This window comes from Trachypithecus francoisi, unplaced genomic scaffold (genome assembly GCF_009764315.1).
Source record: "Trachypithecus francoisi isolate TF-2019V2 unplaced genomic scaffold, Tfra_2.0 Lachesis_group9, whole genome shotgun sequence".
Classification (NCBI taxonomy): domain Eukaryota; kingdom Metazoa; phylum Chordata; class Mammalia; order Primates; family Cercopithecidae; genus Trachypithecus; species Trachypithecus francoisi.
Window position 1 is genome coordinate 35,393,726 of NW_022681474.1, and position 128,576 is coordinate 35,522,301.

The window sequence follows — 128,576 nt, forward strand, 5'->3', positions numbered from 1 at the left end:
TCTGCCTCCCTGAATGCCTTGGCATAGTGCCAGGAGGGTGAGGGGCAGGGTGGCATGGGAAGAGATCTGGGAAAGGGAAGGGAGGGTCTTGCCCCTGCTCTGCTGCCAACTTCCCATGCGGCAACAGACTGTCCTCACAGGCTATAGGGTCAGGAAGTGACAGAGGCACAGTGAGAGGCAGGGACTGTCAGGGTGGGGATGCCCAGCTACTCCAACCCCCTCCTGTATGGATGAAAAGCTGGCTCAGAGATGGGAGTCGGGGTGGGAGCCCCTTCTGTGGTCCTTTAAGAGAAGGATTCCTGCAAGAGGTGGGGTCTGAGAAGGGGCGGGGCCTAGAGGTGCAGATGACGACAGGGCATCCTGGGGAATGGTGTGTGAAGAGACAGGAAGGCAGTGACCAGGGAGCTCCAGAGAGGCAGGAGGAAAGGGGACCAGTGAGCATGCAGCTGGAGGCAAAGTTAAGATCCTGGTGATGTCTGCACTGTCCAGTGCAGTAGCTGGGGCCATAGTGGCTGTTGACCCCTTGCAGTGTGGCTAGTCACTGAGGGCCTGAAATATTACCTTTATTTAATTTTAATTAATTTAAGTTTTAAAACCGATAACTGAGTCAGTTACTAGAAAACTTTTGAATATGTTTGGAACATGTGCATGCTATTTTTTGCTATAAATTTTTATGAAATCTAAACACTCATCAAGCATTTCTAATGAAAATTTAGCATCCAGCCAGACGTGGTGGCTCATGCCTGTGATTCTAGCACTTTGGGAGGCCAAGGCAGGAGGCTTGTTTGAGTCCAGGAGTTTGAGACCAGCCTGGGCAGCATAGCGAGACCTGTCTCTACAAAAATTTTTTTAAAAATTAGCTGGGCATGGTGGTGTGTGCCTGTGGTCCCAGCTACTCTAGGGGGCTGAGGTGGGAGGATCTCTTGAGCACAGGAGTTTGAGGCTGCAGTGAGCCATGATCACACCACTGCACTCCAGCCTCGGCAACAGAGAGAGATCTTAAAAAAAATAAAGTTAAGAAAATTTAGCCTCCAAATTGAGATGTGCCCTAAGTGTAAAAATATACATGCAATTTCAAAGACTTAGTATAAAAAAAATTATAATGATGAATAATGTTTATATCGATTACATGTTGAAATATTAATATGTGGACCATATTGAGTTAAATATACCAAAATTATTTCCACCTTAACTCTTTTTGCTTTTTTAATGTAGCCACTAGAAAAGTTAATGTTACATGTCTGATAATACCTCTTTAAATTCTAACTTTGGTGGTATGTGTTCTCTTTTTTGCTGAGTATAGTTATGTGTTTATTCAATTGATATTTTCCTTTTGATTTTGTGAATTTTCTGTTTTGTTTGTCTGGTTCTGATTTTGTTTGGTTCTACCCTTTATTATTTTACACTTTCTTTTTAACTTAGGTTTACTTTGCTCATCTTTTCCTAAGGTTTCACATGTATGCTTATAATTAAGATTCATCCATGAATTTTCTTTCTCCTATTGTCCTTGACAGATTCTGTGGTCAATCTCCCGCTGGCCTGATAAAATGTATGCCGAGCGCTCGTGTCTTCTTTATGCTTCAGAAGATTTGTCACGTACTGAAACTATTTCCTCATTAAAGTATGTATTAATCCCTTCAGATTAAAAACATCACATATGTGACTTGCATTATGTTCCTGCTGACAGTGAGAAAGGTCTTGAACACTGGCCTGAATTTAGCATTAGAATCTGTATGAGCCCCTAAGTGACTCAGATGTAAGTACCTTGGGAGGTCTTCCTGCTCCCCAAGAGTAAATAGGGCTCCTTCTGTGTGCTCCCGGAGTACCCTAGGTTCACCTCAACATTAGAAAAAAAGGTGCTATGATTCTAAGGCTTTAAATCTATTTTATTCAAGATGCCTAGAGTCTGTGACTAAGACGTGTGAGCTGGAGTTCTGTTTCTAGGCTGCAGTATCCCCCACCCCTACCCTATGGTGCCCAGAGAAGTCCTGGTCCAGCCAGGCATGAAAAGCAGACATTGCCCACCCTTCCCACCTCCCTTCCCCTGGCCTAATCTCAGCTCAGGCAGGCCCAGGGCAGGCGTCATAGGCCCAGGCCTCTATAAGCTTCCTGTGGCTGGTGCTGGCAGGGGGCGCCCAGGGGAGCACAAAGCTGGGGATAGCTCCTCAAAGGTGACACTCATCAGACCTGTCAGCTCTGATGCCACAGAAGGAAGACACAGGCCAGTAAAATATGACCCTAGTTCCTGTCTCAAAATGTCTGGACTTGGCTACCTGCATGTAGAGCCCACCTCAAGCTCCCAGCTTTGCTCAAAACTCCCCAGCCCAACACAGATTTGCCCAAGGGAAGATGAAGCTAGGGCCACATCCCCCTTCCCCAGGTCTAGGGAGGAACCAGATCAGCTTCCCTGGCCTGTTACATTTCTCTCTGTCCCCAGTTTCTGTGGATCCTTTCCATGGCACAGGATTTTAATCAGTCCTTGAAATCATCTTTGACCTGGTCCTTGTCACAAAGAGAGAATATAAAGGGTGAAATTCTAAGCAAGGTAGTTTCTAGGGGCTGGAGAGCTGGACTGGAATTGCTGGGTGGCCTTGGGAGAGTCACTTGGCTTCTCTGTGCCTGCTTTACCAAGTAGGAAAACTCTCCTGGAATCTGCTCTTATGTCCCACACCTTTACAGAGGGAAAGCAAGCTGGGGGGGGCGGGGGGGAAGTCCAGAGTGTGCAAGCATGCAGAGGTAGGAGCTCTCAGCACCTGGCAGCTGGATCCCAGACCCAGTAAGAAAATGGCTGTCCTGGCCAGGCAAGGTGGCTCATGCCTGTAATCCCAGCACTTTGGGAAGCCAAGGTGGGTAGATCACCTGAGGTCAGGAATTTGAGACCAGCCTGTCCAACATGATGAAACCCCATCTCCACTAAAAATACAAAAGTTAGCCAGGCATAGTGGTGCACATCTGTAGTCCCAGCTACTCAGGAGGCTGAGGCAGGAGAATTGCTTGAACCCAGGAGGTGGAGGTTGCAGTGAGCCAAGATCGTGCCACTGCACTCCAGCCTAGGCAACAGAGCAAGACTCTGTCTCAAAAAAAAAAAAAAAAGAAAAGAAAATGGCTGTCCTGTGGCAAGCTGGGTTTGCAAATCAAGATGGTAAGGGAACGTTGCTAACAATCTGCTTCCCGTTTCTCTTCCAAGACTCCATTCTCTTTGAACACTTGGGGCACCTTATCTGTCTCTCTATAAGAATAGACCTATCTTGCTAATATATTCAGTCAAAAACATCTATGATGAAAAATGCAATTTTTCAAAGTTTTACAATTCCTAAAGCACACTCTCATTTTTTCTCTACACCAGATTCTGAGCATACTCTTCCTCTATAGACCAAGGTCTTCCCTGAGATGTCACCCACTAAATATTCCCTCTCTGAACCAAACCATCTCAGGGATGCTACAGCCTCACAAAGAGACTAGCTTCCTGCACCCTCCACCTTTCCAAAGTCCCCACCCATGCACTCCCCTTACCCAGGCTCACTGTAGTTTCCAAACATTTAGTAATGGAACCCTTTCTTTAAACGGATCCCAATGTATAAACCAGCTCTCTGAAGGAGGAAGGTGGGGTGTCTAGAATCCTCCTACTCAATACTCCTCCCCCCAGCCCTCTCTGGGCAGCACAGATTGAAAAACAACTGAGGCGCAGAAATGACTGGGAGCCAGAAGGATTGGGCCAAATAGCATAGGCCATTGTCTTGCCATTGACTTCAGGCAAGTCACTCCCCTCTCTGGGCTTTAGGACCATTTTGGTCAAATGAGAAGGTCGGGATGGGTGGGTCTGAACGTCAGGTAGCTGTCCCCATCTGGAGTGAGTCACTGCACACCTGGAGGGCTTTGAGAACCTGCTTACACACTAATTGCCCCAAAATATGTTTCCCGTCGTATTTCATAATGTCTGAAATCCCATTAGCACTTCCCTTTGGATCCTCAGTACTCTATGTTCCCCTTGGATGTTGTTAAACTACAGATGTATATCTGTAAGAGGCAGAGAAAGTTAACAGATAAGACCTTAGTGAGCAGGAGCTGCCATCTGGCAGATATGGTATTGGGATGCCACCCTAGAGAGTCAACAGCCTAAGAATCAAAGACCAACTTTACCAACTTCATAACTTTCTGCAATTGACATGGGCAAGATTCACCCAGTGCAGCCAAGCTTCCCCTACAAACTCATCTCCCAGCCCTGCCCCATCCCTGCCTCCTAACCCAGCCAGCATGCTGTTCCAATTCAACTCTAACAACAATGACTGACCAAGCACCTACTGTGTGTGGGTGCTATTCTCTGGCCTGGGGATTCAGCCGTGAGAGGACAGACAAAGCCTCCACCCCCAGACAAAGACACACCATCAACAAGGATACAATTGGGGGAGACAATTCAACCCCTTCTGGTGCTCTTCATCATACTTTTATATAAGCTTGAGGAAAAAATGCCAGTTGTCCATATCAAGCAGTATATTTTGGGTGATGGCTTTGGTGAAGGGCAGGTAATTATGGGGGAATTAAAGCCCCATACAGGGCCCCCTTTTGGTGTTGCCACTGGCAAGAGATGGGCCTAAGGCAGCCCCTCCATAATAGAGGAGTACTCTGACCTCAGAGGACTGGATTACCCACCATTTAATGGGAGGCTACTGCGTGTCAGTGCTGTGGTGAACCCCTGTTAGCCTCAACAGGGAAGGTACAAGGTTTGAGAGTTGGAAGAAGAGACGTGGAGCCAGCAAAGCAGGCATGGGGCTTTATTAGAGGCCTACATACAGAGAGGCCAGAGGTGGTGGACTGGACAGGGGAACCACCTTACATAAACAGTTCAGCAGTGGCAGGCTGGAAAAGAGATCCACCTTCCCACAGCCCAGTGGCAGCAGGCTGGGACAATGTAGCTGCACAGCCCAGCGGCAGCTGGACAGGAAAACTGCAACAGCTTGCACACAGCATGCAGTTTACATCACATTTTCACTTAACACCTTCCCCTTAACAGCCTCCACCTGATAACCTTCATTTAACCCAAAACTCAGGGCCTTAATCTCCCGTGTGGCCACGGGACAGGTCAGGGGCTCAGATGTTCCTCATAGACAAGGAACCAATCTCCTGGTTGGCCACCTTGGGATCCCCTAGCTCGGAACACACATTCAGGTGCATCTGCCATACAGGGTCATTCTAAGGGTATGCTTGTTATTGCTGTCAGGGGTGTTTACCCTACAGCCCGGTGCTGTGCTAGTCACATCACAGTGCTTGGCTCATTTCCTCCTCACAGCAACCCCACCAGGCAGGCATCACCCTCATTTCCCACATGGGAAACTGAGGCTGGGACAAGCTGTGTCTTGTTGAAAGTCACACAACTGTCAAATAGAGGAGTTTGGATCCCAGTCCAAGCAGTCTGACTCCATAGCCTCTTAGTTTCACCACCTTGCCTTTGAGAGAGAGACAGAATGAATGAATAAATCACAGGGTGCTAGGCATGCTTCTAGGACTTGAATTCAAAAGGAAGCCAAAAGATCATCTGAAACTGCAGCCAAACACTTTCCCAGTTGACATAACAAGATCAAAAAGCTGCTCATGGCCCTTGAGGTTGGTTAAGCATAGGTGAACTCAGTCCAATTAAAACTGAAGCCCAGAACAAATCAACTCAACCCAAGAAGAATCTGGTTGATCTGCCCCTCACCCTAACCACCTGATATAGTTAGGCTCTGTGTCTCCACCCAAATCACGTCTTGAATTATAATCCCCATAAATCCTCACATGTCAAGGGAGAGACCAGGTGGAGATCATTTAATCATGGGGGCGGTTCCCCCATGCTGCTCTCATGATAGTGAGTTTGCACAAGAGCTGATGGTTTTATAAGGGGGCTCTTCCTTCCCCCTTCACTTGGCATTGCTCCTTCCTGCCTGCCTTGTGAAGAAAGTGTCTGTCTTCCCCTTTATCTTCTGCCGTGATTGTAAGTTTTCTGAAGCCTCCCCAGCCATGCCAAACTGTGAGTCAGTTAAACCTCTTTCCTTTATAAATACCCAGTCTCAGGCAGTTCTTTATAGCAGTATGAAAACAGACTAAAATATCACCTAACAGAAAAATGCTTATGTGCTATGAAAGAAACAAGCAAATAAAGGAAAAATTATTTTTTATAGACTATATTCAAATAAAGTTTTTAAAAGTATTCGTATATATGAGGAAGTAGGAAAATACGTAGTGGTGTGCTGGAGCCAGTTCTGTTCACAAAAGCCAATTGTGCATATCTTTCTTAATTGCCTGTTCTGTCATGCTATATTGTGCTGGCAGCCTGAACTCGGCTATACTGAGAATATTTATACAATGATAATTGGCAAATGCTACAAATCAGGGCTGCTGCATTGTTGCCTTGCTGCTGCTGCCTCTTCAGAGAGCTGATTGTTAAACGTTTATAACATACCAATGAAAATATGACCTATAATCAAGAGAAAAAACAGTCACTAGAAGCAGATCAACAGCCTAGTTATTTAAGCAGAAAGGGACTTTAAAGTAGCTATTATAAATATTTTAGGGAATGTACAGAAAAATATGGGCACAAAGGGTGAAGAGATGGAGTTTTTCAGAAGAGAAATAGTAATTCTAAAGTGAACTAAGTGGACATAATAAAAAATTTTATTATCTGAAATAAAGAATTCATTTATGGTCTTAGACACTACAGAAGAAAGGATGAGTGAAACTTGAAGCTAGATCAATGCCAATTATGCAAACAAAAGCAGATAAAAATAATTGAAAAATAATAAATGGAGCATCAGTAACCTGTGGATTAATATTAAACTATCCAATGTGTACAGTATTTGGAGTCCCAGAAGGAAAGGATAATGTGGCAGAAAAAAACATATTTGAAGAAATAATGTTGCGTGAAGAGAAATACTAACTTATAGATCTAAGATGTTCAGTGAACCCTAAGCAGGATAAGTCAAAAACAGACAAAACATCCTAGGCATATCATAGTCAACTTGATTTAAAAAAAAAAAAAAAATGAAGAGCATGGTGGTTTTATAACGTATCTGCAAATTATTTGATACCTATCCTTTCAAGAGCTGATGCCTAATTTGTCCCCCATGAGTGTAGGTCTAACTTAGTGACTTCCTTCTGGTAAAGTGGGTGGTAAAAGAGACTGTGTAAGTTAAGACAAGGTCACAAAAGGTGCTGTGGCTGCCTCTGTGCTCACCCTTAGATTACTCACTCTAGGGGAAGTCAGATGTCATATAGTGAAGAGACTCAAGCAGACCCATGGAGAGGTCCACATAGTGAAAGAAAACAGTGAGGGTTCTTGCCAACAATTAGCAAAGAACTAATGCTGCCTCCTGCCAATGGTGTTTTGAGTGAGCCATCTAGAGGTGGATCCTCCAATCTCAATTCAACCTAGATGATGGTAGTTTCAGCCAACATCTAGATTACAGTCTCATGAAAGATCCCAAGCAAGTACCGTGAAACTAAGCTGCTCCTAAATTCCTAACCCACAGATACTATAAAATAGTTGTTTAATTTGTAAACCACTAAGTTTGGGGGATGATTTGTTACATAACAATAGATACCTAATGCAAAGAGAAAACATGAAAGCAAATAGGGGAAAATGACACATTATATTCAGAGGAACAACAGTAAGAAATAACATTACTTCCAAAAAGAAACAATGCAAACTAGAAGATAATGAAATAAGATTTTTACCACGGTTTAAAAAAAACAAAAACCTGTCAACTTACAATTCTATATGCAGCAAAGGTAGGCTTTAAAAATAACATCAAAATGAAGCATTTTTCTGATAAGTAGAATATGAAAGAATTTATTGCCATTATAGTCACATTAAAAGACATGATAGAGGATGCTCTTCAGACTAATGGGAAATTACGGCTGAAGGAAACATCTATGGAAAGGAATGAAGATAGCTATAACTATAAAATACTCTTCTTTTTAAATAAATTGAGAAATTTGTAAATTCTGTAAATTTGTAATTTTTTTTTTTTTTTTTTCAGACAGAGTCTTGTACTATAGCCCAGGCTGGAGTGCAGTGGTGCGATCTCACTCACTGCTACCTCTGCCTCCTGGGTCCCGGTTTAAGCAATTCTCCTGCCTCAGCCTCCGGAGTAGCTGGAATTACAGGCACGTGTCACCATGCCCAGCTAACTTTTGTATTTTTAGCAGAGATGGGGTTTCACCATGTTGGCCAGGCAGGTCTTGAACTCCTGACCTCGTAATCCACCCACCACAGCCTCCCAAAATGCTAGGATTACAGGCGTGAGCCACTGCGCCTGGCCTTGTAAATTTGTAAATTTCTAATCAGAGAAAATAAATTCTGCTTTTAGGCAAGATGCAGTAACGGGCTGCATATACCCTCCCACGTGAAACAGTAACAAAAAATGACAAAATATATGAAATATGCTTTTTAAGACACTGGGCATCAAAAAGTGAAGAACAGTGATTCCTGAGATATGGGAACAAATGAGGGAGACCTATGATTGCCCCAGCATACTGTTTGAGTTTCCAGGGTACTGGGGTAAGGGGGTTTCAGGTAGACCCTGGTAGATACCCTGAGTTGAGGAGATAGAGATGAGAGTCCAGGGAGACTGAGGCATCTACAGTTTGCAAGACAGAGCACTAAAGAGGAGAAGATGGCACAGAGGAGAGACTCGAGAGATCTGCAGAGATCACCCGTAGACTACCCAGCAGGGTACTGAACAGCAAGGAACAACTCAAGATGATTCAAGGGAACAGTGTCTAAAACCCACACAGGGCTGGGAACAGTGCCTGCTTCCACCAGCCAGACTGGAAAATCTCACAGTTATAGGACATTGGGTAAAGCACTGAGAAGGGTCTTACCCTAGTGACAGGAAATAACTAGCTCTCAACTAAACACTGCTGGTTCTGTCTAAAAACATCTTAAAAGCAAGACCTGAGTAACTTTCCAAGTAACTTAATTGTGTCCCAAAACAAAGTTCAAGAATATTTATAGAAATACAAAAATTTTCAGCACCCTAAAAGGATAATTCATAATGTCTGCTAGACAATCAAATTACCATGCTGAAGAGAAGTGGGAAATATGATTTATGGAGTAATCAGTTAATAAAAAATTTACCATTTCTTATATTGTTAAACAGTTCTTATAAATATATTCTGTTTGTTAAAAAATCAGAGACATTAAAGACATTAAAAAGACCCAAATTGAACTTGGAGAGATGAAGATGAAAAGTACACAGTAGCACCCACTTCTTCACAGTTTTAATGGCCACAGTTTCAGTTACTTGGAGTCCAAAAATATTAAATGAAAAATTCCAGGCCGGGTGCGATGGCTCATGCCTGTAATCCTAGCACTTTGGGAGGCCAAGGCAGGCGGATCATGAGGTCAGGAGATAGACACCACAGTGAAAACCCGTCTCTACTAAAAATACAAAAAATTAGCTGGGTGTGATAGTGGGTGCCTGTAATCCCAGTAATCCCAGCCACTCGGGAGGCTGAGGCAGGAGATTGGCATGAACCCGGGAGGCAGAGTTTGCGGTGAGCTGAGATCACGCCACTGCACTCCAGCCTGGGTGACAGAGCGAGACTCCGTCTCAAAAAAAAAAAAAAATCCAGACTGGGCACGGTGGCTCACGCCTGTAATCCCAGAGCTTTGGGAGGCCAAGCGGGGAGGATCACTGGAGATCAGGAGACAGACCAGCCTGACCAACGTTGCAAAACCTCATCTCTACTAAAAATACAAAAATTAACTGGGCATAGTGGCACACACCTGTAATCCCAGCTACTAGGGAGGCTGAGGCAGGAGAATTGCTTGAACCCAGGAGGCAGAGGTTGCAATGAGCTGATATTGCACTATTGTACTCCAGCCTGGGAGACTGAGCAAGACTCTGTCTCAAAAAAGAAAAAAATTCCAGGAATAAACGAGCAGCAAGTTTTAAATTGCACACATGCCTTTCCAAGTAGTGTAATGAAATCTCAGTCGTCCACTTGTCCAGCATACCCATCCTATATATGTGACAAACCCATTACTAACTTCATAGCCATATTGGTTATCAGATCCACTGTACTGCATTGAAGTGCATAGGTTTAAGCAGCCCTTCTCTGACTTAATAATGGCCCCAAGACACAGGAGCAGTGATGCTGGCATGTTGTTATCATTGTTCCATCTTATTATTTGTTGTTGTTAATGTCTTACTGTCCCTAGTTTATAAATTAAACTATTGTAGATATGTATCTTTAGGAAAAAACATAGTACATTTGTCTCTTGGTATTCTCAGAGGATTGGTTCCAGGACACCCCCCTCCCCAGCCCCCATGGATACCAAAATCTATTGTTGCTCAAGTCCCTTCTATAAAATGGCATAGTATTTGCATACATAGACTAAAAATAAAATCCTGAATCCCCTACCAACTGAATGGACGCCCTCTTGCCCAAGGGGACCCCAGGAAAGCCTTAAAAACAGTTCCTGGAAATGACAGGAGGTCAGACACCCCTCACTATATCTCCTCCCTTTTAGAGTTTAGACACAACAACTGACCACCATTGATATTAAAACAGAGACTGTAAGACTGACAGAACAGACTGTTTGTGGCAATAAGATAACAAATTATAAACAGGACCTCAGGCCATGCCAAGCAAGGGTTAAGTTGCATACCCCCTACACTTAAAGGAGAAGCTATGTTCTAACTGCCACAAGGCTTTTCTTTCTAGCAGCTAAACAAGCACTGGCCTGGAGATAAGCAAGATTAACAGAATTTGTAGCTCCATCAGATGCTGGGTAGCTGACCCCAGCCCCTGTTCCACCATAGCTATAGCTTTGATTGGACAAGAGGCGATTCCAATAACCTTCTCCTGATTACGGAGACCACTCACCGTGGACTGGTTCTGGCCGAGTTACAGAGGCCGTGTGTTGAGTGCCTTTGTGCCCCTGCCTCCCTTTTGACTTACAGGGCCTTATTGTAATACATTTAAATATGAAGGCTCCACCCTAAGGTGAACATGGGTTGTATGTTATATGCATGTTTGTTCTATATGCCTGCATTCAGGACTACCTTCATGAATATTTATAATTTCCCCTGTAACCTGTTGCATATGTATATTTAGCCAACCCTTTCTGCACAAAGTTGCTACCCCAACCCCTCCTCCTTGGAAGGGCCTGGCTCTGGTCTTTGCCTGAGGCTATGCATTCCAGCCTGCAGGATGGCCACCTTGCAGGCTGTAACTTTTACAGGAAAAAAAAGTCATCTTTTCTACATTTATGGATCTCATGATTTTTAAAGTTAACACATACAATATATGCACATCCTCCCATACACTTTAAACATCTCTATTATTTATAATATCTAATACAATGTACATGCTATGTAGTTAGACTGTAGTTTTAAAATGTGTAGTTTTTTATTGTAATTTTCTATTACTTTTTAAAAGAAAATGCTTTTGATCTGCAGATGGTTAAATCCATGGATAAGGGCCGGGCGCGGTGGCTCAAGCCTGTAATCCCAGCACTTTGGGAGGCCGAGACGGGCGGATCACGAGGTCAGGAGATCGAGACCATCCTGGCTAATACGGTGAAACCCCGTCTCTACTAAAAAAATACAAAAAACTAGCCGGGCGACGAGGCGGGCGCCTGTAGTCCCAGCTACTCGGGAGGCTGAGACAGGAGAATGGCGTGAACCCGGGAGGTGGAGCTTGCAGTGAGCTGAGATCCGGCCACTGCACTCCAGCCTGGGCGACAGAGTGAGACTCCGTCTCAAAAAAAAAAAAAAAAAAAAAAAAAAAATCCATGGATAAGGAACCCACAGATACAGGGGGCCAACTATATATAGAGGGCTTGATACTACCCAATTTCAGGTATCCACTGGGGGCCATGGAATACATCTCCAGTAGATAAGGTAGGACTACGGTACATATTATCTGTTTCCATTTATGTGACGTTTTGGAATTAGCAAAACTCATCTATGATGTTAGAAATCAGAATAGTGGCTGCCTCTGCAGGATGATGATTACCTGGGATGGAGCTCAAGGGAATTTTCTGAGATGATGGAAATGATCCTATCTTGGTTAGGATTATGGTTACTAGATGTCTTTACTTGTCAAATTTCATAGAATTTTACACTTTAGGCCGCTCATGGTGGCTCACACCTGTAATCCCAGCACTTTGGGAGGCCGAGGCGGATGGATCACAAGGTCAGGAGATCGAGACCATCCTGGCTAACATGGTGAAACCCTGTCTCTACTAAAAATACAAAAAAATTAGCCGGGCATGGTGGCGGGCACCTGTAGTACCAGCTACTCAGGAGGCTGAGGCAGGAGAATGGCGTGAACCTGGGAGGCAGAGCTTGCAGTGAACCGAGATCGCACCACTGCACTCCAGCCTGGGTGACAGAGCGGGAAAAAAAAAAGAATTTTACACTTTAGACCTGTGTATTTCATTGTATATAGATCACACCTCACTCAACTTTTTAAAAAAAGAGGAAGCACAGAGCAGGAACATGGGTATGCTGGTTCTTTAACTTTCCTGTCCTTGACCTTCTCTACCACTGGGTTCCCCTCATTCCAACAGTCAACACTCCCCAGCCAGCACCAGCCTAGGTCCTGTTTCCTACATGTCCTTGGGTGACAATGTTCTGGGCAACAACCATAGAATTTTTCACAGCTTTCTCAATTTGGAGCAGAAGTTGTCACTTGTTTAAAAATAACTCAACATACAACTTACAAAATTAATTTAAAGAAAACAAAAATTTCTTGAAAAGTTTCACCATATTAAGAGAGAACTCGTATCTCTGCAAACACACATGGTAGTCCTCCGACTTAACCTGGAGTCTACATTCCTAGGCCCTAGTGGATGCCTGAAACCTTGGATAGTCCCAAACACTATTATATACTGCTGTTTCCTATACATACACACCTATGATGACGTTTAGTTTATAAATTAGGCACAGTAAGAGATGAATAATAATAATGAATAATAGAGCAATTATACCAATTAGCCAGCATTGCTACTCTTGTATTTTGGGGCTATTATTATGTCTAATAACAGTTACTTGAACACAAGCATTAAGATATCACCACAGTGGATCTGATAACGGAGATGGCTACAAGTTACTAACAGGCAGGTAAGGTAGACAATGTCCATATACTAGGCAAATGGATGATTCATGTCCCAGGTGGGACAGAGTGGGATGGCATGAAATTTCATCACTCTACTCAGAAAGTCGTAGTTTAAGACTTTGAAAGCCAGGTGCGGTGGCTCATGCCTGTAATCCCAGCACTGTGGGAGGTTGAGGCAGAAGCATTGCTTGAGTCTAGGAGCTCGAGACCAGCTTGGGCAACATGGTGAAACCATGTCACTACAAAAAAATGTGAAAATTGCCAGGTGTGGTGGCATATGCCTTGGTCTCAGCTACTCAGGAGGCTTAGCTGAGATGGGAGGATCACTTGAGCCCAGGAGGTCGAAGCTGCAGTAAGCCTTGTTCATGCAACTGCATTCCAGCCTGGGTGACAGAGCGAGACCCTATCTCAAAAGCAAAAGACATGAATTGTTTGTTTCTGGAATTTTCCATTTAATATTTTTGGACTTCAGCTGACTGTGGGTATGTGAAACCTTGGATAAGAGGGGACTTCTGCACATAGTGACAGCTTTGAGTCCTGCTTACACGATGCCAGCAATGATGAAGAGTCATCAGGAACAGAAGATCTAGAAGAAACTAATAAAAAGCTAGCCAGATCCAACTTTTAGTCCAGAAGAAATCGATTTGATAACAAAAGAGTTGAACAAAGAGAAATCTAAATATTCCAAACCAGAGGTTGGGTGCTGAAATTTCAAGAAGGATGGGATATCTGACAAGCGGCACTCCCCATACGGCCATTCATCAAGGAGTCAGAAGTCAACAGAAAAGAGTGTTTCACCTATCTCTCCTCCCACACAGGCACACACTCCACTTTGCTATAGGGTTTCTTTCCTCTGCCTCTTCCCTCAATAAAGATCTTTATAGCCAATGTATCCAGGAGGGCAGTTCACAGCACAGGGACCTCCTCTTCCTCCTGGTCTTTCAGAAAGCATCTGTGAATCACCTTCAGCATACTTGTCACTGGAAGAAATCTTTGGCATTTATCCTGAAAATACTAGTGAATTATCTTCAGTGCTGACTCAGCTTTCAAAAGAGCCTGCTACCGAAAATCCAGAACCACAACAAGAAATGTCGGAATTTTGTCTGTCTTCCAAATTTATTTTTAATTATCTCTCATTTTTAGTTTAAGGAAGTGCTGTACCTTCAGTGATTACACTTCTGCCTAAATGAAAGCTTCACGGTATTATAATTCTTGAGCTAGTGTTTTGTAAATAAAGCTGATTTACGTATTAATCCCATTGAGTGAATTATTTATCTTGTACTCTCTGGATAGTATAAATATTGTGTTTAATTTGATTAATGGTCCATGACACATGAACAATGCTGGAAGTATCACATGCACAATGCTGAAATTGAACATATTTGAAATGGCAAAAGACATTTTTATATGTCAAAAGGTATATCACTGTAGTTTTAAGACAAATGTGAAGTGGCCTGATGTTTTTATTAGACAAAGTAACTTGATGTTTACCTGAACACATTTAAATTGGAATGTTTAAAACAATAGAGAGTGAGAAAGTTTAATAGGACTATCTCGTTATTTTAAGCCCTGTTAGACTATATGTAGCCTCTCCCCTTCCTTATCCCCCTAGACAGATAACTCCCTATCCATAAGTCCAGGCAGAACCTAGCGAAGGTTGGTAATGTGGACTAATTATAAGAATGTGCGTTTAAAATCTCAGGGTCAGTACTTACCAGCTGACCTTAGACAAGTCATTTTCCCTTTTGGAGCTGTGGTTTCCTTTGTCATGGGCCATGATTAACACCAACCTCTAGGAACAATTGAGATGATCAGCCAGAAATCACATCATTAAAAGAACTACACACAGGATTTAGAGAGGCAGCGTCTTGTGTTTGTTTAACATATAGGCTTAGAAGCCACTGCCTAGGTTTGACTCTGGCCTCAGTTTCTAGCTAAGCAGGGAAACCAAGTCTATTTTCACATTTTTAAAAGGGATGGACAAAGGGATGATTTCATCACTCAAAGTCACAGAATTTAAGACTTATGAATTGTTTTGTTTGTTGGAATTTTTCATTTAACATTTTTGGACTTCAGTTGACTGTGGATAACTGAAACCATGGAAAGCGAAACCGCAGATAAGGGTGGGGAACTTCTGTACATACTAACAGCTTCAAGTCCTGCCTAAAAGATACCAGCAATAATAACTTTTTTAAAGGAGACAATCATAACATCTCCTCATGGGTAATCATGGAGAACGAAGGAGCTAATTCAGACGGAGCTCTTGGCGGGTATCTGACTTGCTACAGTTGCCCAGTGTGATGGTTAATATTAGGTGCCAACTTGATTGGATTGAGGGATGCCTAGAAGACTAACATAGCATTGTTTCTGGGGATGTCTGTGAGGGTGCTGCCAGAGGAGATTAACATTTGATACAGTGGACTGGGAGAGAAAGGCCCACTCTTGATGTGGGTGAGCACCATCCAATCAGCTGCCAGTGCGGCCAAAACAAAGCAGGAAGAAGGAGGTGGGTTAACCTTGTTTGCTGGGTCTTCTAGCTTCCTTCTTTTTCCCCTGTGCTGGATGCTTCTCTCTGCTCCTGGTGTCCTTGGACATCAGACTCCAGATTCTTCAGTCTTTGGACTGTGGGACTTGCACCAGTGGCTTGCCGGGGGCTCTCAGGCCTTTGACCACAGACTGAAGTCTGCACCATCTGCTACCCTGGTTTTGAGGCTTTCAGACTCAGACTGAGCCACTACCAGCTTCTCCCTTCCCCAGCTTGCAGACAGCCTATCGTGGGACTTCGTCTTGTGAGCATGTGAGCCTATTCTCCCTAAATACAAACATATATCCTACGGATTCTGTCCCTCCGGAGAACCCTAATACACCCAGCATACATTAGCATGCTTATTTCTTAAGATATTGACCACTCCTGTAGCATCAGTCAGTCCTATGTTCACTGCTATGTGCTGGGAAGTCCACAGGGAACTTGAACTCACCAAGTGCAAACCCAAATCCACCATCCTCTCTCCAGCCCAGCCATCCTCCTCCTTTCATCACATCTCCCCTTGCAACCTCTGCCACTCTACCCAGCACCCCTCTCTTCCTCCATCCCTAAGTCCCCACCCGCCCTCAGACACCAAATCTGGGGAACTCTTTCTCCCTCTGCAGAGTCCACAGTTTCTGCCACCTGAATCCCTGGGCCAAGGCCTCATTGTTCCAGGACCATGCGGTGGCCACCTTGCTGACACCTGCTCAGTCTGCCCTGACACCCAGCCGCAAGGAGGCTCCCATGGCACAGCTCCAGTGTGGCCTCTCTCCAGCTCAGTCAGCACCCATGACTCCTGTTTCTTACAGAATCAACTCTCATCTCTAGCACAGCAGGTCTTGCCCTTGTGGAGAGATTTTTCCCTTCTTGGCCCTGTGGTGTGCTGTTTGAGGGGCAGGATGAGGATGTGGCCACCTCCTGACCGTACCGTCACATACCTGACTCTAGGCCTTTGCTCACGTGGTTTGCCCTCCCATGTTTAAGGTCTCCTTCTCACTCCTAGGTCTAGCTTCCAGCATCCCCCATTCAGGGCACTGAGCCCCCCACAACCCCCATTGCCACCCCGCCGCCTGGCAATGCCAGGGCATGCTAGCCACAGCCTGCTGCATGTGCCAGCTCTGGCTCAGCCTGCTTTTTCTCCGCCCCCTAAAGCATAAGCAGGACTGGATATGTAATCTCCAGGGCCCAGTGTAAAGTGGAAATCAGGGTTCCTTGTTCCAAATTAACAATTATGAAATGCATAAATCCTAATTGACAGACATTCTACAAAACACCCAACGAATAATCCTCAAAACTGTCAAGGTCATCAAAAACAAGGAAAGACGGAGAAACTGTTACAGCCAAGAGGAGCCTGAGGAGTCACAATGACTGTATGCCATGTGGGATCCTGAATGGGATCCTGGAACAGAAAACAGAAGGACATTAGGTAAAAACTAGGGAGATCTGAATGAACTTTAGCACATAATAATGTATCAATGGTTCATTAATTGTAGTAAAGGTACCATGCTAATATAAGATGTTAATAATTAAGGAGACTGGTTGAGGGGCATATGGGAACTTTCTCTACTATATTTGCAATTTTTCTGTAAAATTAAAACTTCTAAAATGAAAAGATGGCCTTTTAAAAATTCACAATAAAAGAATTTTGAGAAGGTGACAGCAGAGGCAATAAATATAACTTATTTATTCATTAATGTCCAAGATAGAATCGAGATTTGAATCCAGATCTGCCTGAGCCCAAGGCTTTTGTGGCTAACTGCTTACACTGCCTGAAGAGCGGTGAGAAGACCTAGGAGGGGTTGGTGGAAAGACTGGGGAAGCTGGATGGAAGAAGAAGGTTGTCACAGTACTTAATAGAGGTTAAGAGTCCAAGTTTAATGACCCAGGCCACATACAGTATGATTCCATTTATATGAAATGTCCAGAAAAGGAAAATTCATACAGAAAGTAGATTAGTGGGTGCCAGGGGCTGGGGGAGGGGAGAATGGGGTTAATGGTATGGGGTTTCTTTTGGAGGTGATAAAAATGTTCTCCAATTAGGTAGGGGTGATGGCTGCAAAGCACTGGGAATATACTAAAAACCACTGGATTGTGCACTTTAAAATGTTTAAAATGGTACTTTTTATGTATTTTTTTGAGACAGCATCACTCTGTCGCCCAGGCTGGAGTGCAGTGGCACAATCTCGGCTCACTGCAACCTCCGCCTTCTGGGTTCAAGTGATTCTCATGCCTCAGCCTCCCGAGTAGCTTGGATTACAGAGTGCGACACCATGCCCGGTTAGTTATTGTATTGCTAGTAGAGATGGGGTTTCCCCATGTTGGCCAGGCTGGTCTTGAACTCCTGACCTCAAGTGAGCCGCCCGCCTCCGCCTCCCAAAATTCTGGGATTACAGGCGTGAGCCACCGCGCCCAGCCTAAGAGATTTAGAATCCTACCTGGCACACAGTAAGCACTCAACCTTAGCTCTGACAATATTATTACAAAGAGATGGTAAAGCATTAAGGACTTCAGGCTTAGGTGCTTCGCTTCTCCAGGGTCCAGGTTTTTGGGGTCCGTTCTGGACCGAACGACTCAGGGAAGACATCGTGAACTCATTCCCAAGCCTTCCCACTCAAGATCCTGCAAACGGAGTCGTCTGAGAGCCCCCTAACCTGACGACCCGGGGCAAGGACCCTGTGGGGCGGCGCCAGGTGGGATGGGGCCAAGGCAATCCTCCCACTGCCGGAGGAGGAAGACTGGCGGCCACGGGGAGGCGTAAGCGGCAGCGCGCCGCCTGGTGGCACCTTCGCGCACACGGTCCCGGCGGAGCGGGAGGTGTCAACCCCAAGCCGCCAGCTACTCCTGCCGGGAGCCCCTACAGCAGCTTTTAAATAGTAATTGTTATCAAATAGGGAGTTTTTATACAGTCAGATTATTGGCCTTATTATTCTTAATCCTGTGAGGTAGTCATTATTCCTGTTTTACAATTGAGGAAGCTGATGCTTGGAAAGTTTCAGTAACTGGCTTAAGATCCCCCAGCAGGTAAGAACAGCCCCCAGGTCTAGGGCCACAGCCGTCCAGATCCAGAACTCTTTCCTACACACTCCTGTGGTTTGAGAGAAGTGAGGGGAACCGGTGGAAGCATCTGCAGTCCCCACTAAGGGTCAGAACTGGCTCTGGGACTGATTTCAAAGGCGATCTATGCCACAAAGCCTGCTCCACTTCCAGCCTCAGAACCCCCAGACCCCAGGAAATGGAGAGGAGGGGAAGGTGGGTCTCACATAGCAACTCTGTAGGCCCTTTGACCATCAACCCCTTTTCCCCCAGCCTTATTAATGTACCCACTCAACCAACGTTGCTTGCATCCTGCTATGCCAGAAACTGTCTTCAGTGCTAGATGTATCGTGGGGAACAGGGAACACAGGGCCCCTGACTTCAAGCAACTCACTACCTCGTCCTCATGCTTAATCTTAGCAGGACGCCTTTGCTGTGAGGCCCATGGCACTGGGTTTGGGAACACCCTAGCAAATCTTAATCCTGCTATCTTAATGTGTCTCCCGTGGGCAGGGACCCTGCACATTCTTCACCCATCCCGGGGAAGTTATGGCTCAGGGGGAATCTGACTCCCTCTGAAGCCCCCTCCCTGGCCTGTGTTCTTGAGATGCCAGGGCTGGAGAGGAACTACATCTGCAACTGCTCAGCTGCAGGTGGCTGGAGAAGGGTCAGAGACTTGGTACAGGAGCAGGGGCACAGAGCAGTTACAGAGAGATTCCCAACATGCAAAGTCCCCTAGCCTGATGCTGGAGTCCTGGAGGGAGAGCAGGGCCCAGGACCTCCCATGAGTGTATTTCAAGAATTGAGAGAGTGGTTAGGCTGAGAAGGGAAGTGGGGCAGGGACTGGCAGGGACTTTTGCTTGCCCCCTATCCTCAGTCCCCCTTCTCTGCAGCCAGAAATTAAAGACATGAAACCTGATACTTGGACTAGAAAGGCCTGCTGGGTACACTTTACCACCTAAAAAGCAAAGTTCCAAGGACTGGAACTTTTTAGAAAAATCTCCAATACCCCACAGGCCTGAAGGAGAGAGAGAGAACATGCTGTGGTCTCGGCATGCTGCCCCTCTCTGCTGAGGTTCCTGCTGAGCCCTCCAGCATAGGCACAACCTTGACCATGTGCCTGCATCCAGGGGATGACAGATGTGGGTCTTGGTACAGGTGTGCCTGTATGTGTTTCCTGGCAGTAGTTAAGCATCTAAATATCTATTTGTCTTGGCAGTCATCTGCCTATTCATGTTTTTAGCTGTGTGCGCCTGTGTGTTTGCTTTTTTTAGGCATACATCTTTGGTATGTGGGTGCCTTTGGAGTGGGCTGCCTATTTGTAGGTGTGATGTTTCTGGAGGTGAAACATCGCACCTGTGTCTTTGTTGTATGTTTTCATGTGTGTACCTTTGCAGGTGTGTATGGGTGGGTAGGTGTGTGTGTGCATGTGTATTTGCAAGGTGGAGTTGTTTGGCTGTGCTGAGCTGTTGACTCTCATCCACTGCCCTTGCCTGGGCTGTCAAAGGCCAAGCTAAGCACCCTACCTTTGCCCCACCGCAACCTTTCTCAATTGACGGAAGTCTTTCCCCCAGGGAGTCCCGGTCCACCCATTGCCACCCTCCTGATGCTGGGTGCCCAGTTAGGGAGATGTGCTGATGGCATGCACGACCTCCCCCAGATACTCCAGACCCGGAAGGTGTTCGAGGGAGGCTCCCCCGTTTAGAGGGTTTCTTTCCAATCCCATCTCTCCTGTCCCCTTTGCTCAGTCACTCATTCACTCCAAGCAGTGTGATCTCTGGCAGGTGGCTTTACACCTCTGTGCAAAGTCCTTCATCTGTAAAATGGGATGTAAATGGCCCTTACTTCAGAGGGTTGTGAGAATTAACTGACATGATGCATACAGAGTGCTTAGCCCTGTGCCTGGCACAGGGAAGGTCTTTGCCTATGATCCCCTTATTCTGACCTCTCTGGGTTTCAATCCCAAGACACTGCCCATCCTTCAAACCTCACCTGTCCCCACGTGCTCCTCGGACCACCCTTGGCTGGTTAGGACTTTCCCCCTGGAATCAGACTGGCTGGGAGGGGAGAATCTTGGAAAGAGATTATTGATACTTGCACTGCAATTTCCACACAATTTTTAAAATTTAATTATATACCCCCTTATGAAATAATTATCCTTTTCCTCCATTTTACAGATGATGATGAAGGCAGCATCTGAATTGTTAAGTAACTTGTTCAAGGTCACACAGTAAGTAAGGGGCAGAGTCCAAGTTTACACTGAAGCAAAAATGGCTGTCCCACTGTCACGTAGGAGGCTGGTTTACAGCAACCCAGGATCAGAGTGCTGGAGGGTGTCCAGGGGTCTGGTAAACAGTTCTGCCGAAGATCATACAGACAAGCAGAGCCAGCCAGGACGATCTTAATCTATACCCAGCTTCACATTGCTGTAAGCCCCAGCGTAACCAGGACTTGGGTGTTCTCATTTTGGGAGCTTTTTTTGGAAAGATCCCCACATGTGGAAGGCAGAGCGCATACTACAGACAAGGGAGTCAAAAGTGAGAGTCCTACATTTAATCAGAGGAGAAAGCTGACATGGCCAAGCCAAATGAAGGCGCAAAGCCAGATTTCCTTAATTTGGGGAAGCGAAAATTGGGCCGCCTCCACGTCCAGTCATTCTCCAGCGGCCGGGTTTTTCAAAGCGCTGCGCCCGCCCAGTGTCTCGAGAGGAACCTCCTCCCGGGTACCCCAGCTCTGTCGCGGCCGCGCCCAGATGGCCGTCGGGTCCCCCCTCAAGGCCCCCCTGCCGGCTCCGCCCTCTGCCGGCCAGGCCCCGCCCGGCCCCTCGCGGTCCGGTCGGCTGGCGAACTCACTCCTAAGAGCGAGCGGCGGCGCTCAGCATTGTGGCAGGCGGCTGGGGCCGGCTAAGGCGCCGGAGCCGCAGGCAGCCGCGGGGCTCCGAGAGGCGCGCACAAGGGCTGGGACTGCGCGGCGCCGCCGCTGCGAGCGCCACTGAGCGGTCGCGCAACTTCGGAGCCAGAGCGCCGGAGCTAGGGGAGCGCTCGGAGACCCGGAGCCAGAGGGGTGCGCCGGAGCCTGGTTCAAGAGCGGTTCCCAGGCACCCACCGCGCTCCGAGTGCCAGGGGGCCCTCCGCGCAGCGTGGCTGCCGCTGCACCCACGGAAGGCACGGGCTGGCGCGGCCGGGCGCCGGGGAGGACGGCGAGGAGGAGGCGGCGGCGACGAAGACGGCGGCGGCGAGGCTGGGGCCAGGGAGACAGCCCCGGGGGAGAGGCGCCCGAACCGGGCCGCGGGAGCATGTGGGCCCGGAGCGGAGCTCGGGGCGCGCTGCTGCTGGCACTGCTGCTCTGCTGGGACCCGAGGCTGAGCCAAGCAGGTAGGAAGCGCCTGGGGGCGCGGGGCTAGGGGACCCTTGCGCCTCACTCTACCCTGAAGTTGAGGTGGTCTTTCGTCGCATCGATGCGCGCAGGGAAAGCGTCAAGGGCGCCCAAGTTAGAATGTAGATTTTACTGCCTCCCAAAGTGGGCAATGGCGCATCCACATAGCGGGAGGGGGGCGCAGGGAAGGGGGTTCACAGTAAACTGAAAGCTCCCTGCTCGCTCCTGAAAGGGATCCCTTCTTCTCCCTGGAAGGGGTGTCGGAGTCAGGGTCTGAGTCTCCGGGAGGATGCGCCTCTTGGGGACCCCCGGCTCTCCGCGTGCCTGGCGTCCGCCCCGAAAAAGAACTGTGGCTACATAAGCAAGGTGTGCGCTCGCTGCCTTACGCCGGTAACTTAACTAGTCTGGTCCCGGCTCGCCTAGGCTCTTACACGCTATAGGAACAGGAATCCGCAGACTAGAGGGAGAGAGCTAAAGACCTGCTGAACACAGGAAGGGCTCCGGCAGCCGGGGGAGTCTGGTTTGCAGGGCTCCTGACGCGGGGAGGGCTAAGTCCTGCACACATAGCTTTCTCCGAGATCACTGGGCCCGCAGGTCTGGATTTTTTTTTTTTTTTTTCTGAACGTTGGGGTGTGTGTGTGTGTGTTGGATGCGGGGGGGTTCCTAGGGATCCTGCGGAGTTTCCTTTTAAATGGGTCACTGACATTCTCGCTGTCCAGGGAACAGACTAGGTGCGCTCTCCTTGGTACAGCGCCCGCTCTGGACCCACCAAGATGACCTCAGCGGACTGGTGGGCTCCTGAAATAAAGTCCCTAACCCGCCTCTCTCGCTGTGGATGAATACGTTTCTCGCTCGTCCTGTAACTGGACCCGGCGTCGCTGGCTGGGCTGCGTTTCCCGGGGAGGCTGTGGACTGACTGGAGCCAGCCTCTCTCTGGTACCTGAACCCAAGCAAGTGGGCTGGCCACGGCCGCCGGGCGCTTCGGCTCCGGAGCCAGGTGGGGACGGGGACTCCTGCACGGAGTCCTCTCTGAGTTGAGGCTGAGAATGGAGCAGGAAAACTGGAGCAGAAAGTGGACGAGATGACGCAGCCCTCCCCACCTCCTACCTCCTGCTGCGATGTTGACATCCGCCCTTCCCCCCTCTATAGCCAAAGATTCCTCTTTCTGGAATTAGTGATTCCCACGGCCAGGAGTGAGGGCTTGGCTTTAGCACATTCCCCACTTTTTTTTTCTTTTTCCTGGTGCAAGTCCTGTGCAGTAGAGTTACAACACTCAACCATTTGATCCAAGTTAATTATGATTTGGGCAGAGTCTGGTATTTAAAGCAGTGTTTTGAAGTTGGAAGGTAATGATGGGGATGGGGGAAGGCAGGCTGCTAAATGTCCAACCTTGTTTTAAAGGGTGCAGTTAGACGTGGGAGGTGCTTGGTTGGGGTGTTGGTTTCTGGTTGGAGGGGGGTTGAGGAGATGATTGAAGGGTAGGATGAAGTCTCTGTAAATGGCACATGGGCTGGGTTGTGTCTTAGGAAGCTGCTTTTGTACCAGCAGGACAGTGGGATCAGGAATCAATACTTAGGCTACCAGGAATGAGGGGCTCCGGTAGGAGAAAGACAAGACTGGTTGGCCTATAGTTCTCTGGGTGGGTGGGCTTGGCCAGGAAGGCTGGGGGTGGCCTGTATTTCCTGCTTAACAAAGCATCCAGCCCCCACCTTCCCCAGAAGAAACCCCAGGCCCAGGGCTTTGATGGATTTGGGCACGAACGGTGCCCAGTCAGAAATGGCCTCTAATACCCGGCTTTGATTTCTCACCAGCGAGCAGAAGCGGTGTTGGAATTGTGCTCATTACTTAGCACAGCAGGAGCTGCCTGCCCACAAGCCTGGAGAGGGGCCAACTGGTGGGGTCTGCCTGCAGCCTTCTCGTTGCCCAGAATGTGTGGCCCTTAGGAACCTGCCTTCAGGAGGGAGAACATGTCCCTTCCTCCCACACAATCTTTTTTCTCTAATGCCACAGGCACAGAGCATCATTCTTTCAGAATGTTCTCTGGGTTTTTCCAGTGGATCTTTCACAAGCCCCATTTCACTGATGGGGAAAATCAAGGCCAGAGTGTTGGCTTTCTCCAAATCTTGCCTTCATTTGTCCACAGATTGAAGACTTGTGTGAAGGGCTCTTATCCAATAGCCAGGCTGATTCAAGCCCAGCAGACCCTCCCTCCCATTCTTATCCACCCACCCCTCTTCTCTGAGCCTCATAACAAACTGAGGCAGGCGAGGCTCTCCCTGCAGAGATGGATCTTTACTAGGGGTGTCCAAGCTGCCCTCAAGTGGCAGGCACCTCTCTCTCCTTTTCCCCACCCCGACTCCATCCCTGGTGAATATGGGAATGAGCTCCCTTTACAGCACTGAGAATTTTTTTAAGCTGTAAAGTCTGATGGTGGAGAAATCAAAACTGGAACCATAAAACCCCAGACCCTTAGAAGGTGATTCAGCAAGTGACTAGCCAGAAAAGGCCACTTCAAAAGCTCTGGTTGGCCCTGGAAATCTCCCACCCCACCTTTCAGTCCTTCCTGGAGCTTTTAATGAGCCTTTCCATGGCCTCTGGCTGGGATGGTTGAGAAGGAGTCGAGGTGTCAAGATAATACTTCTTTTTACGGTGCAATTAAAATCAGAGTTTTTGTAGTGTCTCTGCTTGGTGTGTGTGCGTGTGTGTGCTCGTGTGCACGCACTTGAGCACACACAATGGTAGCCTGTCCTTGTCTCCCTCTGCACTCACTGTAACAAACACCCATCTCACTTAAACAAATGGGAAATCAAGTGTCTTAATGGGTTTTCTCATTAAAATGAAAGTACCACTGCAGGGGAGCAATTCCTCCTGTAATCTCTCTCCCCCACCTCTCTCCCTTCCCCCACAAACAGGGAATTCTGTAGGGTAAAACAGTTCCCAAACTGTTGACACTTTGGTACAGGCCAAACTTGCCCAAGGTCACAGTGGGACTCACCGGTAGCACCAGGACTTGAACTGAGGCCTCACGACCTCAGTCTAGTGCTTCTAGCTCCTTCATTCCACCTGGACGGGAGACCCACCCTCATGGGTGTGGGCTTGAGCCTCTGAAATTGAGGCACCACTTAAGGCAGGCAGCTAAAGATAATATTGCTTCGATGGCTGCTTTAGACTGGAACTCATGGCAGGATGGAGGAAAGAGGTTGAGAGTTGGGAGTCTGGAGAGGTGTTCCAGGAGAGGGGAACAGGGCAGAGCCGAAGGTCTGCCACCAGGCAAGTGCCCAGAGGTGGCTGCCCCGACCCCCAGCAGTGGCCTCCTGAGCAACTGCCCTGACCTGGGGAAGGGAGACAGGTCCCAAGTCAAGCTTTCTTGGGCTGCATGGCCACATAAACATTAGCTTTTTAGAGCTCTGCACCCATTTGTAGAGTTGGGGACAGAATATGTCCTTTTAGTTATATTCAAAGCTTTGGGAGCCAGTGTCCTGTCCTCCCCCACCTCTCTTTGTTGTTGAGTTTCTCCTGGACCAAAGGTCTTGTGACCCTTTTCCTGGGTGTCAGGCTTAAGATGAGGCCTGCCTCCTACTCCTGATTCCCTGAGCCACGGAGGTTTTCTAAGGAGGTTTGTGGACTGCCTAAGACTTTGGGGATGGGCTAGGGGGAGGTGGATCCTTTCCATTCCAAGAGCTCTCAGACAAGGTTAGTGATTCTCAATAGACAGTGCTGGGAACCTCCCTCCCCCAGGGCCCACAGGCAGCAGGTCTTTTGACCCTCAGAGTTGGGGTTGGGTGGAAAGGAGACAGCTTGGAGGCCACTGCTGCCTTCAGGAAAGGGCAGAGGGGGCTGGGTCATAGGCTGGGACTTGGGGGTGGGAGCCTGGGCCCATGGAAACTGCTGCCTGGGCAGATGGCCCCCAGAGGGTAGGGAAGAGACAGCCGGCGCTCAGGCCAGAGCTGGCGCTTCTCTTGGCGTCCTCCTCCTTCTCCTCCTCACCAGTTTCCTAAACAGCTTCCACAAATAGAGTCATTAAAGCTGTGAAGGCAAAATGAAACCAAACAAGTGCGTTCTGTGCTTTTCTGTTTCTTATTTTTTAAGGAAATTAAAAATACCGTAATTAGAATAATACAAGGAGAGAGCACTTTCCGGAAGGCCTAAGGTATGGGCACTTCCCACCCACTGAGTTGGCTACAGAGGTTGGGGCTGGGGCACCACCTCCCGCCCCCTTAGGGTCTGCGATCCGCTGGGGGCGCCGCGGGCTCTTCCCCCGGCTCCATGCATCCGGGCGCTGGCCTCGGCCCCCGACTGGGAGTTGGGTGGCGCTCGATTGGAACTCCGGCCCGGAACCGCCGCAGCCGCTGCGCCCCAACTGGCAGACAAGCCCGGGCGGAGCGCGCTAAGCCACAGGTCCCCGCGGCGTTCCTCCTGGTCTTCGGGGATGCTAATGGCAGCGAAAATATTTGCCGAAGTGCCGGCATAAATCAGCCTCCTCCCCGCTTCCCCACCCCCACCCCTTTTGTTTCCTCTTCCTTCTCTTCAAAAGCGCTGGGCTGCTGGGAGCGCCCGAATTTACCTTTTCCAAGTAAGCGGCCTGATTAGCATCTCCGCCGCATGGGGGGCTAGATTCTTCCTTCTCCTGCGCCCCCCACCCCCAGTCCCCATCTCCACCTCCCTCCCCAGCCGAGCTAAATCGGTCCGCTGGAGCCCCGGGAGCTCTAACACCACCGCCTAGCGAGAGAGTGCGCGGAGCCGCCCTCCTTCTCACCTCCCAGAACAGGCTGCCCCCAGCGCTTGCAACTTACCCCTTCACGGCGCCGCACGGCTTGGCTCGCTTCTCCAAGAAGGCAGGCTTGTGGGTGTGAGAGTATGTATTAAGGAGTGTGTGGGGAGGTGAGAATGTGTATTAAGCAGGTGGGCGGAGGTGGGAGTTTGCAGTGGGAGGGGAGGGTGGGTGTGGTGTTGCATTGGGGTGTCAGGTGTGTGTGGGGGCGAGGCATGCACCGGGTGTGTGCCGGAGGATGGATGCGTGTTTGAGGAGGGTTGTGCCTTTTGTAATTCAGGATGTGTGGTGTATAGGCTGTGTGTGTGTTTGGGTATGTGGGGGGTGGGCAATGTCACATGGGCACACTTGTGGTGTGTTTGTGTATAAATAGGTATGTGTAATGTGGAGACAGTGAGTCACCACCAGGCATGGGAAGCTCCATCCATTGTGTTCTACTGGGGATTCCACTTCAGGATGGGACACAGGCCATTTGCCCGTCAGCACTTAAGAGACCTCATTTTGCCCCGCACCTGCACTGTGAGCAGGGTTTGGCCTGGCTCTGCTGTTGGAAGGGCAGAGGACAGCTTCCCCTGCTGAATGTGGATGGGACAGGCCTGCATGAAGGTGGGTCCTGGTGCTCCAGGGGGAGGAAAGTTGGCAGAGATGGACCCTAAGCCAGCCCAGCAGCTTGGGCTACTGCCCCCGGGAAGACCAGGGTCCCAGACCTGGAGTCTCCTGCAGTTGACTCCCAGCTTCCTCAGAGCATGGAAGCAGCTGTGGTTTGGAGATCTGCTCTCTGACCTGGGTCGGCTTATGCTTCAGCCTGTCTCCCCCAAGGGGAGTGAGTTCGCCTCTAGAGTTTGCTGGCGAAGGGGCCAGCAGAGCTTGAGTGTGTGGGATCCCCAGTGGAGGACCCCATCTCAGGCTGACGTGACTGGGGCCGGGAACTCTCAGTGGTGGCAGTTGAAAAAGGACAGCCACACCCACACACATGCTGGACTCCACTGTCCTTACCACTTTCTTGGTCACAGAAGCGCTTCCCTGCTTTCCCAGGGCTGTCCACAGGAAGGACTTCCATCACTTCAACTCTAGGATAAGATGGACTGTTTCGGAGCAGGGAAGCCTACAGGAAAATCACAGTCCCTCCCCCCACCCTGGTGTGCATGTTGCTTTACAGTTTACAAAACCCTTTTATATGTGCAATCTCACTGTGTCCTTGTAAGAACCCACCAAGGAGGTGGAGGCTTTCACTTAGGAGGCTGAAGAGGCAGGACTGGGACCCAGGTTTGTATTAGTCAAGGTTCTCTAGAGGGACAGAACTAATATATATATAAAGGAGAGTTTATGAAGTATTAACTCACAAGATCACAACATCCCACAATAGCCCGTCTGCTGGCTGAGGAGCAAGGAGAGCCAGTCTGAGTTCCAAAACCGAAGAACTTCGAGTCTGATGTTCAAGGGCAGGAAGCATCCAGCACAGGAGAAAGATGTAGGCTGGGAGGCTAGACCAGTCTCTCTTTTCACATTTTTCTGCCTGCTTATATTCTAGCCCTGTTGGCAGCTGATTAGATGATGCCCACCCAGATTAAGGGTGGGTCTGCCTTCCCCAGCCCACTGACTCAGATGCTAATCTCCTTTAGCAACACCCTCACAGCCACACCCAGGATCAGTATTTTGTATCCTTCCATCCAGTCAAGTTGACACTCAGTATGAACCATCACAAGGTCAGAACTCCTAAGCAGCCCTGGTCACAGCCCTTGAGGAGGTGCTGTCTGTAAGGGATGCTGATGTCCTCTTTAGAAATGTTAAGTGGCATTCAGAGCATTTCAGATGCCATGTGAGGGTGACAGATGATAAGCAAGGAAGAGCATAGCAGAGCCAAAGTTGTAAGGCATGGGGCTTCCTGGGGCGGGTGATGAGTGCCAGACCTTTACTCTGTCCTTTTCCGGTCCTTCTGAGAGTATGTCCTGAAAAGAGGATGGGATGGGGGGCTAGCCAGCTGGGCATGTGGGCAGGGGTGCCAGCCGACCTCTCCCTACTCTTGGGAAATTTGCCCCTGTTAGCATCTGTGGTGTTCACCATCTTGGGGTGAATGCCAGTCTTGGGGAACAGACCCTCTGGCCCATTCCACCTCCCAGCATCCCAGGTTCAACTGAACGTGTGTGCTTGGGTCATAAGTCCTCTCAGCTGCTTCTGACTCTGTGGGCTAGGACTGTGGCAGGGCCTGGAGGCAAAAGGCCTCCTTCTTCTTGGATCTCTCTGTGTGGCTCCCAAAGGTGGAACGAGCCCAGAAAATACTTTCTAAGCACTGGCAGGGATCATATTGGGGGTGGAGACATGAGGAGGTATTTCCCTACCTTTGCCCTTCCCCCATCGGAGAACACAAAGTGGGTAAGAAGGGGAAGGGTAGAATCCTCTGCATAGCACTTCTGTGAGCCATTTGCCAGGGGTAGGGGTGGAGAGATCCTTTGTCATCACCACATCTGGGAACCCCCAGCTGCTCTGTTTCCACACACACACCTCTCCTCGGGGCCTTGGCTGCAGGTGCAGAAGAGTGCATGGCATTGCCAATTGGAATTCTGACAGGTTAACATGGCCTCCCAGCATTGTCATTGACTACGTGGTGACGTTGAGCAGCTCACCTAACTGGACTGTACCTCCATTTTCTCATCTGTAAAATGGGGGTAATAATAACATCATCCTCAGAATTGCCTTGAGAGTCTCATGAGCTGATGTATGGAAAAGCCCTTAGCACAGTGCCCAGCACACAGCAAGCACTTAGGGCCTGTTGGCACGCAGCCTGCCCCAGAGAGAGCCCAGTGATGCATCATCATCTTCCTCAACGGGGGTGAAAGCTGGGAGGTCAGGGCCAGGAGTCTCAGCTGCTCCTGGCCGAGGAGTTAGGAGACGCTGGCTCTTGATCTTCATTTGCTGTGAGACCTTGGGCAAATGCCTTTCCCTCTTTGGGTTCTGATTGTTTGGTTTTCCTTCCTATCTGTAAGTCTGGAGTGGGGCAGAGGTGGAAGGATGATCCATACAGGATGTGGGGTTTTTGTCTGGTTCTATCTGAAGAGACCCTAGCAGTCAGAAAGAAACAGAGGTAGCCGAGGCCCAGAACCACTTGTGTTTACAGAGGCCTCTCTGGAAAGTCAATATATTGACTGGAATGTCCTTGCACGCATTTTGCGGCCCTGGGTGTCTCTCTCACCGAAGCCGTAAATCACCCTCTGGGAACTTGGTCCCTTTTTCCTGCTCCATAAGCGTCTCCTGCCTCAGAGACTGAGAACCCCAGATGCCAAGCAGGGCCCAGGAGGTAGAGAAGGGCCCCACTGGCAGAGGCAGCCTGGGCATGTGCGAGTAAAGGCCCGTGGTCCCCCACCCTTGTCACCCACTCCAAAGCTCAAGTGCACCCTGCTGAGGGTGTGTTAGGGACAGACTTTGCAGACATGGCCCCCATGTCATGCATGGCTTCATTTCTCAGAGGCCGGGGGAGGCCAATCTTGAGGGTTGGGGAATGAGGACTCCTGTTTCCACGTAGGGTATCGGAACACCAGCCCACCCTAAAATCTGATGCACATGCCCATTCATTCAGCCTGGGCAAGTGCTAGGCTCTGTGGTCAGAAGCTTAAAAACCGTGGGCCTGACTCTTGAAGAACTGATGGGCTTTGTGCTGCTTCTTGAAGCATGGACCATTGGCCTGTGATGCTGGGGTACAAGGGGGTTAGGGTGATGCAAGAGAGCAACCATTCAAGATGAGCCAAGATGTATGTGTCTTGGGAGGGGTCTTGTGTGATGTTTAGAGGGCAGGTTGTGCAGTCACATTACTTGGGTTCAAGTCCTGGCAGTGCCACCATCTGGCTGTGTGTCTTAGAGCAAGTTGCCTACCCTCTCTGAGCTTAGTTCTGAGCTTAGTTCCTTCATTTGTAAAATGGGAGTAGTAACACCAGTCTCATTAGATTTGGGGATAGATGAGATCATGCATAAAAGTACTCTGCATATTCTGAAGTGCTCAGTGATGTTCAGTGTCATCATGATCATCATCGTCATCATTATCATCATCATATGGGCACCGTGTATTGGGTGGAATGAAGGGAAATGTCTCAATGTTGAGAGGAAGAAGCTCTTGTGGCCTGGGTGGTCAGAAAAGGCTTCCTGGAAGAGGGAAGGTTTGCACTTAACTGGCCCTTGAAAGATGAGAGACTTTGGGCAAATGGAGAGTGTGACCCTGGTAGGGGATGTGTACATGAAGGTATGGGTGGGACTGTCTGGCACATCTACCCAGGAGACAAATTCTACATTCAGGTTCTGACTCGTGTCTGATCATCTAGCAACTCAAGACTTCCAGGGCCAGAGGTCTCTTAGTACAGTGGGAAAAGGCCCAGGCTTTAAGATTTGAATCTTCCAGAGGTGGCTCATCCTCTGTGCCTCAGCTTCCCAATTCATGAGATAGGCATGATTCTACCTTCATCAGGTGCTGATGTGACGTGAACTAACACATACGCAGTCTTGGCAGAGTGGGTTCTCTGTGGATTTCCATTGCCTTCCCTTCTCTTCCTGCCCCTCGTCTACCGCCCCCCCTCCACCCCGCCCAATCTGGCTGACCCCTGGATAGGACTAGGGCTGGGCCTGGGCCCTGATTCTCTCCCTATGCATCTCTGGGCAGAACAGGGGGACAGAGGGTCCCAAAGTGGCAGTTTCCAGGTTGGCCAGAGAGCCAGGGAGAGGGGCAGGAAGAGAGAGGCTGCTTTTTCTGATCCCTGGTGCTCACCTGGGCCTGCCCTGACCCAGGAGGCATCCCCAGGGGGTCTTCTGCTGAGATCACCCAGGAGCCTGCAACCCCCAGAGGCCACAAGCGGTGTTAGGAGGCATTACTGCCTTCAGGAGACAACACCCAAGGAAAGCAGTTCTGTAATGCAATCAGAGGCGTCCGCCTGCCTGGCTGGGGACCTGGACACCCATGCAGGATGCAGAGCTTACAAGAAATTGAGTCAGGAATTCCAGGAAAGTTGTCCGTGGCCCCCTCCCCCATCCCTGTCCCACCTTTGGTCATTCTGTGACACAGCAGGGCAGAGTGAGATTGGGAGTGAGCAGTGACTTCTGGTGGGTGGGAGTCTGTCGGATGGGGCAGCCTGCATTCTTTCCTTGTCACCAAGCCAGGGCTCCAGGGTTGGGGAGACAGGTTCAGCAGGGGCAGGCAAGATGGATTGAAATGACTAGGTGATGGCAGAGCAGTCATGGCGCTAGGTGACTAGGGAGGCTGGGTCTGATTTTGCTTACTCGTGTGTGTTCCTGGCACCCAGAAGGTACTGGGTAAATCTCTGTAGGATGGATGAATGAGAACTCATGGTTAGACCTTACTCACCCAAGAGGTAGCTGTGATTTTGTCCCAGCTGTTCATGGACCTGCTGCTGTGGATGAGTAACCAAAGAATTAGAAGATTTTTCATTCCTTTGCTTCCAGCCTTCCCCTCCTGCCTGCCTGCCTGCCTCCCTTCCTTCATTATCTGCTGCTTGCTTTCTTTGAACACTTACTGTGTACCCAGCACGGTGGAAGCCAGGGCCAAGTCTTCAGTGATCAGAGCGCCTAGGTAGGAAGGAATTTATTCACTAAATTCAGTGGAGCCAGGGAGAGTTAACCAAGTTTTGCAGTCAAGTGCCCTTGGCCCCTTTACATAGAGAAAGCAGACTGGCAGAACACCTGCTGGGCTGGTAAACTTTGTACTTATGTGCAAGGTGGCCCTTGTAAGGCACAGCCTGTCCAGGCCACTTCAAATGTTTGTTTCCTACTTGTAGCCACAAGCCCATTATCACTTCTCTCCACCTTGCCTTCTTGTGGCTCAAGAGAATGCCCACTGCATGGACAACAGACTCTGAGGCCTGAGAGCAAGTATGGGCTGAGCAGGTATATCTAAAGGCCATGGCCAGATCTGACTCCAGGCCTCAGGCCTCTATAGCGACTGCTACCAGCTTCTTATCAGGAGCTGGGCTTGGTGCAGGAGAGCAGTTCTGGCCATGGGGTCTGGCTGATCCAGACTCTCGGTGGCACCATGTCCAGTACTGACATCTTTGGGAGTAAACATCCCCAGGCAGCAGCAAGCCTGGTCCAGTGACCATCCTCAGCTGGTGGCTTACTGGTCCTTGTCAGGGGCCCCTGCCAGAGGCTGATCTGGAATTCCTCCCTGGCAGCCCAGGAAAGCCAGGGCTGCTGGGCATAGTGACCCCTGCTGCAAATTTGATTGAGCCCCACATTTTCCTCCCGGTCCATCCCACTTCTGACTTCTATATAGGCACACACACACACAAAATGACAGCAGAAAAAGCCCCAAGTTGAGAATTGAGAAAACTGGATTCTTTTTTTTTTCTTTGGAAATAAAATACTAGATTCTAATCCTAGCCATGTAGCTAATTTGCTTTGTGACATTGGACTAGTCCTTTCCCCTGTCTGAGCTTCCTCTGTCCAAATGAAGAGGTTCTGCCCTGGAATCAGAAAACCTGAGTTCAAGTCCTGGCCCCATCACGAACTACAATTTCATGAGCCAGGATCTCCTCACTATAAAGTGTGCCCCCTGACTGGTTGTGGGGACATCAGAGGAAATGGGCATAGTCAGTAAAGGTCGCTTTTCTTTCCTTTCCACCCAGAGGGAAATCCACAAATTGCTGGATCCTGCCTTCTAGCAGGATTTTGGATTGCTGGATCCCAAATCCACAGAACCTACCTTCTTTCTTTCTGGTATTCCCTTCTTGGCATGGGCATATTAGACATAAGGTAGAGTGGGGTTATCCTAGGGACTTCTGAGATGCCTTCCAGCCGTCAAAGCCCATCGCTGTAAAGGACCATGGGTACAGTTCAGGAAGGCCTGTGGGGTGACTTGGTAATCATCTGGGGGTCATCAGTGAGGGGAGAGCCTGCCTTGTTATTCGCATTTGGGAGACAGCCTGCCTTGTTGTACACATTTGGAAAGAGCACTGGACTAGGAGTCTAGAATCTTCAGCTCTAAGGCCAAATCTGTCTCTGTGTGATAGGCAAATCTCACCCACCTTCTTTGAGCCTCAGTTTACCCATCAGCAAAAGGAACAAAACAAGCTGAATGCCAGATAGGGCCAAGTGAGAAAACACCCAGAGAGGTGCTTCAGAAACTGTTCTCCAAACCCCCAGGGGTTGCTGATCTGAGGCAGCAGGAGGCCTGCAGAATGGTCCCTGGACTATGCGGTGCATCCTGGAAACTGCTGCCTGTGTGGCAGGGATGGGAGGGCCCACATGCTCATTTTGCCGGCTTCTCCCATGCCAGGCTGACCACGGCTATTGAGCTAAGTGACAAGAGTTTTGGCCACTTCTCATCCATCTTTGTGTCCCCATACCCTGACCCCATTGCATACCCCACATCCCAGAGCAGAGGAGGCCCGGGTGCCACGTCAGAGATGGTTAGTGTCAGTGCCGGGTTTGATGCTGTCTGAGCCAGCACACCATCTGCCATGCCCACCAGAAGTTACATAATCCCTCGGCCGGCTGCCCATTCTTAGAAAACGGGGCAGGCAGGACCAGCAGGGAGTAGAGAGTTAGAGTTTTCTTGTCTGCATTTTGTTCCCTCCCAGCCCACCACATCTCTGGACCAGTCTTCGCTCTCTGAGTTGCTCCCACACTGTTCAGAGCCTGAGACGTAAATGCCAAGGCAGAGAGAGGCTCACGTTGGAAGGGGACATGGGTCGTGAGGACTGCTTGCCACCATGCCACACAGACTCCAGGACACCCTGCAGATATGCCTGCTGGCAGCACACCTGGCTGGCCACGCCTTGCCAGTTCCTCACACCGTTCCTCTGCTGAGCCTGTGGTGGGTTGAGGAGGACCACTCAAGCTTCTAGGACACATAGAGTCTCCCCTCCACCCCCTAGTTCCTGCAGAGATATTCCCTTTCCAAAATCTTATCAGATCATAAGCATTTTTATTTATTTATTTTTTATTTTATTTTATCTTGTATTTTTGAGACTGAGTCTCGCTCTATCACCCAGGCTGGAGTGCAGTGGCGCCATATTAGCTCACTGCAATCTCTGCCTCCCAGGTTCAAGCAATTCTCATGCCTCAGCCTCCCAAGTACCTGGGATTATAGGTGCCCACCACCACACCTGGCTAATTTTTGTATTTTTAGTAGAGATGGGGTTTCACCAAGTTGGCCGGGCTGGTCTCAAACTCCTGACCTCAAGTAATCCACCTGCCTCGGCCTCCTAAAAGTGCTGGGATTATGGGCATGAGCCACCTCGCCCAGCCCATAAGCATTTTTAATAACTGAATAACAGCCAGATAACACCACCCATGTATCATTAGGGTCTTTGGAATCCCCGAGACCCAAGATCCCATCCTGTCTCCTTCATTTGCTGGCTGCATGATGTTTGCCAGGCAAGTTTACTCTTGTTTGGGTCAGTTTCCTCGTCAGTGAAATAGGAATTATGAAGCCTGCTTCCCAGAGCTGCCTTAAGGATGGAATCAGATAGTCCTTGGAGGGGACAGAGAAAGTATTTAGTGATGGTAGCTCTGATCAGCGGCATCCAATTCCATTCTCTCTATTTTTTTGAGACGGAGTCTCGCTTTGTCGCCCAGGCTGGAGTGCAGTGGCACAATCTCGGCTCACTGCAAGCTCCACCTCCCAGGTTCACACCATTCTCCTGCTTCAGCCTCCCGAGTGGCTGGGACTACAGGCGCCTGCCACCACACCCAGCTAACTTTTCGTGTTTTTAGTAGAGACAGGGTTTCACCGTGTTAGCCAGGATGGTCTCGATCTCCTGACCTCGTGATCCACCCGCCTCGGCCTCCCAAAGTGCTGGGATTACAGGTGTGAGCCACTGTGCCCAGCCTTCCATTCTCTCTTTTTAACATCGTGACCAGATCTGATTTATTGCAGGTATGCAAGAGTGGTTCCAAATGATATTTGATAACATGCCAAATTAATATCATGTTCCATATTAATGAATCTGAGGAAACAAAATCATATTATTATCTTCATAGATGCTGAACAAAGCTTGGATAAAATACTACACTGAAAGAAATAGGAATTAAGGGATACTTTTTAGATGAGACAGATAGAGAGAGAGAGAGAGATACCATGGAATACTACTCAGTCATAAAAAGGAATGAAATAATGGCATTCACAGCAACCTGGATGGAGTTGGAGAGCATTATTCTCTTTTTTTTTTTCTTTGAGATGGAGTCTTGCTCTGTTGCCCAGGCTGGAGTGCAATGGCACGATATCAGCTCACTACAACCTCCGCCTCCTGGGTTCAAGCAATTCTCCTGCCTCAGCCTCCTGAGTAGCTGGAATTACAGGTGTGTGCCACCATGCCTGGCTAATTTTTGTATTTTTAGTAGAGACGGGATTTCACCATGTTCGCCAGGCTGGTCTCGAACTCCTGACCTCAGGTGATCTGCCCACCGCAGCCTCTCAAAGTGCTGGGATTACAGGTGGAGCCATCACGCCCGGCCAGAGACCATTATTCTAAGTGAAGTGACTCAGGAATGGAAAACCAAAAATCATATGTTCTCACTTATAAGTGGGAGCTAAGCTATGGGGATACAAAAGCATAAGAATGATATAATGGACTTTAGGGAGATGGGGGAAGTGTGGGAAGGGGTGAGGGATAAAAGACTACACACTGGGTACAGTGTGCACTGCTTACGTGATGGGTGCATCAAAATCTCAGAAATCACCACTAAAGAACTTATTATCCATGTAACCAAATACCACCTGTTCCCCAAAAACGATTGAAATAAAATAAAAATAAATAAAAATATATTTCTATACACACATACCCTAGTCCTAAAGCTAGTATCTTAATTAATGGGGAAACACTAAAGGTGCTTTCAGTAAGATCAGTAATAGATATCCTGCTAGTATTCACCTCTGCTAGTATTCACCTCTGCTAGTATTCACCGCTAGAGGCACTGGCGAATGTGATTAAAGGAGAGAAGTCAATTAGAAGCATTAGAAAGGGATAAAGAAGAAGTAAAACTATTCCTACTGGCTAGCAAAACATACTGTAAAGCCTCTGTAATTAAAACAGTGTGCTTACTGGTGTGTGAATTAGCAAATAGACCAAAGATAATAGTAAGTTCAGAATTAGACCCAAATGTCTATGGAAATACAGTATATAACAAAGGTGGTATCACAGGTCACTGGGGTTAAGACAGACTTTCTAATAGATGGTGCTCGGACTATTGGGTAGGTATGTGGGGAAAGGTGAAATTTGATTCAAGTCTCACACCATACAGAGAGATGAGCTCCAAGTGAATTTGGGATCTAGATGTAAACAATGATACAACTACTAAATGAAAACATGGGTAAATTCATTTCTAAACTTGGGGGTGGGAAAGGCTTTCTAACTATGACTTAAGATCTAGAGGCAATAAAAAAACTGACCAGTTTTATTACATGAATATTTTTAAATTTTTGACCAAAAAAAAAAATCACAGAACACCTTAAACAAAGTCAAAAGACAAAGTACTTGACAAACTGAGAGAAATATTCAAAACATATGCCACAGATGAAGGGCTGATATTTATAGTCTATAAAGGGCTTTTAAATACCAAGGAACAAAGGATCAAGCCCTAACAGAAAGAAAGGTGGAAAAAAAGACACGAGCAGACAATTCACAAAATAAGATAGAACAATGACCCTGAAACAGACTCACTCGAAATTACAGCAACACATATTGTAAAACAACTCCGAGATACCATTTCTCACTTACCAGACGGGAAAACATTAAACACTGTGGCCTCGCATTCAGTTGTGGAGGGGGGCTTGAGCCCACGAGGGCACCCACTGGGCCTGCTCTCTGCCCACCTTGGCCATTGTGTGTGCATTGTCTCATTCAGTCCTTGCGATGACTCTGGGAGGAAGGTCTTAGCAGAAGAGCAAAATGGGGCTCGGGGAAGTGAAGTGACCCACCCTAATCTAGCTTTTAGTGTCAGGGCCTCATCTGGATTCAGCCCTAGCCTTTGGACTCCAGATTCAGTGCTCCTTCCATGAGCCCACCCTACACCCACTTCCCAAGGCAGTGCCCAGGGAGTGCTGGATGCTCTGGAGTTACTTGTGGAGTGACTGGGTGGTGAGGGAATCGAACTTGGAGCTGCTTTATAAAATGCAGACTCCTCCACCGACGTGATTGTTGTCTCCCTGAAGAGCTGTTGATTGATGGACGGAACTGGGCTTTTCCCACAGGCCAGTCAGCCAGCCCCAGTCAGCCCCTTTGCCATTTCAAGGATTGGTCAGGGAGAGTGGGTGTTTGTGGGTGCATGGGGAGCAACAAGCCCCAGGGGCAGATCAGCTGGTCTGCTGGAAAAGAGACTGAGCCAGACCTCAGCTCCTCCAGAGAGTGGAGGGGACCCTGGGAGGATGGTGGGGGCATGATTGCCGGAAGGTCCTGCTCCAAGCCTGAGAATTCTGCTTACCAGTCAGTAAGTTGTTTATTACACCCTTGACAGTGTCCTCCTCCGCCCTTGCCCCCGGATCCTGAGGAGCCTGCAGAGGGCGGGGCAGGGCCCACTGAGGGTCCGACCCCTCCAGGGAAAGGGGCCGCCAGAAGTGTGGATCAAGCCATCCACCCTCCTTCCCATCACAGCCCACTGGACCAGAGCGCTTGCCCGAACCCCCAGAAGCCCTGATCTCTGCTGAAGAGCAGGCTAAACAGAAATTCCCTGGGACCCTGGGGCATCTCCCTCTCACCTCCCTGGACTTCCTTTCCAAGGCTCCTTCTAGGGAGTTGTTGTGCTTCTGGGGCAGGGCATGTAGTTCTCAGAGCGTCTTAGGAACGGCAGTCTGGTAGACCCTATAAAGGGGTGCATGAGGACACCCTGTCTTACCTCCATGCTTTCCCTAGGGGAACTCAGCTGTGATTAGGAGGAACCTGAGGGCCCTCACTCTGATTGGTCCAAGCGAGGAGGGGTGCAGGCCTGTTCAGGAGCCAGGATCTTACCTCCACTCCATGGCTCAGCGAGGGAAGCTGTTGACCCCTGAACATACAGCAAAGCCAAGGCTAAGCAGGTTGAAGGCTGGTAGCCCCTAGCCTCTAGCCCTCCTGGCTACATAACAAAGGTGGACATCAGACTGAGCAGAGCAGGCCAGTGGCCAAGGTCGAAACTGCTTTCAATGGCCTGTCCACCAAGTGGCCTGGGGACCTAGCCTGCCTCTCTGGGGAGGGGCTTTCCAAAGACAACCAGCCACCTTCTTTTATGCCCTCCCCACCTCATCAGGCCTCCACCCTTGGTATGTGGGCCTTCCCCCACATCCCTGGAGCCTGGCACAGCCTCCCTTTGGATGCTCACCATGGGTGGACAGCTGGGACCAGCCTTCCCCATAAGGGAAATTCCAGATCCCACCAAATTCCAAATTCCATAGCCTTATCTGGCACCATTCTGTCTGACCTTTCATGGGCTTCCTTGTGTGGGACGAAGGCTCTCCCGCCCACAGAAAGATTACGGGGCAGGGAAGCAGGGAAGTGGGGGTTCCCCACCTTCCCACCACTCAAGCTCCCTGGGTGTGTCACAGACTTGCACCATGGCTGGGACACACAGGTTGTTTATATGGAGAGCAGCCGGGAACAGGGATTTGGGGTGTGGCTGGGGGTGAAGACAATGGGCTTGACAGCAGCAAGCGACCTCCATGGAGAAGTCATTGTCCCATTTAACCCAGTCAGAGCAGAGATGCTACATCAAGGCAAATCACTTCCTCTTCCTCTCTCTGAACCTCAGTTCCCCTGTCTGTTAAATGAGGGGTTTGGACTAGTGAACCATAGGATTCCTTATAGCTTTCAGCTGGCATTGTAAAGTCCGCTTAGCCCAGCAGCCTATAGAATTTCCTAAGGCCGGGCGCAGTGACTCACGCCTGTAATCCCAGCACTTTGGGAGGCCGAGGCGGGCGGATCACGAGGTCAGGAGATCGAGACCACAGTGAAACCCCGTCTCTACTAAAAACACAAAAAATTAGCTGGGCACAGTGGCGGGCGCCTATAATCCCAGCTACTTGGGAGGCTGAGGCAGGAGAATGGCGTGAACCCGGGAGGCGGAGCTTGCAGTGAGCCAAGATCACGCCACTGCGCTCCAGCCTGGGCGACAGAGCTAGACTCCGTCTCAAAAAAAAAAAAGAATTTCCTAAGGGGCAGAAGGTGCCATTGTGACACCCGCTGGCCTCTTCCAAGCATTTCCTGCCCGGCACCCTAAAAACACAGTGGGGGTGAAGTGGGGGTTGGCGAGAGTGTGGGCTCGGCCACTGATAGAGTCGTCATTTCACACATCAGCAAACATGCCTCTGGACGGAGTACTCTCGCACTGAGCTTGGCGTGGCTGGCTCCTTGTCATCCAGGTCTTGGCTCCAATGGCCCCTCCCCAGAGAGTCCTTTCCTGGTCCCCTGCCTCTTTTACTCTTCTTCCAGCACTTCTCACCATCTGGAATGGTTGTTTGAATACAGATTTATGCGTTGACTCCCCAGCCCAGGAGCACAGGGCTGTGTACACTCAGCAATGTACCCTCCTCTATTCTCAGAACAGTGCCCAGCACACATGGGTCCTTGTGAACAGGTTCTCAGCAAACAAAAACTACAATTGTACATAAAAATCTTACGAGTTTTTTTTTTTTTTTTTTTTTTTTTTTTTTAAGATGGAGTCTCACTCTGTCACCCAGGCTGGAGTGCAGTGGCGCGATCTCAGCTCACTGCAAGCTCCGCCTCCTGGGTTTACGCCATTCTCCTGCCTCAGCCTCCCGAGTAGCTGGGACTACAGGCGCCCGCCATCTCGCCCGGCTAGTTTTTTGTATTTTTTAGTAGAGACGGGGTTTCACCGTGTAGACCAGGATGGTCTCGATCTCCTGACCTCATGATCCACCCGTCTCGGCCTCCCAAAGTGCTGGGATTACAGGCTTGAGCCACCGCGCCCGGCCAGGAGTTTTTTTTTTAATGCACATGCCTGGCCTCTACCCTAAAGGTTCTGGTTTAGGGACTGTGGGCCAGGTTTGAGCATATGAATTTTCACAAAACACCCCGGTGATTCTGCTGCACACTTATGTTAAAAAAGAGACTAGCTTGGTCATTCTCAACCTTGGCTGGACAGTGGGATCACCTGGCACCTAGGTCCCACACAGAGATCCTGACTTAATTGATCTTGGGTTCTGGCCTGGGCATCAGGAGCTTTAAAAGTCCACCAGGTGGTCCTCTTGTGCAGCTAAGGTAGAGGACCCTGGGACCTGAGGATCTCCAAGACCTCTCTGATCCAAAATTCTGCATTCTGGAAGCCCTGCAAGGTTAAGCCACTCTGTTCCACACAGCAAACTGAATTCTCAAATGGGGGAACCTCCTTGTTGAACCCTCCTGCAAAGATGAAGAAAGGGATACCCCTTTTGACCCTCGTAGATGAGTTTAAAGCATTGCCAGGAGCCTTGTGGCCCATCTCTGACGACTGCCCAGGAACTCCCAGGAATGGCCTGTGGCTCTGTGCACAGCCCCCTAGCACCTCCTTTCCCCGGCAAGCCAGCTGAGCTGTGTCGAAACCTGTCTTATCTCCTCCTCTGATAGCACACAGTTTTAAATAAGATCTTCATTTACCAGAAGTTCACACCACCGCGTATGTGTTATATGAGAAGCAGCAATCTTGTGTTCATGAGGGAAATGCAGTCAGGGAGGGTGGAGGAGAGCCGATTGCAGAGGGAATGCACAAGGAGAGAGGAACTCGTGGAACCCGAGCTGGTGGCCGGGCCCTGGCCCCGGCCCCAGCCCTGGCCCCAGCCCTGGCAGTGCCATGCTCCTCTTGGCTCAGCACGGGGCTGGAGGGGGAGGGGCCCCTGCTCTGAAAGCTGACCTCAGCTGCTGGAAAGCTTGGAGCGGATGGGCATGTGATGTCACTGTGAGCTCCGCCAGTTGGCAGCCTTGGCCTTGCTTTGGGTCATTTACATGTCTTCAGTTGGCTAAGAAGGAACTCTTACTGCCAATTTATTAGTTGCCTCCTGCCTAGGCTTCGAAGCTGTGATAAGGAAGGGGTTTGGGGGCCATGGATGGATACCAGTCCCCCATGGCCATCCTGCCTCACTTCCCAGCACAACCTGCCATGCAGTGTGTCAGTGAATAAACCAATTCCAGTGGGATGGGACTTGACAATTTCCAGGGTGTCCTCATGCAGTCCTCCCAACCATTCTGTGAGATGGGCATGAGTACCTTACTCGTGGAGAGGGAGAAAGTGAGGCTAAGGGAGCTTGAGTGCCTTGTACACAAAGCTGCAACCTTACTTCAGGATTTCTGTCAGCTCTGTCTGCACCTGATGGGGGACTGGTGGGCAGGTCACTGTCCCTCTGAATGTGATCTGGGGTATTTCTACTTCCACAGCATTTGTCCATTCTGATGGCCTAAATGCCAAGAGAGCAGGGATCAAGGATTAGTGTGCCCTGTGACCTTGAGCAAGGCTGTTTCTGCATCAGACCTCAATTTCCCCAAAGGTAAAGCAAGAGTTGGACTGGGTGGTCTTTCAGGAAGGTAAGACCTCTTGGCTCTTCCTTGCAGGTTTTCAAGTGTGTCCTGGCACTGAGGAGATGAGGAAGAGGGTCCTGAGGCGGCCCCATCACGGGGTCCACAGTACAAGGTCAATGCATTTGTAATAAATATTGAGCCAACCAGTGCTGAGCCGCATCTCTAGCCTCTGAATAAATAAATCGTTGCCCAGAATAACAGTCCGGAAGATGCTGGTGGCCCCAGCCAGCTCTCACCTTTGCCTCTCCCACTGGCCAAGCCTGTCACCCGTCCCTATACGCCCTTGTCTCCCCCTTCCCTCCCCCTCCCCACTCCATAGTCCATTACTCTAGCTCCAGAGGTGGCCACCATCACAGCCTGGCTTTAGTTGCTAGCTCTGCAGCCTGCATCTCCCTCTCCCAGCCCCTCAGCTGCCACAGCAGCTAATGAGGACCAGCCCCTACAGATGGCAGCTGCGAGACAGGCTAGCCAGGTTCTGGTGGGGCTGGGGTGGAGCACAGGGACCTGGAGGTGGGGCACAGGGGGGTATGCCTTTAATCCCCAGCACCAGACAGAAATCTTTCCTTCTGTGTCAGGACCCTTGCTCGCATTTCATCCTGTAGCCCATCCCTGGGAGATGAACTGGTCCAACTCCTGCAGGAGGCCAGCCCACTCCAACTGCTCTTGGCTGAGGCCACCAGGAGATTAGAAACAGCGTCCACAAACGAACCTGGCCCCAGCGTGCTCCGGGCCACACGGGCACACTTGGTTTGATGCCTCTCTGCCTGATGGGTGTGCAAGTACAGTTATATGTGTTACATGGCTCCATTCTTTTTACGGTTCAAGTGTCTCAGGGGCAGAGCCTGTTAGGTCAAGTGTGAAGTTACAAAATGTTAGCACTGAAGAGACATCTTCCTCCTTTTATAGATGAGGAGATTAACCCCGGGGGTGGGGGGCGGAGATAAGGCCATTTGCCCAGGGTCACACAGCCAGGAAGCAGCAAAAGAGTCTGGATTTGGAGCCTGATTAGGGCCTGTGCCTTTGGCCCGCACTTGACACCGCCTCCTCCAGGGGCTTTTGCTGGGGCCCTCATGGAGATGAGGCTTCATTCTTGGGATTCAGGCCTGGCCCAGAGAAGTCCAAGCCAGGGAATCAAAGCTTCTTGGTCCCAAGGTTTATGGACGGCCCTGGGAACAGTGCCCCATCAGAAAACCTGCTCTCCGCTCTATGGAAAGGACCTTCACCGTGTCGTGGGGTTTCACTGAAAGTGTTCTGGGGGCCAGCGTAAGAAGCAAAGCCCCTTGTATGACCTTCCTTTGGTCTCTCAAGCTGTGTGAGAACCAGCAGGGAGGCCCTGGGGTGAGAGGCCCAAAGCCCCAGGCAGAACACACCTTCCCTTTGCAAGACACTTTCTAGATGGAATCTCTAGGGAGAAGACTAATAGCTCAGTGCAAGAGGCGTGTAGGGTTTCATCCCCATTCTGCAGGTGAGAGCACCTAGATGCAGCTAGAATACTTGGCCAGAGTCTTGTAACTAAGACACTCCCCCAGCCAGTTCCAGGCTGCTGGGTCTGGGGGCCCTGCTGCCTTGTTAGGAACTTGGGAGACTCGGAAACCTGGGCCTCTCTTTCTCTGTTCTGTTTGCAGAGGTCCCAGGGTCATTCTGAACACATCAGGGAGACGTATCCTAAGAGCTGGATTGAGGGGACAGGATTTGGCATCCAGATCCCCTCCCCAGCAGGCCAGATAGATTCCCACTGGTCTGGTCCAAAAGGAGAGACCAGCCCTCCCCACCACCAGCGCCCGGGGTGGCCCCTCCTCCCCCAGCCTGGCTGCAAGTGCCGGGCCTCTATTGCAGGACTCCCTACCCTGCTGCCGCTGCCTCTGACAGACATCCCGCCCCAGAAGATAAGGATCCTGTCTGGCGCCGGAGTGCTTTTTTTCCTCCTTCTTTCCAAATCTGTTCCCTGATTATCTGCAGACAGCCCCTCGCTAGGGGAGCCCCCAGGGAAGGGGTCCAGACCACAGAGAAAGACAGGAGGGGTGGGACTAAGAGGCCTGCAGCCACCAGGCTCCCTCTAGCACCAGCCCCTCTGAACCCCTCTGGGGGCTTGATGGTCATTTGCTGAGCCCCTACCGTAGCCAGAACCCTGAACTCAGCAGAGAGCTGAGGACTGGTTTCCCTGGGTGGGACCGACCCACTTCAGCGGGAAGAAGAGGGTATGTGGACTGGAGGCTGTGCCAGCGTGGGCTGGGATGGGGACAGAGGGTGGGGTTCCTTCCGTGGTCAGCGTTCCTCAGCCTTGGGCCTGGAGAGCACCCAGAGGGGATGTGGTAGAGGCTTCAGCCAGCCAGACGGCCACATCCTGTGGGAGACGCTGGCCCTTCCCAGGCCAGACAGTGGGAGGACACTTAGGGATGGGTAGGGGGGTCCTAGGGGGCTCCCAGAGCCCAGCCTCCAGCTCTGAGGACTGAGCTTAGAGAATGGCCAGGGCTGGTGTGGCCTCTTGGCCTCAACCTGAAAAGGAAGGGCAGCTTCCCACCAATTGGGCCTCAGACCAGGCACCATTGTGGAATTCCAGCCTTAGAGTGCCCGAGCTGTTGAGAGCCCTAGGGAGCACCTGGTGGTATCTGGGCTGTCTATAGACAGAAGGACCCATGTGGAAGGCAAAGGGATCATCCCCATCTCATCCACTGGCATGTCAGGAGCCTGCATCATGGGTCTACTGCCCTGGGAGCTGGGAGCCCCAGTTCAGGTCCACACTCTGCCACTGATATGCTGTGTGACTTTAGGCAAGTTCCTTTCCCTCTCTGGGTCTCACTCTTCAACTGTAAACTGAAGAGGCCTTCTGGTGGGGCAGGAAGGAGCAGTGGAGATCTGAGTCCAAAAACTTCCAAACCTTGTCAAACTCCTCAGGGTTTTTGTAAGATTCAATGAGATATTGAAGGTGACACCTTGGTTTGGAGTAGGTGCCCCATAAGTATGAGTATGTCCAGCCCTTGACAGCTCAGACTAGGGACCCCCAGGACTGGGCAAAGCCTGCTGCCCAGAGGCTGGGCAGTTGAGTTCCCCTCTGTGAGAATGTGCTTGTGTAGCCTTAAAGACACTACACCTTCCCTGCCCCCAGCATCCGTTGCCATGCCCGCCCTGCCCCACCTAAAACACCATGTGGGGGAAGGGAAGCAATGCAAGATCATTTTTTATGGCTTCCTGGCCCCGGAGCCAGAGGGCTGAGGATCGGGTGGTGTGGGCCGGATTCCTGAGCCCCCCTTCAGAGCCAGCTCGTAAATACGAAGCTGGGGCAGGGAGGAGCTGGCTGTTAAGCTGTCAGCAGAGGTCCACTTAGAAAGTCGTAAAGCGTTTCTCAGAGCTCCTCAGAGCTGGGACCCGGGGCCCTCCCACCCCACCCTGACTGGCAGTGGCCTCCTCACTCGTGGGTGCTGGGCTTCCCTGCTTGAGCCCCCAGTGGAGACTCCTTGGCTCTTGCCATTAGTCTCCCCGAGTGGAGACTCCTTGGCTCTTGCCTGGGCCTTGGTTTCCTCTCTGTGCAAAGGAAGTCTGCTCTGCTTCTCCTCTGGGAGAATGGATGGGGAGGCCCAGTGAAGGCCTCAAGAGGCCAGAGGGACCCTGGTCCTGAGAGCAGTGAACCTCCATATTTATCATTCCCTTCTCTGTGCCTCGCTTCAAGGGGACCCAGAACCTACCCCCAAGGAGCTCACAAAATTCCACTTAGGAATGAGAGAAGATGCATACCCCTGAAGAGAACACCACATTTTCTCCAGCTCAGAGCAGTGAGCTCCACAGCAGGGATGTGGAAGGCTTCCTGGAGGAGGTGGGGGTGTAGATGGGGCTCCAGTGGATTCAGAGGTTTGGAGAAGAGGCAGGAAGTGCAGGTGGGTGGGCAAACAGGCCTGCCTGGGTGGAGGGTAGCTAGCATCCCAGGCTGGGTGCGGAGTAGCAGAGGCCACGGAGCCTGTGAGCAGAGGCCCAGTCTGGGGACCAAGTGCACGTTCCCTAATGACCCCTGTTTGCCTGGTCACCAAGACTCGTGCTTATGTGGAAAAGCTCTGGCAACAGCATGGGTTCAAACATTACCCTCCCTACTTCCAAACCATGTGTTCCTGAACAGTTTAGCCCATCTGAGCCTCATCGTCAACCGCAAAATGGAATTAATAGCAATCTACCCTATAACATCTCCATGAGGTTTAAATGAGATTTTTGAGATAGAGCAGTCTCACTCAGTGCTTGGGCATTTTTGGAGTTGGATAGCCTGGGTGTGAAACTCGGTTCTGCCTCTTACTGACCATGTGTCCTTGGGGTCACCTCTTAAGACCTCAGTTCTCTCATCTGTAAAGTGGGGCTAAGAGCAGTGAGACTTCAATGAGTAAATACACGGAAAGTCCTCAGCACAAAGCTGGCAATCCTGAGTGCATTAACTATTATTATGCAAGGTGTTCCTGCAGCACCTGGTGCGAAGGAGGTGCGGTGAAGTTATTGGAAGCCTCCTGCCTCCATCTTCAGCCTGTGGCTCCTATAGGGTTGGGAAGGGGGTGGCTTTACTGGGAGCAGGAGTGGTGGTTACTAGGACTTCGTAAGTCCTTTATTCTGTCTTAAGAAATAGTTGATGTTCACCTTAAGGCAAGTAGAAACAACAGTAAAACCTCGGCCAGTCCATTTCCCTCACTGGTGATGAGCCAGGTGAGCCTGGGGGAAGAGGTGTGGTACCTGGAGCTGGGGAAGATGAGGAAGGTGGGGAGAGGCTCCTGTCAGGCAGGTAATTGGGGATCAAGGGGCTTCCTGTGGCTTCCCACGGAAGGGGGCGGGAGACAAGGCAGCTTCCACTGAGTTGCCTCATTACTTCACCACAAATAGCCCAACAGCCTGTAACTCCCTCAGGCAGAAATCTGGGGCTGTTCAGAAACTAAATAAATAGGAGTGTGATCATTAAAAACTAGAGGTACTGGGGGTCCCTCCGCCCTGGGTGGAAATCCTGTCTCCTGTTGGAAACGCCAGCCTCCTTACCATTTGGAACCAGAGGAAGGGGTTGCTCAAAGACCTCAGGGGTAGACTGTTCTGGAGGGTGCCAAGGGTCATGAAAGTCGGGCAAACTCCCCACAGCGCCCACCCTGCCCTCCCATGGCCCATGTCTCCAGAGTGGCTCTTTTCTTCCCAGAGTTTCCAGTGACCCCAAGCTTTGCTGCTTACACTCACTCCTGTCCTTGATCCCTTCACTCAGAATGTCTTGTGGTTTCTGATTGGTGATAGGCCCTGCTGGAAGTCTGAGGCCTCCACTCCATGCTTGCATTTGCATTTATTTATTTATTTATTTTTGAGTCTCACTCTGTGACCCAGGCTGGAGTGCAGAGTCGTGATCTCGGCTCATTGCCACCTCCACCTCCTGGGTTCAGCTTCCCAAGTAGCTGGGATTACAGGCATGAGCCACCAGGCCCGACTACTTTTTGTATTTTTAGTAGAGATGGGGTTTCACCATGTTGGCCAGTTTGGTCTGGAACTCCTGACCTCAGGTGATCTGTCTGCCTCAGGCCTCCCAAAGTGCTGGGATGACACACCTGGGCAACACTTTCACTTTCTTGTACATATCCTCAGAAGCTTAATTATTATTACTATTTTAAAGACAGGGTCTTGTTCTGTTATCCAGGCTTTAGTGCAGTGGTGTGATCATAGCTCACTGCAGCCTCAACCTCCTAGGCTCAAATGATTTCCCACCCCACCCTCCCTAGTAGCTAGGACTACAGGAGTGCACCACCATGCCTGGCTAATCCCTAAAGGCTTTAGATGAGGGAGTTTAGGCTTCTGCCTGCTCAGACTTAGAAATGGAGGCCTGGTAACACCATGTTCATTCCCCTGCCCTTGAGCTCTCCTGGGATGGTGGAAGAAAGGGTGGGTTCAGGTTTGAGTGGCCAGTCCCCCAGCCACCCTAAGCCAACCTCTGCCCCACGGTGCCTGTGACCCAGGAAAGACTGACTTATCATCTCCCTCAGTGTGCCAGAAAACATCTCAGCTAGTAGCTACTTCAGTGCCCGGGGCTTACTGGCGTTGGGATGGCATTGAGGGTAGTGGGGTGGGTTTTAGCAGCGGCCCTGGGAAGGGAAACGTTTTCTATAAAGAGGTGATGGCCCGCCCCCAGGAGAACCTCGTTATGAAGAGGGGGAGGCCCCGGGCACAGGGAGGGAATGGGCCTGAGGGTGGCCATGGAGTTCGGGTGGGTGGGATGAGGGTCGCCTGTCCTGACTGAGCAGTTAGGGGCTCCTCAGGTGTGTCACTGGCAGATCACTTAACTGCTTGGGCCCTGTTTCCTCATCACTAATAGTCCCAGCCTTATAGGAGGCTGTGCGTGTCAGTCAGAAGGTCCATGCCAGGGCCTGCCCAGCACTGAGGTTAGCTTCTGGGGCTTAGCTGCACTGGCCCAGTCTGGAGAGCCCACTCCCCGCCCAGTCCTCTGTTCAGCAGTGCAAGAGCAGGGCGTCCACGGGGGCGGGCAGTGGGCACACACCCCTGCTGGATGGGTGGGAGCCCCAGAGATTACAAGCTGAGCATATGGTGGCTGGTGCCAGAGGGCCCCTGGGTGACCCTGAAGCCCACATTCCTCCTGTCAGCTTCACAGGGTTCCCTCCTGTTATCCTGTTGTCTGCATGTGAGCACACAGACATCTGGATTTGGCGGACCCTGTATGTATACTAAACCACCGGGCCTGCCCTCAGGGAACTGCTCATTCTGTGAGGGACTGGCCCTGGGCTCATGGAGAAATAAACAGGTGCCCAACGTGAGGTGCCTGGAGGCAGGAAAGACTGGGCTGGGGATCCAGGCAGGTGAGGGAGGGTGGCATGTTAGCTGCTGTTCCTGCTGAGCCTTCCTTCCCTCCCCACCTACCCCACCTACCCTCACGGTCTCTCCGTTCTCCACCTCAGAAGCCCTGCTGCAGGAGGGAGCCCCAGAGGTTATGAGTCACACTTCTCATGTGCCAACCTGTGCCCCCTCCCCTGTGGGCATGCTCGCTCTCCTGCCATGCAGCCTGCTGCATGTTTTTGGATGACTTGGGCAGCTATTGGTGTCTGGCCCAAATCTGCATCCTCTGGCTTCTGCCTACTGGCCCAGGCCAGCCATTCACCACCAAGGATACTTCAGTTCCTCTTATGTAATCTCCGGAGCCTGATTGCCCTTCTCCAAGTAGGGGAGACCCCAGTAACCCCAAGAAGGAAGGAAGGCTCTCAGGGTGGACTAGCCATGGTGGTGATGCCTGTGGTCTGCCTCTGATAGGCGCAGGCCGTGGGCACAGGGCCAGCAGGGTGGACACGGGTGGTGAGGCCTGGAAGGTCCAAACCCCATCCCTCGCCCTGTCTTCAGACTCCAGCCTCCCAAGCGGCCCTCATGATCGTTTCCTGTTAGGGTCACGGCTGAGCAGAGGCTACCAGCAATGATTTCCTCCTGGCCCAGCAGCTGCCTGCCGCCTGCTCCTCCTCCCCTACTACTCAGGCTCAATTCTAAAAGACCTGAGGGGAGGATGGGGGCAGGAACAGCAGAGGCGTAGCTGATATTTCTGGCTGTCCATCTGTCTAGCCTGAGAATGCCTGTGGCTGAGAAGCCAGAAGATTCCTTTGACGACCCTTAGAAGAAGATGGGGCAGGCTCCTTGATACCAGTCCCCAAGGGCCAAGAAGAAGACTTGAATAGGAATTCCTGCCTGAAGGGCGAGTTTAGGATGGCCTGCTGACCTTCTTGTAATTAACAGCCTGGGAATCCAAGATTCTATAATTTTGTTGTTGTTGTTGGACTTGATGTGTCTGAGAGTCCATCATCATGGTAGCCTACATGTATGACAGGAACTGGTCAGATCACTCTACTTGTATTGATCCCATTCATCTTCAAAGCCTCTTTAGGCAAGAACTAGGCCCCCATTTTACAGAGGAGAAAACTGAGGCTTAGAGAAGTCAAGCAACCAGCTGGGTTTCATATCCTGGCTCCAGACCTCTCAAGGCTCCTCCTGTCTTGAGACTCAGTTAGCTGTGATTCACTTTAGCTAGAGGAGAGGTTGCCTAAGCAGCCCTGAGAAGCTTGGTGGGTTGCCAGTGCCAAAGGCACCCCCCGCCCCCCGCCCACCCAGAGAGCCTGTAACTGAGCAGCTTCAGCAAGAGCCCTGCAGAAACATCTTACAGGCACCTAGTTTGTAAAGACACATAAAGACCTCCTCAAATGCCCCATATCCCCACTGCCACGCAACCCTCTCCAGTCAGAGAACTAGCTTGTGTCCTGGGTTAGTGCTGTCTCCAGGGCTCTGGTCTGCTCCAGGGGTGAGCCAGAGGCCCTGGTGAACACATGTATTATCTGAGCAGGGGGAGGCTGCAGAGAGAGGGGAAATGTGCTTATCAGGCACATCTAGCTCTGTCCCTGGGAGGATGGGCCGGACTTGAACAATAACAGTAGTAACTGGCACCATGACAGAAGGCCCGTCTTCTACTTGGCCTGGCACCTCCCCAGGAGATCTCTATCTTTAAATCACAGGCTGTCGGAACTGGAAAGAGCATCCCATTACCACTGCCCAAGTGGAGGCCCAGTGCTTCTAAGTGCCGCCCAAGGACGCATGATCATCATGGTGCGCCTGGGCCATTAGAGTGGGTAAAGGCCAGGCTAATAGTAATAATAAACTTCTAACAATAGAGATAATAGTAGTTAGTTATCTTGTATATCACCTCCTATGTGATTCCAGCCTGGAGGGAATGTGGGGCTGGCCTAGAGTCACCGCAGGAGGAGGTGAGACTTGCCCAGCAGTCCCTGGCTGCTAATGAGATGCTCACACATGACCTGGTGCTCAGAGAGGCTGCACAGAGGCCCAGCTTGCCGGTCAGCTTTGTGGAGGCCTGAGGCCCTTCTTCCTAGGCCAACCCCAGCCCCCTGGAGTGGAGTGGGGAGGGGACATGGGGAGGCATGGCATTCCCTCGCAGTCTGTCTCAGGCCCTCCCTGTGACTCCCTTCCTGCGTGGTGTGCTTCGGCGCGTCCAAACCCTGTGTCTGTTACTATGACATGTGACCTCACCCCACCTCCCCCTGGGCGAGATTATCTCCTTTGTAGGGATGAGGAAGCTGAGGCCCACAGTGCCCAAAACGACATGGCCCGAAAGTGGTAGTGCTCATTGTGAGGTACTTTGAGGCCCCCCGAGCTAGTTCAGCAGAGAGGAAAGACCACTGAGGGAGAGGAGAGCCTGGCGTGGGCTTCTTTCCAGCGCTGAGTGGGCAGCTCCCTCTTCATCTGGGCCCTGCAACAATACAGTCAGGTCTGCCCCCCTCTCCCTGGGCGGGGCCTATCCACCCTCTAGAGACATCAACACAGTCTGTGGACACCAAGATTCCAGGGGGATCAACTTTGTAGCTGGAATGTGGTCATCCTACAGTTCAGGCCCCTGTATAGCCATTGTCCCTGTGAGACCCTTGCTGTCCCTGCAGAGGGTTGGTGCTCTGGCATGGCAGGCCAGGCGTGCCCAGTGCCCTCTCCTGCCACATCCATTCCTGCAGACCATTGGGTCTGGACTTTTGGTCAGTGGCCCACAGAATCTCACACACACGTGTTGGAGGTGTCTTTATGGTGCCTGGGTGAGGGAGACTGGGCCATGGTGTCACTCTGTCTGTCCTGGGCTTGGCCCTGCCAGCAGCAGAGCACTGCGTGTGTCCCAGCCTTCCAGCAGGTGGGACCATGGAACACCCATTGAGGACCTCAGCCCACCCACTCAACAGTCTGGGGAGCCAGGCGCGGTGGCTCACGCCTGTAATCCCAGCACTTTGGGAGGCTGAAGCGGGCGGATCACCTGAGGTCAGGAGTTCAAGACCAGCCTGGCCAACATGATAAAACCCCGTCTCTATTAAAAATACAAAATTGGCCGGGCGCAGTGGCTCAAGCCTGTAATCCCAGCACTTTGGGAGGCCAAGACGGGCAGATCACGAGGTCAGGACATCGAGACCATCCTGGCTAACACAATGAAACCCCGTCTCTACTAAAAAATACAAAAAAAAACTAGCCGGGCGAAGTGGCAAGCACCTGTAGTCCCAGCTACTCGGGAAACTGAGGCAGGAGAATGGCGTAAACCCGGGAGGCGGAGCTTGCAGTGAACTGAGATCCGGCCACTGCACTCCAGCCTGGGCAACAGAGCGAGACTCCGTCTCAAAAAAAAAAAAAAAATTAGCCGGGCGTGGTGGCACGCGCCTATAATCCCAGTTACTCCGGAGGCTGAGGCAGGAGAATTGCTTGAATCCAGGAGGCAGAGGCTACAGTGAGCTCAGATTACACCACTGCACTCCAGCCTGGACGACAGAGGGAGACTCCGTCTCAGAAAGAAAAAAAAAAGAAAGAAAAAGAGTCTGGGGGCTGCTTTAGGGCTGAGCAGAAAGAGAGCCTGGGTTTCAGGATCAGTTTCCCCATCTGTGCAGCGGGGACTGTCACACCTTCCCTGAGAGCAGCACTGTGCAGTGGAACTTCTTGCAGGGCTGGGGACGTCTGCTGCCTGCACTGCCCAGTCTGGTAGCTACTAGCCACACGTGGCTATTGAGCACTGGAAATATGGCCAGGGTGATGAAGGAACTGACCTTTTCATTTTAATTAAAGTTTAAACAGCCACATATGGCAAGTGGCCACCGTGTTGAATGGCACAGTTCTGAAGGCTTCTGGGAAGATGCCATCCATCAAGTGCCCAACACCAAGGTTCTCAACCAGGGTGAGTTCCCTTCCCTGTTCCCCGGGGGGCTTGGGAAGCCTTCGCCATCCCCTCCTCAGAGGCCACCCCACCTGAATGGCCAAGGTTCGAGGGACTAGACAGTCCAGGGTGGGCTGGAAAGAACATGGAGGAAAATCAGAGCCACACCTACAGGATCACCTAAGGTCACTGGTGAATACTACCTTTTTTTTTTTTGAGACAGAGTCTCACTCTGTCACCGGGCTGGAGTGCAGTGGCACGATCTTGGCTCACTGCAAGCTCCACCTCCTGGGTTCATGCCATTCTCCTGCCTCAGCCTCCCAAGTAGCTGGGACTACATGTGCCCGCCACCACGCCTGGCTAATTTTTTGCATTTTTTAGTAGAGACAGAATTTCACTGTGTTAGCCAAAATGGTCTCAATCTCCTGACCTTGTGATCTGCCTACCTCGGCCTCCCAAAGTGCTGGGATTAGGTGAATACTACTTTTAAAATCTCTTCTGTGCCTTGTAATAATAACATTGCATGAGTTTTAACCAAATACCACACACTGTGTGAAGAACCTTACGTATCAGGCTGCTTAACCCTTGGGGCTAACCATTGTTCTCCATACTTTATAATTGAGTGCAGTGAGACCCAGAGAGGTGAAGCAACTTGCCCAAGGTCACACAGCTGGTGTGTGGTAGTGCCAGGATCTGCACCTGGGTGTCTGTCTCCAGAGACTGTGCCCTTTGTATAAGCCCAAGTCTCTCCATTTATTTAGCCACCACCTATTCTGCTGTATCTAGTACTGGGCCAGGCATCTTCAGGGACAGAGAATTGTGCAACACAAGGTTCCTACTCTCTTAGAGTCCTTGGAGGAACTCCCTGCACAACATGCCCACAACAGAAATGATGCAGGGTGCCCCCAGGCATAATCAGCATGAGACTCTGAGCTCTGGCCTTCATAGGGTGGTGGCAGGTTCGTCCCTCCATCCTGGGCCAGTGCCTGTTGGGTAAGGGTGGCCCCCCACCCCGGGGCCACTCAGACATTATGACGACACCCTAAACTTGGGTGTCAAGGTTTGGTTATAATCTCCTAAGATGACATCCAGCCCCTGGGATGTTGCCTGGCACTGCAGAAGGTTTACAGTAAATATCAGTTGGGTGAATGGCCTCTAATGTTCCAGTGAGCGAGGCAGAAGAGTCATATCCTACTTACAGAGGGCACAGATCTGGAGGAGCCTGGAGACTTGCCCTAAGTTTGCCCCTACTCAGGCCCCTGCTCCTTTCTGAGGCTAGCCGGGGAGCAGGTGGAAGGAAAACACTCAGCTTCCATACGTAGAGAGGCAAGTCATAAATATCACAACCTCCAAGAGGAGAAGAGGGAGGAGGGAAGGCGGATCCTGAGAGCAAGGATGTCCGCTTCCGAGAACCCGCGATCTGCCGCCGCCGCCAGCGAGGTCCTGCGGGTCCCGGAGACACCCTGTGTGCATGTATGCATGCCTGCGTGCTCCGAGCTGGCTGGCGGCGGGGGCGTGCTGGCGTGCTTGTGTGACTGTGGGCCACCACGGCACGCAGACGGTCTCCAGCTCCCGCTGGCCCTCCCCAACCCACTTCTCAGTTCTCCAGCAGCCAGATGTCTCCCAGATGTTCCTCACTTCCTGCCTGGCTCCGTGCAGTGCGTGTGTGTGTTTATTTTGGACAGGCCACTAAATAATAACCATTTTAAGAAAAGCTTTTCATAACCTCATTCCCACGAGGAGTCAGAGTTCAGGAAATAATCCCAACTCTATTCACTATTGTGCCCGGGCTCCCTTCTCTGACCTCCTCTCCCCCAACCCTGGGGACCACTTTTGAAAAGATTTCTTTTTATCCTACATGACGTGTGCTCTCTCCATAACACTGTCTCTCTGGGAGCTGGGGCTTAGAGCCAGGAGCCCCTTAGAGCTCTGCTACCAGCATCACCTGGAAGCTTGTTAGGAATTGGAGGCCTCGGCACTGTCCCAGACCACAATCAGTCTGCGTTTTGACAAGATCCCAGGGTATTTGCACCTACATTCGCATTTACCATGAGCCCAGCTCTGTCTTGTTGATGGGGTAATAAGGGCTGAGTCTGGCAGGGGGGATCCTTCTGTCAGGTCTTCCTTAGCAGAATCCCGGTAGGGCCTGGTGGTACAGACTGACAGGCCCCAAGCCCTCGGAGCTTGGGGTCTGAACTGCCCTTCTGGGTGGGCTGGCAGGGAGAGGTGGCCCAGCTAGTCTCTGATGTAGGGAGGCAAAGGGGTGGATTCATCCAGAGAATATACCACCTCATCCCTGGTAGCCAGCAGGGCCACAGACTGGGTGCCGTGCCAGCCTCGCCGTGCCACGTGGCCACTAGGTTTGGGCCAGTCCTAGATCTGCTCTGTGGGCTCCTGTGAGTCCCCACTCCACCGCAGCTGCCCTTGGAAATGGGTTTGGCCCTCCCTGTCTATTCTGTAGGCACTCTGGGTGCTCAGGTGGGGTGCCAAAGCTGATGTCCTCCCGTTACTATGTGACCCGGCTTGTCATCCTGCCTCCTGTGAAAATAGAGCAAATCGTGTCAGCTCTGTTGGTCTCAGGGCAGTCCCAAGGACCTCGGGGCTGCGACTGCTGCATACACCGCCAGCACCCTCCTCATGTCTGGGCTTCATGGCTCCTTCCTCTCCATGTCTCAGTGAGGGTGTGCAGAAGGCCTGGCACATCTGACCAGAGGTGGAGGTGGGGGTGGCCCCAGAGGACTGAGGCTCAGGCTGTCCTCAGACAGCTGGTAGCTTAGCTGGGAAATAAGACTCCTGCCTGTGGAAGCCTAAGGAGAAACCAGCCCCCAGTTCAGGAGCACTGCAGTTGGTGAAGACTGCCCTCAGTAAGGGAGACCTGGTAGGAAATCATTCATCAACAAGACTGGCGTGGCTTGGGGGGCTGTATACTGTAGGCTGGGAGAGGTGTGACACTGAGGGGGCATGGAGGTCCCAGCAAGGTGGAGGACCCCAGGGGGAGAGGATCTGACAGCTTCCTTCCAGAAGGATGGCTTTGTGGCTCTCCACGCCCAGGGGCCGGTGAGATCACGGTTGAGTGGGGGGCCACGATGGTAGGGGAGCCCACCTGAGGGAGGTAGGGCTGAATCGGGGAAGCACCTTGTGGACTCTCTGAGCTCCATCTCTGCACAGGGACCAAGCTATGGGTCAGAGTCCTACATATTCAATATCCATTCACCAATAATCATCGGGGACAGCATTGGTGAGTGACTGGGTTGAGGGAAGGGAGGGAGGGGCAAACTGACAGTTGGATGGGTGGCTGGATAAGTAGATGGAAGGAAAGGAGGAAGGATGAACAATGAATATAATCACCCCAGCGCCCCACATCTGTCAAAACCCTTTCAGAGCCAGCCACATTCTTTTGATCCCACACCCATCCTTTGAAGGAGATAAAGCTGAGACTATATCCATAGTGTCAGTAAGACTAAGATCCAGGCCAGAGAGGGGAGCAGAGGGCGGCTGACCAGCCGGCAGGCTCCCTCTGGGGCGATCGCTTCTTTAAACACTGGGTTCATGGTGCTCCCTGAAGCAGGGAGGGCTTGGCACTGAGTCATTCACACTCCCTTGCCCACTCCCTGTGTGACCAGAGCCCCACCCTGCAGCCGTCCAGGACCTGTCTGATCACGCCCCTGCTACCTGGAAAATGTCAGCGCCAGGAGCTCTCTGCCTCCAGCCTTTGCCCAGATTCCAGTGCAAGCCAAATGAGGAAGTGCATGGCCCGGGTTTTTCACTGGGGCTGTGTTCAGTCCCAGCAGCATTGTCCAGGAAGCTCGGCCACTGAGCAATAATAGACCACCAGCTTATTCACAGAGGTTCCTTGAGACAATAGGTAGTAAAGGCCTATCCCTGACCTGAACGTGCCTACAGAGTCAGAACAGAGAGGTCACCCAGAGGTGACAGCGTCTTGGGCTGCAGAGTGAGCATCCAGAATATCAGGGAAGGCTCCCTGGAGCAGGTGCCATTGGCACTGAGTGTACAGAGAGGGTCATGGCTATCGGGAAGGCACTGTCTCATCTACCCAGCCTTCCAGCAGTCCCTTCCACCCTTGCCCCTACCCGGCTAACGTGCAGAAAGGAGAGGTGAATCAGCAGGCCTGGCTTGTTTCTTTCTTGCCCACTGAGGCCTCGCAGTTGGGCAGGCTCCCAGATGTTGCAGTCAGCTGGAGGCCTCACCTTCTGAGCTCCCAGACCTGACCCTCTGCACTTTAACCTGGCATCCTGGTCCCAGCTGAGTTGGGCTGTTTCAGGAATCTGAGTCTGGGCCTTCCTCAGCTGTACACCCCCAGTCCCCAGGCCCCAGCATGGATGTGAGCGAGCCACAGCACCCACACTGGGACCTCTGCGTGGTTGGGAGTTCTGTGCCATAGAACAAAGAGAAACCAGGCAGCAAGTTCTATAGAAATCAGACTGGGGGCTAAAGAAAGACATGCTTCCTTATTTGCTTTGCCCTGGGATGTAGGACCCAGGTGAAGTAAGGCTCCCTAGTGATTTGGGGGTCTTACTTGCGTCCTTGAGACCTGGAAAACCCCTCTCGAGGCCACAGGGAAAAGAAGAAAGGATGGGAACACCCCATCTGCCTTTGGCAAGCTGCTGATTCACCTCCTCCTATGTGGCCTTTACTTTCCTACTCTGTATAATGGGGAGGGGTGGACTCAATTACCCCCTTCTCTCTCCCCTCTGCCAAAGCCTCTCTTCTAGCACTGCCTTTCCAGGCTTGTGGTATCTCAGGGAAGGAGATGCTGCACCCAGGTCCCTGGTAGCAGCACTCAGCTCTTGATAGCAGTCTTGGGGACTCCCTGGGTCCTGGCTCTGAGGAGCAGAAGAGGAGTTGAGCTCCCCCGACTTGTCCCCACCTCTCAGGTAGGCAGCCTTGCCTCTGGCCTTGGCAGCACTTTCCCAAGCAGGGACGCCCTGGGAGCCTATATGGCCAGGAGGGAGGCAATACACACAGCGCCCCGGAGAAAAGCCCCCCGCACCTCCAGAAGGGGATGAGCTAGCGGGAGGCAGGGAGAAGGGGGGCCCACTTTCCCCTTCTTCCCTAGAGTTGGCACTTTTCTCTTTGGGTGTTAAACTCAGCTCTTCCTTTTTCTCCGATTCCTGACTGCCTGTTAAATAATTTAAGTATTTGGGCCTAAAGGGCTTCAATTATCCTTTAATTTACATTAGTAATTTATGTATTAGGCAGAATGGACACACGGTTAGTGTAACAACCCCCAGTAGACTGGCTAATATCTGCCGCACTCACTGTTCTTAAGAATCTCATCATTTTTCTTTGCAGCCCAAGGTCTTTGTTTTCAAAGTGGCTCCTAGGCATGCACTTTTACACAGACCTGTGTACATGCTCAGGGGTACACAGCAGAGGATGCCTGAACTCATAGAGAACATTGACATGCACCCACTTACAGGCAGGCACACTGAAACAGTGGGTACAGGCTCCTCTCTGTCTCTCTCTCTCTCTCTCTCTCTCTCACACACACACACACACACACACACACACACACACATAGATGTAAAACACACACCCTGTCAGACCCGCCATCTCCACTGCCACCTGACCCCACTCCTTTCTGTGGGCTGTATGTACGCATATGCTTGTATTTGCATCTGTTGGCCAGGTGATCCCAAACATAGCTCTCTCTGGCAAAGAGGCTACTGGGCCCCAGCATGGCATTCATATGTCACATTCTGTGTCCAAGCTTTCAGTCCCTTTTTGCACAGCCCCACACAGGCACCTGACCCCAGGGTTGAACGCACTCATGAGAATGTGACCATGGCCACAGCTCCAGCATGCTCACATGCCGTGTGCTGGCACCAGCTACAAAGTCCTTCTGGGCTTCTCAGAGCCTGCAGTCTGGGCACTAGTAACCTGGCATGGCCTAAGCTCTTGCCCTGATATAGCTAGGCTGCCAAAGGGACCCCATTTGGGATTGCCAGGTCCTGGCTGCCCCTCGAAACTTGGCCCAGCTGCCCCAGCACCAGCTTGCAAGGACTGAGGGCTCCCCAGGGGGTGGGAACAAAAGTGACAGGGAGTGATATCCCTATGTGTGAGTGTATTTTCCAAGCTTGTTAAGCTGGGATGGGCCGCTGGCCCTGTGGAATGCACCTTGCACCTCTGTGCTGAGACCATGCTATACAGGCAAGGCCCTTGGGATCCAGAGCCATCTCTGAGCATGTGGCTTTCCAGCTGTCATTTCTAACTTCAGGAGAGTACCCTGGCATGGTCTCTGGCTCCTCCTACCACACTCATCTCTCTCCCACAGCCACAAAGCACAGAGCAAGTAGAAGGCAGGTAACACAGTGGGCAGTGCAGATATCTGATTGGTGGGGTAGTCCATTATACAGAAGGAAAAACCAAGGCTGCAGGAGGTTAGGGCATGGAACAGATAGGTTACTTACAGAATCTTCAGGAAAGGTCCCTCTTAGGGGCACTGGCCATGAATCCCAGTGCCATGAGGGCTTTTGGAGCCCAGATTTCCCTCTTCCCACTCCGGTGCTCAGGCTGTGGTTCTGGCTGGGATGGGGTGGGGATGTGGTTCCTCTCCCCAAGCATATGTTTAGGCTCAGAAGAGTAGCCCAGAGGAGCTGAGTGGAAAGTGCGTGGCCACAGGTGCCCATCTCTGTGCCTCTTCAGGAGACTGCCATGACACCAGCCATCTCATCACTCTTGAGCCAGGCAGGGGTGCTGGGAGCCCATGGCAAACCCCGCTGGGCCTGAGCCACCTGCTTGCTCTCGGCCTTTTACCATGTGGTGCCCCAGGCCCTGCTCCCCAGGATGCCTTGAATGAAGGGGCAGTGCCGGTCGGGGAGACATCAGAACCCCTTTCCCCCGGCCTAGGGATGACCCCGACCCCCCAGCCATTCTGCTGGGTCCAAATGGGATACTCCCTACTGGGTTGCATGAGCTAGGCCCCTCCTGGAAGTCCCCATCATTGCCCTTCTCCCAACCTTGGCCTCTCCTCTTCTTCATCTGTCTGGCCTGGCTTGGGTGTGTGGATGCTTCCTCAAGTCCCAGCTTAATTCCTGACTTTCCCAGGAATCCTTTCCTGATAGTCCCAAACTCCCCAGACCTGTACAGCCTGTACCTCAAAATCTAGGGCAGCAGTGCAAACAGTTTATCTCAGGTGGCTATTTTGAAAGTTTGAGGGTGACTGCCCAGGGTGTCATGTTGAGAAATCTAGGGCCACATCTGGACTCATTTGCAGAAGTCAGCATTAATTAGTGATGTCTGCTGTGACATGGGATGGGGAGGTGGTGGCTCTCAGGCTGGGCACATGCCAAAACAGATCCAGGGCTAAATTCTGAAGTGCTGTTGCTGCACTGCAGTGGTTTCCTGAAGGGTTATCCCCCTCCTAGCTCCCAGCATCCCAAAATAGATTATAACTTTTCTAATTTGTAATCTATGGGAGTATACTTCTGTCTCCTATAGATTCTAATATAGATCTAGATACATAGTAGACACTGAAGAGGGGAATACTTACAGCATGCTAGAGGTGGAAGGATTTCTAGAGATCACTGAGTTCAGGGATGGCAAATAGGTTTCCTCTTGCTACCAACCGTGAACAAACAATAATGACTTTCAGGAGCTGTGCTGATTCAGAGACTCAGATCAGGCTCAGTTGGGTCGATTAGTGATGTCTGTCATGGGCTCAGCCATGGCAGTAGTTGTACCAAGGTCTTGCTATCCCTGTTTTATTTCAGTCTTCCAAATATATTGTTATGGAAACTAGGACTCAGAGTGGGTAATCTGTCAGAGGTTACCCCACTGCTTGCTTGGATTAGAGAATCCTCACTCCTGCCAAAGGAGTTTCCCTGTCAGAGGTCCAGGTAAGGAAGGTAGAATCTTCAAAGCCTGGGTAGACAAACTGATGATGTGTCTTTCTGAGACTGGTTCCTACAGCTGTAGTCTTCACATGTCTTCATGCAGTTTTTAAACTTTTAAACTTTCACCTTTTGATATAGTAGGTGGTAGGTACAATGGAAACACTGTACATGACATTTAAAGGCAAAATGGATTTTCTTCTGGCAGCCACCCTGGACTTCAGACTTGCAGGCCCCAGAGCATAGTTTATCTCCCCATCTGCTAGAGCGATTTTCCATTTGCTCCGCAATGGGAAATAAGAATCCATCATGTGCCATTGTGTCAGGAAGGTGGTGTCTACTTTAATAAATTTGCTTTTAAATGCTGGCTGTCTCTGGAGATTGTTTCACTCATGCCTGCAGACAAAGTGATTAAAGTTGCAGAGCGTACATGGTTCCTGCAAAGACCCTGAGCACCGTCCATATCTGAAACCCTTGCCACATAGGGGAATGAATGAACTGAGATAATTCCTCTCCTGTGAGAGTCTCGGTGCCACAGGCTGAAGCACACGCAGGGAAGAATTGAGGATATTTATTTTTCTTTAAGTTGTTTTCCCTCAGGGAAAAAACCCACAGGCTGGGGATGTATACCTCAAGCCGTTCATTTTCTTTCCTCTCAAATTGACCTTGCTTTTCTAGGACTTTGCCTCTTTAAGTGCACCAGATGTGACAGCTTTGTAAGTAAATGAAGTACTATGTAATGTTCCACTTCACCTCCTCCAACAAAAAAGTGATTTGAAATCTGGGTTAAAAATAAGTGTCACATATATATATTACAATATTTTCCCAAATGCCCATGCTTTAAAGGGGGGTGAAGGGACAGTTAACACGCTCTTCAGTGGTATCTGAATCTTAAGTTTTATTTTTCCAGGTTTATTCCCTACGTAGCTGATCATTCATGGTGACTCTAGGCTGATCTCTTGCCCTCTCTGGGCCTGTTTTGACGTATATCAAATGGGCTGACTTTGGGCCTGAGCAGCAGGAAGTGTGATAGAGCACCAGGCTGTGAGGGTGGCTCCCTTTTGTGTCTTTGTATTGGGCGGGATAGAGTTTGACCTGCTGCCTACCAAGTGTCCTGCCATGAGTCCCAGAGCCCTGCAGATAATAGCAGCCACGCCCTCCGCCTCACTGCCCGCTTCTGTGAGAGCGCTTTCAAATCTCTCATTCCTCTCATCTCACAATTACCCTGTGAAGGCGGGACTGGTATTGCATTGTACAAAAGAGGAAAGAAACCTGAGCTTGGAGAGGTTGCTAATAATGACAGCCACTAGCAGTTTTTCAGGTTTTATTATGTGCCAGGCGCTGCGCGAGCTTGTCGTATGCATTGCCTCATTTATTCTTCAGAACGACCCTAACCCTGGGAGGTAGGCATTGTTTCTCCCATCTTATTGTGAAGGAAACAGACTCAGAGGTGAAGTGATTTGCCCAAGGCCAGACCCCTTCACGGGGATCTGCCTTGCAAGAGGGCACCTGCAAGAAGAGGGAAGGCATGAGTAGCAGTGAAGTCCATTCCAGAGTGCAGGCAGGAAGTGAGAGCAGGATCCCCAGAGACCCCCAGGACCTGACTCAGCCTGCCAGTCTGTTCAGGTCTCCCCAGGAGAGTAGTCAGTGGATGGGGAGGTGAGGTTTGGGGGTTAGGGCAGAGATGAGGGGGTTTTCCTAGAGAACTCAAGGGACAGGAGGAGAGAAGATAGAGCACAAGCCCCAGGACCCACGTCCAGGACACTGGGCATTTCCCAGGACCCCAGGCGTTTCCCCCCGCCCCTCTTAGCTCTTCGCTTCCTTGCAGCTCAGACCTCTAAAATCCTTCCCTCATTTCCACACTTCACTTCCTCACCTGTGGACTCTGGGTCTGCACCCTCTGCTTCTCACACTTCCTTGCTGCAGACTCCAGCCTCGGGGGGAACCCCAAAGGCCCAGCTCTCCCCAGCACTGAGTATCAGAAGTGCCACAGCCCTGCCATTAACGGGGCCTACCACCTCCTTTCCCCACAGCCTGGTCTTAATGATGCTGGCCACCCTACTGCAAGGCCCAGGCGCAGGAGTAGACAGTACCTGAGTTTGGATGTCCTTCCCTTCACCCGACACCATGCCCAAGGAGGAGCAGCAGCAGTGCAGCTTCCTGGGAATGAGGCTTTCTTTCCACCTTCTCGTCCATTGCCCTGGAAATACCTGTAGCAGGTGGGCAGGCTGGCAGGGAAGGCCAAGGGCATCTGATGTCACTGCTCCCCTGCATTGTTTTGGTTCCGGCCACAGTGGGGGTGGGGTGTATGTCTGTGTGCTGAGTCCACTCAGTCCCAGGGCAACCTGGGGCTTTGTCTCCCTGTCCCCTACCAAGCTCCCTAGTTCCTGGCTGAAAGCATTTCCAGGGTGTCAGAAGCTGTTGGCTTCCCCAGGGCTGCCAAGGGGAGAAGGGGCAGGAAAGCTGGGTGGGGGTGTGAGGGTCCCCCTCCCCAGTGATCTCCATAGCCTGGGAGTGAGAGGTGGACACTGTACCCGTGGTCAGTAGGGGAGCAGGTGTCCCCAGGACACTAGGAAAGCTGGTTCACGCATGTCTCCCAGGAGGTGTTCAGGGAGCATTTGCTAAGGTGGGAATCGCTGTAAGGTGGAGGATCCCAGAGTCCCCCTTCTGGTTCTAGGTGTATCCTTCCTGCTTACTATATCATGTCAACTCCATCAACCTTTAGCCAGGTCCGCGCTCGCCAACCAGCAGTCCAGTTTCCCAACTCAGCACAGGGGGAAACTGATGCCTAGTAGAGAGGATAAAAACGAGCTCGAGGTCACATCCAGTCAGCAGTATTGTTGGGACTGGACTCTGAGGTCTGACTCTTGGTTCAGTGCTCTTTCCCCTATAGCCGGTGGTTATGTAAAGTCATGTAAATTATATGCAAATGTCTGTGGCTTCCTACCGACACCTAGCAGAGGGGGTTGTGTGTCCCACTGGGGCTGGCGGGAGTCTTCTCCCACCACAGACCATCAGTTCTGAAAGGGCTCGTGGTCATTGTTTTACCCACTGTCTGACTCAGGGCCTGGGCCCCAGCCTTCTGTAGAGATCAGGAGGAACACAAATGGCTCTGGGACCATGGGTACCTGGCATCCTGCTGGCGTGGGGGGCATAGGGCTGACAATGCCAGGAAATGGCCAGAGGAAGCCTCCGGATAGGCCCCTAGAGTCCACAAGACAGTGTGGGCCTGGCGCGGGGAGGTTTTCTCACGAGTCCTGGGAAGTCGGCTCACTGTCTCCGGGCCCCCGGGTCCCCATCAATAAGCTGGCCTGAATGGAGAGGCTGGGTTGGGGGAAGGAGATTTATTTCCTGGCTTAGGAACCAGCCATTCTCCCTGCCTCCCATCTTCCTCCTGGCCGGAGAACAATGAGACATCCCCAGAGAGGCCTTCCGGTGGCAACAGGTGCACTGAGCAGGGTGGATGACCACCACCCAGGCCCCCATAGGCTCCAGCTGTGCACGTGACGAGCCTCCACCATTGGCCCTCCTTCCAGAACAGCAGCCTGGTGCCCTTAGAAACAACACCAGGCACTGACCCTTTCCCCACTATTTCTGGGTCCAGGAAGTGGCTTGTTTGTTTATACAGTCCAGATAATGTTGCCATATTTCCCCAAATGGTGGGAATTAAGGCCTGAAAAAAATCACCCTTAATCCCACCCAGATGCAACCACTACTTGCATATTAGTGAGTTTCCTTTCAGGCTCATGCCCAGGTTTGTTTTATGATGTCATCATATACTTACATGTTTCATTTCATGCTCAGACCTCTACACTTAACATTATTCCATGAACCTTTCTTGTATAATTACATAGACTTCATAATTAGCCATTAATACCTGAGAAGAACCCACATTGGGGATATGCTTTAATTTATTCAACCAGTTATCCCTTTTTTGGGTATCTTACTGTGGTAAATAACACTGCATTGAACATCTCCATGCTCATAGCTTGGTTGGGTTCCTTGGGAGAGATTCCCAAAAGTAGAATTCTAGGTAAAAAGACACGCCCTCATTCGTACACGCTGCTAGATTGCTTTGTGGGTTTGATGCACGTGTCATCACCAAGTTGTCATTCTCAGAAGTCCTAGCAGTTGTTCATGGACCCACAGGGCGGTAAGAAGTATTTCCTAGACAGCCCAGACTTCCACATGTCACCAGGCCCACTGACTATGGGGGAAGGGAATGTGAATTGACACAAAAGGAGCTTGGGGCTCTCACTTCCAGGGTCCCTAACTTAGAAACACCCCGGGGCTTTAGGGACAGGATTTACTGAGAGGCCACTCTTCGTTCGTAATTAGCACCATCCATCCCCAGTCAGATCTGGAACGAGCGGAAGCCCTTTAAAGTAATTTGCTCTTTTAATATCACCCCTGTGATCTCATTTAATTTTCTCAACCAAACTTCATTCACGGAGGAAGCCAAAAGCACTCTACCAGCCTGGACTGAATTCTCACTCTTTCCAAACAGTGGCTCTGGACTTCTGCAAGCTCTGCTGAGATTTGTCTGGCCTCCAGCAGCTTGCATCCAAAGCCAAAGGGCTGTCTCTGTCCAAAAACAAAAGGCAAGAGCATAGTGTAAAAGCTGTGGCTTTAAACATAGGCAAGCAGCTCCCACTGCCTGCTCTGACCCCCACGGTGGGGAGGAAATCGACTATATATTGAGTCATACTCCCTGGCAGGCTCCATGCTGGACATTTTTTTGGTTGGGCGGGGGCATGGTCTCAGTGATCCTTCCGTGAACCCTGCGAGATTGGTATGATCACCCATTTTACAGATAAGGAAACTTATCTGTAAGCTCTGAGTCGCAATGACTTGTCAAGGTCCCTACCACAGCCCCTTCTTTAGGAGACCTCCAGGTGACACTCTACATGGAGCTGGGGCACTGCTGTCACAATGTCATACCCCAGAGGTGACCAGGTGAGTGGCCAAGTACCTGCCACACCCCTATGCTGCTGCCACTCACACAGCCACTCCCAGCCCTGGCCCCAGCTCCTCCAGGAAGGGAGCCTCCCTCCGCTGAGCCAGCAGAGCTCTCAGGCCGTTGGCAACTGGGCTCAGGAGAGCCATGGTGATTTATGGCTGCCGCGTCTCCCCAGTGCCCCGCCTGGGCCCAGTGTACTTACCAACTAATGGAAGCTCGAATGGAGGGAGATAATTCTGCCAGGAGCTGGTTCCAGTGACAGGGGCAACCACCATTGCCTCAGGGCAAGGATAGGTTCAGAAACAGAGAGGACTTGGGCAGAGGCCAGAGACAGAGGTGCTGAAGGCTCTCGAGAGCAGATGGAGCCCAGGTGGGGACTCAGGCATGCAGAGAGTGGCACTTCCTGGCAGCCCAGTCCCCAGACCAGCTTCTCCAGGCCCCCCAGAAAGGAGCCAGGAGGTGAGCCAGGAGCCCGAGGCCCCAGGTGCCCAGCAGCACTCCCACCTGTGCATTTGGTGTGTGAGTTTTGATATTCTTAGAACATCCAAGCTTCTCACCTAACCCCTCAATGACAGATGGGGAAGTAGGGGCCCAGAGAGGGTCAGGGACTTGTCCAGGGTCACACAGCATGTTGGTTACTGAGCTGAGAGAAGAGCCCTGGGATGTCACAAGAACACAGCAGCCGGTGTGGAGTGAAGAGGGAGACCTTGGACAGGGCGGACGGGAGGGTGAGCACAGAGCAGGGAAGGTGCAGGGGGACGACAGTCAGGGTCAGGGATTAAGGAGGAGGCTTGGGACAGCCCCAACAGTGGAGCCCAGAGGAAGGGGTGCAGCAGCTGGCATCGACCCTTCTGGCAAGGGAGGGTTAAGAGGGACCTGGAAACCCACAGCCCCATTGGGTTCCCTCTGTGAGCCAGCAGGTGCTTCCTGGGGCTCTGCCGGGCACTGAGGGGTGAGCACCCCTAGATCCCACCTTGCTCCTTTCCACTGATGTTCTCCAGCCAGCATGGCCCACCACTCAGCTCTCCTGAGCCTCTCTCTGTGTCCTCTTAAATGGGACTCTTATGCCTACTTCAAAGGGTAAGTGGGAGGCGCCAAAAAGACAGTGAATAGGGAAGTTCAGGTTGAGAGAAAGCCAAAGTGAAGAAGAGATGCCCACCTCAGTTCAGATGTCTCAGCACCCCTGGCACCTCTCTTGCTCCCTTTCCCCCTCCAGGCCCACACAGACTAGTCACATAGGTTGCTAGTGCCTCAGTGTATCCCATCTGTGAAATGGGCTCCCCTCACAGCCCCTGGCAAGAAGGCATATCCCTGGCTGGGTGGTGAGCTCCCTCCTGCATGCCAAGCCCACACAGCATCTCCGAGGAGCGCCTCAGTGGTGAGCTGCCCCAGCCGGGAATGAATTCTCACCATGGAGAGACGTACATGCCAGGTGCTCCTTGGAGGTGCTGTGTGGGCTTGGAAGATGTTGTCCACGGCTGGGGGCCCAGCAGCCATCTGGGGCCTGACAACAAAGAGTGAGAAACAACCACGCCTGTCGTAGGGCAAAGAGGAGCCTCTGTCCCCTCCCTGGAACCAGTGCAGGCTGTGGCCAGGTGTGCAGGGAACTCTTCCAGGTCATCTGGCTCAGCAGCTTCCACAAACACCTAGAATCCATGCTATGCATAGGCACCTGCCTGTGCTAAAGTCCTTTGATGTGTGTGAGCTCTTGGAGAGATGTAGGCAATGTTCTGATACCCTCTTTATAGATGGGAAAACAGAGGCCAGTGGCTTCAAGTGCCATGTCTAAGAAACACGTGCTTTCACTGGGAACTGTTTTTGAGAGTTTACCTGATGCCAGGTGCACAAGAGCTAAGGCAGTACTTATCCTCTTATCCTCTAGGCTAGGGACTGTTAGCCCATTTTACAGGTGGAGAAACCAAGGCCAGGGAGACAAAATCGCCTGCCTGAAGCCCCCACAGTTATTGATGCTGAGACTCTATCCTGAGGATGTTGGGCTCTTTCCACCGAGTAAGGTTCCCTCACTCTCTAGTGACACATGGGGTGCCCTCAGCCTGGGCCAGGGCAGGGCAGATGCAGAGACCCCCACTTCCCTCCTAGGATAGAGGAATCTGTATTGCTTCATGCTTGTCTCTGCCCACCTGCTGGCCAAGCCCAGGACAGGAAGAGAGGGCTCACAAATTGGGAGACTCTGGGCTGAAGACAAGGTGCTCTCAGCCATTTTTGTTTCTTGTGGATCCCAAAACCACCCATTCCTCCTCCAAGCCCAGCCCTGTAGCTCCTCCAGGAAGCCTGGCCCCTTCCTGAGCTGTGTGGCCAGCTCTCTGTGCTTCTCCTGGAACCCCCACTCCAGAGCACCTGAGAGCAGCAGGACAAGCCGTGGCCTTGGGCAGCATCCTTTCAGAGGAGGAAGGTCCAGAGAGGGGAAGGGACTTGCCCAAGGTCACACAGCTAGTGACATCCCAAGCAACCCTGCTGAAGCTCTTCAGAGAAAGGACAGGAGGAACCAAGGGTGAGCTTGGCCAAGCTGGCACCCGCTTGCCCCCAGAGTCACCAAGGTCCCCACCCTACCCCAACATTGCCTTTTCCCAAGGAGTTGATTCCCAGCCCAGCAGAGGAGCCGGCAGATAGATAAAGACCCTCCCGCTGAAGAACTGAGAATCCCAAGCCCCTCTCGTCCTCCCCACCCAGTGGCCGGCCAGGTACTGCCCTGTCCAGGAGGCAGCTGACAGGCAACAAGGGAAGAGCCGAGCCTCAGGGCAGGCAGCCCATGTGGGGCCACGTGAGCCCAATGTCACCAGAGTCCCATGGGGTGAACTGGGATAGAATGGCCCAGCTTTTCCTCATGGGCAGGGTGGAGAGAGGTGAAGTATGGCCATTCATTAGAAAAATAATGACTGGGCCGGGTGCAGTGGCTCACACCTATAATCCCAGCACTTTGGGAGGCCAAGGCAGTAGGATTGGCTGAGGTCAGGAGTTCAAGACCAGCCTGGCCAACATGGCAAAACCCCGTCTCTACTAAAAATACAAAAACTAGCTGGGCATGGTGATACCTGCTTGTAATCCCAGCTACTCGGGGTGCTGAGGCAGGAGAATCATTTGAACCCAGGAGGCAGAGATTGTAGTGAGCCGAGATGGTGCCACTGCACTCCAGCCTGGGCGATACAGTGAGACTCCATCTCAAAAAAAAAAAAAGGAAAGAGAAAAATAATAATGACTCATCTTGGACTTGGGCAGCCCTTCATAGTTTATGAAGCACTTCTGCATCCGTAAGAGAATGTGTTCTGTTCATTCAAAGACTAAGAAACCAAGGCTCAGAGAGGTGAAGTGGCTAGCCCAGTCACACAGCCAGGCAGACTGTGGGGAGGACTTCATCCTACACAAGGTGAGTGTGAGTTTACTGAACGCTGCAGTCAGGCCCTGTGCTTGGTACCTTCACATACGTGACTCTGTTTGCCATAACGACAGGCCTGGGAGATTCCTGTGGATTGTCCCATTTTATAGAGGAGGAAATATAGACCCATGACTTGCCCAGGCCCCACAGGGACGGAGGGTGGAGCTTGGTAGCTCAGCCATAGCTAGGCTCAGCCCGGTCAGTGGGCGTGGGTCCCTGCCCAGCTTGCTGAGGGTCTCAAGGGTGCATTCTGCCCACCTCCTGAGTTTGGGGTAGATAGCCGGCGGGGGGGGGCGCTGGATAGGGGCAGCTCCAAGTGCCAGGAACAGCACAGTTTGGGTTTGAGCCGGAGCCTTTAAGGGACAAACAAGCCAGCTGCCAGGCAGGAGCTTCATCACGGTAGCTCCTGGTGGAGAGAGGTGGGGGCATGAAGCATCAGGAGCAGAGGCACTGATGCCCTCTCCTTCCTGTGGCCCAGCATGGAGGTGGCCACTGCTCCGGCCGCTGCCCAGGGGCTGGCTTCTCTGCTTTTGCCAGCTGCCTCCAGCGCCCCTGTTTCCATGCCTGACATCCAAAACTCAGCTGGAGAAACCACACCTGAGAAATCTGGCATTCCATTCCTTGCCAGGGGCCTCAGGATAGGGGAGGCAAGCAGGAGTGCTCGGGACCGCCTTTCCCCACGACCCCAGGGAGGAGGTGGAGTGGGTGGAGGCGAGAGAGGCAGGCTGGGCCTGGGAGCACAGAGGCCTCTAATGGCACCGGGTGTGGCCCATAGTCCCGCTGGCTGGCTGCCTGGTTTCCTAATTAAAGTGCCCTTCTGAAAATGCCCTCCAGTCCAGGCCCAGCACTGCTGGGTGAGGCAGACACCTCCCAAAAAATCTCAGCAGCTTTCCTGCCTTCCCTGCAGGGCCTCTGGGCTCAGGACCTTTGGTCATCTGGGGGAGGCTGGGGGGCATCAGGGTTGTGTTCACCCTGTTATCATCACTGTGTTCCCAGAAGCTGCTCTCTGCCATCCCATTGCTGAGGGCAGCAGGCCGTCCTCATTAAAGAGCCTCGGCAGCCAGGATCAAAGGCACTATTGAAGAGGCTCCTAAGAGCTGGGGGACGCCAGGGCCAGAAGACGGGAGGAGGAGGTAACAAGGAGACTGAGTCACTGCAGGCCAATTGTGGTGAGTGGGCAGTGGATGGCTGGAGCCAGGTTTTCGGGCTGGGAGGGAAGCCCAGCCAAGAGGCCCAGGAAGGGGCGAGCAGGCAGCTGGGAGCCGTGCAGAGAGGTTGCTGCTGTTGCGCTGGGACACCTCCGCTGCTGAGCAAGCCTGCACCCCCGCAGCCCTTACGAAAGCCACCTTCTGGTGAGGGCAGCAGAGCAGCCAGCTGGTTCGCTATTAGGGGCCAGCGTGGGAACGGGGAGAGGATGGGACCTTGAGTCCAAATCTTTCCATTCGGGAAGCCCATAATTGACAGGGCTGCACCGAGGGTGGCACGCTGGCAGTACCTGGAGGCTGCCATTATGGAATAAGGGCCCCTCAGTTCTTTAGGCAAGTCACCCCAACTCTCCGGACCCTGTTTTTTCCTTGGGTTAAGTGAGGGTGAATAGAATAGGGATTAATTAGATGGGGAGGGGGTGGAATATCTTTTATCACTTGATTGGTTGTGGCTGAGTGTAGTCCTGTGCTGAGAAGGAAGCCTTGTCCCGATGTGCCACACTTGATTAGTGATGCCTGCCAAAGCCTCAGGATTGGCCAGGTGGCCGTGCATTTGCCCCTAGACTAGATTTACTCTATAGCCCCTGCTGCACACTCTAATATCCTGAGATTCTGAGGCTGACAAAGCCCGGGCTGGCATGGAAAAGACCTCCCAAGTGCTAGCCCTGACTTCCCCAAAGGACATCCTTCCCTGAGACGTCAGTGGAAATCTGAGCCTCAATTTCTTCATCTTTCAAAGGCAGAGAAGGACTCAGCTGGACCTCTGACCTGCTTCAACCTGCCAACCACAGCATTCTTAGTATTAACCGAGTCCTTCCTTGTGCCCCTCCTTGTGCACAGTGCAGTGAGGGGTGCAAGATGGAGTGTACCTACACTCTAGAGTCTTGCCCTGTGCAGGCCTGGCTGGAGCCCTGCATCTGCCTCTTACTGGCTGTGTGACTGGGGACAAGTTACTTTAAGCACTGAACCTTGGTTAGTAAAATAGGGGTAATGGTACCTGTCCACAGGGTTGCTGTGCCCATTGAATACAACTACGTAAAGCCTGTGACCCCAGGCCTGGCACAGAACACCCAGCCCTTAGATGGGGGATCCGACGGGAAGGGTTAGAAGAGAGGCCTCAGTTGACTTCTTTGCCTGTTCTGACCTTGGCTTTGGATGGGAATTTGGGCAGGGGTGGGGCGGGGTAGGGGGGAGGTGGGAAGATAGTTTCAAAGCAACACAGGCCCAGACTGTTCGCTCTCAACTCTCCCGAGACCGCAGCCCCAGCCTGAGCTGGCTTCTCCATAAACTCCCGGTCCCTTCCTTTAACCAGCCCCGTAAAAAGGGAGTGGGGCAGGAGGGAGTCCGGCTGTAGACTTTGTAATTTGGCTTGGAGGTGGCTCCTGTTCGTTTTAACCAGGCTGTAATTACGGCTGGCACCCGACACCCCCTCATTACCGGAGCCTGGAAGGAGGACTCTAATTATAGCATACTGGGTCCCGGCTGGAGTGGGTTGGGGGAGGGAGACCACAGTGGAGGCCTGTGTAGGCAGAGAGGGACTCTGAGCTGGCTGGGGGGATGGGGCAGGGCCGGGGTTAGGTGGGGGGCTGTCCTGGGCTCGTCATTTCTCTTGCTTTCAGAGTCATCGTTGGGAGGGATGGGGCATAGATTGAATCCAGGCCATTTCCTTGGGGAGAACAGGACCTAGAGGAGCCCGCCAAGGAGATTCATTCATGCATGCACAAAGGATTTATTAAGCATCTACTGTGTGCCAGGCTGGCACTGGGTTACAGCAGTGGGTAAACACGTGCCATCCAGCCAGAAATGGTGTTCAGGAAGAAAGCACAGTAAAGCCGTCTTGCTGCTGGAAATGTCTGAAGAAGTCCACATTGATGGCAAATGGCCACCGCTGTGAGCCTTGATTACCCTCTAGTCACCCCAGTCACTCCCCTGAACCCCCTGGGCCTCACTTGGCATAACAGGGCTCCAGGACCCTCCGCCAGAACCCTGTCAGATTGTTGGCTGCCCATGCAGGTTAAATGTTGTGTGGCTGTCACTGAGCCTCTTCCCTGGGACCACAGAGTCGATGGGGGCCCAAACCTTAAAGGAAATACACAAATAAGTATATAACTTGAAAAGGTAATGAGGGCAATAAGGAAAAGAGATGCCAGAAGAAGAGCCAGGGCCCTGGTTTAGGTGGGAGGGGTGCAGTCAGGGCTCTTGGGGGAAGTGACCTTTAAGGTGAGACCTGGAGAAGGAACAGGGTTTAGCCAGGTAGGAGTGGGAAGTCAGTATTCCAGGTGTCTCCACGGAGGCTTGCAGCCTGGGCATCCTACGTTCTGGGGTGTCCCCACGCCAGGGTGGAGGCAGTGGGGTTTCTCCTGCACGTCATACAAAGAGCACGGGACTAAGTCTGTAGACTTGGTGCTCAGGCCCAGTTCTACCAGAGATCTGTGTGGCCTCAGGCTAGTCACACCCTTTGTGGGCCTCAGTTTTCCTATCTGTCCAAAGGGAGGCCCCTTCAGGCCACTGGCCCTCCCTCTCCAAGCCTGAGGATTTGAGGAGTCCAGCAAGTCCTGTTCAAATGCCACTTTTCCGGATGCCCCTGATGACTGAAAGGCAGCCAGGGCAGTGGGGAGGGGGCCAGAGAGCTCGAACTGAGAGCTCCAGACATCCCATCCCCTTCTCTGAGTTATTAAGAGCCACCCGGAAGCAGACACAAAGGGAATTGTCAGCCCCCAGCCCCCAGCCGAGAACAATCAGAGAGGAAAACCAAGGCCATTTGTCCAACACGAAGTGCAGCAGTGACGGCGGCTGGGAAAATGCCGAGTATTTCTCAGCTAAAATTAGCCACCTACTAAACCTTTACATCAAGGGCAACCTGAAGCCTCTATTGTTTTGAACTTGGAATCCCAGAGGACTTGGGGGCAGGGCTTCTCAGGAGAAGCAAATGACCATCCCCTCTCCCAGCGGCTGGGCCAGCCAACACCAAGCCAACCCTTGAGCCACAGGGGTGCCCAGTAGGGTACCAGGAGACAAACGGACAGACAGGGAGGGAGTCTAGCTGCCCACGGTCACCAAGCGTTGGTGGCTGACACAGCTTCTGGTCACCCCATTTGAGACATTCTTCCTTCACCAGTGATACTGATGTACTCTGAGCTAAATGGGTGGCAGGGAGTGGGGAATGTGGAACTAGAAGGAATTGCTGGAAATATAAGAAAATAATTCTTTATCCTTTCCAGAGGAAGCAGTCAGAGTGGGCATCCCTATTTGCTAATGGTGGACAGTTCCTGCCATTGGGGTGGCAAACATGCCTTAGAATCTTTCCTCTGCCACTTAGTAACTGTCTGATGTTGCACAACTTTAGATAAACAATAGAGATGGCTATTGATACCAACCTCATAGGATTGCTGCAACAATTAAAGGAGATAATGTAGAAGATATCGGTATTAGCAATGGTAATTATAAAACAAGAATGCCACTTTTATTTATTAAGTCTTTTTAACATGCCCAGCACTCCTCTAAGCTCATTGTGTGTATTAACGTGTCTAATCCATGCTAGAAATACTATGACCCCATTCTGCAGAGAAGGAAATGGAGGCCCGGAGAGGCAATGTTGCAGGAACACAGGTGATGGCCATCATTTATTGTTATTGCCACACAGCAGGTCCTGATTCAGGCTCAGATAGCTAAAGCCTGGCACCATGCTGCTGTGTAATTCCTTCAGCTCCTTTTGAAAAGTCTCCAGCTGAATCATAGAAGTGTTAAGGAAAAGGAAGCTGACATATGTTAAGCACCATTATGTGCACTAAGCGTTTGATGTTTCTGTCGGGAGGCAAGAGAGCATAGAACCGTGTGTGGACTGGCAGCAGCACCTAGACATTTCTTAGAAATGCACATTCTCAAGGCGCACCCCACACCGACTGAATCAGAACCTCGGGGCAGGAGCCTGGGTTCTACCAAGCACTCCAGGTGGTCCTCGTGCAGGCCATGGTTTGAGTACCACTGGTGCCAAGGTTAAAGAGGATGGGCTTGGCCGGCCGCCGTGGCTCATACCTGTAATCCCAGCACTTTGGGAAACCGAAATGGGAGGATTGCTGGAACCCAGGAGTTTGAGACTAGCTTGGGCAACATAGTGAAACCCCTGTTTCTATAAAAATAAATAAATAAAGAGCATGGGACTTAGAGTCAAGGAGACCCAGATTCAAATGCTGACAACCCTGCTCTTTGACATTAGGCAAGTAACTTAACCTCCCTGTGCCTGCAAACTGGGGCTAATGATAAGAATACCTACCAGAAAGAGTTGTTGGGAGGATTCAGTTAGATAATTATGCCAAGTACTTGGCGCAGTACCTGAGAGCTAGTTAGCACTGTAAATGGTAGCTGTTAACTCATTACCTGAATTACCTGCTAGCGCTGAAGAGGTACTACAGGGAAAGGTGGATCTTTGTGGCCAGGGAAGCCATTTAATCCCAGCTGGAGTGAAGCTTCCCCGCTAAGACAACCTGGCGGGAGTGGAGGCCCGGGTAACAAAGGCAACCCTTGCAGGCTGAGGACATCGGGGTGGCTGGGATGGACATTTCCTCCCCACCTGGCCTGCCCTGTCTAGCAGGGGCTCTCCCTGTCTTCCCTGAGCTTATGATGCCAACCAAAGAGACGCATGAACTAAGAACTTTTCTCCCCCACTTTCTCAGGGAAACCAGCTCTGAGAATGACAGTGTAGTGATGCGGCGATCCCCAGACCCTGGGCTCATGGGGGCCTCGGCTGCATGCTGTGACCTGGCGACTTCTGGGAGCATGTCTTTGCTCTCTTCCCCTCCACCCATGTGTTTTCAACGGCTGCTTGGAGGCCTCAGGGGAGCCGTGTGCTCCTCTTCCATGCCTTCCTCCCTAAGGAGAGGCTCCTGGGCCAGCTGGGCAGCGAGCACGGCAGACGGGCCCCACCTTCCCTGTGCTTCCACTGCTTGGTGAGGGTCTGCCCAGCCTCTGGGAGCCCCAGGCTCTTGGTGAGGCACCCCACCTCGACTGCTGGCTATCCCCAGGTCCCCTATGCTGACCACACGCCTTAGTGTGATGCCACACTTTCTTTCACACCTCTGGCCTCTAACTGTCTTTGTGAGGTGGGAACGGTGATGGTGCACCCATTCTGCAGAGAAACAAACCAAGGCCCCAGGAGCTAAGGCTAGGGCCCAGAGTCACCCACTGAACGGGTGGCCCAAAAGTGTTCTGGTATTTCCTGTCACTGGGTCGTGCTTCTGTCCTTTCTTTTTTTATCCCTACCTCATACTTTCTTATTCTCCTCAAGAAATCCCTAGAAAGGAACTGACAGACTGAGTGCTTGTCATGTACCAGGGTCATTTCATGAGATCCTGCAGCTGTGAGGGGAACCAGGCTCAGAGACAGGGGGTGGCTCCCCCAGCGAATGGCGGCAGGATGGGACTGAAGCAGGTCCCACACACTCCAGAGTGCCTTCTCCTTGGCTAACCTCCTGCAGGTTTTGGGCTTTTTGCTCCGCTTCATCCTCCCCGCATCCTGGTGCCCCTCCCAGAGGAGCCCTCTCATGGTGTCCTTGGCTGGATGCCTGCCCTCTGGCCCTTGCACCCTTCCTCTGCTGCTCACTGAGAGGACATGGGGAGCAGGCCAAGCCCTGAGCCAAGACGGCCCGGTGATTACATCAGCAGGTGCAAACAAGCAGGCAGGAGCAGAGCCGGGTGTCCCTCAGGGCTGGAGATGGTGCTCCATCCGCCCCACGCGAGTCTGTTTCATTCCCTCCTTCTAGCTTGCATCAGCCTTTTGCAGCTCTGTGTCATCACAGAGTGGGCCAAGGCAGCGGCTGGGAGGCTGGGGCAGGGGTGGGGGCGAGATGTGGGGCTCGCCAGGGCCCCGGCAGCCTGGAAGGTCCACTCACTGTTTCTTCCCGAGAATGGAGTACAATAGTCTCCTCTTACTCAAGGTCTCCCCGTCCACAGTTCAGTTACCCATGGCCAACTACAACACCAATATATTAAACAGAACATTCCAGAAATCAGCAGTTCACACATTTTAAATTGTGTGCGATTCTGAGTAGCATGATGGAATCTCCCACTGCCAGGATGGGAACCATCCCTTTGTCCAGGGTGTCCACACTGTATACACCACCCGCCCCTTAGTCACTCAGCGGCTGTCTCTGTTATCAGATCGAAAAAAAATAGTCTATCTACAGCTTGGTACTATTCAAGTTTTCAGGCATCCATGGGGGGTCTTGGAATGTATCCCCCACAGATACGGGGACTCCTGTAATAGAAGTTAGCTAGTGCCTAGGGCTTCCCAGCTGGCAAAATAGTTTTGTACTTCTGACTTTCGTGTTTCCAACAGCCCTGTTAGTCAAAGCAAGTAAAAGTGGTCCCATTTCTCACAAAGGAAAATTGAGGCCCAGAGGGAAGTGGCTGCCCCGGGGCTGTCTCGTGAGTCACTGACAGCACCAACTCATTTCACCTCAAGAAATGCATGGGATTATAAGAGCCTGGAGATTGAAAAATCCCTATAGTCGTCAAGGTGGAAGTAGTTAAAGGCTGCTTCCTAAGGGAGTGAGCTGGTTCCTTGGCCGAGGAGGAGAGAGCTACTGAAAGAGCTATGGATTGATTTTTGCACTGAAGCTGGCTGGGCAGGCAAAGGAACCATTACATGGCTATGGGGGTAGGCTGGAGGCAGACTGGGCGCTGGTCTAAGAGTCTCGATGTCTGGATTCTTAACCTTGAAACTTTGCTGTGAGCTTTCCACTGGTGGAACTGAAGCTTGAACATTGCTCTCTGAGCCTCACCACAGGAATGGTCAAGAGGAGGCCCCCAGGAAGTAGTTGATGAATGAGTGAATGAATGAATGAATGAATGGGAGTGAGTGCTTTCTCACCATCTGCATCCCTCGAAGTGCACCTGCGCGGCCACACAGGCCTTCCCCTTGGCCAGTGCCACCTGTCTCCCCACATCTCACCAGCTGACAGCTTAGCTGCTCACCCAAACCGAGGGCCGGGGTCTTTCCCAGAACTGGGACCAGAGAGGCAAACACAGGAACCATGGCCTACATGCCAGGATGCCCACATTCCAGTCCTGGCTTGGCCTCCTAGCTGCTGTGTGACCTGAGGCAAGTTGCTACCCCTCTGAGGTCCCCAGGATGTTCCCAGGACTCTGAGTCTGTAAGGCCTGCCCTCCCCAGGGCCCATGGAACCTGAGCCCCAGTCCTGCCTTGGGAATAGAGGCCAGAGATGGCTGCCTTCCTCCCTCACCCCTGGGGACTGAGCAGGAATCCAAGTGGCTTCCAGATTCAGAAAACTCCAAGGGGAAGCCCCTACCCAGTTCCAAGGACCCCTTCTACTCACCCCCCACTGCCAGGCACTCTCAGGGGCTATTTCTCCCTCTCCCCATGGCACCATCTCTACCTCTGTTTATCGCTCCCATTTGTCCTCCCCTTCTTATGCCCATTTCACAGATCGGCAAAGGCCAGAGTCTGGCCACCCCTTTTTCTCTGTCCCTTCTGTGACTTCCTTTATGCCAGTGTGATGCCGAGATAGGAGTGACGCTGCAGCCACAGACTGGTTGTTTGCCCTTGCACAAGTCATTGCCCCTCTCTGGCCTCAGGGTCCCCGACTGGAGGTGAAAGACTTGGATGCAGTTTTGAGGGCCCCATAGCCCAGGGTCTGAACTGCCTCCTGGTGGTGGTGCTGACAGCAGGCAGCAGGCAAGGATTGCAGCAGTTTTTCCACTTGGAAATGTGTTTGGCAGTTGCCTCCCCTTTGCAAGGAAGGGTCGTTCGGTTCTAGAGTGTGGCGCTGAGGGAGGCAGGGGAAATTTGTGTGCCCTGGGTGCTCTAAAAACAGCTTTAACCGTGGACTTTCAGGGCAGCATGGGGATGTAGGCACCCTGTCTGGCCTAGTCCGGGCAGCCCCCAGACCCAAGACTGTACCAAGGCATTTTGGGCTTTTCTGGGAGAAAGTGACAGGACACTGGGCATCTTCCTGCCCAGAACCCAAACACACAACCAACTTGACGGCATTGCCAGGCTCACTCCCCATGCCAGCTCTGCGTCCTTCAGCTCCTCCAGCAACCTGAAACGCGTGGCAGGAGCAGGCAGCCCAGCTGGCCCTCGCCCGTCTGACACGTGTGACCATGCGGGGGTGGAGGTGGGGAGACGGAGAGAGATGCCCAGCATGTTCTGCTTATGATTCAAAAGTCCTCAGTCAACAGCCTTTAAGGGAAAACACAGGATATGCAACTTACATGGTGAGACCAGATTTAGGTAACTAGATATTCGTGCATCTAAAAAAGTCAGAGAGGATCAACATCCAGTGTAACTCAGCTGGGGTGGGAATGGGGTGGCTTTTATTTTCATCTTTTTTTTTCTAGATTGTTTACAATGAGGCTACTTACCTTTGTAATCAGAATAAACCCAAAAATCTGTTTTCACTTAAAAAAAAAAAAAAGGAGTTTAGAAAAATGAAGCCCCCCCCCCGCCCCTTTCCTGGGAGTCTGCTGCACAGTTTCTCTTTCTGGCTCTGCTGCTTAGGTGCTGTGTGATCTGAAGCCAGACCACACCCTCTCTGGTCTCCATCCTCAAGGGCAGCGATTAGATGGTCTCTGAAGTTCCATCAGTTAGTGGAGTCCCGCAGCATGGAATTTCCCAAGGGAGGGCTTCTGTAGCCCAGGTCAGCCCTCTTACCCACCCTCCACTGCCCAAACCCCCTCTGACTGCTCCCTCCCCACTCCACCTGCCACCCCAGTGCTTGTCCTGTGTCCCCAGTGGACCCATCTACACCACAAACAAGATTCCCAGGCCCTCGAGGAACTTGCCTTCCAGAAAGCAGACTTGTCCAGAAACAGACAGCAAGCTAACAAATACATACACAAAGAAGGTCATTCCAGAGGGAGGTGAGCCTGCCAAGGGGAAAAAAGGCATTGGGGAGATAGCACGGGGAGGGTGGAGGATGGTGCATTTTCACTGGGTGGTCAGGGAAGGCCTCACTGGAGAGGTGGCATTTGAGTTGGGATCTCAAAGACGAAGAGCCAGCCAAGAGAATATGTGTGTGTGGGCAGGGTTGGGGGAGGCACTCCAAAAGAAGAGACCAGCAGAGGTGCTGAGGCTGGAACAAGCAAGGCATGTCCCAGGAAAACACGCCTGGTGGGGCTTGGAGCACAGTGAAAGATAGGTGAGTTGGCCAGGCGCAGTGGCTCACGCCTGTAATCCCAGCACTTTGGGAGGCCAAGGCAGGTGGATCACCTGAGGTCAGGAGTTCGAGACCAGCCTGGGCAACATGGTGAAACCCCCCTCTCTACTAAAAACACAAAAATTAGGTGGGCGTGGTGGCATGTGCCTGTAATCTCAGATACTTGGGAGGCTGAGGCGGGAGAACCCGGGAGGTAGACGTTGCAGCGAGCTGAGATCGTGCCACTGCACTCCAGCCTGGGTGACAGAGTGAGATGGAAGGCAGGAAGGCAGAAAGGCAGGAAGGAAGGAAGGAAGATTGATTGGTGAGTCCATGAAGTTGGAGGGTTCTGGGTAGCTTAGGACTTTCTCCAGGGGCACAGAGAAGCCGCAGGAGGCTGTATACCACTAGAGGGCGGGGTTTCTCTCTTATGAGATCACTCCGGTGTTAAGAGGAAAGTGGATTTTAGGAGCAAAAGAAAAGATAGGGAGCCCAGGGAGAGGAAGGGTCCAGGCGGGAAGACCTGGGCTTGGAGACCTCAGCAGGTGGTGGGGGCGGTCGTGCAGTGTGAGGCATATCTTCCAGGTTCATCTGGCAGCACCAGGTCCCTCCAGCAGCACGAACTGGAAGTGGGGTGAAGGAAAGGGAGCCACCAGGCACCCTCCCCAGATGGGACCTGAACAACTGGGCGCTTGGCAGAGTCTAAGATTGCAGCTCAAACTCACCCCATGCCAACCCTGGGTCAGGGAGAGGTGACCTTTAAAATAGCAGGTCTGAGTCACAGGTGGGAAGCCTGCCATTGCCTCAGGGGGACAGAAGCCTTGACATAGGCCCACCCTGAGAAAGGCGCCGCGGTCCCAGCCTGGGTGGGGCTCTCAGGGTGTCCCTGGAGATAGCTGTGGATGTAACCTGGCTGGGCATGTGTGGGTCTGTTGGTGTGAGCGTGTGTGTCTGAGGGGGCTTGCCACCTGTCACTGAGTGGGGGGCCAGGCTGGCCCCAGGCTCACCCCTGGATCTCGATTTGGGAGGGGCAGGTCCACAGAGCAAGGGAAGCCAAGTGCTGGAGTCAGGAAACTGAGACCCCGTCCCCTCCAGCAAACTAGTGAGCTCCTGAGAGGACAGAACAATAGCTGCCCCTGCTGGGCCCTCAGGGCTATTGTGGGTTTTGGTGGCTGTGACCTTGAACACATCCTTTCACTCCTCTGCCTCAGTTTCGCATCTGTAAAATGGAACAGCTTCGCAGGGTCATTGTGCTGATGATGATGTGCACCGTCTCGTTGGAACATACAGGATTTTAAGTGTCAGGTGCATGAATATGCTTATTATCTGCAGGAGCATGGATGAGAGGGCTTTGAGCCCCTTGTCTGGGAAAAGAAGGGGAAACAGAATATCCGCTTCTCAGGGCCCAGGCCTCTGTCACAGTGACCCCATCAGACCTGAAACTTGGAAAAGGAACCAAAAATTAGCCCCGAGTCTGAGCCAAAGGAACCCAAAGCCAGAGGAAGGGTCTGGAGGGAGGGCCTGGGGGTGGGAGTCGGGGTGGCCAGTGACCCAGTGACCGTCGTGCCCTTTCCAGCTCTGTAAGCAGTGTGGTCCCCACAGCCGGGTCCGGGCTCATCCCAGCACTGCACCTGCCCTGGGGCCTCGACCCCAGCCTCCCATCCACTCCTTCACCTGCCACACAGTCCCTCGAGGGAGACGTTTCCGAGGAGCAGCTGGACACACTCTTCAGGATGCAGGCCCCTGCCCCAGCTGGCCACCTTGGCGAAGCTGCTTCCTGTAGCAGCAGAGGAAGTGATGTCAGGGCACAGATGGGTGCAGAGGGTGTGGGAAAAGGGCTGCGTGAGGAGCCGCCTTTGTTAGGAATGACTCGGCCTCCCCCGAGCCCGCCAGCCCCCATTTGTCATCGGTAACGGCCATTGTGACCGCCTCCGAGGGGGCCCCAGCCTGAACCCCACAGCCGCAAGGAGCCAGGGCCAGATGGAGGAAGGGCTTTGTGTCCAGGGAGGGGTCCTTCCATGTGGGGTTGTGTGTTTTTAAAACATAATAATAAATGGGCTTCTCTCCCCCAACACTCCCCACTCCCCACTGAGCACATCAGCCACGCAGTGAATGTGAGAGATTTTCCATGCAGTGGGAGGTCAAGTCTGGGGAGAATCAGCCAGTGTCCAGGGGCTAGAGAAAGACTGTGATTACTGATGATAAATGTGCCCAGCGTGGGGCATTTCTCTGTCCTCACCTCCCGCCTGACTCCTTCTCCCCTCCCTGTCCTGAGCCAGTCAGCCCTGGAGACACACAACCCTGCATGGCTACAGATGCCCACCCCTGGTGGTAAGCCTGGGGGTCCCAGGCCTGCAGACAAAAGCCAGCGGTGGGGGTTTCAAGGCCTTCCCTACCAGACCACAGCAGCCTCCCTCTGAGGTCTCCACCCTGGGCAACAGGTCTGACCGGAAGTGGACCCAGCTGAGATGGATGGCAGGAATTTCCATCCCAGGCATGGGAATCACAGAGCCCAAGCCTTCACCCACAACCCTGCCGTGGCTGTGCTGTCTTTCTGGGGCTCCTCTCCTGCCTCAGCCCTGAATCAGCAATTGGGCTCTGGTCCAGCTTGGCTGTTAATTTGCTGTGTGGTGTTGCATTAGTCACTTCCCCTCTCTGAGCCGGTAGAACGCAGGACGCCAGGGGCTCCAGGCTGTCTGAACGTTGACTTTCTATGTGTCTCATCTACTCGGGCTCAGGTGGTGCCAGGCCAAGGAAACGGCCTGTGGGGTGTCTGACTTCCCACACACAGTTCAGCTAGAGAACAGCTCCTGCCTGCTGCCGCTCCCGGGCACTTGCATTGCCTATTTGTTTGTTTGTTTGGAGATGGAGTCTTGCTCCGTTGCCCAGGCTGGAGTGCGGTGGTGAGATCTCGCAACTTCCGCCTCCCAGGTTCAAGCAATTCTTGTGCCTCAGCCCCCCGTGTAGCTGGGATTACAGGCACCCACCACCACACCCAGCTAATTTTTGTATTTTTAGTAAAGAAACAGGGTTTCGCCATGTTGTCCAGGCTTGTCTCGAACTCCTGACCTCAGGTGATCCGCCCGCCTTGGCCTTCCAAAGTGCTGGGATTATAGGCGTGAGCCACCGTGCCCGGCCCACAGTGCTTGTTAAGAAAGATATTTGCATCTGTTTTCTCAGTTGACCTTTCACAGCAATACCCCAAAGTTGACAGAGCAGGAACTGCTAGTCACTTCTTTATAGGTGGGGAAACTGAGGCCCTGAGAGGTCAAACAACCTCCCAAGGTCTCAGTGCAGGGTGAGGCTTGGAACCAGGACTGCTGGCTCTTGGGTCAGCCTGGGCCCAGGCTCAGAGGCATGGTAGGGGCCATAGCACACCCTGGCTTTCCCTGGGAATAGTGACAATCTCTCCCTTAGGAATGTTGGAGCCACCCCCTCCTCTCAGAAGACCCTCTGAGAAATACAGTGTCTTTACATTTGTCCTGAACTCACCCCTTCGCCTGCTGGGCCCTCACTCCTGCTCATCCAGGTGGGTCAGAGTCTGACACCTCTTCTACAAGCCTGTGTCTCCACAGCAGGCGCTGCACAGGCCCAACTCCTGGGAAGAAGCCTACAGATGGGCACAGGGCCTGCTGTCCAACCAGCTCCACTCCACTCCCAGATGGCGCCCTGTTGCCCATGGGGGACACCAGGAGGAGCACAGTGTGTTCCCTGCCCTCCAGAAGCAGGAAGGTGCCCGCTAGACCCTAGCCTGGTCACCTCACCTCTTGCATTTTAAATGGGTGGTGACATGAGGAACTTGTCCATAAGGAAGCCAGCATGGAGGTGAGGGGTGCAAAAATGTGTCTTCTAGAGAATATTTGGATAAGATGGCCTGGAAGACCAGGCTGTAAGCTCCAGACTGGGAAGTGCACTGTTTAGTTGGAAGTGTGCTGTTTAGTTAGTTTAGAAGTTAGAATTCTAGGCCAGGTGCGGTGGCTCATGCCTATAATCCCAGCACTTTGGAAGGCCAAGGCAGTAGGATCACGAGATCAGGAGTTCAAGACCAGCCTGGCCAAGATAGTGAAACCCCATCTCTACTAAAAATACAAAAATTAGCTGGATGTGGTGGCAGGTGACTGTAATCCCAGCTACTCAGGAGGCTGAGGCAGAGAATTGCTTGAATCCGGGAGGCAGAGGTTGTAGTGAGCCGAGATTGTGCCACTGCACTCCAGCCTGGGCCACAGAGCAAGACTCTGTCTCAAAAAAAAAAAGAAATTAGAATTCTAGCAATGGCTGGAATCTCAAATTGCAGCTGAGAGTAAGGAAGGCTTTTCTAACTATTAGGTCTGTCCAAAGAAGAACCTTGCTGAGAAAAGCAGTGATGAGTTCCCCATCCCCACAGGTATGTGAGTCAAGGTTGGCTGAGGAGTTGATGGGAGACGTTGGATGAGATGGCCCTTTAAGTAACTTCCATAGAGACCTCATATGTGCAGGTAAAGGCAAATTAGAGGTGAGAGTTTGAATGGCGCCCCTCGGAGGTCCCATCCACAGGTGCTGGTGGTCATTTTGATCTAAGGCCTGGGATGGGTAGGCTGGAGCACGGTTAGGAGAGCCCAAGGGTAAATGTTTTCTCCTCCTCCTTCCCCGGGTTCTACCCACGCTCTGCTTTAGGACCACCGTATAGCAAAGGCAAGGAAAGGGACCCTAACTTAAGCAAATGTGCTTTCTGAAGAAAAACATTTACTCAACAGGACATTTTCACACATGAACAGATTCCCCATAAGGGATCTTTAAACCTCCAAGTGTTAGAAGCAGAGGAGGGCTTGAGAGACTGACTTGGCCAACCTCCTCATTTGACAGACGGAAACTCCAGGGCCTGGGAGAGAACAGCCACACGGCAGTGCCAGTCCGCAGCTGGGATGCAAACCCAGGGCCTCTGCCTCCAGCGATTTTTCCTGTCCTTCATTTGACTGTCTTGTCATGACATCTGTGCAGGGATGTGTCCTCTTTCACAGCTTCTTGGCGGAATATCTGGACCATTCTTGGATGCAGCTTTAAAGGCAGGCTGCACTTTTGCAACTTAGGCCCAAACGAGTTCTCCTATTAGGAAAAAACACTTTCTGTGGGAAGTTTCCTGCCAGCAGGAAACCCAGATCCGGCCTGGCTGAGGCAAGGACTTCTAGGGGAGCCTATCTTAGATGCGGTTCCTCTGTAGAGACGAAGCAGCAGGAAGTCCTGCAGAGAGGCCAGGGAGGCAGAGCTGAGAGACGCGGCTCAAGCCTTGCTTCCTGCCATCGACCAGGTGACCCTTCATGTCCCTTGTTGCCCCACGTTTTCATCTGTAAAATGGGAAGAGTTGTGAGGAGTAGCACATAGTAGACCCAAATGCCCATTTCCAGTTCAGCAGAGCTCGGAAGACAGATTCTAGTATCAGATTACCTGAATTTGCTCCCTAGCGATGCCACTTACTAGCTTTATAGCTCTATACCAGTCACTTAAACACTTTTGGTCTCAGTTTCCTCATCGGCACTGTGGGGATAAGAATCATATCCAACTCATAGGACTGTGGTTCCCAAACTGTGTGCCAAATTATCCCAGGGTTCGTCACACACCCACAGGGGAGCCGTGGGATATTTTCAATGTGGGAAACACAGTAATAGTAGATAGCTGTCAGACACTGCACCAGCGAGGAGCTCACAGTTTCAATGTCCTATCACTCTACTTTCCTTTATTTGGCACCATATTTTTGCACAGCTGGGATTGTGGCATTTGGGAGTTGCCCACGACAAACAATAAGAGTAGTGGTGTCGGGCCCAGCGCGGTGGCTCAAGCTTGTAATCCCAGCACTTTGGGAGGCCGAGACGGGCGAATCACGAGGTCAGGAGATCGAGACCATCCTGGCTAACACAGTGAAACCCCGTCTCTACTAAAAAAATACAAAAAAAAAACAAGCCGGGTGAGGTGGCGGGCGCCTGTAGTCCCAGCTACTCGGGAGGCTGAGGCAGGAGAATGGCGTAAACCTGGGAGGCGGGGCTTGCAATGAGCTGAGATCCGGCCACTGCACTCCAGCCTGGGCGACAGAGCGAGACTCCGTCTCAAAAAAAAAAAAAAACAAAAAGAGTAGTGGTGTCCACTCGGATCCCAAAGTTTGAGAAGTTGTACAGCGCCCGACGGGGGCACACATCCTCATTCATAATTCTTTGTGGCTATTTAGGAATGGGATAAAAACATTTTTTTTCTTTCAATTTATCCTAAGATTTTAGGATGTAAATATTTACAAAGCTGTTGCGATCTAATACATTCCTGTTAGGGACTTCCTTTTGGCCTTGGGATAGCTTAAAAAAATTACTGATATGCTAAAAATCAAAACGTTTCTGCATCTCTGCCTAGGGTTATTGTGGAGCTCATTGAGTTTATATGAACCACCCTCTGAGCAGCGCCTGGCAGGGTAAGCATCCAGGAACCCCAAGACCCCATCATTCTCCCACCCAGCTGGCACCTATGCAGCCTGGCCATGGGTCGCTCTCATCCAGCCCACCTTTCAAGCCTTCCTCAGTCACCGGGGCCCAAGCCAGGGCCAAGGAGAAGTGAGGGCTCTGCACAGGCCCTGGCATGCCCCACACTTACTCCCTTACTGTTTTTTGTCGTTGTTGTTTTGGAAACAAGTCTCACTCTGTCACCCAGGCTGGAGTGCAGTGGTGCGACATCCACTCACTGCAACCTCTGCCTCCCGGGTTCAAGCAGTTCTCCCACCTCAGCCTCCCGAGTAGCTAGGATTACAGGTGCACACCACCATGCCCGGCTAATTTTTGCATTTTCAGTAGAGATGGGGTTCCGCCACATTGGCCTGGCTGGTCTCGAGCTCCTGAGCTCAGGCCGTCCACCCACCTCAGCCTCCCAAAATGCTGGGATTACAGACATGAACCACCGCGCCCAGCCTACTCCCTTACTCAAGTTGCATTCGCTGTGCACCTGCTGTGTGCTGGCCAGCAGAGTCCACTCGTGGTCCCTCCAGGCAGGAACCTCAGGTGGGCCTTTCATTCTTCCTTATCTCCTGGCAGTCTCTGCCTCCAGGACACCTAGGGTATAGGGACACAGCAAGAGGGCAACAGCTACATCGAGAGCCATCCAATGCTGCTGCAACAGAGAGGCACAGAGGGGACACTTGGCCTGCGTCCTTGCCAAGGCCAGAGCTGACTCTTTGCACCAGGGCTGAGAGGAGGGGCAGGGTGGGAAGAGTGGGGCGGTAGGGCTGCCAGACGCAGGGCCTGCCGCACTAATGGATGTCTAATGTTTGCTTTCCTCAGTCATGTCTGTACCCACTTTATAAATGGTCTGCATTAGAGTTATAAAACAAAGTCATGATACAGCCTGCAGTGCTGCAAAGCACACAGGCAGCTGTCACCCCGGGGCTGGAGGCGGTACGGTTAGAAGATGGGTGCAGGCACGTGACATGCACCCATGGGCCCCCATGCCCCTTCTCCTGTGGCTGTGACCCACCCCCAGAGGGAGGCTCAATCCTGCCATTTCACAGATGAGCTGCCTGAGGCCAGCAAGGGGCTGGTTCAGACCCAGGGGCCTCTGAGTCTGAAGGCAGAGCTCTATCCCACAGCCCTCAGGGCTGAGATGGGAGATAAGATGCTGGTGGTCAGTGGTGGGCATGGAGGCTGGCAGGTTCTCTGCTGCCCAGATGCCCTCCTGGCTCCATCCTGCTCTCCCAGAGCTGCCTGGCCTGGCAGGGAAGCCTCAGTGGCCATCTCAGGGTGTGCACAGCAACCAGCTCTCAGGCCACTGGAAGCCAGTGTTCAGCTCCCTGGGCTGTGATCAAGTCACTGTGTCATCTCATCAAATCCGCAAGCAGCCCCAGGGGGCTGCCAGTTTGCCTACAGTGAACGTGTCCCTGTACCTGGTAGTGGGAAGCAGGTGTCAGAGAGCCCTGGCCTGGCCTCAGGAATCTGCCTTGCTGTTCCCACATTAGCTGCCTGCTCACTGGGTGGCCTCGGGCAAGTCATGGGAACCATTTGAGTGGTCTTCAGTTTCCTTTGCTTTGAAATGAGGACAGTTCCAGCCTTGCTGGCCCCTTGATGAGAGAGCCCTGCAGACTATGGAGTTCTGGCCACTGTCAGGGTGCTATTAGGATTCCCGGGTGTGGAGACGCCCACACCGTTACAGAGCTACATCAATGATAGGTGGTGTGGAGTCTGGGACAACAGCCCAAACGGTGAAGTCTTTCCTCAGGTTCAAACTTTTGATCTGCCTCTTGTTAGCTGTGTGACCTTGGACAAGTTGCTTAACCTCCCTGAGCCTCCATTTACCCATCTCTAAACTGGGGACTAATAGAACATAACTTACAGGGTTGGTGCCAGAATCCAATAAGTTAACAATTTAAATTCCTGCAAACATAGCACCTGATACTGGGTAAGCATTAGTTGTTCTTTCAATGCAGCAACATGTACCTACTGTGCGCCAGGCCCCACCTAGGCATTCATGCATGCTTATCTCATGCAATCCTCAGAGCAGCCCAGAGACAGGGGAAGGTTGTCCACCTCTTGTGCTCATCAGGCATAACGAGGTAAGAGTTAAGGTTCTCTCCCTGGGCCCTACAGAACATGCTGGATGGAGCTGGAGTCATGAGTCATCTTGTTAGCTCCCCCGCCCCCACCCTCCATACACACTGGCCAGGGCCTAGGCCCCAAGCCGGTGATAGTTTATGCTTTTTCTCCCACACTCCCCAGTCTCAGCAGGCTCTCCTGGTCCACAAAGAGAAAGCATAGTCAGACTTTCTGTTCTTGGGAAACCAGGTGTCCCCTTGGCCCCTCTGCCTGTAGGGGGACTCCCTAGGGCCAAATATGGCCTTCTAGACCAGCACAAGTGCATGCTCCCAGTGGCCACACAGGCCTCCCGGGACACCACTCCCTCGGCTGTAGGTGGGGCCTCTAGCTGGAGGGGCTGGGCAGCCATGCACCACCCCACAGCTTCATTCACTGTGTCCTCTGGGCAGTCAGCAGAGGAGGATAGGCCCCCGACAGCTTGTGCCCAGGCACCTGATCATTTGGCATTTGGCGCTGGAAAATTCGTTTTCCGAGGTGTATTGTAAACCAGCAGCTCGGCGGCCTGGTTTCCCCACTTTTGGGCACTGGTGGTGGCCACACCCCGCTTCCTGTTTGTCTGCACCTCCTGAGGTGCAGTTCTTTCCAGGGAGACCGGGTGGGCCAGGATTTCCATTTGGCCCCCTTCGTGGGAGGAGATTGCCACAGGCACAGCCTCGTCTGCTCTGAAGTCTCTTCATCCATTGTGCTGAGGGCTGGGGTGGGGGTTGGGAGGAAGAGGCCAAGGGATGGGTGAGAGCCACAGACCATGGGAGGTGAGCTCTGTGGGGAGGCTTCTGGGAAGGAGGGCTTCCCCTGGGGTAGGAGACCTGCAAGGGGCTGAGCACCACGGAGTCCAGGCCTGGTTCAGCCAGCTCACCCCACCCCTGCCCCGCAGCCCTGACTCCTGTCCTGCTTGCCAGCCTGGCAGGGGCTGCAAAGGGCAGCTGTGACTCCAGGGCAGAGCTGGCCTGGTTTGAGCTCCAGCCCAAGCCCCTTTTCCAGCCCATTGCGTCTGGTGGCGTCACCATGAGGAACTGGATAGAGGCCGGGTAGGGACAATGGAGCAGACGCTGGGGGGTGCCCAAGGGGTGTCCTCACCCAGACAGATTGCCTCCCCTCCCAGGACCTCCCTGGCCTCTCCATCTGTAATGAAGTACAATCACACAGCATCTCAGAGCGGGAACTGGCTCTTTATAAAGCCTAGCCTCTTAAAAGCAGGGCAAGATGGGAAACTGAGGCCGCAGGAGTGCCAGACTTGACCCTGGTTGCAGACTGCGTCCCCAGCAGGGCTCTGGCTGCCCCACCTCTGCCTCCCCTGCCCTCTTCATCTGCGGTGGGCCCCCAGGGTGGGTGAGGGGTGCCACAGGGCCCTCCCAGCACACAGCCTCATGGAGGTCTCCACTCACTCTGCAGGCACTGATTCCGGCAGCGAGGTGCTCCCTGACTCCTTCCCGTCCGCACCGGCAGAGCCGCTGCCCTACTTCCTGCAGGAGCCACAGGACGCCTACATTGTGAAGAACAAGCCTGTGGAGCTCCACTGCCGCGCCTTCCCTGCCACGCAGATCTACTTCAAGTGCAACGGCGAGTGGGTCAGCCAGAACGACCATGTCACACAGGAAGGCCTGGATGAGGCCACCGGTGAGCCCACCCCACATGCCTGGACCCCCCAGGACACCCCAGGCCCAGAGGCACAGGCCTGGCTCCATATGAGACTTCACACAGCCATGGTGCCCCCTGGTCCTCAGTTCCCCACCACCCACCCCGGGCTTCACCTTGGATTAGCATTTCCGCAAATGCTGGCCACGTGTCCCAGCCTGACTTTGGGACCATCCCCACTGCATTCGATAGCACCGAGTGCCCTGTGAGCCCTCACTCCCTTTCCATTTTCTCTCCATCCTTCTGCTTCTGTCAGGGAGCAAGTTCCCGTCAGGTGGGGGCTCTTGAGCCCTCCCAAACACCTGCCAATCTCCCTGTTTAACAAAGAGGGCAGGTTTCTGCCTCACGGCCCTGGCACCCCACGGCACTGACCCAGAATTCAATGCAATCGTTATTTTTACAGTTCCTTCTGTTTGTGGAAAGTGATACTGGTTTCCATTCACAATAATGATATGGCATTTCCTGCGTCGAAATAAATTGTTTTAGGTTAAAAAGAAAAAGTTGATAGTATTAAGTAAATAACCATTCAAGTGGTGCTGGGATGTAGCCCAAATCTGGAGGGAGAAAGGAGAGCAGCTGAAACTGGGAAATGCGAGGAAGTGTGGGGTCCCTTCCTTCTCGGATGTGTGGGGGACCCTCGGTACTCCCAGAGGAGGAGGCAGAGCCCTGGGGTTCCCCATATCTCCCAGAACTGAGCCTGCCCCCAGGGTGCCCTCGAGTCTAAGTGAGGGGCTCTTGCTCACTTGCCACCAGGTCCCTGTTGATAGTGCAGAGTCCTCAGGGCATCACTTGCCACCAGGTCCCTGTTGATAGTGCAGAGTCCTCAGGGCGAAAAGCCCTTCCTGGGGCTTAAGACAGGCAGGTGGGACCCCTGCTTCAGTCACCTGACAGAGCCAGCCCACCCCAGACTCAGGGGGCTCCCGGGTAGCCTTCCTGGCTTTTTGTTTTTCCCGTCTCTTTCTGGATCCTTTGCTTTCTCTTTCTTCGGCTCTCTTGATTTCCCTGCCTCTCCCTGCTCATTTCTCCCTCTCTCTTTTCCCTATGTGCCTGCTTCCCTTTCTTTTTCTCTCCCTCCCCCTCTCTCTGTCTCACTCTCTGTCTCCCTGACATGCTGTGTCACTGTCCTTCTTTCCCCCTTCTTTAGTTTCTGTTTTGTCATGTAAAGCTCACAGATTTCAGAACCAGTCAGGCTTAAAACCATACTCCAGAATGTACTCAAGGTCACTGAACCATATTTTACAAATGGTTAAAATTTTAAGTTTTATAGAATGTGTATTTTACCACAATTTAAACATAATTTTAAACAATAGATTTGGAGTCCCATGCTCACCCAAAATATAAAAATAGAAAAGGAAATTTTTTTTTTTGAGACAGAGTCTCGCTCTGTCACCCAGACTAGAGTATAGTGGCATGATCTCGGCTCACTGCAACCTCCGCCTCCCGGGTTCAAGCAATTCTCCTGCCTCAGCCTCCCGAGTAACTGGGACTACAGGCGCCCACCACCACACCTGGTTAATTTTTTGTATTTTTAGTAGAGATGGGATTTCACCACGTTAGTCAGGATGGTCTCGATCTCCTGACCTCATGATCCTCCTGCCTCGGCCTCCCAAAGTGCTGGGATTACAGGTGTGAGCCACTGCACCCAGCCGGAAAAAGGAATTTTTAAGGGGAAACTAAACAACACATATTTGCCAGCTGCCCCCACTCTTTGACTGAGTGACCCTGGGGAAGTCACTCGACCTCTCTGAGCCGCAGTTCTTCTATTTGTAAACTGGGAAGTTGACTGAAAGTCCTGGTGAGGGTAGAGCCAGGTGGCACACATAGCACAGAGCAGCATGCCAGGGCCCAGCAGGCAGTCAATAAACACCTGCTTCCTCTGTCCTCTTTCTGGGCTTTCCTTGGCCTCTTTCTCTCAAACGGTCCTTACCTCTCTGCCCACTGAGCTCCTCTGGCCTGTATCAGAGGTCAGCCGTCGGGGTCTGGACAAGGCAAGGGAACAGTGTCTCTGCTGGGGCCCCTCACGGGCCGTTAGTATAGTAATAATAACCCTGTGATTATTACTAATAATAACAGCATGGCTCTTACTTACCTGCCACCAAGCACACAGGCCCTGCCAGCCCTAGAAATTGGGGCACTGTTGTCCCCATTAGCTGCAAATAATGGGCAGAGCTTCCTTGGCAGTGGTGGGGCCTGATTCCACTTCAGCCTCCTCCTCTCTAGCCCTGGCTTTCCCTAGCACTCTCTGAGGCCTGAAAACAGAAGAGGATGACTGGAGGCCAGGAGAGGCAGAACAGCACCCCACCAACTTGTGCCAGATCGGGGCAGGCAGCCCAACCCTGGGTGTCCTGGTCCAGACATTGCTATGCTTGGGAGGGCAGTCTGGTGCTGGGCCTCAAGCCTGGGACACCGGAGGTCCCCGTCCTATGCTCCCTGCATCTCTGCTTGCTGGTGATCATGGACGAGGTGTTGCGCCTCCTCCCTGGTTGTGGTTTCCTTCTGTCCAGCTGTTGGTGCTGCTGAAAACTTCTTGCATGGATGACCCCCTTAAAAGGGCCCACTCTTCCAGGTTCACAGTCTGGTAAGCAAGGGGCAGGGCTCTGCTCCCTGGGCCATGCAGCATTGACTGTGGAGCCAGCCCCCGGGCAGCCATGGCAGGCAGGCACTGCCACCCACCCCTGAAGCAGCCTCTTCCCTGGATGGCAAACCTCTAGCCGCCTCCCATTTAGATCCTTGGCCATCAGGATGGGGCTGTCACCCCTGTCTGGACTCCCTGCACAAGGACCCCACCCTCCTCAACAATAGGAGAGTTACAGCAGTGACTTTATCAGGAGAGGTCCAGAGAGGAGTTGTGGGTGAGGGGACCAAGCTCTAACCTGGGAAAGACGCCAGGGAGCTGACCGCTGTGCAGCAGCTTGCTGGGGGACTTGGTGCCTGCCACCGACCCTCTCTGGGCCTCAGTTTCTTCAAAGGTAACAGAAGAAGCTGGTTGAGATCCAGATGACTTGCCAGAGTATATTTGTGTCTGGCCCGGGCTGGGCGTTGTGGCGGAGTACTCACCATAACTTGTTTAGAGTTTACCTTGAGACTTTACTATGATGAGGGATCTGAGGCTCAGAGAGACTGAGTAACTTCGCAAAGGTCACCCAGCTGGGGTTTGAGGGTGGGGCCAGGATGCAAACCTGTCCAGCCATCCAACCCTGTCCTTACCCACCATGCCACCGGCTGTGCGTACCTTAACAATCCATGGTGCAATGAGAGGATGAGATAGGACACATTGTGGCAGGGAGGAGCAGCTTTAGCAATTCTGAGACACGAGGCAGTCAGGGAGGCTTCCTGGAGGAGGAAGAGGCCTCTATAACCTTTGGGGAGGAACTTCAGATGAATGTCCCCATTCCTGGCAGGTTCCCCCCTTTCTTGAGCATGGAGGGCTTCGTTGAGGGATGGTTGACTGAAATCCTAGTGACCCTCTTGTGTAGGCTGGTAGGTCCTGTTATGTAGGAAGTTTCCCAGGCCCTGACCAGGGAGCCATTGAGAGATCAGGGGCTCCCTGGAAGAGGGACCTCCTCAGCTCCAGGCCCACATGGCCTGAGTAGTGATCAGGGAGAGCAGGTGTCCCACCTCTGCACGTACTGAGCCCCCTTTCTGTGCCAAGCCCTGGTCCACAGCAGTGAGCAGGACAAAGCCCCATCTTGTTCTCCTGCAGGAGACAGACATTTAACACATGAATGCGTCCATAAATAATCTGAGTCCAGCCAATGGTGGGTGCTGGGTAGGAGAGTGATTGCTGCATAGACAAACTTCGGGTGCAGTGGTGGGAGTGCTGAGCAGTGCTGGGAGAGCTGTGGGTGAGGTGCAGGGTAGAGGGGGCTTTCCTTGGGAAGTGAGGCTGATCTGAAATCTGGCAGGGACTGAGAGGCCACTGGGCCCAGAGGAGACAGAAGAGTTCCAGGCAGGGGACTGATGTGCAAGGGCCCCGTGGCTCTGTAGCCACAGAGCCAGGGAACATGAGAGCCTGGAAGACACCGGGTGAGGCTGCAGTGGGGTGGGGACGGTGGATGCACAGTGCAGCTCAGAGCCGCTCCTGGGGATGACCCTACAGGCCTGCAGGCCACTGAGAGCCCGCATGAAGGGTCTCATGTCAGGGAGGAATGACACACCGCTTGTGCATTTTGGAGATGACACTAGCTGCCAGGTAGAAGATGCATTGGAAGGGCAGAGGGCTTGTGTTAGCCACTGCAATGTGCAGGTGAGTGGCCATGAAGCTTGGGCCAGGGTGGAGACAGGAGACAGGAGGAATGGATGGAAAGGGGCACTTGGGTGAGAGAGCCAGCAGGACCCGAGGTGGAAGGCCTAGGGTGTCCTGTGCCTCACATCCTTGCTTTGCCCCTGCCCTCTGACGGGACTCTCTTCTCCTCCCAGGCCTGCGGGTGCGCGAGGTGCAGATCGAGGTGTCGCGGCAGCAGGTGGAGGAGCTCTTTGGGCTGGAGGATTACTGGTGCCAGTGTGTGGCCTGGAGCTCTGCAGGCACCACCAAGAGTCGCCGAGCCTACGTCCGCATCGCCTGTACGCCACCCTGACCCCCGCCCCGTCCCTGCAGGACCCTTCCCCATCCCCGAGGATGCTGGAGAGGGAGCTTCACATCTGTGGGGCCTCCTCCAGCACCCCTGGCTGAGGGTGCCTGCGGCAGAGACATCCCAGCACATGGATGCCAGCTCAGAGATGGCTCCTAGACCCAGAACCTGGGCCTCTTTTCGTCTACTTCTGTATAAAACAAGCTGGCAGCTTTCTGCCCCATCCTGAGCCACTATGTGCTTAGGATCCCAGAGTCAGGAGGGAACCCTGTTCCCCTAAGTCTGCCTAGTGAGGCCCCTCCTTTGGAGAAGAAGAAATTTCCCAGGCAAAGGACAGGTGGGCCCATGAACAGTTCCCTGGGTCTGCACTGCCACTCAGTGGCCACAGTGTAGCACATCAGGTTCCAGTTCCCGCACCTGACTGCCTTGGGACCCTCTCCCTTCTCCCAGACCTGCGCAAGAACTTCGATCAGGAGCCTCTGGGCAAGGAGGTGCCCCTGGACCATGAGGTTCTCCTGCAGTGCCGCCCGCCGGAGGGAGTGCCCGTGGCCGAGGTGAGCGGGGATGTAGAGACCACTGAGCACAGCCCTGTGGCCATGCCTGCGGAGGCCAGGCAGGCACGGTATTTACCATCAGCCATGGTGCTAGTCTCCCAGAGCCCTACCCCTTTCACAGATGAGAGCGAGGCTTGGGAAAGAGAAGAGAACTGCCACCTCTGCGGAACACAGCAGTGCCAGATCCCAGCTGGGTCTGCCACAGGCATAACCCCACAGAATGGGGTGGCTAGGGCAGAAATCCCCGGAACTCAGGAGCTCCTTAGGTGGACCTTCAGCTCAGTCTCGATCTCCTGCCCCACCCGGAACCCAAGGCCCCAGCTTTCTGGATGCCAAAGGGTCCCATCCTGCATGTGTATGAGTGTGTTCTCCCCCACGAGCTGGTCACCCCTTCCTGAAACCACACAGTCTTTGAATTGCCTGTCCTCTCTCGCCATCCTTACCTCTGTTCCAGACATACTCCCTGCACTGGTGGTCCAGGGAGTAGAGCTGCATCTCAGCTTTGCCCAGTGGAGTGGACGGTTGGGGTAGTCAGGACCCTGACTTCCAGCCTGGGATCCGCCCTGTCTGATCCCAAAACCGTGCACTTATTGCTCAGCCTCTCCCAGCCCAAACCCTCCTCTGCACAGTGGGCTCAGACAAACACCCCTGGCCCATATATGCTAGGCACTTGGCATGCTGGTCTCTGCAACAGCCCTGCAAAGTGGATGTCACCATTCCATCCTACAGCAGGGAAGCAGGGCTGGGAGGGGCCCAGTGGCCACCTAGGGTGAGGTAGCTGGTGAGTGGCAGAGCTGGGGTTTGTACCCAGGTCTGCCAGACCCAGGGACCTTCTTCCTATCACCTTCCAGGCTTTTCATCCTGGCTAGTAGAGCCGGGAGGAGTTAATGATAAAGACAGATACTTCTGGCTAGCGCTTATTTAGTTAGCTTAACTCAACTTACTCTGAGTACTGTTCTCGGCACCTTACACATTCTAACTCGTGTAATCCTCACGATGGATCCCTATGGGGTAGGTGCTATTCAGTTCCATCTTGCAGTCGATGAAATTGAGGCCCTGAGTGGTAAGTCCCCTCCCAAGACCACCCAGCTGGCAAATAGCACTCTTAACCCTGGAGCTGTACAGTGTCCAGTCCCACCCAGGCCCTGCCTCACTGCCATGACCGTGGTGTGGACCCAGGTAGAACTGCCTTTCTTCTGTTTATGGTCAGACCTGCCCTGGGCCCTCACTGCCCCCTCACTCCCACTCTTGCAGGTGGAATGGCTCAAGAATGAGGATGTCATCGACCCTACCCAGGACACCAACTTCCTACTCACCATCGACCACAACCTCATCATCCGCCAGGCCCGGTTGTCAGACACTGCCAACTATACCTGCGTGGCCAAGAACATCGTGGCCAAACGCCGGAGCACCACTGCCACCGTCATCGTCTACGGTGTGGGCCTCTCAGAGTGGGAGGGGCAGACACGGCCAAGGGAGGGAGGAGAGAGCCTGGGGCTAGGTGGGACCCCTGGCTTGGTAGGGAGGATGCAGCCCAGAGAGGGGAAGTGAATTGACCAAGGTCACAACACAGCAAAATTCATGGCCAAGTTGGGCATTCCTGGGTTCCCAGCGAGGAGCACTCCTCAGTTCTCAGGATGCCTTGCCTAACTCTGAAGGAGAAGAACCAACTCTCTCCAAGTCTGGGGGCTGAGGCAGGACCCAGTCAGTATGCCCAGAGGCCTGTTGTCCTTGTAGAATTAGGGACCAATGCCCAGGCTTGTGAGCTGTTCTCTGCTTCTCCCTTGGACCCTGTGAGTGGGAGGAGTGGAGCCACAGCTGAGGCGACTTTACAGAGTTCTAGAAAGAGCCCTGTACTAGGTTCCAGCTCCAGGCACAGTCCCAGGCCCCCATTACTCCCGGGATGAGCCTAAGCAACTGGCAGCCATTTCTGGACCTTCCTTGCCATCTTACAAGGTAGGGCATAGACAGTGACTTCCCCGGTCCCCTCTGGTGCTGATGGTTGCAGCCCAGCTCTGCTGCCACTTCGGAGTCCCTCACACTGTAGGCAGATGGGGTCTCACCAGAGAGGCCAGGCTTCAGCAGAGAGGCCTCGTCAGGGTGAGGGATGGGTTTGGGGGAGGGCAGAGGGTTCCAGAGCCAGGCCAACCAGGTAACAGCTGCTGCCTTGCAGTGAATGGTGGCTGGTCCAGCTGGGCAGAGTGGTCGCCCTGCTCCAACCGCTGTGGCCGAGGCTGGCAGAAGCGCACCCGGACCTGCACCAACCCCGCCCCACTCAACGGAGGGGCCTTCTGCGAGGGCCAGGCCTTCCAAAAGACCGCCTGCACCACCATCTGCCCAGGTAAGGTGCCTCGTCCATGCCCAGCCCCACCCTGAACCCTGCCCCACCTTCTGTATTGTGTGCCAGAGCCAGGACAGCCATCCTCTCCCTAGCATGGAGAGCAGAAGGTGCTTGTCCCAAGCCCACAGCTGGCTGCCCAGGCTGACGAGATGCTCTGATCTCTGACTTGTTCTGCCCTGGGCTGCTGGTGAGATGGAGGCAGAGGGTCTGAGTGGTGGCCCCTTCTCCCTGACCCTCTAGCCTGGGCTCTTCTGTCCTCCAAGCTGAGGGTTCTCAGTGTCAGTGTGTCAGCCCCAGGCCAAGGTTTCAGAGGGACAGCCTCAGGGACAGCCTCTTGCCCCTAACTGTTAAGACACACAGTGGCCACAGACCCTATTCACACTGACAGCCATCCTCCTATTCCTCTCTCTGTGCAGCCCCTCTGCTCCCCTACCCCCACAGATGTGCTGTGTTCTCTCCCTTGGGTTGTATGTTTGTGCCTACACTGTTTTTTCTTTACCCTGGGTTTGTGTCTGTGTGTGTAAATTGTGCACTGGGCTGTATCGTGTTGATGACCTTATGCATCTATCCGTACCCTCTTTGTCCACCTGCCAGGTGCATCTGGCTGTTCATTGGCATGGGGCTATGTGGATATCATGTGGATTTCTCTGTGTGGCACACATGTGTCCTGGGTTCCTCATTTCCTTCCACAGTTGTTTATGCGTGCATGTGTGTTGGCACATTGCTGTGTTCTGCACATGTAATTGTGTGTGCACATGTCTGTGCGTGCACATACTCCTGTATGCCATGCTCTTACAGTCGATGGGGCGTGGACGGAGTGGAGCAAGTGGTCAGCCTGCAGCACTGAGTGTGCCCACTGGCGGAGCCGCGAGTGCATGGCACCCCCACCCCAGAACGGAGGCCGTGACTGCAGCGGGGCGCTGCTCGACTCTAAGAACTGCACAGATGGGCTGTGTATGCAAAGTGAGTCACAGGGAAGGCAGGGCCCTGGGGGTGGGGACTCTGGAGCCATGTAAGGGTCCCCCAAACCCGGCCCCATGCCTCAGTGCCCAGCCTGCAGCGTGGCAGTCCTCAGGGCCTCTGTCCCCCCACCGCATCCATCATCTCATCTCATCCTTCCCATTGCCTTCTCTGCCACTGTTTCCCTGTCACCTATGTCATTGTCTTTCCCTTTATTTCCCTTGACAGATAAGAAAACTCTAAGCGACCCCAACAGCCACCGTAAGTCCCCTTTCATGGCTGTCCTCTTTCCTCTGGGGGATCCCTGGTTCTCTTTGGCTGGCTTTTCCCGGGATCAGGGTGCAGGGCAGGGAGAGCTGAAGGTGCCGCCCTACCCACCCGCCATGGGATCATCTACACCTGACACTGCATGTGTCTGCATCTCCATCACTGGCAGACAGGCAAACCCTTGGCTGACAGAAAAGAAAGGCCCTAGGACACCCTACTGAGCTTCCTCTCATAGGAGGGGAAACTGAGTCTCAGAGAGAAGAAGGGACTTGGCCAGAGACACAGGCAAGAAGTAGCAGAGTAAAGATTTGAACCCAAATATTTTTATAGCCAAAGCTGGTGTTCTTAACCATATGCCCTTGGCCTCCTCTCTGGACCAGGGCCGGGGCATCACCACTGCAGCTCCCCCTCATGCCCCTTGCTGTACCTCCACCCCAGCAGCTGGGCCAAGCCTCCCAAATGGTCTGTGATGCCCGCTGCCCCGCGTCAGCTCCAGGGGGCGTGCCCTCCAGCCCCAGAGGCTGCACCGCCACTGCAGTCATACCAGAGCAGCAAAGCCACTTGAGCAGATTGGCCCATGGTAATTAAACCACAATTTCCAGATAGTTCTGGAATCATAAAATCAGTGAGGCCCTTGGCCGAGCTCACTGGGGCTCGAGCTGGGGGTGATTCGAGCGTAAATCACCAGGCAAGTGGCCCCAGTGTTAGTGAGGGCAACAGGAGGCAGAGCCAAGCTGGGGGAGCCATTTCTTTGCTGAGCCAGGAGCCCAGCCCTGAGGGATCCTCTGGGGAACCCAAGAGTGAGGGCTGCTGAGGAGAGATACTGGGGGACAGAAGTGGGAAGTGGGCAGACATCCGGGGCTGGGAGCCATGCCCTGCCTTGCCGAAAGCCTCAGGCTGACCCCAAGTGCAGGGTGTGGAGGAATCCAGGCAGAGGAAGCAGGCCTGCTTCTCTGAGGGCCCCCCAGGGAGGGAGCGCATGGACAGGTGCTTCCTGGAGCTCCCAGAGGAAGCAAGGGGAAGAGCAGCCATCTTGGCCGCCAATTTTGTTCTCCCTGAACTGTCCAGTGTGGAAGCCACCAGCCACGTTTGGCTGTTTAAACTTTTATTTAGCTTAATTAAAATTAAATAATTTTTAAAAATTCAGTTCCTCAGTGGTACTGGCCACATGTGAGTTGTTCAGGAGCCATACGTGGCTAGTGGCTGCATACCAGACACTGCAGACATAGGATATTCCACACTGTAGAAAGCTCCACCAGAGAGCCCTACTTCAGACCCTGCCACTTCGACCTTGAGGCTTCCTGCCTGGCCGCGTTTGCCTGGGGGAGGAAAGTGTAGCCATGGGTTGCCTCCCTGGGCCCATCCTTCTCCCCACATGCCCACCTCTTCTCCACCACATTGCTCTGCATCTCATTCCACTCCTTCAGCTCCCCGTCCCTCCACCTCCCACCCTCAGAGCATGGAATGGAAGAAGAGTTCAGAACAGCTACTTACAAAGATAACAGAGCCAGAAGAGCTTATCCACGTACCAAGCTAACAGAGCCAGGGCCTTTGGTCCTAGGGAAATTGCTGCAGACTCAGAGGTTTCAACCCCAGCGCTCACAGGGCAAATTATGTAGCCCCATGGCCCTGAGCCACAGACCCTGTCTCCTCAGCAGCGAGCAACGAGTTAACACATGGCGTAAACATGTTTGTTCTTTTCTTCTCATGCCACAACTAGAAGGGCAGTAAGGCAGGGACTTCGAGCCCATTTTACTGATAGAGAGGTTCAAGGCCAGCCTGAGGTTGCCAGCCTGTGTAGGTGGGGCTCAGACTGGAACTCAGCACCATGCTGGTTGGCCCTGGGCTCTGCCCTTTCCAGGGACCCAGGGCCTCCCTGACTCCCCCAGGGCCTGGTGTCCGTACTGCCCCTTATGTGGTCCTCCTGTCCCCACAGTGCTGGAGGCCTCAGGGGATGCGGCGCTGTACGCGGGGCTCGTGGTGGCTGTCTTCGTGGTCGTGGCAATCCTCATGGCGGTGGGGGTGGTGGTGTACCGCCGCAACTGCCGTGACTTCGACACAGACATCACTGACTCATCTGCCGCCCTGACTGGTGGTTTCCACCCTGTCAACTTCAAGACGGCCAGGCCCAGTAAGAACCTGAGGATGTCTGGGGTGGTTGGCAGAGGCAGGATACCCAGAGGGCTCTGGTGGTACCCAGACCAGAGCCAGGCTCCTGACTCCCTCCCGGGGTTTTTCCATAGAGATAACTATGTGGATGGGTATGGATTAGAGAGCTACAGAGAAGGAAGGGAGTGACCCAGGCTGCGGGATTCCCAAAGCTTCCCGCAGCTGGCAGCAATTGAGCCTTTCACAGCTGGACATTTGGGTGGGATTTTGCAGTGGGAGCTGGGCCAGTGAGATGAGGCACAGCTGGGTCTGACTATAGCCCCTACTCCTGCAGACAACCCGCAGCTCCTACACCCCTCTGTGCCTCCTGACCTGACAGCCAGTGCCGGCATCTACCGCGGACCCGTGTATGCCCTGCAGGACTCCACCGACAAGATCCCCATGACCAACTCTCCTCTGCTGGACCCCTTACCCAGCCTTAAGGTCAAGGTCTACAGCTCCAGCACCACGGGCTCTGGGCCAGGCCTGGCAGACGGGGCTGACCTGCTGGGGGTCCTGCCGCCGGGCACATACCCTAGTGATTTCGCCCGGGACACCCACCTCCTGCACCTGCGCAGCGCCAGCCTTGGTTCCCAGCAGCTCTTGGGCCTGCCCCGAGACCCGGGGAGCAGTGTCAGCGGCACCTTTGGCTGCCTGGGTGGGAGGCTCAGCATCCCTGGCACAGGTGAGCCCCTGCTCTGCTTGTGTGTCAGCCTGGCCTCAGCACCTCCTCTGCGGACTGCCCCCACACCCATCCAGCAGAAGATAGTGCTGCCCTAATCCCATCTCAGAGATAGGGAAAAGGAGGCCTGGTGGCAGGAAGTGAGTATAAAATAGAGAGGTCTGACTAGAAAAGGTAGGCTTCAGGCCTGCCTGTGCCCTCACTAGGGCAGAGGAACCTTGGGCCAGCCACCTTCTAAGCTTCAGTGTCTCTGTTGTGTGAGAGAGAATAGTACTATGTAGTTCAGCAGACCTACAAAGCACTGTCCTAGAACTAGCAGCAGAGGGGCAGGGGCGCCCATCTTAGTTTGCAAAGCCAGCAATTAACAGCTTCCCAGCATCATACGCTAAGCTAGGAGTAGAGCTGGCACTTGGACCTCCAGACCCCATAGCAATGTCAGAGACCCCTGTCTTCCTAGACAAGCCAGCACTGATCAGTGGCCTGGCCTCTGCTTGCATCCAGTTCCCAGACCCCCTCCCACCCCTGGCTGGTGACCACCTGGAGCTCAGGAGATATCTTTCTCTCCCAGCCCCAAGCTGGGGCCAATTTCCCAAACCCTTGTTCTCCTGAGCTCCCGGACTCCCTGCTGACCTCCCTCTCCCACTAGGGGTCAGCCTACTGGTGCCCAATGGAGCCATTCCCCAGGGCAAGTTCTACGAGATGTATCTACTCATCAACAAGGCAGAAGGCACCCTGTGAGTAGAGCCCCAGCCGCTGCTCCTTTTTCTTCCTCCCATCCCTTCCTGCATGCCCACACTTGGCACCCCTTCTAAGCCTGATGCTAAGACTAAACAGTCCTCCAAGGAAAGCATTAGTCTTACTGGGTCCATATTTAAAACTTGCAGAACCAATACCATAAATCGTAAAACTCAAAGGCAATTGACAAGCTGGCTACAAGTATGACAAAGGGCTGAATATCCTTACTATGTAAAGAGATTTTGTAGATCAATAAGAAAAAGTAGACATCTCACTGTGAAAATGGGCAAAGGATGTGAACAAGTGATTCACACACACACTCTCACACAAACACACTGGCCAGTAGGTTATGAGAAAATGTTCAGTCTAATTTGCGGTCAGAGAAAACTAATGAAAAAAAACACAAGGTATATTGGGATTTTATTATTATTATTATTACTATTATTATTAAGGAATTTGCAAGGACCTTTTTCCAAATGATAATACCCTCTTGCTGGCAAGAGGGTGGGAACATGGCCTTCTGTGGCACGTGGGCGGGAGTAGAGATTGGAACCAGCTCTCTGGAGGGCACTTTAGCGTGATCTATTGAAAACCTTCCAAGATTACACAACCTTGGAAAATGTAAGCAAGGAATTTTGAGCTTTGATAATATTGCAGTGAAACAGCAAAAATCTGGAAACAACCTCAAGGTTCATGCCATTTTCTTTGCCTCCTTTGCCCCCATGACTTCTGGGAATGCAGAGTCCTGAGTGGCAAAGAGCTGCCCTCCACCTCCCGGTCCTGGGCAGACTTGGGAGCCCAGCTCCTGCACCTTTGCCGAGCTCTTCACTACCTCCCTCCTACCCTGTGTCCTCCCCCAGCCCGCTTTCAGAAGGGACCCAGACAGTATTGAGCCCCTCTGTGACCTGCGGACCCACAGGCCTCCTGCTGTGCCGCCCCGTCATCCTCACCATGCCCCACTGTGCTGAAGTCAGTGCCGGTGACTGGATCTTTCAGCTCAAGACCCAGGCCCACCAGGGCCACTGGGAGGTGAGGAGCCAGGGTGAAGGTTGGCCCAGCTCTCCCAACCTGCCCAGGGAGGCAAAAGAAAGCCCTTTTCCTCTGGCCCAGCCTCAATAACTGTGACCACTACCCCACCCTTGCTGTCCCCTACAGGAGGTGGTGACCCTGGATGAGGAGACCCTGAACACACCCTGCTACTGCCAGCTGGAGCCCAGGGCCTGCCATATCCTGCTGGACCAGCTGGGCACCTATGTGTTCACGGGCGAGTCCTATTCCCGCTCAGCAGTCAAGCGGCTCCAGCTGGCCGTCTTCGCCCCCGCCCTCTGCACCTCCCTGGAGTACAGCCTCCGGGTCTACTGCCTGGAGGACACGCCTGGAGCACTGAAGGTAGGGCCAGCTGCAGGTGCCCACACAGCCCTGGCCGGCCAGCTGCATGATCCCTGCCGGCATCCCCCGCCCCAGGCTCATGGGCCCTCCCAGGAACCCTTCCCCACCACCAGCCTTATTAGGTTACGCATGCAGCCCTCACACACTGAAACAGCCTTGGGCACAGGGCCTGCCTCACCAAGATCCAGGTTAGAGGTGGGAGGCAGACCAGGGATCCCTGAAGGCTCTGATGGGGTCTGCCCCAGGACCAAGGGGGCATCAGACCAGGAGGGGCTTGGGCTGGTGGGGAGGGTCTCTGGGAAGGCTGACATGTAGGAGTTTCAGCAGAGAGGAGTGAAGGGCATTCCAGACTGACGGAAATGATTGTGTTTCATATGCGTTTCAGCTGAAAGGCATAGGGAATGTGTAAATGTAAGGGCAGGAGCGATGGGCAGGGCTCAGCCTCCCAGGAGCCTGTGCCAAGGAATTTGGAATCCACCTGGCAGGAAGGGGAATGGACCTGGTAGACACCTGTTCACAGGTGCTCTTTAGAAAGCCCCTGTGGCTATACTTGGGGTGGGTAGATGAGAGGGGCTGGACCCTGGGCCACAGGGAGTGACAGCAGCCAGGAGAGGCGGGGCTGGATGCTATGTGTGCTCAGTGGAATGGACAGACCCAGTAACTGATGGGATGGGCAGTGGGAGGGGAAGTTAAGGCTGACAGCCAGGCTCCTAGCATGTGTAGAAGGATGGAGAGCCATGCCCCAAGTGAAGGAAGGGTCGTGCAGATGAGGGGTGGTCGAGACAGGAGGGAGGGAAGTGGAGGGGAGGGTCTTTTAGCACCTAGAGCCTGATGATCGCAGGTATGGAGCCCTGTGTTAGCACCACTCTTCCCTGCCAGCCTCAGAGCCCTTGTGCATTCCCCCATTCTCAGGAGCTCAGGCTCATCCTGATGTAACCCTGGAAGTGTACAGATACTTGGCCGTGTGTGAGCCCGTTCCCCTCCCTCCTCCCATCTGCCCTCCTCAGCGCCTCGTGGTCCTTTCCCATGGCTCCATGTACCTCCCATTTCTGCTCCCTGGCCCCATCCAGCTCCTTCATCTCCCAGGCTCACGGGACTTGTCCCAAAGCCCACACTGCAGACAGCATAGGTGAAAGAGGCCCACGGGAGAAGGAGTGTCCCTTGCTGGGAGGACACGGGCTTGAGATGCCAGTGGTCCTGCGATGGGTGGGAGGTGCCTGGAAAGTGCTCCTGCAGCTGGACCTCTTGGTCCTGGGGCATTGGCTAATGGCCAGCTTTGGCCAGAGTGCTATAGAAATCAAGAAGGAAGTTACCAGGTTTTGGCCTGATGGCATTCTTTGTTTATTCAACCTCCATCCATTATCCATCCATCTGTCCATCTGTTCATCCATCCATCGTCTTTCTGTTCATCTGACCATATACCCATTCAGTCAGCAGCCCATCTGTTTACCTATTCATTACTCATCTATCCATTCATTTATCTTTTCTTCCATCTTTCTATTCATACACCCATCCTTGTATATCCATCTGTATATTCATCTGTCTATCTTTCTAGCCATCAATCTGTTTATCCATCCATCTGTCCATTTATTAGTCCCTCTAGCCATACGGTCATCTATAGATTCATTCATCTAGTCGTCTTTCCCACTGTCTGTCCATCCATCCATCATCCATTCATCTTCTCACACCATAAGCCCTCTGTGAGCTCTTGCAAATGCCCAGCCACGCACTCAGATGGGCCCCTGCCTCCTGCCCTGCAGAGTGCAGCAGAAGAGGCCCATTGGCCAAGTGTGATGGGTTCCCCTTCCCTATGCCCCTGGCCCACAGGAGGTGCTGGAGCTGGAGCGGACTCTGGGTGGCTACTTGGTGGAGGAGCCAAAACCCCTGATGTTCAAAGACAGTTACCACAACCTGCGCCTCTCCCTCCATGACCTCCCCCACGCCCATTGGAGGAGCAAGCTGCTGGCCAAATACCAGGTGAGGGCTGGGCTGATGGGTGGGGAGGGGCAGCACTTAAGGGCTGCCCGGGAAGACCAGCTCCCTCCCTGGCTCTGCCTCCCAGCTCTGCCCTGCGGCCTTACCCCTCCCTGGGTTTCTCACTGTCTCTGTCTTCTCCCAGCCCAGTCTCCAGGCTCCTAGCCATCCCCAAGCACATCCCCAAATTCAGGGCAGTGGGCAGCCACATGTACACTTCTGCCCTGTCACATCCCTACATGCACAGACGCCTGTGCCCTTCATCCTCACAGAGGCTCCCCACCCTCCAGGGCATGCCCTCCTGGCAGACTGTCCCTCTCATCTCTGACAGCCACAGCCTGCTGCTGCCCACCCAGCAGCACCTGAGACCATGAGGCCCCCCAGCCCCCAACACACACACACCTGTGCCTTTCCTTCCCTCACGTACCCTGCCTCAGTTCCCTTCTGGAACTGAGGGTCTGACACCAACTCAGCTGGCTAGCTTAGGGCACTTGACCTCTCCCCATCTGGGTGGAGAGAACTGAAGTGCCCACCGAAGCTCCCTGAGCTCTCCCTGAGCCTCCATTTCCATGAGGACAGGGCAGGCTGGCCTTGCCTGCCTGGTCCTGACCCCCTCCTCCTGCAGGAGATCCCCTTCTATCACATCTGGAGCGGCAGCCAGAAGGCCCTCCACTGCACTTTCACCCTGGAGAGGCACAGCTTGGCCTCCACAGAGCTCACCTGCAAGATCTGCGTTCGGCAAGTGGAAGGGGAGGGCCAGATATTCCAGCTGCACACCACACTGGCGGAGGTGAGGGAAGGGGGGCCAGATATTCCAGCTACACACCACTCTGGCAGAGGTGAGGGAAGGATGGCCAGATATTCCAGCTGCACACCATGCTGATGGAAGTGAGGGCCAGAGGACACCTCTAGGGTTTGGGGCTGGGCTGCAGCACGCAGACCCCTGTAGTTCCCTCTCACCTCCCAAGTCTAAGCAGACATTTGGTCATGTTTTGCTAACAAGCATCATGTATTGATTGAGTGCCATTTACATGCTTGGCATATACCAGAAAACTTACATGATCTCTCTAAATCTTCACAAGTACCGGGAGATGCATGACAGATATGATCCCCACTTGGGAGGTGAGAAAGTAGGTTTTAGGAAGGGCAAGGATTTGCACACTATGCACCAATGGCAAGACTGGATTTGAACCCAGGTTGATGCAAGGACCAGGTCTATGGTTCTCAACCGTTATAAACCTGGATTGAGATTAAAACTCAGGCCACCCAGGGTGACAGCACTAGATCTTCCTCATGGGGCATTGTAAAGAGCACTGGATACAGGTCTGGACCCAGGTCTGCCACTAACTTGGCATGTGGCCATGAGCAGGCCACTCCCCTTTTCTAGACTTCACTTTCCACCTGTAAAAATGGGTGCATGTGGATTAGACTGTGGCTGGGGCTCCTTGGGGCTTCCTAACTATGAGGCTGCATCTGCATTTGCCTGGGGCCTTAGATAAGCATGGTGCACCCCCTGAGGCCTGGAGGATGTCCATACAGGCCTTGCCCTTGGGAACCGACCCTTCAAGGGAGAAGCCCCTGCCTGAACAGTGGGAGCCTGTCCAGAGGAGGTGGGAGTGACTCAAGGCTCAGTGAGCTCACAGTCCAAGGGGAGGGAGGCTGGAGAGCAGTGCCCAGCGCTGTGCCCCTCTCACTCTTGGTCCCCACCCTTGCAGACACCTGCTGGCTCCCTGGACACTCTCTGCTCTGCCCCTGGCAGTGCCGTCACCACCCAGCTGGGACCTTATGCCTTCAAGATCCCGCTGTCCATCCGCCAGAAGATATGCAACAGCCTAGATGCTCCCAACTCACGGGGCAATGACTGGCGAATGTTGGCGCAGAAGCTTTCTATGGACCGGTGAGTATCCCAAACCACAGCCCACCCCCATCTGCCTTTGTCCTCAAGGTCTCACAGGGGCAGGCAGGGCAGGCAGCCTGACAGCCAAGACTAGCTCCCAGACCAGCCGCCCTTTTGCCACCATTTGTGGCAAATCAGGAACTCAGGATTGGATATGCAAAGTTCAAGAGTCCTGCTCCCTTGAGGAGCATCATGCTCAGAGCACTGGTCCTCGAGCCGGGCAGACTCCCAAGCCCCGCTCTTTTCCCATTGTGCGGGGATAACGCTCCACCTGCCCATCTCACAGAACAGCAGGAGACTCAAAGCCAGAGCATCAGCTCGGTGCCATCATTGTCAGCACCTGGTGTCTAGGACAGAGAAGGTGCTCTGGAGATGCTTGCTGACTGGCTGAGATACACTTTGGTGTCAAAACTCCTTTGGAGAACTTCAAATGCTGGATAAATGAATATAAAGCCAATGATAATAAGTATTATATGTATTGAAAGATGTGTAATAAACCTGCATTGAGCAGATGCTTTAGATAAGACATTTTACTAGAAATGAATAGGACTTACAAAGATGGCTAAGGCTTTGTTCCTCCTATCAGGGGAGTTCATGGGAGCAGGAGGGAACACAGGTGGGAGGAATGAGCACATGCTACACGTGGTCATTCTCTCTTGGGGCCAGTGTCTTTCAGTGATAATAACGATGATGATGAACAAGATGGTTACATGCTAGAGACAATGCTAGACCCTTACTTTATATGATCTTGGATCTTGTTGAGAGGTAACTGGCATTGTTCCGATTTTAGAGACAAGTAGACTAAGATTCTGAGCCCTAGGTTCTGACTTGCCCAGAGCCACACAGACCGCAACACAGTAGCTGGAATTCAGACCCAGGACAGTAGGACACCAAAGCTCACAGCCTTCCCACTTCCCTTTGTGCCCCTTCACCCCCAGGCTCCAGGAAGGAGCTAAGTGCTTGGGGACCTCAATGCCCTCCTTCTCTCTGCCAGGTACCTGAATTACTTTGCCACCAAAGCGAGCCCCACGGGTGTGATCCTGGACCTCTGGGAAGCTCTGCAGCAGGACGATGGGGACCTCAACAGCCTGGCGAGTGCCTTGGAGGAGATGGGCAAGAGTGAGATGCTGGTGGCTGTGGCCACTGACGGGGACTGCTGAGCCTCCTGGGATGGCGGGCTGGCAGGGACTGACAGGAGGCAGGTGCAGGGAGGCCTGGGGGAGCCTCCTGATAAGGATGTTTGGCCTCTGCTTTCTCCCAGTTCACAGCCAGAGTTGCCTCTCCTCCTCCTCTTCCCCAACCCCCAGACCACAACCAGCCTTAGAAAATCCATGTACTCTGTTGTTAGAGGGCCCAGAGTTCCTTCTCCATCCCCGCTCTCTGTCTCTTGGCCTGAGATCTCTGTGCGGGAACCAAGATGGGGCTGAAGCCTCTGGAGTCGGTTGGGGCAGGCAGGAGGCCCTCCCTCCACCCCCTTACCCTCAGCCTGGCAACTTCAGAGTTCCATGGGTTTTAATTCCGTTCTTTGTTTTCTTCCTCCATTATTGATTTATCCTTTCTCCCTAAGCCCCCTTCTCCTTCCACACCCTTTTCCTCTTTGAAGAGTCAAGTACAATTCAGACAAACTGCTTTCTCCTGTCCAAAGCAAACAGGTAAAGGAAAGAAAGAAAGCTTCAGACTGCTAGTAAGGCTTAAAGAAGAAGAAAAACACCAAAACCACAAGGGAAAAGAAAAACCCAGTTTCTTAGGAAACGCTAATGATTTATTATCCAGATTATTTGGATAAGTCCTTTTTAAGAAAAAAAAAAGAAAATGAAAAACAACACAAAAAAATAGAAAACTCTTTTCTTGAGTGTGGATGAGAATGGGCACACTCACACTTCTGGCCAGGAGTGAATGTGCCTGTGTGTGTGTGTGTGTGTGTGTGTGCTTGTGTGTGTGGTGTGTGTGTGTATACATGTACATGTGTGCATTGGGGAGAGAGAGACTGAACAGAGAATACTTTGCTGCTAACAAATCCATCTTGGACTAAATTCTGACAAGCCCTCAGTTTCCCTAGTTGTGCAGGGAGTAGATCAGACAGGGTTTTCACTGTCTAGATTTAGCTGGCTAGATTTCCCTCTAAAATCTTAAGCAGATGCTGAATCCATAAAGCGAAGGAGTGCTAAGGGCTGGAGTGGGTGAGCCCCTCCCTCCCACAGCCCCAGGGAGATACCTCTGGGCTCCTGGGAATCTGGATTAAGAAAGTTGGGATGAAAGAGGAGGCCAGCTGTGAGCCAGGGAGAATGTTCCAGTCTGGTTTTGGTCTGGTGGCTCCTAGAAAGGGATGTGGCTCAGAAGTGGGACTCAAACAGAGAGATGAAGTGGGGGAGGAGAGTCCTCTACAGATACCTCTCTCCTGGGGGCTGGATAGCTTTACCCTAAGGTAGGGCCAGCCCTGACACCCTCATCCCATCCTCAGCCCAGCAGGCTGTAGAGCAGGGTGACGCTCTCTTGATGGCCAGGAATCCAGAATCTGCCCTTCCCCAGCCTTGGTTTCTCCTTCTGTAAAGCAGAGTGGTGGCTGAGAGGTCCTTTCTAGCTCCAGAAGCCAGAGCTTCCCAGTGTCAGTCAGCCCTGCAGTGTGGGAGGCTGGGAGGCGGGTGGCCTGGCTGTGCTTTGCATGCCCAGGAGTAGAGGAGGAGGCTGAGAAGCTGGTTTCCCAGCTCTGATCTCCACAAGCACCTCCTATAATCCTCCTCTTACCCACCCGGCCACGGTCTGGGAGATCTGAAATAACCTTTCCCAGTGGGTGGGGTTGCCAGGGTAGAGGGGATGGCACACACCACCCCTACCCAACCTGTTCCAGGGGCCCTGCATGGTGCAGGATGAGTCTCTGCCCTGTGCAACTGCCTGGCAGTGGCTGGGACAAGGATCTTGCAGCCAGCACAGAGGCCTCATCAAAGGCCTCTCCCTCTTGGCACTCCAGGCAAGGCAAGTGCCAGCTTCCCCAACACTTCCAGGCAGTGACCCTAGGGCGTGCCCCAGCAGGCCTCTGAGCAGCCACTGGGACCCGTCTCAGCACATCCTGGCCTTTGAAAGTCTGATATCCTGAGAGGAGGGCAGGTTTTAGGGCTGCAGTTCCAGCCAGTGTCCCCAGCTTGGCTTCCCTGCCATGGACTCGGCAGCTCGCAGGGCTTCTTACCACCCACCAGCCGCCCGCAGGGCTTCTTACCACCCACCAGCCGCCTGGGGTGTGGCCTGGCTGTGGGCAGAGGAGGACTTGCCTGGAGATTTGAGAGAGTATTCCTTCTACCAGGGCTGCTGAAGGCCAGGTCTGCATCAGGGGCTGGACCCTGACCGGGTCCAGAGGCTGAGACTAAGGCTCTCAACCCTGGTGCCTCCAGGCACCAGGATGCTGCCTCGGATGAAGGAAAGTGCCGGGTGATGGGCACGTTCCCTGCCAAAGTGCCCGTCCCATGGGCTCAGCCTCACTGGTCACTGTTAGCCCATGCACATGTGTGGGCCTCGGTCACGTGGCTTTGAGGGCAGTCTGACCAGGCTAGACCACTCGTGCCATGACAGGGGGTGCCATTCCCCTTGCAGGCTCTGACATGTCCACATGCAGCCTGGCAGTCCAAAGACCAGGAATCGAGTTGCAAATCTGCCATTAAACTGCTGTGCGACTTCAGGCATATCACTGCCTTCTCTGGGCCTCAGTGTCCTTTTCATACCTAGAAGGCTGCAGTCTGAGGCTCTTTGGGTTCAGACACACCGTTCTAGGCTTCTGTAGGGGACCCCGTGATCTGCCGTGCCCCTCCTCCCTGTTCTTTTCTGTCTTCCCCGCCCCACCCTCAGAAGCTGCTTGCTCTGCCCCCAGGACAGGAGCTTGACGGATGAGGTGCAGCCAGCCACCCAGGTGCCATTTCCAGTCTGACTTCTGGAAATGTGCACCATGTCCTAGAGCACAGACCCATTGACTGGAGCCTTCTGGGAGGGTTCAAACTGTCCAGCTCTACGAGAAATGCCCAGAAAGAATTTGCCGACTCCATCCGTCTGTGGAGGCTGTCTGCCTCCAGGGTGGGATCGGTGGTTTCTCCTCCAATTCAGACCCGAGAGGTAGCCCCAGAGGGCATGTACCTGGTGGGCAGCAGCTCAGGTACCGTTGGGGGTTGCAGGGCCCTTACACAGGCGTTTCTCTCTCTCTCCTCTCTGGGGTGCGCGTGTGTGTGCGCGTGTGTGTGCCTGTGCTGTTCTCTGTGAGCACATCAGGGTGCCCTTCCGAGAGCAAGCATGTGTGTGTGCTCCTCTGCGTCCCAGGTTTGGACGTCTGGAGGTTGGTGTGCCTGCCTTCTGCCCTCCCTGAGCCCACAGGGTCAGTCAGTGTATCTTCTACGTGCCTCTCCCTCTGCCTTCTCTCACAGTGCCCCCGGCTCCAGAGCTCAGGGGTAGGGGTTCTCCTGAAGGTGCAGGGGACCCTCCTCATCTCCTGGACCCTCCAGGGCACTCTGGTCCCTATTCCCCAGCTCCCAGGCAGCTGAGCCGGGTCTCTTAGGGGAGGTGACCAGCAGCTTCGGTGCAGGGAGCTCTTGGTGGGGCAAAGGGCTGGACCCCTGCCAGGTCCGTGGACATGGTTATATGCCCAGGAGGGGCGGGTGCAGGGCCCCAGGGATGGCCCCCAACCCCACCTCTGTTTATTCTGTAAACTACAACCTATAAATAACCTTTAGCATTCCTATTGTAACAAAATTAATTTTTATGAAATAAATTATATTTCCTAGTCTAATAAAATCTGGGTTGCATTTGGCTGTCTTCCTGTTGGTAATTGGGAATGACTGTGTTGCTCTTCTCAAAATTCCATGGAAGGTGGAGGTGTCATTTTCAGTTCAGAGCTATCTGATCCCCTTCATTTTATAGAAGGGAAAACTGACTCAGAGAGGGGTGAGGACTTCCCTAGAGTCACACAGCAAGGAGGAGCCCGTGGTGCATCCCGGTCCCTGTGCGTCCGGATCTGTTCAGGAGTTTGTCATGTGAGTCTGCCAGGGGCTAGGTAATGGGTGAGGGGGATGACACAGAGATGAAGCCCCAGCATCCCTGACCGTCTCTGAGGAGTTCAGAAGGGAGTATCCCCAAGGGTGCTGAGGCTGCGGGGTCAGTTCAGAAACCTCACCTAGGATATATGACTATTGTGCAGGCTGAAAGGGAGTGATGGGCAGGTTGGAATCATATGACTCCACCCCAGGCTGCCAGGCATGGTTGGGCAGGTAACGCACTGGGCAAGAGTACCATAGCTAAAGGGGAGGGTGGCTCCATTCCCATGTATGTTGTAGATTTGTGTATTTGCTGAGATGTTTCCAGCAGATGGCAGTAAAGGGGTCTTGTGCTAATACAAGCAATACCTTGCTATCGAGGAGAGGTTGTTCTAATGTGCACAGAGGTGTTGTAAGAAGACTAGCAGCGGCCCCATTTCAAGCTGGTCCCCTGCGCCCTGTGAACCTCAAGTCTTTCCCTTTGTGAGTTGAGTCTGGCCTGAGCATTTCCCAGCATGGATTGCCTGCTCCATGAGTAGGTTCTTTAAATTTGGGGTGAGAGCACCCTCTGGCCCCATCTTGGACAGTCATGTTGCCCATCAGCATGTTAAAGGCTCTGAAAAGCCCTGCAAGAAGAAGCTGATCTCCTCGTATTCATGGAGATCCCAGATATATTTGACCTTGGAACTTGTTTTCATAACCTGAGTATGTGGTGCCTATAGGCCCTGCCAGCCCTGACTTTCTGGGACCTGTGGCTCTGGGTTCTATGTGGCTGTATCACCTAGCTGTCCCCCTGGGAATGGGGAACACCTGTGGGCTCGGTCTGAGACTGAAAGTTACCAAGACGAGAAAACCCATGTCTGTCCTCTGGCAGAGGAGGTGGGGCAGGCAGGGCACAGTGGCACCCACCTGCATGCAGACCCCCAGGCTCAGATCATCTTTCCCTGGGGACCCAGAGGACCTGGAACGGTCACATTCAGCATGACCTTCCTAGCAGAGATGATTTGGGCGTAAGGATTTATAAGGGAGAAGAAGAGGAAAGGGACAGCTTCATGAGGATGGGGGGTGAAGAGAGGGATACAGGGGCCAGGCAGCAGCCCAGCTAAGGAGTGGGCAGAGCCAGGCGTGGGGCAGCTATTTCATGCAAGTAGCCCCCACAAGCAGCAGACAGTCTGGGGTCCCCCAGGAGTCAAGGGGACCCATTTAAATTCCTTCATTCTTTACCTGCCACTGTCCCTTGGAAGCTCACCTAAAATCAGGTTGGGCAGCAGGTGGGTTGCAAAGAATTCTGGTCCTGAAGGTTGGGGACCTGGGTCCCAGCCCTGATGCTGTGGAGTCACTAACCTTTCCTGAGCCTCAGTTTCCGCATCCGTGAAGTGTGGGGTATAGACCTGCTACCCTGTGAGAGCCCTCTGGCTGGTGTAATTCTGTAATTGGTGGGGCAGGGGTCACGGTCCTGGCTCTAGGCAGGAGTGTGACAGCTTGAAACCTCCTTTCTGTGCCAAGCCCAGGGGATGGTTGAGGGACAACCAGGAGAAGGCAGCAAAGGGGCTGGTTGCAGCCTGGGGCTGTGTGAGTGCCCAGTGAGGGGCCAGACCCAGTGGCACAAGAACCCTCCCAACCGGCCAGCTTGTCACAGCCAGCACACTGCAGGCCTGTCACTCATGAAGGTGTGCCCCCTTCTCCACTAGGGACCCTAAGAAGAGGAAATCCACTCCAACTCCAGCTGACAGCTTGAGGTCAGATACAAGAAAACCTCATCTAGTACTGCCCAGCAAAGTTTCAAAATCTTTGTCCATTTTAATTGAAGATGATACAGCCTACCGTTTTAAAAAAAGAAATCAAGAGGTACAACAGAATCGGTGAAAAGTAGATTTCCCTCCTTCCTCTGTCTCCACTTTGTTTCCCTCTCCGCCCTGTCCCTAGTCCCCACCCCACTCCCATAGAGGCAATTGCTACATTTCTTCTGTAGCCTCCTAGGAAGATCTGTGCACATACAAACACATATTTGTAGGTGTAAATATTTAAATATAATAGGTTTGATCCAGGAGCCTCAAACCCTTGAGGTATAAACATGAAACAGTTTTATTTTTCCAGTAACTGCTCAGAAATTCATTTTGTCGACGCCGTCCATCCCACTAGCTAGAAGCCTCCCTTAACAGCACATGGAGGTCCCTGGCTTTTCCCTTGCTTGCTGTTACTAAGACAGTCTCATTTTGTTGCTAAGGCTCAACCAGACTATCCTGGAACTCTATCATCACCTTTAACTAAAGCTCTCCGAGAGCCCCAGTGCAGGCCACTGAAGGCTGGGGCTACCTGCCTCACCCTCTCTCAACAGCGATGTCTCCCTCCTTCATCATTTGACAGGAAAAGCTGCCATAAAAACGCTTCTGTCTCCTGCACCAGCACGGGCATCTCACACCAAGACCCCAGCCTCCCTAGAACTGGGCCTGGAGAATCCAGTGACTGTTTGTTATCGACAAGACACTGTCTTTTTTCTTTTTTTTTTTTGTTGATACGGAGTCTTGCTCTGTTGCCCAGGCTGGAGTACAGTGCCATGATCTCAGCTTGCTGCAACCTCTGCCTCTCAGGGTTCAAGCGATTCTCCAGCCTCAGCCTCCTGAGTAGCTGGGATTACAGGTCCCCGCCACCACACCCAGCTAATTTTTGTATTTTTAGTAGAAATAGGGTTTCACCATGTTGGTCAGGCTGGTCTTGAACTCCTGACCTCAGATGATCCACCAGCCTTGGCTTCCTAAAGTGCTGGGATTACAGGTGTGAGCCACCATGCCCGGCCAACAAGACGCTATTTCTACTGTAACACCTGCCCTGCATAGAACATTCCAGGGACAGACGGACCTGGAGATGAGGACTTCCCAAGTCCTGATTTTTCTTTTCTCTTTTTTTTTTTTTTTTCTGAGATGGAGTCTTGCTCCAGCTTGTTGTCCAGGCTGGAGTGCAATGGTGCGATCTTGGCTCACTGCAACCTCCGCCTCTCAGATTCAAACAATTCTCCTGCCTCAGCCTCCTGAGTAGCTGGGATTACAGGTGCCTGCCCAGCTGATTTTTGTATTTTTAGTAGAGACAGCATTTCACCATGTTGGCCAGGCTGGTCTCGAACTCCTGACCTCGTGATCCGCCCGCCTTGGCCTCTCAAAGTGCTGGGATTACAGGTGTGAGCTGCTCCGCCCGGCCCAAGTCCTGATTTTTCAAAACACAAATAGTGTAGGGGACAACCATGCTCTGGTTCAACAACCCATTCAGCCAATTGCATTGGTCACCTCCAGGGTAAAGGACAAAAGTTGCACAAAATGCCCTTGGGAGCCTACAATCAAAAGAGGAGACATGTCAACAGGGTGAGGGGCTTTGGAAGCTCAGAGGAACTCCTGACCAAGCCTGGGGGTCCAGAAAGGCTTTCTGGAAGAGATGATATTTTTCAACACTGAGGTTGGTTTCCCTGAGACACAGCTTCTCGGGTATGCATTTTGTGGGAGACACTTGGAGGCAAAAGTTTACAATAGCTTTCTTTCATGAAACTTCTTGGCTGGGTGTGGTGGCTTACACCTGTAATCCCAGCACTTTGGGAAGGCGAGGCAGGAGGATTGTTTGAGGCCAGTAGTTGGAAACCAGCCTGGACAACACAGTGAAACTCTATCTCTACACAAAAAGTTTTAAAAAATTGCCAGGTGTCACACACCTGTAATCTCAGCTACTTGGGAGGCTGAGGCAACAAGATCCCTTGAGTCCAGGAGTTGAAGGCTGCAACTTCAACACGCAGTGACTCCTGAATGGGGTCACTGCATTCTAGCCTGGGTGACAGAGGGAGACCCTCTCTCTAAAAAGAACAATAAAAAACCCTTCTTACTAAGAAAAGATGTTGATGTCCCTTTAGCAAGGTAGACATGAAGGCTGCTGTCTGCCAGAGGTGCTCAGATGGTCACAGACCCTACTCGCGCCTGTTTATATGAATGTTAGTTGATGTCCTCTCAGTGACCCCAACCCAGGAGCTGGGGAATCTGGGGAGGGGCACCAGTGAGTTCCTGCTTTCCTGCAATCAGGAGGGGCTGGGCATCCAGGCCCACTGGGGGTGGCTCGCACCTGCACAGCCTAGTTCCTCAACTTAAAACGCTTCCTCAACATGAGGGTCCTCAATACCTAGAAATTCAATAAATACTGCTGTAATCCCCAGATGGGCCCAGCACTGGGGGAAGGGGATACATCAGGCCTGGACTCAGCCCCCAAGCAGCTCACAGAATACAAAGTGAATTCACATAGCTGGTACCACACACCCTGAGATGGTACCAATAGAGTGTGTGGGGGCAGGAAGATGGGAAGGGTCCCTCTAGCTGCCCCGCCTGGAGAGATGGTGATGTGTATGCAGGTGGAGATCAGGGCCGGGATGCAGCAAACAGCACTATCCTGGGTGCAGTGTGGAAAAGTCCAGCATGGGGAGAGTGGCTGGGGGAATCCGAGAGAGGACAGGAGCAGCCTGGGTCTGGGAAGGACAGAAGGGTGTGGCTCCCTATTTGTCACCTGCTCTAGGTTCACACAGATGTGCTTCTGGGTACTGGAGTCAACTCACAGAAGCTGGGCCTCAGGAGTTTGTCCACAGACCAAGGGTCAAAAACATGAATGTGTCCAGGCTGCTCAGTCATGTGAATGAGAGAAGCCGCCAAACCAGCAATTCACTTCACAAAGAAATGTGCCTGCTCAGCTATTTCTTGAAACATCAGGCTGTCTCAGCACATCATTCATTTCTCACTTTTCTTAGCAGCACGGGTCTCTACTTGAGTGAAATAGAGGACAGATAACCTATTCAGTGGCCTCTCACATTTGGTTGCAGTGCTATAGGGAAGCAATAGGGAGAAGTGGGGACTACGGCCAACTGGTGACCACAGAGCCCACTGGAAGGGGTAGGCTCTCACTACCCATATCTGTGAGTGCCCAGGACTGCTCCATCTTCCTGCTTTTAGAAACCAGACACCAGGATTCGGAAACATATGTGAAATCATTCTATTTGTAACTGTTGGCTCAAATTATTTGTAAACTGCAGGCCAAACAAGATCCATCGGCCGGGCGCGGTGGCTCAAGCCTGTAATCCCAGCACTTTAGGAGGCTGAGACGGGCGGATCACAAGGTCAGGAGATCGAGACCATCCTGGCGAACACGGTGAAACCCCGTCTCTACTAAAAAAAATACAAAAAACTAGCCGGGCGAGGTGGCGGGCGCCTGTAGTCCCAGCTACTCGGGAGGCTGAGGCAGGTGAATGGCGTGAACCCGGGAGGCGGAGCTTGCAGTGAGCTGAGATCCGGCCACTGCACTCCAGCCTGGGCGACAGAGCAAGACTCTGTCTCAAAAAAAAAAAAAAAAAAAAAAAAAAAAAAAAGATCCATCCAGTTTGTGATCTGCTGGGCAACGGGAAGCTATGGGAAGGTTTTGAAGCTGGGGAGGGTCAGGCTTAGGTTCAGGATTTGCTGGCCGGGACATAGTCCTGAATCCCTGGCCCTCTCTAGAGACTGCCAGGGGCCCCTGCCCAGGTGTTGCTTTCTCAGAGTTGCATCGGGGACCATGATGCCCACACCAGCTACCTCCCTCTTGCATTCCTCTGTGGGATGGTGGGTAAGGCTGGTCCTCTCCCCACAAGCCTCTTCTATGCCTGATGAAACTCAGGGCAGGGCGTGTCTACCAGGCCCTCAGGTTGCAACAATTCCCCTGCTACCAGGTTCCCAGGGACAGAGGCCCAGCACCCACCTCAGTAAATACTGCAATTACCCAAAGGGGGTGCACCGGGCAGAGGCTATGGCCAAGGACTTCAGGGGTTCATTGGGATCTATTTCACAGGCTTCTAGGATGGCAGAGATGGGGGTCCTTGGCTGCTATCTAATCCATCCTCATCTGATTCCAGAATTCCCTCCACAGTGGCTCAGACAAGGGCTTCCCCAGTTTCTCCTTGAATACTTCCAGAGATGAGGAACTCTCTACTTCTTAATTGTAATAATAGCTGGCATTTTCACTGTAGGGGCTGATTTTACCCATAGGAATCCATGGGAGTAAGTCTAAGCTTTCCACTCCATACCACCTTTGCAAATATTTGAAATCAGCTTTCTTGGCCCACCCTGCCTCTTCTCCTCCTCTGAAGTGCTCCCAGTCTCTCGCATGGCTGGGCTCAGCGTCCATGTGCCCACTGGTGCTCCCTCGGGGTTCTGGTGGCTTGCCTCCATTTCCTCAATTCCCACAGGATAATTATGAAGCTCACATTATCCATAGTTCCAGCTCGGCTGCAGGTTTAAGGGAACAAGCTTTGGGGTCAGCCTGACCTTGGTTTATGGCCACACTCTACCATCTGCTCTCCATGTGACCTTGAACCAATTACCTAAACTCCTGGAACCTCAGATTTTCCAGCAACAAGGATGACAAGCCCTTCCTTATAGGCTTCCTGTAAGGACTAAATGAGGTACTATGTGTAAATATTAAGAGAGTAATCAGTATGAATCTCTTTCCATTTTGTCATCATTGGGATCAATAGCAGTTGCAGGTGTTTCTCTGGATGATCACTATGACCTCTTGCCCATTAGATGAAGATAAGAAGGAAGAATACGCTCCTTGCATTTGCAGACACCTGAGATTACAAAGCACCATGTGCCCTACATTTTCTCTTTTCATGTAGCTAGGAGAAGGCCAGCAAGCCACATGGCTAGAGCACTGACTGCCAGTCCGGTGCTCCCACTACAGCCCCACGCAGTGGGAAACACAAGCCAGCTGTAGCCCTTCCTCCCCAGTCTGTACTGCCCCTGACATTGATGCACCTTTGTGGCACTCCCCAAACACCTTCATACCAATGCTCTCCTTGATTACCAGAACTAATCCCACTGCCACGCCACTGGAGACAGTCAGGACAGGGACCCTACTCTTGGCCTCATAGATGGAAAAACACAGGACAATTAGTACCTTGCCCACCTGGGTTAGAACCAGAACTCCAGAGCATCTGAGCTGGCATAGATGATTAGCCAGGTTCAATCTCAGCTCAACACAATCCTGCTTCCACTAAACAAACATATACAGTTCTCATGTTGGTGGAAGGAAGACAGACAATTTAAAAATGTGATATGTAAAGATACACAGAAAATAAAGCCACGTTACAAGTGAGGATAATTGGGGAAGTCAGGGCAAGACCACTTCAGCACTACCAAAACAGATACGGGGATCTGAGAAACCAGTATCTTAGAGAGAAGGGAAGCTCAAGGAAATTTGATATTCTGTCCTTCTCCCCTCACCCCAGCCCCTCTGCCCAAGTCACTTACTGATTTCTAATCAGTGAGTGCCAAACTGAAAGCAGCAGCTAAGAGGCTGAGAAACCAAGCAGAGCTTTTGACAGACCCACCACTACAGGGGACAACACTGGGAGTGAAGGGGGAGCCCTGGTCAACAACCCAGCCCTTGACCTGGGGTCTCTGAAAGGCCACAGCCCAGGATAAGAGCAAACAGGAAGCAGATCAGGCCTTAAAAAGACTGAAACCCAGTCATTCTTAATCCCCACTCCAATCACCTACCAGAAGCTAAAAGTAATCCTCCTTGTGGGAAGATCAGTATGCCGCTAAGTTTTCATTTACAATGTCTAACATTCAGTAAAAAATTACTGGACATCCCAATAGACAGGACCAAGAAAAATAACAGATAATAGAAACTACACATACATACATCTGAGTGAGCCCTGATTCTGGTCATCATTTTATCCCCTGAGTCCAGACATCTAGTGTACTCAGGACCCAGTTCTGCCCACCTGCCCAGAGAGAGAGAGAGAGAGAGAGAGAGATTCCAGATCTTTGACACCAGGGACTATATCCCAAGCCTGACACTGGACAGAAGATCCTTGTTCTCACAGACGCTAAGTCCACTTTCGCATGAAGAATAAATCCTTACCACACAGAGACTAGAGCCCTAGACTTGAATCTCACCCTCTCCGGACATCTGGTTGACCCTGGAAGCCTAGACCCCTGATTGACTCTAAGAACTGGCAGGTCCAGACCCCCATGAGGACAGAGAACGAGTCCTCCTACCCACCTCACTTGAGACATGAAATCCTCACACATACCTGAACCAAGTCCTAGACACACAGAGTCCAGAGCCCCAGACAAGAGCGTTACCTCCACCCAAACTCTGGCTGACCTGAGACTGCATATATATACATATGTATATGGGGCTGAGGACAGGGTGGCGAAAGAGTCTAGGGTCCAGATAGCTGGTCAACCTTTGGGTGAAAGAGAGGTCACCCACCAGCCCCCTGGAAGTCTTGCCCTTTGGGCACTGCAGCAGGATCGGATCCCATGTGTGGCCACAGGTCCAGTGGGACAATATGAAAGCAGCCACCACTGCTTTCACATTGATGTGACTGGGACCAGGAAGGATCTGGATTCCCCAGGCTGGTGAGAGCCCCGGATGCTGACCTCCTCCCCCGTGCCCCTCAAACTGTGTTTCTCTTTCCAAAGAGGTGGGAGGGTGGTGGGGCCAGCACTGGGGCATCCTCTTCTGGCCCGACTGTACCTTCAAAGGAACAGTAAGATTCATAGCTAGCTTCTTAACAGAAGCCATGGGATGCAAAAGGCAGTGAAATGATCTTTAAAGTGTCAAAAGAAAATAAGCACCAATCTAGAATTCTAGACCTGGTGAAAATAGGGCAAAGGGCATTTCCAGGCCAACAAAAATTGAGAAACTTCATTGCTAAAAGACTGACATTAAAAAGAAATGGAGTCTTTGGGCTCCAGAAATGTAAGCCTTTGGGTTTACAGGAATGGCTCCAGGAAGAAGCAAATGTAGGAAGGTATGAGGAACAATGAGAATGGGTAAATATGTGAGTAAACAGAAATTAATATGAACCGTAAAAAAGAAAAAAAAGCATCTTGTGAGTTTTAAAATAATGTAAAGTATGTTAAAATGGTAACACAAAAGTTAGGTCAGGGTGAGTGTAATTAAGGTATTCTAAGGTACCTGCAACACTGGGAAAGTGGGAAACGTACTACTAATTGATATTAGAGCCTAGTAAATCATGTATGGATAAATATAGGCTCTAGAGAATATTTAACTTATAGAAGTGAGAAAGAAATAATTTTTTAAATTGATAAATCCAAAAAGAGACAAGAAAGGAGGGGAAAAAAGGAACATAGACAAGGTGTGCTATTGGGAAAAAAGTAGTAGCGTTAATTCAATATATTTGTCTATCAGTAATTATATTAAATATAAATGGACAGAAGACTTCAACTTAAAGGTAAAGATAGCTAGAGTGGATTTTTTTTAAGTATATGGCCCATTTACCGGAAACACGCCTCACATATAAGGATATCTGATAAAATTATAAGAATGAAGAAAGATATATCATAGAAACACTATTCAAAATGAAGCTAATATAATTCCACTAAAATTAGAAAATACACATTAAGGCAAAAACCAAAACAAAACACACACTACAAGAAAAGAAAGCCATAGACCAAACTCTCTCATGAACAAAGATGCAAAAATCCCAAGCAAAATACTAACAAAAAAATTAAGCAACACATTGTTTTAATTATTTATTTATCTATTCATTTTGTAGAAACAAAATCTTACCATGCTGCCAGGCTGGTCTTAAACTCCTGGCCTCAAGCAATCCTCTTTCTTCAGCCTCCCAAAGCCCTGGGATTACAGGCATAAGTCACTGCACCTAGCCAGAGTAATATTTTTAAAACGTGATACATCATAATCAAGTTGAGTTTATTCCAGAAATGCAAGGCTGATTTACCATTTGAAAATCAGTTAATGTAAATTTACCACATTAATAGAATAAAGACAAAGATCATATGACCATCATAACAGATTATATTTTCCAATTATCACTGCAATAGTATGTTCCACTTGACATGCTCTTCTTCCAACTTGACCTTGGCACTCTTCCATCAAGAGGTGAAGTCTATGTCCCCTCCCTCTGGATCCTGGGTGGACATCAGTGACTCCTTGACCAACACAGTACAGCAGAAGTAGCCGTGCCTAACTCTCAAGGTTGGATCCTAAAAACACCCTGTATTTCCTTAAGCCTAAGAAGCCACAGAAAGAGGTCACTTGAAGGAGTTGTAGACAGTAATCCCAGCAGAAGTCTAGCCCACAGCCAGCATCAATTGCCAGACACAAGAGAGGGAGGACACTTTCAGATGATTCCAGTTCCCAGCCTTTGGGTCTTCCAGCCGAGGCCACAGCCATTGGTGGTCGAGTGAGGATGCAGCGCAGTGACAAGGCATCCTCATCCCGCCCTGTCCATTTCCCAACCCACAGAATCTGTGTCACAACAAAGTTATTTTGGCACCACTACATTTGGGGGTCATTTGTTTTGTAGACATAGTGATCAGAGGAGAGGGGTTTCTAGGACTTTAAGAGTGTTCACTTTCTCGTTCTGGGTGCTGGTGAAACAGATGTCACCATTCTGTGATCATTCATGAACTCTACACTTATAATCTGCACACTAATCTCTATGGAGGTGGTACTTCTATAAAAAGAACTCAGGCCGGGCACGGTGGCTCAAGCCTGTAATCCCAGCACTTTGGGAGGCCGAGACGGGCGGATCACGAGGTCAGGAGATCGAGACCATCCTGGCTAACACGGTGAAACCCCGTCTCTACTAAAAATACAAAAACTAGCCTGGCGAGGTGGCGGGCGCCTGTAGTCCCAGCTACTCGGGAGGCTGAGGCAGGAGAATGGCGTAAACCCGGGAGGCGGAGCTTGCAGTGAGCTGAGATCTGGCCACTGCACTCCAGTCCGGGCGACAGAGCGAGACTCCGCCTCAAAAAAAAAAAAAAAAAAAAGAACTCAAACAAGAGTACCAAAAAAAAGCAGGGAGGGGACGCAGAGCAATTTCCCTGCTGTAACCGTGCAGCAGGAGATAGATTGGCACTGAGAAATGAAAGCATCCCTAACTGGTGGCCTCTGTTTTCTCCATAAAGACCATCTCCGGGAGGGGTGTGTTCAGGGGCCTGGGCCACGTGGAGGAGGAAGATGGCAACGGTTCTTGCAGCAAGCAGGAGCCAAGACACGTGGTAGGCCTGCAGGCAATCCTCAGGCCCATCTGGCGTTGATAACTGTGAGTTCCAAGTGGACGCACTGGTCTGCTGGGGACTCTCCAGTGAGGATGATTTGTCAGCTGTAGCTGGGCTCCCCCAGGGTGGGCCCACGCTGCCACAAGAGGAGGGACATGGGAGTTTAGGGTACTGCAAATATGTTACTGACGTAGTGGACCTTGAGATCTAAGCTGCCTGAGGATGGAAGGAAGGACATGCTTGATGGATGCGGGGGAGACATGAGTCAGTGCTGGCATCTCCCAGAACTCCAGAACATTCCCAGAGGGAGCCACTGACCAACACACAGTAAGGAGAGGTGGCTAGAGTCAGAATGGGGACTGGAATTCAAATCAGTGATGTGGGCCATCCATGGTGGCTCACACCTGTGTAATCCCAGCATCTTGGGAGGCTGAAGCCGGAGGATCACTTGAAGCCAAGAGTTTGAGACCAGGCTGGGCAACATAGTGAGACCCCCATTTCTAAAAAAAAATTTTTTTTTTCAATTAGCCAGTGCACCTGTAGTTCCAGCTACTCAGGGAGGCTGAGGAGGGAGGATCACTTGAGCCCGGGAGCTGGAGGCTGCTGTAGGCTATGATTATGCCACTGCACTCCAGCCTGGGTGACAGAGCAATACCCTGTCTCTTAAAAAATAAATTAGTGATGTGGAAGCAGAGAATTTATGAGTCTATAGTTATGGCTTTATCACCATAACTACTAACCTTACCTCTCAGAATCCTTGTGCCTCACATGGGAATCCAGTAACCCTGGAAAGAAAGACCCTAGTGAGTGAGTGACCCCAATCTGTGAGCATTGCAGTGATAGAGAAGTTCCACGAGATGGCAGCATCTGCCCATGAGCCTTATGCCTGGCGCTCTCCGCGCCCCCAGCCCCGCCGCCCCTGGCCCCGCCTCCTCCCCAAAAGGAGCCTGTGAAAAAGATTCTGACTCTTCCTGATTGTTGTATTGCCTGTAGGTCAACAGACCATGGGGAAGAGAAGAGGAGAGCTTGTAGGACTCCAGTCTTAAGAGGATGAGGGCTTGTGTGACCCCCACTCCCAACCACTTTTCATGGAGTCTCCTGGGTGGGTTCTGGAAGCAGAAAGGCATCCATGTGAATTTTGGCTCTGCAGTTGACCAGCTGTGTGACTCTGAATGAGGTACTAACCTCTCTGTGCCCCACTTTCCGCATAAGATAAACGGAGCTGACAGTTGCACCGACCTCACGGTGTGTGGTGGATTCTACGGGATAGGGGGCTGCGGGTGGAGGTGTTGGTGTTGGAGCCAGAGCAGGAGCTGTGTCCTCTGGCTCACCGTCTTTAATAGCAATCCGTATACCTACCCTGTGCCTCCTAGAAGGCTGTTAGGTTGTTATTATCACTCCCTTTACAGATGAGAAAACAGGCTTGACTTCCTAGGGCCACATAAAAAGCATCCTAGCCCAGGTCTGTCTGGCTCCAGGGCCCAGTTCTGACCACCAAGCCAAGAGGCCTCCCTATCGGCTGCTCTGGCCAGCCTTGGCATCTCATCTTGCAGTTCCCTGGACCTGGAGCTGGTCCTCTTGTGATAGGGGGATGGCTTCTGCCAGTACTCAGAACCTTTCAGGGCATTTCCAAACCAACGAGAAACAGGGTGCTTTTTTCTTTTCCTTTCTTTTCTTTTCTTTTCTTTTCTTTTCTTTTCTCTTTTCTTCTTCTCTTCTTCTTCTTCTCTTCTTCTTCTTCTTTCTTCTTTCTTCTTTCTTCTTTCTTTCTTCTTCTTCTTCTTCTTCTTCTCTTCTTCTTCTTCTCTTCTTCTTCTTCTTCTTCTTCTTCTTCTTCTTCTTCTTCTTTTTTTTTTTTTTTGAGACAGAGTCTCGCTCTTGTTGCCCAGGCTGTAGTGCAGTGGCACAATCTCAGCTCACTGCAACCTCTGCCTTCCCGGATTCAAGCGATTCTCCTGCCTCAGCCTCCCAAGTAGCTGGGATTACAGGTGCCCACCACCATGCCCAGCTAATTTTTGTTTGTTTGTTTGTTTGTTTTTTATTTTTAGTAGAGACAGGGTTTCACCATGTTGGCCATGCTGATTTCAAACTCCTGACCTCGTGATCTGCCTGCCTTGGCCTCCAAAAGTGTTGGGATTACAGGCACGAGCCACTGCACCCAGCCAGTGTGCTTTTTCAAAGGACTAAAGATTGTAAAATGTCGATCCAGTGGAAAGTGCTTTGGCCATTTGGAGTTTTCCTTCCTTCTCTTCTCCTTCTTATCCTCCTCCTTTTTCTCCTCGTGTATAAGAATAAAGATGCCTAATAGGTGTAGTACTTTACCATTTACAAATATTTTCCCTGACCTTCTCCAACAATACTTGAGCATAGATAGTTGCTGTCATCGACTCTGCTTGGTTGCAATGCCTCATATGCCCCAGTCAGATACAGAGTTGGGCGCTCTCAAGGCAGAAAAGCATGACCACTGCATTGCTAGACACAGATGGGGTTCAGGACACACTACCCCAAACTTATGACTGTAGGAGACCAGAATAGGCCACCCAAAATATGCCTCCTTGGCATAAGAATAATTTTGAACTGGTTATTTTGAGAAACTGCAGACACAGGAGAAGCTCTAAGAACAAAAGGAAAACTTACCCTTCGGAAAGAGAAACTTACATCTTTAAAAGAAATGATATGTCAGGGTGTCTCCCTGTCTGCACCAGGAAGAGAAAGATGTCTCTAATCACTAGAAACACTCACCAATGGAGAAGGCACAAACTTCAGTCTGCAAGACCAACTTTCCCCTTGTTGACTGAGCTTTTCCTGCCCAGATCCCCGCTGCTGGGCCTTCTTTCTTTGTTTCAGTTGAAGATGGCATTTAAACCTGAACTCAAAGTCATGGTTTTTGGAGATTTATTCATTTATCTGAGTATTTCCCAAGTGTGCATGACGTATAAACATTACTAAATTTCTATTTGTTTTACAATCTCAATCTCAAGATTGTTTCGGGGGTCTACCCTACCTCAGGAAGGCTAGAAAAAATTACCTTTCCACTCCTATAGCCCTTATCAAAAGCAATGTTCAGGATAACTTCAGGCAAGGGACAGGAGCCCAACCAATTTCTGAGGACTGCCCACCCCAGCCTCCCCATCCCTCTCCTCCCTGGAGTCCGCTGCTGTCAAGTGGGCATTGTGAAAACACTTTTATTCTGTTTCCTCTCTATTTCCCTTTGTTGACCCTATCTCCCTCTTTTCTGATCATCTGTCAGGGTAAATGTTTTTATTACCTGGTCACTGAAGTGCCTGCTGGCCAGGGACTGGGGCAGACTCAGAGCTCAAGGCTCTGGACCCCCATTCTCCTGTTCCTTCCCTGATCCCCCACAGCCTCAAACATTCCCTGGGAAGCTGAATGCCCAACAGTACCTGACTCATCTTGCCCCCAAGCTAGACATTACCACCACCATCTGCCTAGATCCTGGAGGAGAAGACAAGCCCACATTGGCCGGGAAGCAGCCCCACGGATGCATTAGCAACCTGTTTCCTCCCACGGCTTTCTGCTTTCATAATGGAGGCCATCCCCAGAGCCCCTTCCTGAACTCAGCCCTAGCAACAGCAGATCCCCAAGTGGCTGGCACCTCCTCCATTTGAATTAAGACCCCAGCCTCAGAGCTCTGGAAGAGGGCTCCTGGCACCTCTGATTCTCTAAGCAGGTGTCCTGAAATTGTCTCACTCACTCACATACATGCACATTCTCCAAAGATAAAGATAACACTGACTACAAACAACTGAGGACTCTGCCTGAAGTAAAAGCAATCAAGTGACAAAGCACTGGAGCTTCACAGAGGTAGGGCATGGTTCCCGGGCTGGGCCAGAAATAGCCCTGATCTGCTGCCCTCACTGGATCCTAGGACTTTGTCCCTTGGGCTGTGCCCCCTCCCCTCAGCCTCACCTGTCTGCTTGTAACCGGGCATGACAGAAAAAGCCTTGGCTCTGGGTTCTGCCACTCCATCACTGCCAGCTGTGTGCCCTGGGAAGCCACTTTACCTCTTTGAGCCTGGGTTTCCTCATCTGTAAAATGGGGACAACAGTGCCATTTCACTGGGTACTGGGGTGGGGGAGGGGAGATCAAATGAGAGACAGTTCATGAAAATGCTTTGTATATTAGAGGATTTTTTTTCCAATGTAAAGAAGGCCAGAACTAAGGCCTGCTGACTAAACTAGCATATGAACTGTCACATTTGGGGGGTGGGGAGTGTCTTCCTTGGAAGTGATGGAAATTTGCATTGAGTGCCTGGTATGGATCACCTGACTTAATGCTCCCGCTAGTCCTAAGCCGACCCTGGGTTTCAGAGAGGTTTAGTAATTTTACCATTATCCCGCAGCTCGTAAGCCTGGAGCTAAGCCCCTTCCTCTCCTTGGCTGGGGGTCTTTCTGACAATTTAGGGTGCTAGTCTCCAAACGCGTCTGCTGGCGGAGCTTGTTAAATGATCCATTCTGGATCCCCAGTCTGCACCCCCTGAATGATGGATTTTATCAATCCAGGTATTTATTGAACACAAATTATGTGCCCACTATGAGGGAAGAGCAAACAAAGTAGATACAGCACCACGCTTAGGGAGTGGGGAGTGGCAGCAACCCTCCTGGGGAGAGGTCCCCAGAATCTGGATGTACCCAGAGACTTATATGATCAGGCCAGTGTTTGGGGAATGGTGGTTATAAAATGAGAGGCTGGGGCGGGGAGTGGGGATGCTCTGAGAACCTGTCCACACTACTGACAGCCTCGATGGGCTCTGTGGCACTCTTGAGCCCTGGAGTGGCAACGGCAAGGATTTACTATCCATGGTCACAGATCTTCAGGCCCTGTGAAGCATCTAGATCCCCGCTCTGAATTGGCCAACTGGGCCAGGACCGGGAGTCAGAAAGGTTTCCACCATTTTTTTTTTTTTTTTTTTTGAGTTGTAGTCTTGCTCTGTCGCCCAGGCTCCAGGCTGGAGTGCAGTGGCATCATCTCCGTTCGCTGAAACCTCCGCCTCGTGGATTCAAGCAATTCTCTTGCCTCAGCCTCCCACATAGCTGGGATCACAGGTGTGCGCCACCACGCCCAGCTAATTTTTGTAATTTTAGTAGAGATGGAGTTTGGCCATGCTAACCAGGTTGATCTCGAACTCCTGGCTTCAAGCGATCCACCTGCTTCGGCTTCCCAAAGCGTTAGGATTAGAGGCGTGAGGCAGTGCGCCCGGCCTGGTTCCCAC

General features: G+C 52.2%; 1 protein-coding gene and 3 long non-coding RNA genes across 6 annotated transcripts; 2 read left to right on the plus strand and 2 right to left on the minus strand.

Annotated features, from left to right (window-relative positions):
- The first annotated feature begins 21,496 nt into the window (after positions 1 to 21,496).
- Positions 21,497 to 112,061, plus strand: UNC5B (unc-5 netrin receptor B). Of its 3 annotated transcripts, XM_033208622.1 has the most exons (18): positions 21,497 to 22,038; positions 89,517 to 89,741; positions 94,179 to 94,322; positions 94,781 to 94,884; positions 96,139 to 96,319; positions 97,058 to 97,225; positions 98,024 to 98,188; positions 98,414 to 98,446; positions 100,389 to 100,583; positions 100,896 to 101,285; positions 101,929 to 102,016; positions 102,878 to 103,046; positions 103,173 to 103,406; positions 105,234 to 105,383; positions 106,006 to 106,170; positions 107,096 to 107,277; positions 108,272 to 108,346; positions 109,802 to 112,061. In XM_033208622.1, the coding sequence occupies exons 1-18, from the start codon at positions 21,960 to 21,962 to the stop codon at positions 109,842 to 109,844; spliced, it is 2,790 nt and encodes a 929-aa protein (XP_033064513.1). In that variant the 5' UTR covers positions 21,497 to 21,959; the 3' UTR covers positions 109,845 to 112,061. The 3 variants fall into 3 exon arrangements, with proteins under 3 accessions (XP_033064513.1, XP_033064511.1, XP_033064512.1); XM_033208620.1 differs by having other exon boundaries at positions 21,498 to 22,038; positions 108,272 to 112,061; XM_033208621.1 differs by lacking the exon at positions 98,414 to 98,446 and having other exon boundaries at positions 21,498 to 22,038; positions 108,272 to 112,061.
- On the minus strand, positions 26,098 to 27,117 carry LOC117082096. Its single transcript, XR_004436452.1, has 2 exons — positions 26,833 to 27,117; positions 26,098 to 26,471 (listed from the first exon to the last, which is right to left on the minus strand). It is a non-coding gene; the product is annotated as an uncharacterized LOC117082096 (long non-coding RNA).
- On the plus strand, positions 27,180 to 42,439 carry LOC117082097. The gene is made up of 2 exons (XR_004436453.1): positions 27,180 to 27,416; positions 42,320 to 42,439. It is a non-coding gene; the product is annotated as an uncharacterized LOC117082097 (long non-coding RNA).
- LOC117082098 lies at positions 98,601 to 99,054 on the minus strand. Its single transcript, XR_004436454.1, has 3 exons — positions 98,880 to 99,054; positions 98,847 to 98,848; positions 98,601 to 98,669 (listed from the first exon to the last, which is right to left on the minus strand). It is a non-coding gene; the product is annotated as an uncharacterized LOC117082098 (long non-coding RNA).
- Positions 112,062 to 128,576: the final 16,515 nt, after the last annotated feature.

What these genes read in the sequence shown, in the direction of transcription:
- UNC5B (XM_033208620.1), top strand. Translation starts at nt 21,960, where the DNA reads ATGTGGGCCCGGAGCGGAGCTCGGGGCGCGCTGCTGCTGGCACTGCTG. An exon ending in CTTCAAGACGGCCAGGCCCA is followed by an intron (nt 100,584 to 100,895) that starts GTAAGAACCTGA and finishes CTACTCCTGCAG; the next exon opens with ACAACCCGCAGCTCCTACAC. An exon ending in CCCACCAGGGCCACTGGGAG is followed by an intron (nt 103,047 to 103,172) that starts GTGAGGAGCCAG and finishes TGTCCCCTACAG; the next exon opens with GAGGTGGTGACCCTGGATGA.